This window comes from Ornithodoros turicata, chromosome 7 (assembly GCF_037126465.1).
Source record: "Ornithodoros turicata isolate Travis chromosome 7, ASM3712646v1, whole genome shotgun sequence".
NCBI lineage: Eukaryota > Metazoa > Arthropoda > Arachnida > Ixodida > Argasidae > Ornithodoros > Ornithodoros turicata.
Genome location: NC_088207.1, coordinates 8,949,148 through 9,093,326, shown reverse-complemented (window position 1 = coordinate 9,093,326; position 144,179 = coordinate 8,949,148). Strand labels below are relative to the sequence as shown.

The 144,179-nt window shown below is 46.0% G+C and overlaps 1 protein-coding gene and 1 long non-coding RNA gene across 2 annotated transcripts; both read left to right on the top strand.

The window, feature by feature from the left end:
• The first annotated feature begins 24,810 nt into the window (after positions 1 to 24,810).
• On the top strand, positions 24,811 to 42,545 carry LOC135399504 (uncharacterized). The gene is made up of 4 exons (XR_010424311.1): positions 24,811 to 24,925; positions 31,052 to 31,089; positions 41,964 to 42,038; positions 42,361 to 42,545. It is a non-coding gene; the product is annotated as an uncharacterized LOC135399504 (long non-coding RNA).
• Positions 42,546 to 81,115: 38,570 nt separating this feature from the next.
• Positions 81,116 to 143,974, top strand: LOC135400192 (A disintegrin and metalloproteinase with thrombospondin motifs like). The gene is made up of 17 exons (XM_064631934.1): positions 81,116 to 81,225; positions 85,759 to 85,934; positions 95,654 to 95,746; positions 96,493 to 96,607; positions 114,877 to 114,912; positions 116,354 to 116,425; positions 116,557 to 116,616; positions 116,721 to 116,765; positions 120,062 to 120,213; positions 125,047 to 125,121; positions 125,182 to 125,315; positions 125,468 to 125,505; positions 126,935 to 127,043; positions 129,896 to 130,063; positions 132,097 to 132,244; positions 138,129 to 138,248; positions 143,849 to 143,974. The coding sequence occupies exons 1-17, from the start codon at positions 81,153 to 81,155 to the stop codon at positions 143,921 to 143,923; spliced, it is 1,689 nt and encodes a 562-aa protein (XP_064488004.1). The 5' UTR covers positions 81,116 to 81,152; the 3' UTR covers positions 143,924 to 143,974.
• Positions 143,975 to 144,179: the final 205 nt, after the last annotated feature.

Below are 144,179 nucleotides of genomic sequence, written 5' to 3'. Positions count from 1 at the left end.
TTTCGTCCACGTGTTCGTGAACCTTCCATTTCCTGTAACCGGTCCGTAGCCTAGATCACTACGTTCACATAATCCCCTCCACACCCTAACAAAGCAGCCATTCACTCCGGCCGTAGAAGCCCGCAGGGACCCTTTCTTCCCTCCGGGCTGTTGACCCACACGCATGAACCTTTAAACACGTCACACCTAACCCTTTAAATACCATGCCAATGATGAGGACGGTGCCCAGAAGAAGAACAGTCTCTGTTCGAAATATCGGCGGCTTCTGTCCTGAGGCAACTTCCTTCCTACAGATTAGGTAGCGTTCGTTGTGGAAGTCGTTTCCGTTGATATAGGGAAACCAATTGTGCATGGTTGCTACGAGTAAAAAATGATTGGGTTCCTCAGCATCAGCACACGTAAGCAAAAGCCGAGCTAAGAATATAGTACTCATTTGTAACATCATTCCTTTATTATATTATGCAGGGTGCTTCACCTAAGGTGATAAAAAATTGTCCCCCACCAATCCACCCACACACAAATTTTTCTGTCACTGCTGGTGCGTGACTTCTTGTTTGAAAGGTACATGATTGTGTGCATACGTATTTAGGTAAAGTGTGTTGCTCTGTGCACACGAATACATGTAGAGTTCTATATTGATGTACAGGGTGTTTCACCTAAGGTGACAAAAAATTATAACTGGCTACGTACTCGCCGGAGGATTGTCAGACTTCCGGCAATTACCCTCTGAAAAATTTTGCCGCCATTGAGGAATACTTTGGACAATTTTTAATGGCGGAAAATTTATTTTTTCATTTGAACTTTGACAATTGCCAAGCGAACCTCACTTTTTTACAGAAATATGAAGTCCTCCTGGGGATAACCACAGGCTCCCCAAAAATGAGTACAAAATCGGCTTTAGCCCCGCCTGCCTGATTGTCACAAAGAAAAGCCCACGGCAACTCAGTCGTGAAATCTCATTCTTCTTCTGTGCCCCACTCTCACCTTCAACGCATTAACCTCATGCTTTCTTTTTAAAGTCATCTTCTGTGATTCATCTCATCATTCCTTCACCGTTTGTTAGTCATCTTTTTTTGTCATCTTTGTCTTTAATCTACCTCATCCTTCTTTCATCATCTGGTAGTTTTTCGTTTTTTCCTACTTCTTTTTCTTTTTCTTTATTTCTTAATTTTCTTTCTTTCTTTATTTATTTCTTATTCCTTCCTATTTCTTTCTTTCTTTAATTCTTATCTTTTCTTTTATTTATCTTATTCTCTTTATTTATTATTATTTCTTATTTCTGGAATAGCAAGCCGACGTCCCGTTTGGCTGACCTTTCCCCGTTTTTTTTTTCTTTTCGTCTAATAAACATATCCCCCCCCCACGGTATTCGAGGGGAGAGGGGGAAGTGTTCCCGCCTTTTGTTTTACCTTCCGGCGGGGACACTTTCTCGTCTAGACTTAGATTTCGCGTACGTTTCTCTGCGTAAATCACGCAGGCGGAGCTACAGCATAAATTTTACTAATTTTTTTCGAGTATTTTACTGTTGGGATACTGTGCCTAGTCGTTGGGTCTGCGGTTATCCGTGAAGGACATATTATTTCTGTCTAAAAAAAAAGTAAGGTTCGCTTGGCAATTTTCAAAGTTCAATTGAAAAAATAAAATTCCCGCAATTAAAAATTGTCCAAAGCCTTCTGTATTCTGGTCTTTCGCATTGCATGATCTCGAAAAGCCTTCCGTAAAACGTTCCTTCCACCTCCAACGTCCTTGACTCTTGCGAGTGAACATGTACGCGTCCTTGCATATGTGACTCCCCAGCTAATAGTTCTTCTTATGAAGCCACAAAAACGTGGTAGTTAGTAGTTAGTTGGTTAAATAACTTAGTAGAATAAAAATAAAAACATTGTATTTCTGTAACCATGTCAACTGTTTTACATGGCATATCGTATCACCAAAAATGCAACAATGCAATTCACCTTCCTGAAGTTGTACAAGTTGATGCACAACTTTCTCATCAAGACAAGAAGAAAAGAAAAAAAGGGTGCCGCGGAAAATATGTGATCAACGACATTTAGACACGACGGAGCTACGGCAGACGACGCCAATACGGAAAGGACGGAAAGGCACCACACCGCTCTTTTCCGTATTGTCCTCCTCTGCCGTAGCTCCGCAGCGTCTAAAATGTCATACCAACCCCAAACCGTGTTGTTAGTCAACGACATTTGTTTGTGGGATATACTTACACTAGCACAACTACGTAGGGGCTTGAGTGTCTGCCCCAGTGCCCTGCTGTGCTGCTGCAATCGGGTCAACGTGACACATGGCCACAGGACGAACGACCGAGGAAAAACAACGAGAATGCGCACGCGATGACATTTCTTCGGTTGTTGTACCTCATGTCTCATTGTAAGAGACAATCACAGGGGAAAGCAACAAAGCTGTTGTTCAGAGCTTGGCTCTTGAGTGTCTCCTTGATTGTATTTCTGACATTCTTGCAAGGTTTCCACAGAGTAACGTATTGCCTTTGGATCGAAACAACTGTTGTGGACAGAACTAAAAATTGTAGCATCCTATTTTTGTCCCTAGTAAGCAATGCGTGCGTGTACAATCAACGCTTGCGGCATGTCGTACAACAGCTGTCTCGTTGCAATCTTTTCGCTACGCGACGGACAAGCAGCCCTGCTGTCAAATGTCATATAGAACTGTATTCGTTATTATTGTAATACTTATCACAATGAAACTGCAATTATCACAATAGGCTCGAATCATAACAACTGCGCCCTTCGCTGCGCATGACGAATCAACTTCCGTCTCCCAGTGCCACTGACGACTTCTATGACAGCGAAGCCTGTTAGGGGCGGAAAGCAGGCTGTTACAAAACAATTGTCAGTGCTAGGCGTGAATACTATTGCCCAGAGGGATAAGAATATAAGCCAATCCCGTTCCCTAGAGCACGCGCGTCTTTGTCTCGTTCCTTTTTCTTTCCAACTAGTTTGTTTTCTACATGTGGGGGAACTGAAGGAAGAACCGGAGCATGGAAGCAGGGGGCACGACGGTAAATGTTTATTATGTAGGCAAGGGGAAGGATTGCTGTCGCATCCATTTTGCTACGAGGAATTTTTGTCGCACGATAACTACCTTGCAATGCAAATGCAATTTTTTGAATTGAACTCTGAAGTCTGTACACGGATCCTCCGTTTACTCGCAAGTACAACGATCGCCTCACAGCTAACTGTGGGCAATCACAGCCGCGTAATGCGATTGTGACGACTGAAATAAACTAGTGAAATTGACGACATTTCGCGGCGAAAGATCACACCTCTCGTCATCTCACAAAGCGATAACACGAGTCGCAGCCAAATAGAAAAAAAAAAAACAGTTATCTTCACGTTTGATCGCACTTTGTCACGGCCGCTACTATGCAGAATACGGACAGATTACATAGCGTATAATCGCCGACTTCCCTATTTTACTTCGGTTATGCCATTCCTTTGATTCTTATCATTTTGTGCGCGCACTGTGAGTTGCACTTCTAGTTTCAACGTAATTTCATAATTCATTTCAAGAAATCCTGTTTCTGTAAGCTATATTGAGATAAAACTGCTACCGATCGGCACGTGAACAGACTCTTCACAGCTGACTGCAATTATTTGGTAGTAGTTATTTGACAATTTTGCATTTGAGATATATATTTTTATATATCTCAAATATATTATATTTTGCACAGTCTTCGTCACACGCTACACGCGCGGCAGCTACCCCCGTGCTACTCAAAACACGAAAGCACGAAAATCAACTCGCCGTCTTGCACGACAGTTTTAAAAGACTTTTACGAGACAATCCTCCCTTTTCCACACGCATCAACACCGTGTACAATGGCAGGGGAGACAAGGGGAGACCCAAGGTCAAAGGGTCCAGTCGGCAGCTGTCCTAGGCGTAACTGTTTCTCCCAAACGGGTCATCCACGGAAACCGCGACGATGGCGCCCCGCCGTAGGAAGCCCGTAAATATATTCAAGATGGCACCGTGATAGAAGTGGGGCGGCATCTCCGTTTCACGATTTTTTTTGCGTGTAGATGGCGCCACACGTACAAACGGGTCAGAGCCGTTTATAGGGAGAGTTTGGCCATTAGGAGGAGCCTAACTTGAAGCGCGTCATGCGACGTCACGGCTAAGCCACCTCCCTCATCGTGCTCTATTGTTGTTCCGTTTTCAGCCGGTCGCCGACGCCATATTGATGCTGATCGTTGTTTACGATGGAAGACGGAAAGACACGTGCGTACATTGTCCTTCGAAAGACCTTCATCCTTGAAATCTTTCAGTTTGGCAACAAAGCCCCCATTATCACAGGCGGCTGTGGGTCATAAGCCGGTTATTCCTGTAGATTGCATTCATTGCGACAACAAAGCTGACGGACAGCATCAATATGGCGCGCACCAGATGGCTGATAAGCAGATTCTGCTTGGATTAAGGCTTTTTGGGCGGCGCAACGACGACTCTGACGTCAAAATAGGCTCCACCCACGAGGCGGCAAAAGATCAAAGAATGGCCAAACTCTCCCTATAAATGGTTCTGAAACGGGTCTCAGCCTGGTGAAAGCTGTAACAATTACCCTTTGTACAAGTAACTCAGTCCTCCACGGGATTGTGTAGTCCCATAAACACGTGTGACCTCGTTGATTATTGAGATGCAGGGATATAACGTCATGTTTGGGCTGCCAAGGTTAACTCAACTACGGAAAAAGAACGAAAGAAAGAAAGAGGTCTCAACGAAGGCGAATTCTTCCTGTTTGTCCCTTTGTGGACTGTATCTTAGCTTGTCTGACTTTCTCGACACCGCGCAAAGTCGAAATGTTATACTTTGTTCGTCTGCGCTTATTTGTATTCACATGGTGATTTTCCTTTGGGGCTGAGTTCTCAGACTAGAACATTTTGCAGACGGAATGTTTCCGCAAAGCAAACTGCGGTGTATTAACCGAAAAAGTGTGGCTTATTCATTGATTAAACATGTCCAATCGTAATATAAAATATTGTAAATTTACAAACCATGCCCAAGCGTAGCGAACGTACGTTTGGTGATAACGTGTCTCATTCAATTTCTCATTTGTCCTTCATTTGCAACGGTCACAATCGGACAGGAGGACAATACGTGGCAAACATTTTTTTTTGTTTCCAACTTCGACTACAGTATGCAGCTCTGTCCAATATATTTCATGTCTGGCATACGGGTGCAGGAAAAAAATGTCCCTCAGGTCCTGCATGCACGGAAATATAAGGACGTAGTTGCGTATAGCCGATGAAATACATTGGGGTTGATTTTACTACTGTGGATACAGAGAGAGCTTATTTTCGAAAAGTTATTGTAAGTAGTGAATTTCTACATGAATTTTTTGCATCGTTTTAGTTTTAAATGATTTATTTCGCCGACATTTCCTTGGCGCTCATTTTTTGGCCTATCCATAATTCGGTCTTCGACTTTGTGACATAAACTCATAAAAAAATCGCAATTCCAAGAAAAGAAGACAGCGAATGATAACGCCACTCGGTCGTTGTGATGTGTTTCATGAGCCCTGCGCAACAATGCTCACCGGACAATTGCTCACCAAAAAAACTGCAGAGGCAGGACAATTGCTCACCGCCTTTTTTATGTGACTTACTTTTATTTCTCGTTTATGACGCTCCTATGCTTGACTTTTTTATGTTTGCTGAACTTGGGTGTACCTCGAAATAAAGTGATCGAAATAACCGTTGCAAAATAAAATACTGTAAATAAACGTTATCTGAGTATAAAATGCACTGTCGCGTGCAGGAAACTGCCAAAAGCGAAGTTAGGCTAACCTGGACACAGCAATGCAGACACTAAACTTGGACAAACCTAATAATGAACTAACCAACGTGCTCTTCAGTTGTGTCCGCCCTGGTAAGCCTAACGGGCGCTAAAATGTGGCTTTCGTACGCTAAAACGACTTGGACAGATATATAAAATTCGTGAATCTTAGTGTTTAAATAATGATCTGTTTTTCACTCTCTCCCAGCTTGTGTCTTGGAAGGCATGTGTCGGCAGGCATGGGCTTGGGCATGGGCAATCCCACTCGTCACTGGAAGACTCGTCACAGGACAATTGGTCACACCGGCCCTCTGGTACAACGCTGCGCACACTTAACAGTAACACGACCTCCGTACAATCGGCTACAGCAGGCGGCGAAATTAATGTACTCGGTATGTACTCGACAGAAACCTGGGATTTAAAACTTGGTGATAGTGGTTGCCGTGCTAGCTGGAACTGGGTCAGCCATACCAGACGACGTTCGTCCTGCGGACATTACAGCGTTAAGTTTGCACCGCTAATGCACCGCGTGGATGTGGAACGCGCCTTTTCGGTTTATTATCTAGTACTTAGCGACAAGCGCCGGAGCTTACGCCGACAAACCTGGACACGATGCTTGTGTCGTACTACTTCCAGAACTACATCTGATGAATGCTTTTTATCGTCTAACTGTTATGTGAACATTCTTTACTTGACCCAGTCAGCGTCACTTCTTCCCTTTAGTTAAATGAAGTTCATACTCAATAAAATTGAACGTAGTTGAAAAGTCTGTACTGGAAGGCAATTAGCGGGAACCTTCGTGTGACTATTAAGCCGAAGAGCGACTTCTATTGCCTCAATCGGTACTTTGCCTGTCTACTATAGGCAGCCTAAGACGGTCTTTTGAGTGCTTATTCACCAGGACTCATATCCATTTTATGAGACGCGGCTGCATTTGATATAGGTTTTCTTCATGCGATGAGCTTTGCTGTTATCGAATCGCTCAGGGCAAATTCTATCAGTATGAATGACGTTTATCTTGTTGCTTTTTGACAGTCCTTGCGTTGGTCACGCAAGCTGAGTTTTCTTGGTGAAATTTCAGAGTATGATGTATGCGCGGAGTCGCGTTTTTAGCGGACAAGGTAAAGAGTTCTTGGAAATAATGAAAAGGAAGAAAATGTGCTCTGACGTTGTTATTATTTCCTACGTAGCGTTTAACAAGCTGAGACCAAGGAGACGTTTTAGATACGACGCCCAGCAGATGATTATCTTTGCGATTAATCTCTACTCCAGTACCTCCAGGATATATTCAGAAAGGTGTATCGAGTCTGTAAGGTGCACCCGAGGCGAGTAGAGGAGTCGGAAAGCTCGCTGCTCTGTTTTCTGGGTAGAAATTCAGAGTACTGTTCCAGTAGCAGTTATTTTCCCTGCACACTTAAAAGAATTTGTGTGTAGTTTTCCAAGGAGGAAATAGCGATCTGGCGTTTAGTGTACGCGGAAAACATGTGCATGCTAAATGATTTTCTGTCGCAGGCCTTTACCCCGATGAACAGTGTTTTGTATGCGATGTCACATGTCTGGACTTGTTTAGAAGCGACTGGGGTAGAGTATCGCCTGTTGCGATGAAACTCCCCACTCTCCAAGGCCGAAAATAAAGTTGTTGTTTCTTGTTGCAATTTTTACCCGCCGCTAGTATTTTTTTTTTTTTTTTGTCTTCCACGCATACCGCCATGAGGGGGATACGATCATGCCTCGTCTTAAGCCTTTTCCCCGATGAGCAGTGTTCTGTATGCGCTGTCGCGTGTCTGAACTTGTTTAGCCAGCACCTTTCCGATTGGAATTTTTACTCGTAGGAATTCAGCGTATATCCTATTGTGCTGCCCGAGTAGAAGTGATTTTCCCAGCTTGCTTAAAGGGACCGAAAAGTGAATATAAACCTATCGAAATTTTATGTTAAGCGAAAAGCTTGAACCTTCAAAAGTTCAAATATCAAAGAACTCCGCTGAAATCGCTGTAGTTTTTCTGTAATCGAATAATTTTCCATGATTACATGTCCAGGGACCTAGAAGGAAACCGATCAGTCTGTCAACAATTGCATGACCCCGCGCCATATGTCGAGGACGCATGTAATACGCGCACTTCCGGGCGCTAATCCGGCGAAAACGAAAATGGCAGTGGGCATTTGTGACCACTTTCTACGTCGAGAATGTCGAGCCTTTGAACATGAGTGCGCTGGAATTCCACATTCGATAACTGTCGCTCACACAGAACTGCTGTTCGTGCGTTGGCGTGCTGGAAAGTGTGTTCTTCGCAGCAGAAAATTCCTCGTCCAGAAATTAATCGGAGTCACATTCGTCCTCAGCAGTAGCTCACCGTGCCGTGAACATGGACTGCTTTGTGAAATTTCCATGTATCAGGGAGAAGCACTTGTGTAAGCCGAAACAAGCGTTGTTTTTTCGTCGTGCAGGTGTTCATGTGTGAAATGCAAACCGACGGATACTGGCTAGTTCCAGCTCAAATCGAACAATCCGGTACACTTGATGTCTCGAATGAACGGGGAAAAAATATATGTTGAAGCCATCGGTGAGTTAGGAGAAATAAACGCTTTCCGAATTCTCTGCGCTGCGCAGTTCGGGAAATAGGAGAGGAGGAAAAAACTGCCTCTCATAAGGCGACGTCGTCGCGAGCGGGTTTGAGCGTTCGCTACAAGGCCATTTCTTCTCGCATTATAGTAATTTGTTGATCTGGCTTTAGACCACTTAGGGCACAATAGGATCCTTCGTTGGCAGTGCTGTACCGGTTTTTGTTTGTCTGCAAAAAAATATCAAAGTGAACTCAAAGTGCCGAAAAACACCATATTCACTGCCGCTTTGCGGACGATGTACAAAACGGATGAGACTGAGCTTTATGCCGTTTAATTTGCCATTCATAGGGCTATCGAATGATGTATAATTTGTTGCTCTACTCTGTGAGGAACGTAAGCGATACCTCTTTTAGTAGCACCATACCAGCGAAAAATGACGAATTTCGGAAGCCTTTATCTAAAAAAACCCACCAAAAACTTACCTCGAAAATTTTATATGTTGTAGGTAGTTCCTTAGACTATGCACAGAAGCAAAATCAAAATTCGGACTTGATCGGTAGGCGCACTGTGAATTTTTTGCCAGCCCTATACGCGGAGCGCATTCAAGCGGAGGCACCGTGTCCCGCGTGTTGCAAAATCGAATTTTCCAAAGGGACTTTCAACTTCTGTCTTCATATAAAAAGTAATTGCTGTGATTTGAAACCATTCTGAGGTATCAAGGTTTCCTTTTCAAGGTTCTGAGCGTTTGCGTTCATAACAATGGTGTAATCGCTGAATCTAGATTGTGGAGCAACCAGATGTGCTCGCATTTTTTGCGGGATGTCACACATGCATTGCAAGTGCTGGGAGCAAGGGCAGAACATAATGATTTTACATCTTTGTAAGAGGCATATCTGTTCAGGGTTATTCTAAACAAGCATATATACTGTACGCATTATGGCAGGAGGAACGCAGTGACTTCCAGTATTCTTTGAAACATTTCCTTTCCTACGGCCTCATGACCTCGGACGGGGGAAATTGCACTGAGGAAAATGTTGTAGTGTCATACGCACACACTCAAGGCTAATTCATGGTGCCTTTTGTGAACCTTGCCGAAACAGCCCGACCGGCGCCGCTGTCCAATATGTCATTCGGTTCGACATGCTGCGACCATGGGAAGGTCCTGATCGCATTTACTCCCTGAAGACACCTTGCGCAAAGCTTCGCCTACACACAGAAGACGCTTCACTCACTTCTCGACTACAGAAGTGCATGGAGTGCCCTTATACAGAGTGTGCGACGACATCTGCATTACTGTAGTGTGTCGTCCTGGTATCACACCTACCTCAATGGCCTCTTCGTTGTACAGTGCTGATCGTGTGGATTTCGCTGACTACCGCCTCATACACGAGAAAAAAGTGCTATAGACAAAGGATTTTCGTTTTGCTTCGGAGATCGGCGTAGCTGCCATAAAGACTGTGGTTCCAGCAGATCAAGCCGAAGGCGTAACAGAAGTGGGTCAGCTATACAGAAGCTGCTTCAAGTACTTCACAGCAAATGTGGCTGAGTCACAACACGCAGCAATGTTGCCCACATTTGAAAGAAAATCTGACAAGAACCTGCCATCAAAGTAACATTAAGGAAAGTGGCTTCCACAACGGCCTAAAGCAGTTCATGACACGAGCACTCTCATCCACCCAGAATGCTCTGCATAACTTACGTTACCTTAACTTACCTTCGTCACCTTGTCTTCTTCGCTGTCAAGTTCTTGTTATTCTGTAAATATGCTTCGATATGATCACCGTGGACAAATATACCTCTTATAAAGACGCAAAAGTATTCTAAAGCATTCTGTTCTTGACGGGCTCCCAGCACTTGCAATGCATGTATGTCATCCCGCTCCACAATCTACATTCAGCGATTACAACACTATTATGAACGCAAGCGCTCAGAACGGTTTCAAATGATAGCAATTACTTTTTATGTGAAGACAGAAGTTGAAAGTCCCTTTGGAAAATTCGATTTTGCAACACGCGGAACACGGTGCCACGGCTTGAATGCGCTCTGCGTATAGGGCTTGCAAAAAATTCACATTGCGCCTACCGATAAAGTCCGCCTTTTGATTTTTCTTCTGTGCATAGTCTAACGAACTACCTACAACATATAAAATTTTCGAGGCAAGTTTTTGGTGTTTTTTTTTTTAGATAAAGGCTTCCAAAATTCGTCATTTTTCGGTGGTATGGTGCTACTTAAAGGGGTATCACTTAAGTTCATGACAGAGTAGAGCAACAAATTATACATCATTCGATAGCCACATGAATGACAAATAAAACGGCATCAAGCTCAATCTTATCCGTTTTGTACATCGTCCTCAAAGTTGCAGTGAATATGGTGCTTTTCGGCACTTTGAGTCAACTTTGATATTTTTTTTGTAGACAAACAAAAACGGAGACAGCACTGCCAACGCAGGATCCTATTGTGCCCTAAGTGATCTAAAGCCAGATCAAGAAATTTCTTTAATGCGACAAGAAATAGCCTTGTAGCGAACGCTCAAACCCGCGCGCGACGACATCGTCTTATGAGAGGCAGTTTTTTCCTCCTCTCCTACTTCCCGAACCGCGCAGCGCAGAGAATTCGGAAAGCGTTTATTTCTCCTAACTCACCGATGACTTCAACATATATTTTTTTCCCGTTCATTCGAGACATCAAGTGTACCGGATTGTTGGATTTGAGATGGAACTAGCCTACTACGGATGGATACTACGGTTTTTGCTGCCGGGAGGTAGAGAATGCGTGTGAAAAGCAGACAGACAACTGCATCAGAACTAACGAATATTTCGAAATACTGTGCCTTGACACCGAAGTACTGCAAGTGTCTTTTACATACATCCGAGAAACCGAAGAGCATGGCAACATACACGGCAGCGCCGTGTGGTCTTTACGCGCTACTTGAACGGCAAACTGGACGTAAAACCCTTATTTCTGCAGGAAATTTCGTTATACCACCTGTCGGCCATTCACAAGAAGGATATGGGGTGCTCCGAGAAAATACAATAGAAAGTACTCCACTGGATCTCGATCTGCGTCGTGCATGCTATTAGGGATGCTTTCCCCTCAGTGCGCAGACTTGTAGAAATGTTGATGTCAGCAGATTTTCATTTCTTGCTTGCTGCAAGTTTTTCTCATTGCTTTTTCTTTGCTGTCACAGCATATTATAATTACTGGTTTGTTCCTGGAGGGTTGAGTAACCTGTGGGCATAGATGTATTTGTAGGTTATACTCATGTCTCACTTGTATATATGAGGAGTAAGTAAGATAATTTTAATCAGTGTCATTCAGCTGAACTGTGTTCAGAACCTTTTAGTATACTTCTTAGTGACCACGTTTCCAAATGTCAATTAATATTTGAACCAAGATTGGGATTTACACTTAATTAACTCTGTTTTGCTAAACGGAGTACTTGTAACTGATTCATTATCTCGTCACCAACTAACATTTGTAAAGGAGGACTTGAGGGCTGACTTTAGGTATTATTAACCCTTGATCTGGGTTCAAAGTTAACCATGCACCATTGGTGTTCATAATACTCCAAAATGGCTAAATAATTTATTGCATAAGTTCTCTGTTACTGTAATTGAGATGTACTTTTGTAAAGTACTTTTAACAGCCCCGTAAACTGCAACTGGCTTCAGTGTGCATGAGAAATGCATCGTAACATTTAAAGGGACCGAAAAGTGAATATAAACCTATCGAAACTTTATGTTCAGCGAAAAGCTTGAACCTTCAAAGGTTCAAATATCAAAGAACTCCGCTGAAATCGCTGTAGTTTTTCTGTAATCGAATTTTCCATAATTACATGTCCAGGGACCTAGTAGGAAACCGAGCAGTCTGTCAACAATTGCATGACCCCGCGCCATCTGTCGAGGACGCGTGTAATACGCGCACTTCCGGGCGCTAATCTGGCGAAAACGAAAATGGCAGTGGGCATTTTGACCACTTTCTACGTCGAGAATGTCGAGCCTCTTGAACATGAGTGCGCTGGAATTCCACATTCGATAACTGTCGCTCACACAGAACTGCTGTTCGTGCGTTGGCGTGCTGGAAAGTGTGTTCTTCGCAGCAGAAGATTCCTCGTCCAGAAATTAATCGGAGTCACATTCGTCCTCAGCAGTAGCTCACCGTGCCGTGAACATGGACTGCTTTGTGAAATTTCCATGTATCAGGGAGAAGCACTTGTGTAAGCTGAAACAAGCGTTGTTTTTTCGTCGTGCAGGTGTTCATGTGTGAAATGCAAACCGACGGATACTACGGATGGATACTACGGTTTTTGCTGCCGGGAGGTAGAGAATGCGTGTGAAAAGCAGACAGACAACTGCATCAGAACTAACGAATATTTCGAAATACTGTGCCTTGATACCGAAGTACTGCAAGTGTCTTTTACATACATCCGAGAAACCGAAGAGCATGGCAACATACACGGCAGCGCCGTGTGGTCTTTACGCGCTACTTGAACGGCAAACTGGACGTAAAACCCTTATTTCTGCAGGAAATTTCGTTATACCACCTGTCGGCCATTCACAAGAAGGATATGGGGTGCTCCGAGGAAATACAATAGAAAGTACTCCACTGGATCTCGATCTGCGTCGTGCATGCTATTAGGGATGCTTTCCCCTCAGTGCGCAGACTTGTAGAAATGTTGATGTCAGCATATTTTCATTTCTTGCTTGCTGCACGTTTTTCTCATTGCTTTTTCTTTGCTGTCACAGCATATTATAATTACTAGTTTGTTCCTGGAGGTTGAGTAGCCTGTGGGCATAGATGTATTTGTAGGTTATACTCATGTCTCAATTGTATATATGAGGAGTAAGTAAGATAATTTTAATCAGTGACCACGTTTCCAAATGTCAATTAATATTTGAACCAAGATTGGGGTTTACACTTAATTAACTCTGTTTTGCTAAACGGAGTACTTGTAACTGATTCATTATGTCGTCACCAACTAACATTTGTAAAGGAGGACTTGAGGGCTGACTTCAGGTATTATTAACCCTTGATCTGGGTTCAAAGCTAACCATGCACCATTGGTGTTCATAATACTCCAAAATGGCTAAATAATTTATTGCATAAGTTCTCTGTTACTGGAATTGAGATGTACTTTTGGAAAGTACTTTTAACAGCCCCGTAAACTGCAACTGGCTTCAGTGTGCATGACAAATGCATCGTAACATTTAATTGAAATATAATATAAGAGCAGAAGCAACATTTTGTCACAACTCAAACTATATCTTTCTTTTTTATTGTCCAGAGATTTAGGAAACAGAGTAGGGCTTCCTGCCCTCTAATGTTTCGACGTTACTTGATAGAGCTGTAAAACCTGCAACAAAATAAACAAGAGAAGTATAAACAGTTTCTTCTTTCGCTTTTGAATTTAACAAGCTAGTTGTATTGTACCATTTGTTCACTGTTGTATTCTCTCTTGGTGAAAAGATTACAGGAACAATAATGCTGCAGATCAAACAATGGCCTGTCATCTTGATGAACATGAGAACATTTCTTCAGGCATGCTAAGTGAGACAAAAGAAATGTACAATGAAGGTTGTTCAGAACAGCATCTATCCTTCACAGCAAATCTCCGTCGACTAAAACTTTATATATGTGGATGTTACCAGATCGTGTAGTTTCCATCCAAAAGTAGGACTAGGCAAGGTTGTTTGGTTGTTGTTGGTAGGTTGTTGGCATGTTGATGTGCTATACCGTTATAGCACATCAATATAGATGAGGGGCAAACACAGTAGCCAGCGTGATGGCTGCAAACTCAAGTGAAGATTTATTCAACAGAACAAGAAACCGAAAGCATGAGTAGAAAAAGGCAGTGCCCATGCAGTGTATGGTGAACCACATTAACCTCTGAGAAGGTGGGATCGGAAGAGCAATCAAGAGAAATGACAGTTGCGTCCGAGATAGGGGAACTCTGCAAATTTAGGACCAATATGACGTGGTAACCTTGCATGGCTCACTGCAGCTCTGACACACATTGAACAATTCCAGTAGTGGGGCTTCAAAGACAATGAACTTTTACTGTTTCATTGGGCATTCAAGTGTAGAGGATGCATCTCTAGAAAATTAATTAGCGTCCCTTAGTCATAGCTACATCTCAACAGGAAGTATTCTTGTACCCTTCAAACAAGCTAGTAGCTCTCATCGGTTTCTTCTCTATTGTTGACGTCATACTAATGGATACGTCATACTAATGTTCTGCACCTGTCCAAAGACTCCAAAAAATGTCACAAAGTCTGCAACACGTAACAAATCTAGTGCTTCCATCTGTAGACTTTGCATACCTGCTTTTAGCTATTTCTGTCATGTCAACTTGAGTGCCTGGATCACACACACACGAAGCAGTCTTGCGCCACTTCAACACTGGAAGGCCCCTAAAATTAAATTTGTTGATGTTGACAATGTTGAGTACGGGACAAGTAGGATAACATAAGTTAAATGGAATACGTCATCGCTATATTATAATTTATACATGTGTGGCGCCTGTACATACCTAAGACGTTGTGTTGAACTCGTCACCTCGGTGAAGCAAAATCACTAGTTACTGAACATCAGTGTGCTTCGGACGTCTTCGCAATTCGCCTTCTACGGCATCTTCGTAGTCATCGGCAGCAAAATGAGCTCAGCACACACGACACGACTGCTACATCTAATAGCCGAGTGTTTCGAACCACATTCGTTTTCGCGCACTCTCCTGTAGAACCTTGTGGTAGAAAACGCCCGCCGCCGATGGTGAACGAACATGATTTTTGCATCCCCGAACACCAAAACTACACCGGGTATATGTAGGTCTCTCGAATAATCGACACAACAGCCACGAACATGTCATTCACTTATACTTTCTGGTTTCTGCTTCGCGCAACCAACATGACCACCCACGACGTAAACAATAAACGCGATAACACAGATGGTCTTGCAGATGGCGCGGCGGATCGTAGCTCGTAGCGGCGAAGTAGCTGAATGCTTTATTAACGTAAAAGCTATGGAAGTGAGCGTCATTTTTAAAATGGCGTTTAGCTGTAAGATAATGTGCGTCAACTTTGTTCTCTACAAAATTAACTCTCACGTGGTGAGGGTTGACCAATCCCTGGGAGCCCTGGACCCGAAACTCAAGTTGCTCTTTTTCGCCGTTCGCTGGCAGCACCGTCCATGTTCCGGCAATCTTCAAAATATTTATACGTAAAAAATATGCCGCGTTGAGAAGTAATGCTTTCTGTGTCTTATCAAACAACGATGTTGTGCACGACAGTGGGCAAAAATATGGGGGTTATTTTTCACTTTTCGGTCCCTTTAAAGGGACCGAAAAGTGAATATAAACCTATCGAAACTTTATGTTCAGCGAAAAGCTTGAACCTTCAAAAGTTCAAATGTCAAAGAACTCCGCTGAAATCGCTGTAGTTTTTCTGTAATCGAATTTTCCATAATCGCATGTCCAGGGACCTAGTAGGAAACCGAGCAGTCTGTCAACAATGGCATGACCCCGCGCCATCTGTCGAGGACGCATGTAATACGCGCACTTCCGGGCGCTAATCCGGCGAAAACGAAAATGGCAGTGGGCATTTGTGACCACTTTCTACGTCTACAATGTCGACCCTCTTGGACATAAGTGCGCTGGAATTCCGCATTCGAGAACTGTCACTCACACAGAACTGTTGTTCGTGCGTTAGCGTGCTGGAAAGTGTGTTCTTCGCAGCAGAAGATTCCTCGTCCAGAGATTAATCGGAGTCACATTCGTCCTCAGGAGTAGCTCACCGTGCCGTGAACATGGACTGTTTTGTGAAATTTCCATGTATCAGGGAGAAGCACTTATGTAAGCCGAAACAAGCGCTGTTTTTTCGTCGTGCAGGTGTTCATGTGTGAAATGCAAACCGACGGATACTACGGTGGATACTACGGTTTTTGCTGCCGAGAGGTAGAGAATGGGTGTGAAAAGCAGACAGACGATTGCATCAGAACTAACGAATATTCCGAAATACTGTGCTTTGACATCGAAGTACTGCCAGTGTGTTTTACATACATCCGAGAAACCGGAGAGCATGGCAACGTACACGGCAGCGCCATGTGGTCTTTACGCGCTACTTGAACGGCAAACTGGACGGAAAACCCTTATTTCTGCAGGAAATTCCGTTTTACCACCCGTTGGCGATTCACAAGGATATGGGGTGCTCCGTGAAAATACAATAGAAAATACTCCACTGGATCTCGATCTGCGTCATGCATGCTATTAGGGATGCTTTCCCATCAGTGCGCTGACCTGTAGAACTGTTGTCAGCACATTTTCATTTCTTGTTTGCTGCAAGTTTTTCTCATTGCTTTTTCTTTGCTGTCACAGCACATTATAATTACTAGTTTGTACCTGGAAGGTTAAGTAACCTGTGGGCATAGATGTATTTGTAGGTTATACTCATGTCTCACTTGTATATGTGAGGAGTAAGTAAGACAATTTTCATCAACGTCATTCAGCTGAATTGTGTTCATAACCTTTTAGTATACTTCTTAGTGACCACGTTTCCAAATGTCAACTAATAATTGAACCAAGATTGGGATTTAACACTTAATTAACTCTGTTTTGCTAAATGGAGTACTTGTAACTGATTCATTATCACGTCGCCAACTAACATTTGTAAAGAATGACTTGAGGGCTGACTTCAACTATTATTAACCCTTGATCTGGGTTCAAAGTTAACAATGCACCATTGGTGTGCATAGTACTCCAAAATGGCTAAATAATTTATTGCATAAGTTCTCTGTTACTGTAATTGAGATGTACTTTTGTCAAGTACTTTTCACAGCCCTGCAAATTGAAACTGGCTTCACTGTACACTACAATCGCATCGTAACATTTACTTGAAATATAGTATAAGAGCAGAAGCACCGTTTTGTCCCAATTCAAACTATATCTTTCTTTTTTATTGTCCAGGGATTTAGGAAATAGAGTAGGACTTCCTGCCCTCTGATGTTCTGACGTACTTGAACGTACAGTTGTAAAGCCTACAACAAAATAAACAAGAGAAGTATAAACAGTTTCGTCTTTCCCTTTTGAATTTAACAAGCTAGTTATATTTTACCATTTGTTCACTTTTGTATTCTCTGTTGGTGAAAAGATTACAGGAAGAATGATGCTGCAGATCAAACAATGACCTGTCATCTTGATGAAGATCAGAACATTTCTTCAGGCACGCTAAGTGAGACAAAAGAAATTTACAATGAAGGTTGTACAAAAACAGCAAATCTCCGTCGACTATAACTTTATACATATGTGGATGTTACCACATCGTGTAGTTTCCACCCAAAAGTAGGACTAGGCAAGGTTGTTTGGAAGGTTGTTGGGATGTTGATGTGCTATACCGTTAGAGCACATCAATATAGATGAGGGGCAAACACAGTAGACAGCGTAATGGCTGCAAACTCAAGTGAAGATTTATTCAACAGAATAAGAAACCGAAAGCATGAGCAGAGAAAGGCACTGCCCATGCAGTGTATGGTGAACCATATTCATTTCTGAGAAGGTAGGATCGGAAGAGCAATAAAGAGAAATGACAGATGCGTCCGAGATAGGGCAACTCTGCAAATTTTGGGACCAATATGATGTGGTAACCTTGCATGGCTCACTGCAGCTCTGACACACATGGAACAATTCCCGTAGTTGAGGCTTCAAAGACAATGAACGTTTGCTGTTGCACTGGGTATTCAAGTGTAGAGGATGCATCTCTAGAAAATTAATTAGTGTTCCTTAGTCATAAAGTCATAACTCCATCTCAACAGGAAGTATTCTCGTACCCTTCAAACAAGCTAGTAGTTCTCATTGGTTTCTTCTCCTCTTGTTGACGTCATACTAATAGTCTGCACCTGTCCAAAGACTAAAAAAAATAAAAAATGTCACAAAGTCTGCAACACGTAACAAATCTAGTGCTTCCATCTGTGGACTTTGCATACCTGCTTTCAGTTATTTCTGTCATGTCAACTTGAGTGCCTGGATCACACATACGAAGCAGTCTTGCGCCACTCCAACACTGGAAGGCCCCTAAAATTAAATTTGTTGATGTTGACAAAGTTGAGTACGGGACAAGTAGGATAACATAAGTTAAATGGAATACGTCGTCGCTAGATTATAACTTATACGTGTGTGACGCCTGTACATACCTACGACGTTGTGCTGAACTCGTCACCTCAGTGAAGCAAAATCACTGGATACTGAGCATCAGTGTGCTTCGGACGTCTTCGCAATTCGCCTTCTACGGCATCTTCGTAGTCATCGGCAGCAAAATGAGCTCAGCACATACCACACGACTGCTACATCTAATAACCGAGTGCTTTGAACCACATTCGTTTTCGCGCACTCTCCTGTTGAATCTTGTGGTAGAAACGCCTGCCGCCGATGGTGAACGAACATGATTTTTGCATCCCCGAACACAAAAACCACACCACTCATATGTAGGTCTCTCGAATAATTGACACAACAACCACGAACATGTCATTCACTTCTCTTCGCGCGACCAACACGACCGCCCACGACGTAAACAATAAACGCGATAACACAAACGACCTTGCAGATGGCGCGGCGGATCGTAGCTCGTAGCGGCGAAGTAGCTGAATGCTTTATTAACGTAAAAGCTATGGAAGTGAGCGTCATTTTTAAAATAGTGTTTAGCTGTAAGATAATGTGCGCCAGCTTCGTTCTCTCCAAAATTAGCTCTCACGTGGTAAGGGTTGACCAATCCCTGGGAGCCCTGGACCTGAAACCCAAGTTGCTCTTTTTCGCCGTTCGCTGGCAGCACCGTCCATGTTCCGGCAATCTTCAAAATATTTATACGTAAAAAATATGCCGAATTGAGAAGTAATGCTTTCTGTGTCTTATCAAACAACGATGTTGTGCACGACAGTGGGCAAAAATATGGGGGTTATTTTTCACTTTTCGGTCCCTTTAAGAGAACTTGTGTACCCTCGCTCTGTGCTTTCTTTACGCAGGGACAATGAAATTGTGTGTGTTGCACTATGTAATACTTTTCTAACAGCAGGAGTGGGTGTGCTTCTCTCAGTTTATCAACATATGCTTCGATGTTTGAAGTCATAACCATTATAGCCATTTAAGTTATAGCAAGGTGTTTTGTGTGACAGATAGAAAAGACACAGTACACGTGAACCTATTACACATTTTATTTACAATGTCTGAGGTCAGAAAATAAAAGCTTCTGCATACACATGTGTCAGAAAGACTTGTAAATGAGAAGGCGATGCATAGCTTTTCGTACATATAGCTATTAGCGTCATTATAATTGTGATGAAATGACTGACAACGCATCACATAAAACAGTATTTTATTCTGGAGACAGTCTTTCAAATATCATACATAAAATTATACTCAGTGAATAAATACTGAGCTTTAAAAAGACTACAAACTACAGAAGTTACAAGTAAGAAGCATCTCAAGAATACGTGAAATGAGAGAATAGACTTCATCAGGTAAATCTGAAGAACTTTCTGGGGTATGAATTACGCATGAAAGTGTGTCTTTCCGTTTTAAAACGCATGAACATGAGGTACTTTTCGTCTAATTGTAATTCAAAAAATGTATACGGTGAACGTAATAAAATATGAGGTACGGCACGGCTTCGTGCATGAGGTACACATGCGATACGATGCCCCTTTGCCAATTAAAGGATGATGCATCTGTCTGGACGCGTCCACACCACCAGTGCCCACAAGGAACCTCGTACCGTAGCACTTATCAACAAGGAAGAAGAGACGGCTTCCACATTCCCCGGCAGCACCAGCCGTCGTTAGTGGCTGGCAGTAGCATTTCCCGATCTTGCACAGGGTGGACGGTAGCGTTGGGCGGCGTCACCAAACGTGCGGTGGTACCAGCACATGATACTGTTGGCAGCCGGTGATGCTGAGCGCGTGCGACAGGACCGCGATGGTGTTGGACTGCGTTGGCGTGTCGTACGGCCGAATTCTTGCATATTGGCTACCATGTTGGTCAAGTGTTCCACGTTGTGGTACCACGTTGGTCTTAAAGGAGTACAGAAGGCCGTCCAAAAAATTTTCACATTAAGACGTCTGATGAAAGTGTGTGTGTCATTTTACCAAATGGCGCTAAAGGTTTTGATGTGTGCAATTTGTTTCCCAGAAAAAAACTCTCATAAACATGGGTCCGCGCCTTCATCCTTAAGAGGGCAAACCAGCTCTCAGTCCCAATGGAACATAGTTTATGCTTTTTCTCGGTAACCACCGCGCATATTTTAGCGCTGGTGGTTTCACTATAATGAGGAAGACGAGAAGATAACGTTTATACATCTCTGATACATGTCGTATGTCTTTTACGGCGAAGTCACGAATGTGAAAAAAATACACAATTTTTCTCTTCCCTCTTTGAACAGGATTTTATCAAATTTCTATAATCGTTTCAAAAAAAAGAAAGAAAGAAAAAACTTCCCATTTACTTTCTCTCGAAATATTTCAGGAATCCATAGACACCAAATTTACATGTCTACCACTTTTCGTTTCTATAAAAAAGCATGAAATGTGAGTACACATACAGACCTACTGAAAGCATGTCACTCTGTGGCGTCATCTGGTGACGAAAAAGAGAAACCGTGCTGTCCGTATCCATCCGCCGCGCAAGAGGTGCGCATGCGCATCATAGTTCTAGGCAACCAGTATTTGTTCGTGGTTACTGATCATTTCACGAAATGGGTTGAGCTGTTTCCTCTCAGGACGCTGACTTCCCAGACAGTGTGGGAAAAACTGCTCGACATCTTTTGCCGGTACGGGTTTTCCGCACAGTTGATCAACGCAACCTACTTTACAAGTAAGGTGTTCTCAGGTTCTTGCGCTGCCTTATACATTCAGCACAAGAAGACTTCTCCGTATCACGCTCAGGCTAACATTACCGAACGTGTTAATCAGAACCTGAAAATGATGTTGGTTGCTTTTACTGATCCTCGGTTTGTGATCCCCAGATGTGATGCAGCACCACCGTGATTGGGATCTTCGTCTGGCTGAGCTGGCGTTCGCTGCTGTGAGAGCCAATCTGTTCAATTCGGCCTCACCGTCATTGTCATAAGCCAGCAGTGGCGCAGCTACATGCTTATAAGCGCGGGCCACGTGTTGTTGTCAGTTCTTTCACCGTACGACGCTCGTCATTATACGTCGTTAGTCTGTTGGATCCTCGCTTTAGCTCATTGGGCCCTTCATCACCCAAATTGCTAGGTATATCCTTTCAATCATTTATTCATTGTATGTATCATACCAGAGTGCTAGTAAACTGTCTGTGTGTCATTCAAATGCCGTATTCCTGAATTTTCTTTTGAGTTTGGCAGATAGCCAGGGACATCGGGTCCATCACCGACGTTAACGCCTTTCTCCACCCCTTTCCCTTGGTCTATCATGCCTGATACTACACGAACGACGGTCAACAGATCTTCAAGATTCACCCCGGCGTTCCTGAACTTGGAGAATGCTCTGGGCCTCCGGGATGGTGCTTTACACACCTCCCTGTACCGTAGACTAGCAACATCCCTACCTGTGCCATAAAATGCATACCGAGCTCTTCTTGGCAGCCACGTCTGCAGCATTCTTGATCCAATGTCCAAATCCAAATCCTTGATGACGATGATGATATGAGCATCCTCATATCTCCACACTGCCCTAGTGGTTGCTGTTCTGTATGATGAATTCCTGCACATGCGCACCGATAATAAGGAACCAGGGATCTAGGACTTTTCTGGGGGAGGGGAGGGGAGGGGGGGGTCCAGCCTTCAGTATCATGGTAGACACATGATCCAGGTCAATTAAACGCAATGTGAAGACAGAAATCGTGGAAGGGGTCAGGACATCCTGACATCCCTACCTTTCTTGATCTGTAAGGAACTCACTGCACTCAGCTGCAGACAGGTGCACATCCTGATTCTACTTCGTATTGTGTGGCGTGAACTGGTTCACGTAGTGTTCCACACCGTGCGCAGGGCTCTGATACTGCTAGATGTTCACATAATAGGGTGTGGTTGCGCCGAAAACGATCGCACCACCCGCGCTTCTTCTTGCGCATTTTCCGGTGCGTGCACCACTTCGGCTGCAGTCCGCCACCGGCTAACAGCACCCTTCTCCTGCTGCAGTATCTTAAATAAACTGAGATGGCTTCCCCTCAAGGCAAACTGACTTATACTTTGCATTAATTACCTGTACATGGCGAAGACACTGGTCACGTCACTCTGGTAATGGTAATTCGCATTCGCACATTCGCATGCAGGTTGGACTTCGTGATAGTCAGATTTTGGCGTGCATATGTTTTCAGGAGCCTGACGTTCTGCGAGTGGCATCCAGATCTTGGTAGACTCAGATGTGCTGCATCTTCTACGTGTTCATGTGCGATCCCAAGCAGCACAATGCACCGAATGTCGAGTGCAACAGGGATGGACGGTATGTGTCTTATTAATGTCCTTTAGTTTCAAGAGTCTGTTCAAGGCCTTCCACCTACCCGTCCACCCCTATTGCACCCGACTTTCAGTACACTGTGCTGCTTGGGATGTATCACTGTTTTCACGCTATCTCACTCAGACCAACGTTGGAAATATGCAAAAACAAGTCATCAAACGTACCACGGGTGCTGTCATGCACCCGTTCTTTGATGGCACCACCAAGGTGAAGTGTCGACACGGCACTAGGTTTCAAGCGTTTCCATTGTCCTTGATGCATAATGGCGTCCGGATTGAAGTGGAGGGAACAGACAGCTTGCGTATCCGTCGCCCGCCAGTATCGACGGTTACGTGCCTTTTACCATCGTCGACGCAGTCCTGTCTCTTTCGGAAATGTGAAAAGCGATACTCCGTCCAAATGTGAACATGTGCATTCGTAAACAAAGCACGTATTTACCATATTCGATCGAACAAGACTCAAAACGCAACCAAATGCATGGGGTATTGCGCACTGTTTACCTTTCTAAGCTGCGCACGTGGCGCAGTCGGCTCCTCAGCAAATAGGAGCAGGCCATGCATGCGCTCACGTCATTGTACTCTCTCGCCCTCTTCTCATGCGCAGAAACCAACATGCAGAGCGTATGGGAAGAAAACATGCAGAGTGTCAAAAATGGCTTCTGTGCTGCTTTAAGATTCACAAGCACCATATGTGAGATTTTTCAGTTTCAAGTTTTCAAGTTTATTGCAAGATGATGAGTAAGGAGTGTAATCGCCAGGGGCGATATTCTACCCGATTGCTGGTGGTGATGCGGGGAATGAGTGGGTGAACATTTATCTGTTTGTTAGGAATTCGTGGCATCTGGAGATATCACACGGGAAGTGTCCTGCCCCCACAGGATTGTGCCAGTTATGTTTCATATCCCCCACCTCGTTATCGAATTTGTATGTGGCGATTCTCATCATCTTCATTTGGAACTCTGGCTGTTGTGCTGATGCACGGCGCATCCTTCGTATGAACACCGTCCTTGCACCGTACTTTCAGTTACTTTATTTTATTTATTTATACGTGCCCACTAACAGCACATATGCCTAGACAGTGGTACTGTACAAATAAAAGGCATAAACATGCAAGCGATTAAGCCTATACAGTTATGTATGGTGTAGCTTCTTGATGAAATGTGGGCAACGAATGAACACCTTCATTGAGGTCACTTTTTCTTATTGCGTCTATTAGGACAATAACCCCGCAATGCATTGCATTGTGCGGTTTTCGAGCATGAGTTTATCGGCTGTTCTCGAAGCAAACTGGCTGGCTGGCTGGCCCGCCAGCAATGGCTCCATGACATCACTCAATGGTCTCTCCTCCATGCAGTGGACCCGTCATTATCATTTAGGATGCCAGGTGGCTTCCCTCGCAGCTTTACGACACTCCTGCGGCGTCTACGACTCAACGTCGCCTTCACCCCTGTGTTCCGTGTTAAGCTGGGTTACAGTAACACGGCGCTGTGCCTAGCTTGCCACACCCCAGCTACGATCCTCCATATGATCGAGGACTGTGAGCGGTACACGTGTGAACGCCGGGTACTTCGACGCCAACTTGAACTCCTTGACCGTAGACCATTCAGCCTGTCCAAAGTACTTAGCCCATGGAGCTCCCCTGCGCATCAGTGCCGGGCTCTTCGCTCCCTTTTTGCTTTCATGCAAGCCACTGGACTCCTCGAAGAGCTCTAAACAGAACTCCGACCTGTCGTCGCTTCACTTTCACCATAATTCATCCTCTCTTATTAACCACTGTGAAGTGGGGTAGGGTCCTGTGGCTACCACGGGGAAACATCCCATGTCATACCTTTCCTTTCTTTTTCTTAATAAACATATTCCCCCCCCCCCATGTCATCATCACTTCTTCATTTATTGTTGTTGTTGTTCTCGAAGCCTAGACGAAAGGGATAGGAACATGCTAGACGGCCTTTCTCTTTGTGTGAGCGTTCGGATGTTTACATTTTGCTCTAGTTTACGATGTACTTATTCCATAAAACTAGGCAGGTGTTGAACGTACACGACGCGTTGCTCTTTGGCTCTCGAGAAGGTTCATTCTCCAAAACTAGTAAGACAATCCTTTACTCTATGCTATTATTATACGTTATGCACCCCATTCGCAAATATTGTTTACATAAGATGTGGTATGCGCACCAGCTCCTATCCGAATCCATGTTTCGTACCCATACCTCGTTTCTTTTTCCGCGGAGAAGCATTGGCTCGTTTTTTCCCCCTCTGTTATCAAATACGTGTGCTGAGTTCCACAGTACAATACAGGATATAATACTGCTAAAATAGCGTAAACGCAGGCTGGCTGGCGGACAAAATTCATGATGAAACAAGCATGGGCATGAGGAACACGAATTAGACGAGAATACACTGCGAAGTTTAAAGGAGCTTCGCTCATTCGTGTTGCATATGCCCAGGCTTGTTTGATCATGTATACACAACTCAAATTGGCCAGCTAGTCGGCACGAAATGAGCAAGCACGCAACATATGAGGCCGGTTCGTACACGTGTAAGGATTGCGGCGTCAAAGTACAGGGTGTCAACCTATAAAAGTCTACCAGCGCTGGCATGCCGTGCTTTGCAAATACTCAATGCACGCGTAACGTTGTGTTGTCTACATGTAAAGCTCTTAAGGACAATCAACCATGCTAAATTTCAGCACGATTGAGCTGGTCTGTGTGAAGTTATAACGCGAAATGTGTGATTCCCGTAGTCAAAACAACCAAGATGGCGGTGTTGCGAAGAGCACTTCAGATGTTGCCAACACCGCTCCCCAGACGGCGACGAGTCGCACAGCATCACGAAGCCAGCTATGAGGAACAGCATGGTTGACTGTCCTTAAGAGCTTTACATGTAGACAACAAAAAGTTGCGCGTGCATTGAGTATTTGCAAGGCACGGCATGCCGGCGCTGGTAGACTTTTATAGGGTAACACCCTGTACTTAAGCACATTTCTAGTTGTATACGTTGTACAGTACTTCAAATACTGCCCAAAAGTATTTGGAATACTTCCCATCAAGTACTGAAGAACTCAACTGGATATGCAAGGCCAACAATGGAATTTCCCAAGTAAGTTTTGTGTCTGAGGCAGTACCTTTGAACAAGAAAATTAATTATTGCCTGCCTCTTTCATGGTATACAAGAGATGCGAGAACGAGTAAATCAGACAATAAGATATTTTCCACTAGCACATCTGGTTGCCTGAGCAGCTGTAAACGGAAATTATGCCGTCTGCTGCAGTTTGTATTCATGGGTACGCGCTAACTAGCTGCGCTTCAGAACACTCGGTGCTGCTGATGAGACTGGCTTGCCCTTATTGGCCTGACTCATTTGGGCAGCGTCTCGACTCAAGCCAGGAGGAGATGAGATGTGTTTGAAACAGATAGTCCAACCGAAACGCTCATCGGTTCGGTTCAGTTCGGTTCGGATTTAGGTTCGACGATAAGGGTTCAGTCACGGTTCAGCTCCAGAAGGGATCCAAATGATTCAAACCGTTTTTTTTTTGTGTGTGTGTGTAAACGGTTAGGTTTACGAGCCGCCTCAGTGTCCATGGGTGGGAATGAAGCACAACAGACAGCTTAAAGCACAGTTCTGTTTGGGTGGTACAGTACTTGAAGTGGAGAGGAAGCGTCCGCCGTCGTTCAAGATTTTAAAAGATTTGAGCGGTATGAAAAAACATGATTAGTAGTGGTATGAAGGGAATTGCCTCAGAACGAGAGCCGCAGATACTTCGAACAGAGACTGTTCTTCTTCTGGGCACCATCCTCATCATTGGCATGATATTTAAGGGTTAGGTATGACGTGTTAAAGGTTCATGTGTGTTCCTGAATTGTGGGTCAACAGCCCGGAGGGAAGAAAGGGTCCGTACGGGCTTCTACTACCGAAGTGAATGGCCGCTTTGTTAGAGTCTGCAGGGAATTATGTGAATGAAGTGATCTTGACTTCAGACCGGTTACAGAAATCGGAGGTCCACGAAGAAGGGGACGAAACGGTACAACAGGCAGGAATGGGCGAGCATTCCGAAAGTTAGTTTAGTGTCTGTTAGAGTCTGCTAGGTTTTTTTGCCCGTCGGGATGTCACCTGTATAGGGTGGGTGAATATATTGCTAAGTCGGCCATTGCATTCGAGGAGGGGCTCGTCTTTCCCTAGAATGACTTTGATGTTTGGAAGTGCGTTGGAATATCTTGTGTGCGCAAAAAACCTAGCAGACTCCTTGGTCAAGGCCGAAATCGGCAAACCGAACACCCAGCACAGTGGAACACGCCCCTGCAACTTTCCGCGATGCAAAACATGCAAGCACGTTCAACACACTAACTTCATCGAAAGCACTGCTAATAATTAAACACACTCTATTGTCCACGCATTCACATGCACAAGCTCCAATGCAGCGACGGCTTTATGCAATACATTGGTGAAACTGGCCAGTAAACGAGCCAACCGCCTTACCGAACACAGAACCGACACCTCCAACAAACCCCCAAAGCAGTTGCCCAAGAGTTTAACCTTCCTGGTCACAATTTTTACAACATTAAATTATATATTCTAGAAACCGGGTTCAGATCCACACGTGAGAGACGTGACAGGGAATCATATCTCATATACAAGTTCAACACCCTTCACCCGTTCGGTATCACAAGGCACCCTAGAAACACTTCAAACGTAAAATATGCCCAGACTTTTTTCCTGCAATTCTATCCCTTCTATCATTTATCTATACTGTTATGTTCCGCATGGCCACTACTTCTTGGTTTATTTATTGCATCCCACAAATATATATGTTACAAAAAAAGATAAACTTTGCTTCCTCTGAACAATTTCCGTACGTAACATTATCTTTGCGAATGCTCGCCCATTCCTGCCTGTTGTCCCGTTTCGTCCCCTTGTTCGCGAACCTGGCATTTCTGTAACCGGTCTAGAGTCAAGATGGCTTCATTGACATAATAATCCCCTCCACACTCATTCACTTCGGCTGCTAAAGCCTGAGCGGACCCTTTCTACCCCCCGGGCTGTTGACCAACAAGTCGATTGAATCTTTAACACGTCATAACTAACCCTTTAATTAGCATGCCAATGATCAGGACTGTGTCCAGAAGAGGAACAGTCTCTGTCGAAATATCGGCGGCTCTCCTCCTGAGGCAATTCTCTTCATACTTCGCTGGATTTCTAACCCTCTATGATTAGTAGTGGCTACGACAGGAGCATAACCATGAATTACTGGTTTGTGCAGACTGCCCCCCACGGAGATCATGCCACGGTGGATAATTATACGACTGGGTTCTTGACAAAATTTCGGCAGGCATGTAACAGTCGACCAACCCTGCTACCTGGGCCTAAGTCATTTAAGTCATTAAAGTTATTGATTATATCAGTCAGGAGATGCGAATACACGTTAGTCAGCAAACTGCTCTTCGTGGAAGCTCCATTGGAATGGTGCGATTCTGAGCCCGGGGTCCCTATATAAAAGGCGCTTTATCGCGTCATCACTCACCACCGCCGCCGTGCCACCATGTCGCCGTTAGGGGGATGTGTCTTTAGAACAAACAGCACGAGTAGGAGTAAGCGCAAACAGAAAGTTTGATTCGTTTCACACCTATATTGGCAGTTTTTTGTACATGATATCAGTATGGTTGTTTGATGCTCTTTTATTTCAAATGCACAAAGCAACCAGCTCGGTATGATGAAACAACGAAGTCACTGAAAAGCTTAAACAGCTGTAGGACTCGAACCCACATGTTCTGGATTACCGGTAATCCAGAAGATGTGGGTTCGAGTCCTACAGCTGGGTAGCCTTTTCAGCGACTTTCATCTTTCATCGTTAATTTATTCGGCAATTTGAGGCTTTGTTTGTATTTGTCCCTTCTATGTTGTTCCAGCCTCAGAACATCAGTTCTCTCACGTTCTTTTCATTCTGACCAGCATGAGGGCGGCTGGCGCTTTACTCTCTCAGGGGCTTATGTACGTTCAGACACACACACACACACACACACACACGCACGCACACACACACACAAATGGGATAATGATGTGATGGGTCATTCATCGGAGGGGCGGATCCAGACCCTCAGTTTGGGTGTGGGGGGAGGTTTCTTTGTCGGAGCGCGTAGTGGGGGAGAGTAGTATAGATAGGGGATAGGACACCAGCACCCCCGCGAGGGCAGCGCCACCGTCGCCCCTGCGCCGACTTTTTTCGTGATTTTTTCCCGTGGGCGGCAGGCGGCGCTCGGGTGGAGGGCTGCTGCGGCGGGCGGCGCGTGTCCGGAGGGCGGTGCATTCGTTTACCGTCGCACATTTTGCAACCTGGGCCGTCATCTTTCGCCACTTTTCCGTCTGGGACGACTTCATTCGTATTATTTCCCGCTACAACAAGTGTGTAGTAGGCGGTTTACATGCAATGGATAGCAATACACAAAAGTAGAAGTGAAAATATATTTATTAAAATCATTAGTGCCGGGAATTATTATCACACATCATACACAATATTTTTATTAAAAGTAATCATACATACAAGTTTTCAATTAATCAGAAAGGATAGCAGATTTAATCAAAGAATATATTTTAATCAATACGATTACAATTAGAATTACAAGTTTTATTGTAAAAAGTCTAACATTTTTATATGTGAGCACCATAGTGTTTTAATTAAAAAGTTCTGATAGATGTACGTAACTTCAAGCACAATAGCCAAGCTAAGTTGAATATTCCAATACAGCACAAATTTATTTAATCAGATTCGATCCATGGTCCGAACGTTGGCGGAGGGCAGTGCATTCGTTTACCATCGTACATTTTGCAACATGGATTGAGTTTTTCTCGCGATTTTTTCCTGTGCGCGGCAGGCGGCGCTCGAGTGGAGGGCTGCTGTGGTGGGCGGAGCGTGACCGGAGGGCTGCGTGCGCGCTTCCCCTTCCCCCTGGGCTGACTTCTTTCACCATTTTCTTACTTGGGCCGACTTCCTTTCCGCGACAGGTGGGCGGCGCTCGAGTGGAGGGCTGCTGTTGTGTGCGTCGCGTGGCCGGAGGGCTGCGTGCGCGTTTACCCTTCAGCCTGGGCCGCCGACTTTCGTCATTTTTCAGCCTGAGTCGACTTGAATCGTAATTTTTCCAGCTACAACAGGTGTGCAGTAGGCTGTTTACATGCAAAGGATAGCCATACACAAAAGTACAAGTGAAAATATATTTATTAAAGTAATTAGGAATTATGTTATGACTCTGCGTGAATGGGAAAAACTTAGCCAAAAATCTGAAATAGAAGGAACACAATACACGTAACAATACGTATCACAGGTATGATACATTAGCATTGAATAGGTATCACAAATCAAACACAATATTTTTATTAACAGTAATCACAAGTTTTCAATGAATCAGAAGTGATAACACACTTAATCAAAGAAGATATTCTTAATCAATATAATTATAAACAAAATTACAAATTGTATTATAAAAAGTCTTATATTCCTATACGTGAGAACCATCAGTGCAATAGCGGGAAGTTCTGATAGTTGTATGTAGTTAAATGTGAACAGCACAGACCCTGGAAGACTATAGGACACGAACACAAGAGGAAATAAAATCTATACCACTACATTGGTTAATCAAAACAACATAGTAATCTATCATTCAGAAAATCAGAAGAAAAAATCAAACTCATCAGAAAATAGACATCTTAAAAATGAACTTCACCACATAGCACGCTCCTAGCCAACAAACAGAACAAAGAATGACACGAACACAAGAGGAAATAAAATCTATTCCACTACATTGTCAAATTCATCAGAAAATAGACACGTTAAAAATGAACTTCACCACATAGCACGCTCCCAGCCAACAAACAGAACAAAGAGCGACACGAACACAAGAGGAAATAAAATCTATACCACTACAAAGAAAATATTCCTAATCAAAACAACAGAGTAATCTATCATTCAGAAAATCAGAAGAAAAAATCAAACTCATCAGAAAATAGACATGTTAAAAATGAACTTCAGCACGGGGTTTAGCCCTGGAGCACAGAGAGATGCGTACACGGTCTAGTCCGTCATCTTGTATTCTCCCTCGTTGCCAGCCGTACTGGGCGTATACACTACACCAGTCTCATTGGCCTCACATGGCAACTCAGTCAGGACAAACTATTGTATTGTTTTCGACTCCTTTGACAGCTTGAATGTCCCTGTTTTCTTTTTCAGGTAGGACAACATAAAAATGAACGCGTTCATCATACTGAGTAAGTATGTATATGGCCTTCTATGTAAAGTGGCTGCTCCAGGCTTAGCACAAGCAGTGAAAAGGCCGAAACACATGGAGCGTTTTTCCGACAATTTCACGGTTTGCGTGGTACCATACGATACGCCCTGGAATCTGTCGACAACAGATATTCGAATGCTTGTGGGCGCATTTTGCGAGGAGTGGACGGAGCGACGGCAGCCGTGGGGCAGGCAAAGTTACCTATGAGTAGGCTTCCGACTTTTCGGATTTATCCGGTAAACTCCCTCTGATAATTTTTTTGCAAAAAATAGGATTTATCCGGTGAACTCCGATTTTTCCAACGCCCACGTGGTGACGTTAATGTTTTTCCTGTTTTCTTCTTCCTTTGCCCCCTTGTTCCACGCCTACTTTTCGACTTCAAACTGATCGGCAACCAAAAAATGAGTCACAAGTGGTAGCGTCCTTCAAGGTCGCTGGACGCATGGATGGCCCAAAAGGAGGATAGTACACACATTTGTCCCGTCTGCTCTATGCATACAGCATTTCATCCCAAGCAGCACACTGTGCTGAAAGTCGAGTTCAATAGGGGTGGACGGGTAGGTGGAAGGCCTCGAACAGACTCCTGAAACTAAACGACATTGATAAGACGCATACCGTCCACCCCTATTGCACTCGACTTTCAGTACATTGTGCTGCCTTTGATGTGACCGTTTGTCAGACAGTCCGCCTCAGATATGCCCTTCAGACCACTCTGTCACTGACTGTTTGAATCGTGTAGTGCGTGGACACTTCATGCTCGCTGTACAGTCACCTTCCGCAGCTTCCCTAGACAAAAATGAGACTGAGCTATCAAGAGATGAGATAAGTTCAAGCTGACAGAGCAACGATGTGTTCACGGCACTTCAAAGAGACTAATTTTGTCCCAAACGTGCCAAATGGAAGACGGATTTTGTATGAATAGGAGCACGACCTACTACTATACTAGAGATACCAATACTATAGCTATACCCATACATATACTATACCTGGACATCCGCAAAGCTCCCAGCACCGGGGTTGTAGTTCCGGCAATCGCCGCTGCGCTATGGGATTTGGCGGTAGTTAGCACTATTCGTTACCACGTGATTTTCCGAAAACGCGGCAATGTACGATGGGCTGTGCTGACAACGAAGACGAGGTACCGAAGAGGGTGGTGGTGGTGGTGGTGGTGGTGGTGAAAGGGCTTGCCGTTATCGGCCTCACGTATGTGGGCAACGTCACGACTGACGCCCTGGGGGAATGTGCGTCCTGGGCCGACTTCTAAGGGAACTGTGCCGACATATGTCTGAGAGCGTCTGAGGAAAACCCAGGAAAAACCCCAGACAGCACAGCCGGGCACCGGGTACCGGGCCGCGGTACCGAAGAGGGTACCGCGTGCTTAGCAACAGCCGAGTAGCCCAGTGTAGCAGACGAACGACGGTGGCAATGATGATAGTAGTGCTCATGTCATTTCCTCTCCCCAATAATGCAATGTGGTGCTTACAGCGGGCACTAGCGTAACTAACCCATGATACGGCTCTCCCATTGGCGGTTGCCATTTGTCCAGGTCTCCAGTACAGAGTAGATCGTGAATAGAATATGCCATCAGTGTTCACATTCAAGAAGAAGCCAGAGAGAAAATTACCAAAGGAACGCGTAGTAGTAATGCAAAACTATTGATGGGATTTATTTATATATTTTATTTATTTCAAATAACTGCGGCTACGTGGATATATGGGTAGCCAATCTGACTTTGTCGGGACCTTAATCCCATTCTTTTTTTTCTTTTCGATCACATCACATATCGATGAGAGGTTGATACTGTGGAGGCTCTTTTAGGATAATTGACCATCGATACTTGCCGCAATCGTACTGAGCTGTTATTTTGTACCAAACATTTCTGCTGTATACACTGCACTAAATAGTTCTCAAATGGTCTGTACTTCACTGTCTAAATATCTCATAGGATGGGATAAAAAGCAGTATTGCACTAGGTTCGTAATTCTCTCTCACAAAATTAAAATGACCGCGCTCCAATGCTTTCAATGCAATAAGGAACACATAAGCACTCTTACCTTGCTTGCATTCTCCTTTGAACCCCTCGTCTCACCACGTGAATAATATAGTGGACCAGAACGTGTGTGAGGTGATACACGGGATAGATGTGCTGCACCTGAGTCGTGTGTATGACACTGGTCGGGTACAGAGCCTCAGGCACGGCGGAATTGCGGAGGTTTCCGTGCGCGCTGAGCATGCGCGCTGAGCATGAGCCTGCTCACCTTAGGCCAACGAGATACTAAACACCGATTGATAATGATATAATTTCACATGAAACATTGAACATGAAAATTTCCAGCCGCATAGGAGTTACTTTCCACCATTTTACATGCTCGATCCCCAATAGCCTGATCTCACTGCGAACGCAGGTTCACTTTCGTGACACCAAGAGAATCTATGAAAAGTAAAGTGGAAAGTCCAGTCCACACTGTTGCGTTCCGATGCCTGTGTATACATTCTCCTCCTACTACATAGATCGCGACCTATGATTGCCTATGATACTTGGGACGACGCACAGGTTGGTTACCACGGCAAGTCGCACGCGCACACATTGGCACGCATTGTAAACCTTATGTCTACACTCTTAAAAATAAACTTCACCGCATAGCACGCTCCTAGCCAACCATTATCTCGAATGATATCGTTATCTGCCCTGATTTGCTGAAAACGGGAGGCGTACGCCTTTTCTGTGACAATTATGAACAGCATAAGTGTCGCAGAAAAGACGTACGCCTCCCGTTTTCAACAAATCAGGGCAGACAACGATATCATTCGAGATGATGGTTGGCTAGGAACGTGCTATGCGGTGAAGTTCATTATTAAGAGTGTAGGAGAGTTCCCCGAGCATTTCTGTAGCACAGCTATCGTTACGCACCTAGAAGTCTATAACCCTATATTCAAGGTCTTGCTCTAGCCAATCTTCAAACGGTAGACCAAACATAGACCAAACCGAGGGCTTCCAGACCTGTATTTCTCATTATGCCTAAATTTAGACCAATGCTATAGCTAGAGGTGAGTGCGGGTAAGCAAACTTCACTCTTAAAAATGAACTTTACCACATAGCACGCTCCTATAGCCAACCATAATCTCAAATGATATCGTTATCTGTCCTGATTTGTTGAAAACGGGAGGCGTACGCCTTTTTTGTGACAATTATGAACAGCATAAGTGTCACAAAAAGGCGTACGTCTCCCGTTTTCAACAAATCAGGGCAGATAACGATATCATTTGAGATTATGGTTGGCTAGGAGCGTGCTATGCGGTGAAGTTCATTTTTAAGAGTGTTGGACCACACCCGCACAGTACTCGCGCGTGTGTGACCCGCAGTGCTGTCTGTATACCCGCATTGGGACCCGCAGGGGGAAGTGTTCCTCGTCCACTTTACCGCTGTTCCTATTTTAAAACAATGGAAATTCTGAGCGTTTGCAACGTCTCTCGGACGGCTTCAATCGTATGCCAATAAAACTGCAATTCAACAGAGAGCCATATATGTTTGCATTAATTATCGAACTCGCCCGTCAGCACTTGCCTGCTACAGTCTGGCACATGGATTGATACGGCCAATGACATAGGGCAAAGCTGAGCTCGCGTGTGACAGAGAGGAAACACTTAGTTGGCCATGGAGTGCGGGTAATGCGGGTATACCCGCATTACATGCGCATTGCGCGTACACTGGCATTTTACCCGCTTCTCGAAGCGATCGCGAATTCCTACCCGCAAATCGTGACGATGTGCGGGTAACTGCGGGTACACTCTTAAAAATGAACTTCACCGCATAGCACGCTCCTAGCCAACCATTGTCTTGAATGATATCGTTATCTGCCCTGATTTGTTGAAAACACGGGGCGTACGCCTTTTCTGTGACAATTATGAACAGCATAAGTGTCACAGAAATGGCGTACGCCCCCCGTTTTCAACAAATCAGGGCAGATAACGATATCATTCGAGATAATGGTTGGGTAGGAGCGTGCTATGAGGTGAAGTTCATTTTTAAGAGTGTACTCACGGGTATACCCGCACTCGCGTTCAGCTCTAGCTTAATTTTCGTTGCAACGTCAAGAATGATACCGTTTCTAGGCATTTTGTTCTAGACCTTAGTGATCTAGCGTGAGCCACCAGCTGCTTAGGCAGTGTCCTTGAACGTATGGTACTGCACAGGCTCGAGTGGTGGCTGGAGCGAAGACCTGTTTTTCCTCAGGAAATGGCGGGTTTCCGCAGGCACCTTAACTCCATGGATTCGGTGCTCTATTTAGTCTCTTCGGTCGAAGAGGCGAAGGCGCGAAGACAAATAGCGATGGCTGTCTTCCTGGGCATCAAACGGGCGTACGATTCCGTAAGCCATCCTTGTGTCATTAATGGATTGTTGCAGGCCCAGGTGCCTCATTGGGCGCTGACGTGGCTCTTCGACTTCCTCCGTCAACGGAAGATTTTCGTCACTACAGGCGAGGGGGACACGGAAAAGATCACTGTGCCAGAGGGAGTTCCTCAGGGAAGTGTCCTTAGCCCCCTGTTATTTAACATTGTCTTGATGGGCCTCAAGGGGTGCCTTCCTCGGATGGTGCATCTGTGCATCTATGCTGATGATAGCTGCGTCTGGACGGTTGGCAAGTCCCGCCCTGCAATTCAGCGTCGGCTCCAGAGCTCACTTGATGCCATACATGCTTACTTCCTGAAAGCAGGGATGACATCTCCACTGAGAAAAGCGCTACCCTTCCGTTTGCCCGGAAAGAGATGCGCCGGTTCCAATTACACATCGGAGGCACACATCCCCCTTAAGGCAGGTCTGGCACCACAAGTTCCTCGGTGTTGTGTTGGACCGCAACCTGTCGTGGGCAAGACACACTGACTATCTCATTTCAAAGGCGCAACGCTTGGGAAATGTGATACGTCACTTTGCCGGCTTGCGCTGTGGATGTACTCATCGGGACCTTCTTGCACTCCACAAAGCGCTTGTTCGTGGCTCAGTAGTCTACAGCCTTCCTGCACGGACTATCACGGACGTCCGAATTCAAGCTCCGTTGTGTCTTGGTGCGCAGCTTGTGGACCTATCTTGGCGTTCCGCGTTGCGCTGAGACGAGGATGGTAGTAGCCGAAGCCAGGGAACTCCCAATTGGCGTCCTCCGTCAGAGAGAAACTTTCCGCCACTGTTTGTGATTGCGCGCTCGCCATCGCCGTCACCCACTGGTACAGAAGCTTCGTAGGCGGGACCACAGCAAAATCGTGCAGTGTGTGCGAGAACTAACGGGCCATATAACTGCCTTCACTGTTGCCCCAACCGCTTCTTCAGTAGCACAATGGACACCGCCGAAACCATCCATCTCGTCTCACATCCCGGGGTCAAGGGGCCGAAGAGCCAAACCCCTGCTCCAGTCCTCAAGCAGGCAACTCTGGAGTTGATGGACGCTGCATACTGAAACCAAGCGGACGGTTCCTCCAGTACTGGCTGCTCATCTGCGGCATTTGTAATTCCAGAGGCGTCAATTTCACGTGGGTTCCGCCTATCACACCGCTCCTTGGCTCCGGTGGCAGTGAACATCTTGATGACGCTTGATGACGAAGTTTTAGAATACAGGGGCCACCGGCTGACCGGGTCCCTAGCCCTAGGAATAAGAGGTCCCTAGGTATAAGGTCCCTAGGAGGCCCCGAGGAATAAGAGGCAATGAGGTAGCGGATCGGGCAGCTGCTGCGCCTCATCATAGCCGCTCAGCAGTCCCCATCATACTTTCGAACGGGGATAGACGCTCCCTCGTGTCCGCGTTGACGTCGCCTTGGGCCCATCAGGAATGGTGTCATGACATCACCCAGTGGTCGCTTCTGTATGCTGTTGACTCAACTGTATTACTTGAAATGGCAGGCGGTTTCCCTCGACTCTTTAAATCTCTCGAGCGCCGTTTACGACTTAGCGTCGCATTCACCCCTGCACTCCTGTATAGGCTGGGCCACAGCAACAGGGCGCTGTGTACAACTTGTGGTTTGCCTGCAACAATCCCACACATTCTAGAAGACTGTAGCCAGTACGTATGCGAGCGACGGGCCTTTAAATTTGAAATACTGGATCAGAGGCCATTCAACATCTGCAAAGTTCTCGGCCCATGGAGTAACCCTGGACATCAGTGCCGTGCACTTGGCACTTTTCTTTGCTTTGTGAGGCCCACCGGCTTCCTTCGCAAACTGTAGGGATTTCCTTCCCTCGTCATCCTTTCATGTGAATCCTTTTTGGAATGGGGTAGGGTCCTGCACTCAACGCAGGGAAACAACCCACATCATCATCATCATCCATTCATCTATGTTGTTGTTGTTGTTAGACATCTAGACTGAGACCACGCTGAGATGCGTCCGGTATTTGTATGCTGTTTCAAATGTGTCTGATGTACGCGTGAAATTAGCACGCAGAAACGCACACAAGGAATATATTTCGCGAAACATTTATTTGACGTAAAGTTACCAGGAAAATGCGAAAGTGAATAATAGACCTGCTTGTGTTGTTAGTGTTGCACGTTTGTGCAACACTGTAACTAGCAGGGACGTGCAGGACTTAACTATACTTATAGGTAAAGTACTGCATGGTAGTTAAAAAGTAGTTCGAAATTACTTGCAAAGATGGTAGTTAAAACTACTAGTTAAACTTATTTTGTACTGGTTAACTACAGTAGTTTGGCTACTGCGGGCTACAACTACTTCACATTTTGTCGCTTAGCCTTTCGTACGCTTTACGGCCTTCTCTCTATGCGGTTATTAGCGACAGCGCTGAGAATTTTTTTCATCTTGCGCATCACACGCATGCAGACAATCGCATGCAAAGCGTGCAGAAGTATTGAAATAAAGAGAGTACGCATAGTACAGAGCTCATTGGCATCATTTTCTGTTTCAGATGCACATGAGCAGAAAGTACGTCTTTTGTGTTAATCAGGACACATAACGACCGACACACACAGCATATTCAAAAGGCTTACGCCCCCTCCGTCATCAGATTGGAGGCCATGTCTGTATGGTTGCATGACATATCACGACGTCAGTACTGTATGGAGGATCGCGTGCTGTGCTATAATTGTTCCGAGTGTGGGAGCTCACTGTATTCTCGCTCCCCATGCACCCACGCGCGATTTCTACGACTAAGCGATCTTAGATATAACGACCCGCACCAAAGTATTGGAGTTGTTACAAATGTAGTTAAACAGCTACATCCTTGTAGTTGCAAAGTAGTTTTCAAGGGGCACTAAACTCGTGGTCGTACTTTGTCTAAAAAACTGCATGGAGTGAAGGCAGCGGTTTCCCTCTACCTAAATATGCGGAAGACTTTGCGTAGCTCAACCGCTTTCACTGTTTAAAAAGCGGATCAAAAAGCGAAATCAGCTCAACTCTCCCCTTCGTGTAATGCGTCAGCAAACGTCACTCGGCTACAGCAAACGGGGCAGACTCATCCCCGCATGACGTTTTGCGTCGTCAACCAGGCCTGGACTCCTACAAGGTCAGCAGCGGTGGAGAACCTGCCGGACCTGTTTGCTGTCGCATTGTTGCGACTCCGTGGCTGTGGAGGGAATAAGTACGGCTTATAAAGTAATCTAATTTCTGTCCGTGAAGGCAACCGGAAAACATGTATAAATAATACGTCGTGGAAGGACATCCCTGGTGAACGTAGTCTAATGGCTCTGAAATAAAAAGAGACAGAAAATAAAACACTTATTCAAAAATGCAGTATAGGCGGTGACCTGCACGAAGCCTCAAAATGACGTCGCTCCTATTGTTGTGAGAACTTGGAGGGCGGAGCATGTTCAGGAAATAGTGCGCAGCGCGTTTTGTAATTACTGCGCTACTATGTCATTGTCGACCTTCATAATTTAAGAAAATATCTTTCAGAGTTAAATGAACATATTCTTACTGATACATCATTGCTCTTGTATCGGTTTAGTGCCCCTTAAACTACTGCGGCTGTGATGTAGTTACACTAGCAGTTAAACTGCAATTTGACGCAGTAGTTAGTAGCAGACTTGTATTTATCATGAGTACGTACTCAAAATACAGTATTTTAAATATTTTTTCCGGTCTTTTGGTACTCTACGCAATACTTTTGCGACAAGTATTTTTAACGCAATTAAAATACTTTTTTTGTATTTGCTACTCAATACTCAAAATACTTTCCTTCTTCGTCAAGCACACTTCCCGCTGTGTCCAGATTTGCAGCTCACTTCAGAATACCCTCTCTTTTTTCTTTTTCGTTTTTCAGGAATTCGGGAGTCTGTCATTTATCCTCCTGTACGATAGGCTGGTCCTATGCTTGGCCTTGTTGTCAATAGCCCACTCCTATTCATATGTCAGGTGAATCTTCAGGGGTTTAGGTACAAGGGAATCCCGACATTTATTTCATTGGTCACCAAATCAATAAACACGTGCCAGAGGTTGAAGGACCTAAGCTGACAAACACGAGGGATTACGAAGTTTTGGGCCAGAAAATACGAGCGAAGTTTACTTGGGTTCATAAAATTCACCATTAAATTTAATTATACCATTACAAGCAACATTAGTTTACACCAAGACTGACGCTGACACAAATGAAAGATATGCTTAGCATGGCAGATGACGGCCACATTCATTTGTACGGCCACGCTCGGGGGGTATATGTTTATTAATGAAAAGAAAAAAAAGGAAAGGAACACACGTTTCACTTACTGCTAATACTAAAGTACCTTAAGGAGTATCATAAATACTTCTTAGAGTATTTAGTACTGTACTCACCACGGACTGCCGTAAAGCTAGTTTCCCTAAAGCACAAGCAAGCGATTAAAAAAGTTCCGCTGAATGTCAAGAAAAAAAAAAAAACTACGTGCAGTCCAGCAACACTGTACAGTTCCTAAAGTTGGCTGCACCTCAGTGCGTGTAGGAGTTAGCTGAAGCCGACTTGCACAATGGCAACGCCTGAAACCCTGTATGTGTGGACGTCTATAGAAGTATACTAGCCCTCTGCCCGACAACCTTTGTCGTGGTCATGGCTGGTCCGTGGTGAATCTTTAATTCCTCGAAAACTGGCGTTAACTGCGTATAAGTGTGATGTTGTTCTTCGGACAGCAGCAAAAGCATGCATAATGTTGCATAATGTAAAAAGCATAGCCGGCTATTCAGCGCCACTGGCAACTTAGCATTATATAACGTCCCCATACATCTCAGCCAGGTCTGGATGGATTTTCCGCCCCAAGATACGTCGGACTCACGTTGATATCCAATTTGTGAATCGGTACCAAGAAGCTTTATCCTGCACGTGTCGAGGAGTGATCGCAGACTCATATCTTGGATAGATTGGCCACCTTGCACGTTGCACTAAACACCTTGAAGCCAACGAGCAGCAATGGACCAGGAACGTCTTCATGGACCAGGATGGTGTGGGCACGGCGCTTGCTTGACATTCCCCCATTTCTCCAAAGTTGCCACATTTTCATAGAGTACTCAACGGGACACTTGCGCTCATAGCCATCGTCGTGGCCTTGGAGTTGAAATACAACAGGTTCCTGCAAACCGAAATACGACAGGTTCCTGCAGAAATCGGGGAGCTCCTTTCGGAGCTTGGGTAAAAGCGCAAAAAAAAAGACGTCTAAAGACGCGCCTACACCTTTCGATGTCGCGATGGATGAGTGTCGCCGTCACATACCGCGTCGTCTTTTATCGAATGTGGCAAATGACGCGCCCAAATCTCAACAGTTCTGTAACGAACGATGTAACATCACTGGAGGCGTCGTGCTTTCTGCCCATCCCTCAACTTTTGATGAGAACCTTGGGTCTTCAGGAGAAAAGACTACGTCGCCCCTTACGTCCTCCGACACCTTTTCTGTGCCTTCGCAGAACAGAAACCCTAATCACCTAGCGGTATTCACGAATGGCGCTCCATGGAACGGCAAGACTGCATCGGCATTTGGAATACTATTCGAAGGCGCAGTGCAATGGGGAAGAGTATTGGCTGTCGAGATGAGGCATCCCACTAATTGTTACAAATCTGAAGTGTTGACGCTGTTGATTTATTTTCGTGGTGCATCAAACGCGCTCAATACTAACACCGCTTTCAAACCACCATTGCAGACGGTTCAGAGCGGAGTTGTGAGCCGTCAACGGAAATGTTACGGAGGAAAAAGTTCCATCACAGTAAAGTATTCTTATGACAACAAGGTTTCTATGGTATATGGTATATAGTTCGCAGCGTACGGGAGCGTTAGCTTTCAGGCCTATGTTCTCCAGAAATCGCGCGACCAACGGTGAAGGTTGCGAAACAGATTGACAGATAAAGGTCTTGAGAACATTTTTCTTGGAAATCTCGTAGGAAAAAAGGCAAAATAACGTCAATGTTGAACGGAAATATCTCCTTGAGTCTGAGGAGCAACGAAGGGGGGAACTATACAAGACGGGCGGTTCTTGTCCCGTGTCCTCCCTGTCTAGTTCATCCCTTCGGCATTTTAGGGGCTGAGCTGACTCCCTTCTGGTATGTCATATCAATCGCACAGGAAACTCACATACAAAAGCTGCACATGTTACCACATTACTGTTAGAATGAGCAGCTGTGACCGACGATACCTGCTCATTCTACACCTTGTTCGCTTCCTTCTCTTAAAGCCTCGTATATGGCGCCTCGTGATTAACTTCCTCCCTGCGATCTCGAATAACCGCTCTTGTACCACAGGCGTGAACCTTCGCGGAGTAATATGCAGCGGAGCTCCCATCAGGATAACTTTTTTTTACCGCTCGCATAAAAATGATGCGAACACGTCTCTGTGTGAATGGAAAAGAAATGGCGCTGATGTTAAACACATTGCTGCAGAACCATTACTTTCATTTCAGGTCTCTGGTGTGCTTCTCTGATGACAGGAGTCAGTGTGGCGACAACACAATACGTGTACCCTCCTACAATCAAATGTGAGAACGCCCATATCAGTCCCGTAGTACTACACTCTTAAAAATGAACTTCACCACATAGCACGCTCCTAGCCAACCATCACCTTGAATGACAACGTTCTCGCCCTAGATTTGTTGAAAACGGGAGGAGGAGCCTATTTTGTGCCGTGCATAATGGACACAAAATAGGCTCCTCCTCCCGTTTTCAACAAATCTAGGGCGAGAACGTTGTCATTCGGGGTGATGGTTGGCTAGGAGCGTGCTATGGGGTGAAGTTCATTTCTAAGAGTGTAGGATCGTGCTACTTATAAATAAACTTCCTTCTTTTCCCTGATCTTTTCAGTGTGGCCCTGTGACAGTCGCGAGTGCACCGACAAGTGTCAGAAGCTGTATTGCGCACCTGGAGCACTCTGTAGACTAGGGGAATGTACCCAGGACCGAACTGCAGCTTGCAAGTGTACTATTTTCGGAAGGCCTACAAAATATTATCCAGAGGGCTGAACAAATAAAACGAATAACATATTCGGATTCACTGCTGTACTTTGGATTGGGTTGTCGCTGAGTGATCCATTCCATGATCACCCTTAGCACGATGGCATGATGTTGCAATCGTAGGATATTGAAATCTTTAGCTTTCTATACATGAAAATATCTGACACAGGCTCATTGCCATCGTACGACGAAGTAGATGCGACTACAGGTAGGCGAATTCATTCCTAATAGCCCACACGGGCATCATTCGCCACCACAACAGGAGAATGATGTGATGTTGAGTTTCATGTTGAGTGAATTGAAGTGGTGTGACGTGATGTTGAAGTTGACACTGAATGACAGGCAATGTGACGGATGTTGTAGTTGAGATCCTCGTGGTGAATTTGTCAGCTGACGTTGGTTTGCCAGGTCCTGACGTTTGTGTACACAATCGTTTCTGCGAAAATAAATATGGAAGCCCACAACATACTGAGGGGAACATTGATGGTTAGAAATTGTTTCGCGTTCTGTTTCCGCTATAGGTGTGACATCGGAGATTGCGAAGGGCACACCTCCTGGTGTAGGGTCTTCGACATGCCGTCATCCCGACACTAACGGTATATGCACCACTTCGACCGTTATTCGCCACGAGCTCTCGCGAGAAGGCAGGTTGCGACGTTCAGCTATTTGGACTCGTGAGCAATACGGCTTTCACGTGCCGCCCCGTGAAGTTTAGTGTGCAGCTTTAAAATAACGGTAACGCTTTATGTGCGGGTGGAAGACTGTGGCGCTGATCTCTGTTTGAGCGGTCTTGTGTCGAGTAGACGGGAAGAGAGGGAGTGTTCGTAAGTTCTTATTGCCTTTGAATAATCGGGATGCCAGTATACTGGCTTCACGACCTGGATTCTCGCCCCCCTCCCTTTAGAGAGGGGGGACGAGAGTCCAGCTGACGTTATTGACACGCAAAGAGTGAATGCACATGCCAGGAACTCATTCGACGGATATCATACAATCGGTGTTGTGATTGCCGGGCTTCTCACTTGACTTCGAACCGTAGACGGGAGCATCTCATTACGGGACTAGAGCCATCCTGTACCAGCGTCGTGAAGACAAACCTAAGGGCCAACAACTAAGTGTTACTGAATACTACTCACACACTTTCTCCAAAAGTGAAACAAATTATACGACGGCAGGAAAGGAAGCTCTTGCTGTACCGCTAGCCGTGTGATATTTCCGTCCATATATTGAGGGGAAAAGATTCTTCCTCTTCACCCACAACTAAGCGTTGTCTGACGTTCTAGCCTTGTCGGAACCCCCAGGAAGGCTTGCATGATGGATTTACGAACTCGGACAACTCGATTTCCAAGCTTTTCACCGACAGGGAGCAGGTCTGACTGACGCAGATGCCATATCCAGGTGGCTCTCCAGCAAGGGAATCAGTAAATCCCACGGCGACGCCGCGGCACGCTTCAGCCGGCGTCTCGGCATCTCTCACCGACTCGCACAGCCTCACCCTTCCCTCCCCTGGGACTCTGAGCTTGTATCGCCAACTGTAGGATGGGACTCTGAGCTTTGGCTCCCGTGCCGGTAGCGGAACCCCAGCAGCATCACTTCGCCAGCGCCAGAACCAAAAGTTTCTGACCCGCTCCGAGAGTACAAAGGAGCGAAACACTTTCGTAACGGTGACGGACATACACCAGAGCAACTCACACTGCTTGCAACAACTTGAAAGCACCTAACTTTACAGAAGAGCCACCCCTTCCTGTCAAACATAGTGTTTTTTACTTGACCTGCCGCTTCCGTTGTCATTAGAGGAACCAGCGACATTTTAGAGCGTATGAAACGTCCGATCTTGGTATCGCGCATGCGCATTATTGTAGGACGCGTGATTTCGCTCAAACGACCCGCTGGCTCTCAGTCGGCTTGACCGATTGGCATTGGCATCACGAAGAAAGATGGCGGCTGCTTCCACAACGGGGAAAGTTGAGCTTTCGAGTTCTAGTGAACGTTACAATGGGATTGCCACGCATGTTGACTGTTTCAGACAGTGTGCATCATCTGCGGGAAGTCGTTGGATTGAACGACGTATTGAATCGGGCATTTCACGCGCTTCAACGTCCAATCTTGCCGTGCTGCTTGACCATTTGTGCAATACGGTACATACCATTTTCTGTATTTTCAGTCAATATCGGGTGTACACGTTGAATATGGGGCCCATAGCGCCAGGATTTTCCCAATATTGGCTCAAACTGGGCAATATGGGGCCCATATTGCCCAGTTTCAGCCAATATGGGGGACATCATGGCGAAACCGGCCCTATATTGGACCCGTATCGCCAGTGACAAGACAACATGGGCCCAATATTGTGTGCTGCTTGGGTAGGTTGTAGAAGTGAAGAATAGGATGCTGCCAACCACCAGAGCTTGCCACCTGGAGGCATGCCGAATATGGGGGAATATGGGTGAAATCATCGCGAAATGGGCCTCATATTGGACCCGTATCGCCAATGAGCAGACAATATTGGCCCAATATTGTGTGCTGCTTGGGTAGGTTGCAGAAGTGAAGAATAGGATGCTGCCAACCACCAGAGCTTGCCACCTGGAGACATGCTGAATATGGGGGAAATCATCGCGAATGGACCCCATATTGGACCCGTCTCGCCATGACCAGCGGATATGAGCCCAATATTGTGTACTGCTTGGGTAGGTTGCAGAAGTGAAGAATAGGATGCTGCCAATCATCAGAGCTTGACACCTGGAGACATGCCGAATATGGGGGAATATCGGGGAATCATCGCAAAATTGGTCTCAATATGGAGCAGTATCGCCAATGACCAGCCAATATGGGCCCAATATTGTGTGGTGCTTCGGTAGATTGCAGAAGTGAAGAATGGGATGCTGCCAACCACCAGAGCTTGCCAGCTGGAGACATGCCGAATATGGGGGAATATGAGGGAAATCATCGCGAAGTGGGCCCCATATTGGACCCGTATCGCCAATGACCAGCCAATATGAGACCGATAGTGTGTGCTGCTTGGGTAGGTTGCAGAAGTGAAGGAAGAATAGGATGCTGCCAACCACCAGAGCTTGCCACCTGGAGACATGCCGAATATTGGGGAATATGGGGGAAATCATCGCGAAATGCGCCCCATATTGGACCCGTATCGCGAATGACCTGCCAATATGGGCGCAATACTGTGCTGCTTGGGTAGGTTGCAGAAGTGAAGAATAGGATGCTGCCAACCACCAGAGCTTGCCACCTGGAGACATGCCGAATATTGGGGAATATGGGGGAAATCATCGCGAAATGCGCCCCATATTGGACCCGTATCGCGAATGACCTGCCAATATGGGCGCAATACTGTGCTGCTTGGGTAGGTTGCAGAAGTGAAGAATAGGATGCTGCCAACCACCAGAGCTTGCCACCTGGAGACATGCCGAATATGGGGGAATATGAGGGAAATCATCGCGAAGTGGGCCCCATATTGGACCCGTATCGCCAATGACCAGCCAATATGAGACCGATAGTGTGTGCTGCTTGGGTAGGTTGCAGAAGTGAAGGAAGAATAGGATGCTGCCAACCACCAGAGCTTGCCACCTGGAGACATGCCGAATATTGGGGAATATGGGGGAAATCATCGCGAAATGCGCCCCATATTGGACCCGTATCGCGAATGACCTGCCAATATGGGCGCAATACTGTGCTGCTTGGGTAGGTTGCAGAAGTGAAGAATAGGATGCTGCCAACCACCAGAGCTTGCCACCTGGAGACATGCCGAATATGGGGGAATATGGGGGAAATCATCGCGAAATGCGCCCCATATTGGACCCGTATCGCGAATGACCTGCCAATATGGGCGCAATACTGTGCTGCTTGGGTAGGTTGCAGAAGTGAAGAATAGGATGCTGCCAACCACCAGAGCTTGCCACCTGGAGACATGCCGAATATGGGGGAATATGGGGGAAATCATCGCGAAATGCGCCCCATATTGGACCCGTATCGCGAATGACCTGCCAATATGGGCGCAATACTGTGCTGCTTGGGTAGGTTGCAGAAGTGAAGAATAGGATGCTGCCAACCACCAGAGCTTGCCACCTGGAGACATGCCGAATATGGGGGAATATGGGGGAAATCATCGCGAAATGCGCCCCATATTGGACCCGTATCGCGAATGACCTGCCAATATGGGCGCAATACTGTGCTGCTTGGGTAGGTTGCAGAAGTGAAGAATAGGATGCTGCCAACCACCAGAGCTTGCCACCTGGAGACATGCCGAATATGGGGGAATGTGTGGGAAATCATCGCGAAATGGGCCCGATATTGGACCTGTATCGCCAATGACCAGCCAATATGGGCCCAATATTGCGTGCTGCTTGGGTAGGTTGCAGAAGTGAAGAATGGGATGCTGGCAACCACCAGAGCTTGCCACCTGGAGACATGCCGAATATGGGGGAAATCATCGCGAATGGGCCCTATATTGGACCCGTATCGCCAATGACCAGCCAATATGGGACCGATATTGTGTGCTGCTTGGGTAGGTTGCAGAAGTGAAGAATAGGATGCTGCCAACCACCAGAGCTTGCCACCTGGAGACATGCCGAATATTGGGGAATATGGGGGAAATCATCGCGAAATGCGCCCCATATTGGACCCGTATCGCGAATGACCAGCCAATATGGGCTCAATATTGTGTGCTGCTTGGGTAGGTTGCAGAAGTGAAGAATGGGATGCTGCCAAGCACCAGAGCTTGCCACCTGGAGACATGCCCAATATGAGGAAATATGGGAGAAATCATCGCGAAATGCGCCCCATATTGGACCCGTATCGCCAATGACCAGCCAATATGAGCCCACTATTGTGTGCTACTTGGGTAGGTTGCAGAAGTGAAGAATAGGATGCTGGCAACCACCAGAGCTTGCCACCTGGAGACATGCCGAATATGGGGGAAATCATCGCGAAATGGGCCCCATATTGGTCCCGTATCGCCAATGACCAGCCGATATGGGCCCTATATTGTGTGCTGCTTGGGTAGGTTGCAGAAGTGAAGAATGGGATGCAGCCAACCACCAGAGCTTGCCACCTGAGGACAAGCACAATATGAGGGAAATAATCGCGAAATAGGCCCATATTGGACCCGTATCGCCAATGATTAGCCAATATGGGCCCAATATTGTGTGCTGCTTGGGTAGGTTGCAGAAGTGAAGAATAGGGTGCTGCCAACCACCAGAGCTTGCCACCTGGAGACATGCCATCATGTATGTAAAAAAAAGTCATTTTCAGGGCAGCCCCTCATAATTACACAGATGTGACGCACGCCGGCTTGCGGTTAACACAACCCATCAATATACTCAAGTGGATCCACGCCGAGTTTGAGGAAGAACAACCCAAGGGGAGTTCCAACAAGCTATTTAATTTACATGGAGGCTAAAATGGACATCGGAGTATGTGCTAGCTCACCAGTTTCGTGACAAGACCTCATGGCAAGTTCGTTGCTTTGGTCGGTGGCTACTGCACTGGCTGATCGGAAGTCCGGGCCCCTTTTCGCTGGCTCCTGGCGGAGGGCGGGTCACTTTCCAAGAGTTGTCTCCCTCTCTTCGCTCTGCGTACGGAATCGTCCCAGAAGAAGAAGCTCCCCTGGGCCCTCCCAGTCTCTTCCTTTTTATTATCATTGGTAGAGGAGAACGAGCCATCGTTGAGTCCGCGTCGTGGTCGTCTGGGAACCCACCGTCTCTTCCCTCTCTGTCATTGGTTGAGCACTGTTAATGTCCGTCTCTGTTGCCGGAAGGGATAAGCAGAAGCCCTTCCCCCTGCAGCTACAAGCTGCTGCAGTTCTTGCTAGATACACACAAACACGGTCACATCGCCAAGCCATAGAGCTTGTAAGTGCATTCCTCCTGGCATTAAAAAGGGGGAGGCAGCAGGTGTCCATTCGCTTGCCCCTTTGTTCGTCGTCGGACGCTCATCGCATCCTTTCATACGATCGAGCAGCGACGTCTGGTCGAGCTGGTCTGGAGACGTCTGGTTGACCGCCACACAGAGACGGTACTGCAAGAAGGACCCACCAGAACCTACACAGCTTATGTGGCTTTGTGTCTTTGCCTTATCCGTTCTATTCCACTTTGATGGCACCAATGAAATTTGTTTGTTTGTTTATTTTGACTGTCCAACCAACCCCCATCTAGACAGGGTCACAAGAAAACACGCCAAATAAAAGTAGTTGCAATAGTGAGACTCCACTTGATCGTGGCTGCATAAATATCCTACACCGTCGCGGTTCCTTCTGAGTCCAGCAATCATCAATTTTCAAGAGCTCCAATGCCATGTTAATAGAGAACCAGTGGCCGGTATACAAAACGAAAGAACCACAACGAAGGGTACCCGAGTACCTTGATTGCCAAGCCCTTTCGTTATGCCTAAAGCGAGTCAAGTTGCCTAAGTATGTCTTGCAAAAACATGCGAATATACGTAATATTTTTCGTTCACTTCCAGACTACAGGTGAGTGAAGATGCTTGTGTGTCTTGGGCACCTGCAAAACGATTTTTCAACATGGATTCAAAATTGCTGTCCTGCTTTGTGTACACACAAACGGCTTCATACTAGCAATGTGCGGTGTGTATTATTCTGTTGAACATGATTGACATTGACTCATGCCTTTTAGAAATGCTGAGCTTGAGCAATTCTTAGCAGTTGATGTGTACCCTTTTAATACGCTGCTAGTACACTGTGTCTGTAATATTTGTCTCATTATTTATACGGGAATTTTCCCCGATGAAGATATGAAGACTTTTTCCTCGACTTTTTCTTTCTAAAAGATGCGGCAGCGGAAAAAGCAAACCCTACAGAAAGCCGTACACGAGAAATACCGGTAAGGTGAAGCACAGTGTTGCTGGACTGCCTTTCCGTGGAGGAGCGCCTAATCATTCAAAGGAAAAAAATCCCTTTTTCATTATCTGTACCACTTGGGAATGAGAAATTGTACTCACTGAAATGTCATGCGGTACGGATGACGTCGTCCTGTTACCTCAACGCGTTTTTGGTGCGGAGTCGCGGAGTCTCCCTTTAACTTTGCGGTTTTGGTTATGATGTGTCCTTGACCAAACGTCCTTGAACAGCAAACGAAACGTCGATCTTCCATGATAATTTACACAGCACCAAGTGAGATTCCACAATCGAACACGGCAAAACATCGACAGCGTGAACCTCGAAGCGATTGTTTTCCGCGTGCGTTGATTGGTTTCTTGGCAGAGATTCCGTGTGAAGTTTAGACGGATTTTTCGGTGAGGGACATCCGATATACCCTCAACATCCGCCGTCTGCTGTTGCCACACGTGTGGTCATATTGCCTGCAAAGTATGACGTTGTTCGAAGTTAAATTTTCACCGTTGTGAATGTTATCGGCCGGGTGACGTACCCACACAAAAGTATCGGAATGCATACCGCTGCACACGACTGTGTCTTTAAATGCACCACTTCGGTCCGTGATTCGGCACAAGCTCTTGCGCGAGCCTACCAAAGGCTTTGGAGCACGGACTTCAACTACAGCGATAACGCCTCCTTTGTCAGAGTTCAAGGTCGGGGCCCTGGTGGCTAAGGTTCTAACAATGGGCGTGTTGAGTGAGTCAAAAGAGTCATGACTAAATAGTCGCCCACAAAACCAATGACTCCCAAACTTCGCCGCCCCGCGGCCCATAAAAGTACAGACGACCTCGTCGTGATCTCTCCCCCCCCCCCCCCCCAATCTCAGTTTCCCTTGTCGCGATGCTGGACGTCCTCCGATCTCAGCGCAAGGACGTTAGTTAAAACGATTCGCTGACATTTTATAGGAGCTACATTCAGAGCGAGTTCTCTGGGCCAAAAAGGCTTGCACAACGGCAGGAGCGCTTGTGCTTTCTGTCTCCAAAGATAATTTTCGTTTGACAGCGCATAAGCAGCATTCCGAGACAGCCCCTCTGAAACCTGGCTTGACCTGATAGCAGAGGACTACGCAAGGAAGCTAAGTTTACAGGGTGGCGCGTTAGTCACGTGAGCAGGAACAGATTTGGGCAGGAGAAGGAGGACATATCTGAGGCGAACAATTCCCTTCTCGCGCCACAACCTGATAACAACACCGATAACACGCCCGGGAACTTTCCCGTAAGTTAAAGAATAAGACGTGATGCATAACTGGGGAAACGAGCATGAGACTTTCCAGATATCACGAGGATGGCCGGATGAAATTGGCGTGCTGCGGCGAGGATCTAAGGGTGCGGCAAGGAAAACAGCTACGGTCCGCAGACGATATACAGAGCACGTAATTACGTGATGGTACCGGAAACATCAAGCTGATGTCAAGAGTTGTTACAAGCTAAAATAGAGGAAATTGACAATTTGGCGCCAGTGAGTGCCACCTGGGCGACAATTTGACAAAATGTCTGAAATATATATATTGGGCTGGTTGGCGTAAATCCTCAAGCGACCAAAGAACAAACACGAAATAACAACTAAGAGACTTGTGTGTGGTTTTGTCTCCTGTTTGTTCTTTGGTGGCTCGAACATGAACGATTTGACCAAGCGCTGCTTCGCAGGCTGTAGCAAGAGAAACACGTATAGGCTGCGGACTCAGAGCTATTACGCATGGATATACAGAATACGTAATTAAATGATGGCATCTTCGATATCACGTTTATTTCAAGTGTTGTCACGAAATAGAATGGAAGATATGAACAATTTGGCGTCTGCGAGTGCTATCGGGGGCAATGATTTGATCAAACGCTACTTCGTTGGAGAAGACATTTCGGTGCAGAACTAAATATATTCAGAATCGAAGGCGAGGCTGTGAAGAAGTAGAGAACATTGGGTGAATTTTTTTCTTGTTTATATGTTTTAGCGCCACGAAGCAACTGTGACTATGAGTGGCGTACAAATGGAGAAAGGACAGCAGGAAGGAGTGGTCGACAGGGGGCTAGTATGCGCCCTGGGTCGACTTCAAGGGAACTGTGCCGGCATTCGCCTGGAAAGTCTGCCGGAATACCGAGGGAAAACCCCAGACAGGACAGCCGGTGCGGGGATTCGAACCAGCGCCAGCTCCCAGTCTCGACGTTGAAAGTTGTCATCCTAATCACTATGCCATGGGGGCTTGTGATTTTGTTTTAGTGTATTCACAATACCCTTTTACCCATACTGGTGGTTGTGGGTATAGTCGTAGGTGGATAGGTCATATGACAATTTACAACAACATAGGAGCAGACAGTTACAACAGGCGTTGCTGTTTCTCACTTAAAGCCCCATGTCAGATTTTCTCTTCCTGAGATATGGAAAATTTGATTGGCTGAAATGTGGGAAAGGAAAATCGGTGACGAAGCCAAAATAACGTGACAATCATGTTTGTAGTGGGGGTTCATTTCGAAACGCGTTCGTGGGTCTGTTCTCGCTATCTCTGAATGACACGGCATGTGATGTGATCCAGCTGGTGAAAGTATTTCTACCGAGGCGACATTCGTCCCTTCCAACCAGAAACGTAGAGTGCATTGGATGCATCGTGCGGGGCTTGTTGTATTCGGTTTTCTTTTTTTTTTATTGCATGTTAGCGCCACGAAGTAACCGTGGCTATGAGCGGCGTACACACGTCGACAGATGTCTGTTGTATTCAGTAGTATAGTCATGCGTGGAAAATGTAAGGCGCTTCAAAACTAAATTGCATAGCAGTCAGCGACTTTAGAAAAGCCTGAAACAAAACAGCAATAACGCGGTTTGATTGTGCGATCCCTTCCTTCAATTGCAGCCTATACCTTTCAACTTCATCTCCGATGCTTATTGTGGATTTCCAAAAACCATTTGCATGGGTCCATGGTATGAAGACTGGCATGGGATTGAGTAAAGGGTAGTAGAGACTGGAACAGGGTAGAATATCGCCGGGGGCAATTAAACACCCCAACGTCAAAAATAAAGTTATTCCTGTGTAGATTTGGAGATAACGCTAAAGCAAGTGTTACGCGCTCTCCGGCACATTATTTAGCTGATTATTAGCTTTATTTATTTAGCTTTAGCTGATTTAGCAGCATTATTTAGCATTATTTAGAATAAAAGCTGCCCCCCCCCCCCCAATATTGAAGAATTCGGAACAAAACCAGGTTTTCATGCACTGTTTTTACCCTTGCTCAATGTAGTGCTACTCCTGTCGATGTTAAAAAGTACATACATATTCGGCAGTTCTTGTGACTTATGAACTTCAACAAGTACGAGGGGTGTTCAAGTCAAACCGGGACTTTTCATGTTTCGCAAAAGTAAAATGAACTTACAGGCGAGAAATTAGTTTTATTTTTCAACGTAATCTCAAGTTGCATTAATGCACTTGTCCCAGCGTTTCACGATGGCTTGGATGCCAGCAGCGTAGAAATCCTTACCGGCGCGTAGCAGCCATGGTCGGACCGCATTCTTGACCTCGTTGTCGCAGCTGAAGTGGCTGCCTCTAAGGAAGGCGCTCAGTAGCCCCGAAGAAATGGGAATCGCTGGGGGCGAGGTCCGGACTGTAAGGGGGATGTGGCAGCAACTGCAGGCGAAGTTCCTGTAAGTTGCGTGTTGTGAGATGCGCGGTATGCGGGCGTGCATTGTCCTGTAGGAGGAGGACTTTTTTGGTGATGAGGCCCGGCCGCTTTCGCTTCAGCGCCTTATGCATTCCTGAGAACCTTGCAGTAATATGCACTATTGATGGTGGCACCACTGGGCAGAAAATCAAGATGAACAACGCCATCCTTCTCCCAGGAAACCGTGGCCATGACCTTACCCGCAGACGGGGTGCTGCGGAACTTCTTTGGAGCTGGCGAGCCCGGTTGCTTCCACTGTTTTGATGCGCGTTTAGACTCAGGGGTGAAATGTTGCACCCACATTTCATCGCACGTGATGATCCGATCAAGGAACGGCTGTCCTTCACTGTCGAAACGGTACCTTAGCTCTTGGGAGATTTCCAGTCTTCTCTGCCAGTCAAACACGGAGAGCTGCCTCGGGACCCAAAGGGCACTAACTTTCCGAAACTGGAGGTATTCATGAACGATGGTGTTCAACGTTCCCACAGAAAGGTCCGTCTTTCAAGCCAGTTCGAGACATGTTACCCGTCTGTCCTTGAGGATCATGCGCTCCACAAGTTCAATGTTCTCAGGAACTTTGACACTGGGCTCTGAGCCGCCCCGGACGGGATCGTCCTGCACTGATGTACGGCCGTCTCGAAACCGTTTGCACCACTCAAACGCTTTGCTGCGGCTAAGTGTGTCGTGATAGTGTGTCAGCGATACTGAGTCTGAAGTCTTCAATGAACTTCAGATGACTTTACGCCTTCATTCACGAGGAACTTCATGACAATTCGATTTTTGATGTGCGCACTCACGTCGTGGACCACCACGTACTGAACGCGGAGGCCTGTCGCGTGTTAAAATGACGAAAAAGAAGTAGCGCGAGCCATTTGTAGGTTCAGGAGACAGAAAGTCCCGATCTGCACGTGCATTTTGATTAACTACGCTGCAAGGAATATTATAATTAAGAAATAATAGCGGACAGAAGTGAAGAGAATGGAATCATTTTAATTATTATACTAAGGTTATGAGCTCGCAGCATAGCAGCAGCCTCTCTGGATATCATCTGCGAAAAACTATACAGAGCAGAGAGGCGCAGAGGAAAAAAAAGAAAACGAAAAAGAGGCGTAGCAGTTATGTACAAGAATCATTGTGTGAACATGTTGAAGGAGACATCCCGCACTTACTCCTCTATTGCACTCGTTACCACCAACATCGTCTCCTCCTACGGTCGCGCATCGCTCGCCTGACGGTTTCGGACTTATCTCTAGCTACGCTGCTCGGCCCCACACAATACAGTCAGGTGACAAAGTCACTTGCCCAGTTTCTGCGGTCCTGTGGCCTTCTGGGTGAACTGTGACCAGTTTCATGTTTGTTTTCCTCTTTGTTCTTTTGTTTTTCTTTTTGTTTGCCTTTATTTTTCCCTTTTTTTCCTGGGAATAGCAAGCCGCCATACCGGTGGCTAACCTTTCCCTCTTATTTTTTTATATATAATAAACATATTCCCCCTCCCCCCATTTTTAATTATTTCTCGTTCTCGGATACTTTTTAGTTTTCACGTTGAAAATGTAAGCAAAATGAACAATACAGTGTGTAAACCGACAATTTCTGTGCTCTTGAACGTTGGGATAATCGTTCGCGAAGAATTATGAACGGGTAGCTTGAAATGGCTTTCAAATTTCCAGTATCTCATTTGGAAACGCAGCTCATTTGTTTCTGTTGGTGTGTCAAGTGAAGTTTCGTTGATGAATTGTACATGTGAATGCCTAATAACTATACAGCTCAGCAGTTTTTTCCCCTATATTGTTTATGCTGAGGGACTTTGCTATAATTGCGGTCGTTTCTAGACGTTTCATTAAACGCCCCAGGAAGGTGTACGCTCCCATGAATTTTTCAAACACCTCCCTGATATTCCTTAGATTGCCTGATACAGCTTGGCAAGCAATGGAAATGTGGAAAAGGCAGGCAGCAGGACCCTTTACAATGACTTAAACGACTTGTACATGATGTCAACAAGATAGTATGAACGGCTTACCCAATACCCTCATACTGGGTTTGTAACAGAGGGTACCGCAACGTTCGGCAGCAGATCGAGCCCTTTAAAACGTGCGAAGCCCCTTTAATCGTACAGCCACGGCGTACCTGTTTCTCCGGTACATGGAGGTATAGTCCAGAGGCCGGGAGTAGACATGTTTAATAAATTCAGCGCACAGGCAAGCAACACAGTAAACAACATTATACTTGACGTTTCGGGTCCCATACTGGTCCCATCATCGGAAGTGAGCCGTCCTATCCGCCACTGCTTATTTATGTACTAGTGGGGTGTAACAGCCTGGGAGTCTGTAACAGTCTGGTGGTGCTTGTTGATAGTATATTTAGTTTTCTTTATGTACCACGATTCAACGTGCTTCCGTACACCCCACTTGGTTTCCCGTGCAAGAATGATGGATTATCAAGGTCTACCACGTGTCCTACCTTGCGCGCGTGTTCACTTAGTTCAGTACTGTTTAGGGCAGACCTCGATGTCTTCCTTATGCTCTTTCATCCTAGTCTTCATTTTTTCTTCCCGTTTCACCGATGTAAACCGCCGGACAATCTTGACAAGATTACTTGTGTACAACGCCCCTCCCATCCTCAGGCGGCGTTCCGTCCTCTGGATGACTAATCAGGCTCCTCAGTGTTGACATGGGCTTGAAGGTGGTCTTCATGTTTATCTGAGACAATACGCGCCTGATGGGTTCCGATAGATCTTTGATGTAAGGATGTTGACATATATGGACTTGTCCTGGGTTTTATCAGGTACCTCCGGGCGGGGCGATAACATTCGATGGTAGGTGTCATTAATGAAAGATTCCGGATAGGCCCTTCTTTGAAGGTTTCTTTTCACTTGGGTGACTTCCTCCTGCCTCAGTTGGGGTTCTGAGGAGATCTTAATGGCACGTGATAAGAGGGAACGAACTAGTGACCGCTTCTGCTCCAGCAGGTGCCTAGAAGTACCGTGGAGAACTTGGCCTCTGTCACATGGTTTCCTGTAGACCGATGTCGTCAACGCACCACATTCGTCCCTATTGACCAGGACGTCAAGGAAGGCGATCTTCCCACGAGTTTCTTCGTCATGTCTGAACTGGATGCTGTGATGAATTATGTTCAGCTTGCAAGAGAATTCAATCCTTCTTGATAATCAAAAAGTGTTCTCAACATAACGTCGGTAGAAGGCCACATGAGGTCCGGAATCGGAGAGGTCGGTACATGGAGAGGTCGCGGTTTAGGAAACTGCTTCCAAAACGACATTCGCGAAGGCGAAAAAAGGAAAATACTCTCAAATTTGGGGCTCAATATGATCTGCTATAGAAACAATATGGAAAATGTCCTAAGCTGGTTTTACAAAATGTATACGTGAAATCCAGACTTCGGAGTTTGAGCCCCGTGCCAGTTTCCCATGCTACACCTTGAGGGTCGCGTTTGACAAAATCGCTTCCAAACCGGCAATCGGAATTGGCCTAATGGCCAATTTCATCAACTTCGTGGCTTAATATAATTGGATATTGTGAGTAATAATATTAAAGATGTATAATATAAGATGTAATATAAGGGATAAGAAGCTGTATAAATTAGTGATAATATTATATATTGATAATATTATATAGTGATAATATCTTTAATATTAAGGAATAATATTAAAGATGTCCTAGGTTAATTTTGTACCAGGTATATGTGAAAGTAAGATCACGGAGTTTGAACCACTGTGCTCCCGAATTTTCCAACTCGTGTTTCAAAAAAGGCAGGTCTCCCACCTCTTCATCAGCTTGGTCGCCTTGCCTCCACGGGCTCCGTAGGAGTCCCCCCGCCCCTCCCGCCATGGACGGACAGTGCGTCCAACATCTCTCTCCAAAGGCGCCATCTGACCAAATGTCCTTAGATGTACCTGGTAGACACTCATCCCCCCTGCAAAATGACCTCGAGAAGAAAATGATGAGCCTCAAGGAGATAGGGTTCCCCAACAAGAGAACTTCAACCTGAACTCTGAGGCTACACTGGTGGAATTACAAATAGATGATGACCCTACTCCTTTCCAAGTGGTCACGTACAAGAAAAGCCACACAACCCGGCATCCTGGTACTGTTTAGACCCAATGATGTAAACCGTTCTGTCTGGGATGTTGACCCTAACTTGATCGACAGGGATATTATTAACGGAACTCAGGAGAAAATAGTTTCTCACAGGATAAACAAGGATGGAACATTGGTTATCAACGTAGCCTCTGAACGATCCGCGACAAGTGTACTCAGAATCGCACAAGTGGCGGATGTGGCGGTCACAGCTTCCATACCATCATCGCACCTTCAAACCATGGGAAGAATACATAGAGTCCCTATGCAGTACTCAGAACGGTGCCTTCAGCATACCTTAGTTCTTATAGCATTAATGGAGTAAAGCGTGAAGTTGTTTTCGTCCGAGATGACGACGGGACCTCTAGCCCTCGCGCAAAAAAACAGTATTATCCTTACATTCCCTCCTGGACAGCCACTGCGTGCTGAGGTACGTTTGGGATTTGCTAGCTTCCCTGTCGACGAATACGTGGCTCCCCCAACTCAATGTTCCCTATGTCAGCGTTTGGGACATATTGCAGGAGTCGTGGAAATGAGGAACGCTGCAACATATGCGCCTGTGTACCACCATTGCATGTGCACCATTATAAGGTGTGCTCTGCGATGCGTGATCCCAAGTGTGCAAACTGCGGACTTGCGCACACAGGAACTTTCAATGCTTGCCAGATAGCGAAAGCGGCAGCCGCTGCGCAGAAGCTGCGAATGTCCACTGATCCTCCTAACGCTAGCACATCAGCCCGACCAAACCACGAGTTTGCGAATGCCTTCGAAGAGGAACCTCATCAGCGTGAGCAACCAAAGACACCACTGCAAAAACGACAAAGCCGGCGCACCTAAAAGCTAAGGGACCGAGATTGTGAGGCTGTATGTTACTGTTAACTGCCCCTATCTCCAGTATGCATGCAAAACCACCTCATGATCCCCTCCCAGTCACCTTAAAAAAATGCTTCGGGGCATGATCCTGAGTCAAAGCAGACCATGCAACGTCCTCCCCTCTAAGTAGCAACCGAGTGTAATCGCAGATCCTCGCCCTTGTACTATAGACATCATTCTGCGATTACTTTCTTTGTGTTACGAGCAATCCTACGAGATCACCCAACTCCCGAGGATCTCCCAGGAGTACCAGCATTACTTGCAATGGAGGGTGTTCTACAGGGCCAGCATGGTCATCCTCGTTGAATGCCGAAACTACCCATGCATGACTAAGCCACTGAAGTCGACTACCATCTTTCAGTGTAACTGCAATAGTCTACAGCAAAAAAGAAAAAAGGCCACTTTCGCGACTTTATTTTTCGTCATACATTCCTTATACTAGCCCTGAGTGAACCGCGGGTGAGTGAGAAACTTCAGCTTGTCTGGGTGCGACTATTCCTGCTCTCTTGCCTCTGCTAACGGATGGGTATGATGCCTGGTTCACACTGCCGGTACGGTACATATAAAGTGCGGCTGCGGTTGTCGTACGACACGCTGTTCAGACACATGCGTTCTTGATACGGAAAGCGCCTGCGTTTGACCAATCGTGCCTCCACTCTTTCCACGTCTATCTATCTATCTATATCCGCTCTTCAATGCGCCTTTGCTCATTGGTTAGCTGCGTAGACGAAGGTAATCCGTACCGCATGGAGTTTGGTCGTGCCCAACTCTTCCGGTGCGTATGCTTTTTGGTTCGCCGTACTTCGTTGCTATAACAACCCTGCCACACCGCATCCGTAACCCGTGAAAATTGTGAAAGGCATGTGACGTTCTTCTCTCACCGTCCAAATCAGAGCAGAGCAATCTTGTGTGTCAGAAAGGATATTGCACGTCCTCTCCTACGTGTGTCCACGCACGATGACTTCGAATATGTAACATGCCGCGTTCGCCTCATGGACCGATACATTACGTTGAACAGTGTGTATATTGCCGGAACATAAGGATCACCATGGAACAGGTACAGGATGTACTTGCTGGTGTCCCTTCTCCTGTCATCGTCTACGGACACATCAATGCCCATAGTGCGGTAAGGGGATGCCGGTACACTGATGCACGTGGCAGAATATTTGAATATTTAATGGACGAATTTCACCTCACTGTTCTCAACGATGGGTCGTCTACCTTCAAGTTCCTCGAGCTGCATAGACGTAACGTTATGCTTCCACGACATTGTTCGTCATATGGGATGGTGCAGACGCATAGATTTCCTCGGGAGCGATCACGTGCCTATTCTAATTAGCCACCGGCCCTCAGCTCCGGAACATAAGCGACGACGTGTACGTGTAAATGAATAGGAAGCATTACGCAGTGCAATCAACCAAAGACGTATCAGGTGCAGCTACTGTGGAGGATTTCGCTGTTGATGTGAAAAAGTCCGCTGAGGCAGCGGCTAAGGTCATTACTGTCCCAGCCTCCTACTCACGAGTTGACGCGGTGTATGAAAGGTTACGAGCAATTCGTCTCAGAGCTGAATGAAGGATTCCCCGATCTCATCATCAGGATGACTACCGCGAAGCATGGCGCTTGCAGCGCGTAATTCGGCATCATCTACAAAAATTGTATCGTCAACAATGGCGCTCCTTTTGCACCACCCTCTCTCCTTTTGCACCTACGACACGTCGGTGGCAGATAATTAGGACCCTTGGACCAACCAACGTTACGCAATCACACCCTTTTCAGAGCGCTGGCTATTTACCGCGACACGGATGAGAGGTCGACGACAAATAAATTCTGTAGGCTTGTCACCAGACCATCCGCATCTTCAATGACGAGCAGATATCAAGTATCTGTGGACGATACCACGAGGAATACCGTGCTAACTGATGAAGTGCTGTGTGCAGCCCTAGACGCTGACTTTAGACTGGCAGAACCCGACGCCATTTCAAAATAAAGGCTAGGCAAATCATCGCCTCGTCCTGACGGTATCACCTATCAGCCTATGTCCAACCTGTCCATCATCGCCCAGGAACCCTTATTGCGCATTATCAATAGCAGTTGGAATGGGGGAAACTTCCTTCCATTTGGAAGGTCTCCAAGATGATTCCAGTGCTGAAACCTGGAAGATCCCCCAGGGACTTGTCATCGTTCAGGCCTATAAGCTTGTCGAGCTGCGTCTGCTAAGTTATCGAGAAAATGGTACACAGCAGTGTAGAATGAGCAAATGACAAAATCACTTCCAAAACTACACTCGAAATGGCCAAATGGACTGTTTTATCAAGTAGTATAGCTTAATACAGAAGCGATATAAAATACAAAGCGATAACATTTGTGTGTTACTCACTCAACGGAAAGTTGTCTGTTCGGAAAGTCCATTGGAGTTCCGGAAAGAATGGCCGTCCGCCTCTTGAGCTCCTTCAGACCGGCAGTAACGTCTCAGCGCATGCGTATTACGACAGTACCCGGACTTAGTCCGTCGAGCGCCTAGGAGAAGTGTATAGTGTCTCGTACGCGGTCCCCTGAAGGGGCCTCACACAACATCCTCCCTGCCCGGAATGATCGCTTGATTAGATTAGTGTCGGTCATTCAGAAGTTCTAATGGAGACGCCAGTTGCACAGGTCGACGGGTAACCATACCTGAGGTCAGCTTCACCGTACATGATCGCACGTATCCGTCTGGTGAAGTGTGCACTTTAGCACTCTTGCGATCTTCCACATCTGCCGAGTAATCTTCTGGTCATAGAGACCGAATAGGACGCCCTCTTGTATCCTCGAAGTTGGCCTATTTGGTGCCGAATGTGCTGAGCGAAGTTGTAATATATATTCTTTCTGCCACCGTTTCCAGAAATGATCCAGTGGTTGTGCACGGTGTCTCCATCTCCGTGTGAGTTCCTGTCTGCCAAATGTTGGCACGTCAGGTACACTCGCTTCAGGCACTGCTGCGAGTCGTCTTCCAATTAAGAAGTGGCCAGGGGTTAAAGGTTCCGGTTCGTTTGGGTCGGAGGAGATGAAGGTCAGTGGGCGTGAATTTACGATCGCATCGACTTCGTGAAAAACTGTCGTCATCTCCTCGATGGAGAGAAACGCTCTTCCGAGGACTTTCCGGAGACATTCTTTTACAGAGCGTACCATGAGGGATCATAAACAGCGGCAGTCAGCGTACATTCATACGCGAAGACGTTGTACAGAAACTACAGGCTCCTGTCGTCGGTCACATCAACTTGCAGCTAAATACGTTCGCAGATAGCACCACGGGCCGTGTTACCGTGTTTCTACCCATTTCGGTAGATCTGCATTGCAACCACATTTCTACTCCAACCAGTCTTACCTTTTGGGTGTAACTGCAGAGTAGAGACAAACTACAGAGCAGAATCTGTCGCTCTACCAGCTTGGGTAAGAAATTCTACCATTTTCTCTTAGAGCAAACGTGAGAGAGAGAGAGGAGCAAGGGAAAGGGACGACGACGCTTATACCCGCGGGGGAGAAGTGTCGATTGGCAAGAAATGGTAGAAGTACTGTCCTGCTGCAACTCTGGGTAGGGAATTCTACCTTTTTTTCTTAGAGTGCTCCACTGGTCCAAGGACAAGCTAGCCGCTGGAAGCCGTTCGTGTGGAACAAGACGACGGAAATTCAATCAAAAACCGATTCGCATTCATCGTCACATTGTCTGGGCAGTCAGAACCCGGCAGATATGCTTACACGGGGACTGAGTTTGGAATCTTTGGTCCACAGTAGAGACTGGTGGAGGGGTCCAGAGTTGCTCTCAGAGTACGAAGTTGCGTGGCCAAATTCTCTCACGAAGACTACCGCGTTTCCACAAACGCTGCTGTGCGAATTGCGCAAATCAAAAGTGAGCTGTCTACAGGTCAGTCACAACACGAAGGAACCATTGGTGGACATAAGTCGCTTCAGCGAATGCTCCAGACTTCTACCGTCACTACATGGACCCTAAGTTCCATCAAGAATTGTGTCCAAGCACACAATAGCCTGCGAGGGATGCTGACAACCGAGGAAATTAAGAAAGCAGAGCTTTACTGCTTCAAGAGAGCCCAGCATGACGCTTATGCTCCTGACATTCAGCAACTGTCTCATGGCGAACGAACAGGTGACAATTCCAACATTACGAACCTACGACCATTCATAGACGAACATGGGCTACTGCGCCTAGAGGAGCGACTTCACTATTCGGACGCCTCAGAAGAAGTGAAGCACCCTTTACTGCTACCAAAAGACCACGAACTGACGAGGCTCATTATCAACGCTGCCCATCGAAGGGTCCTGCACGGAGGAGTTCAGGACGCCTTTACGGTACTGAGAGAGCGCTATTGGATTCCTCAAGCGCGACAACTCGTGCGTCGGATCATAGGCAAGTGCGTCGTCTGTATGCGATTCAGGACCAACCAGTCTAGCGCACCTGTGGCACCGTTGCCAAAGGACCGCATTACACAGCAAGCGCCTTTCACCATCGTGGGAATAGACTTTGCTGGCCCGCTCTACCTCAGAGCCAACGATGAAAGGGGGTCTATATCGCCCCTTTCACTTGCGCGGTAACACGTGCGATGCACGTGGAGCTGGTTTCGGACCTTACGACGAAGTCATTCCTTCTTAGTTGCCGTCGATTTGTCGCACGAAGGGGACGACCCTTCACTATCTACACGGACAACGCTTCCACCTTTAAACGAGCTTCTCGAGATCTCCAAAAGATGGGAGAGGCCCTCAAAGCGCCGGAAATTTAAGACATCTACGCAACAGAAAACATCAAGTAGAAGTACATAGTGGAAAGGTCATGGGGGGGGGGGGGGATTTTGGGAGCGCATGGTACGCTCTGTAAAAGAATGTCTCCGGAAAGTCCTCGGAAGAGCGTTTCTCTCCTTCGAGGAGATGACGACAGTTTTGCACGAAGTCTAAGCGATCGTAAATTCACGCCCACTGACCTTCATCTCTTCCGACCCCAACGAACCGGAACCTTTAACCCTTGGCAACTTCTTAATTGGAAGACGACTCGCAGCAGTGCCTGAAGCGAGTGTACGTGACGTGCCAACATTTGGCAGACAGGAACTCACACGGAGATGGAAACACCGTGCACAGGCACTGTATCATTTCTGGAAACGGTGGCAGAGAGAATATATATTACTACTTCGCCCAGCACATTTGGCATCAAATAGGCCAACTTCGAAGATACAAGAGGGCGACCTAGTCGTTCTTTATGACAAGAAGATTCCTCGGCAGATGTGGAAGATTGTAAGAGCGCTAAAAGTGCACACTTCACCAGACGGTTACGTGCAATCATGTACGGTGAAGGTGACCTAGGGTGTGGTTACCCGTCGACCAGTGCAACTGATGTGTCCACTAGAACTTGTAAATGATCGACAGTAATCTAATCAAGCGATCATTCCGGGCGGGGAGGATTTTGTGTGAGGCTGTGTACGAGACACTATATAGGGTGTCCCAGAAAACGTGTCATTGAATTACAATAAAAAAACTACGCCACCTAGAATCATGCGGTCAACAGCATTTGTCCTTATTAGGTTTTTGCCACCTCCTAATGTGAATGTCATGTACTCCAAGTTTAATGATGTAAATATTTGCGAACTGCACTCGGAAATTTTCCAAGTAAAGGTAACTTTTTTACCCCACCAATATGAAGAGCGGGCCGAATTCACTCAAATTTATGATGATTCATAGTGATATTCACGAGCTATCCCATCGGAAAAAATAGCCGAATATCATGCTTTTCGCAGCCCCGGACCATAGCTGTCCCGGACCCTGTCTTGAGTCGCATAGCTCGCGATGACTTTTTGAGCGCAATAGCTCTCAGTGCGACGAAAGGAGGTTCCGAAGCCAGCCCACAGAGTGATACTAGAAAAAGTAACAGCTCCCAAAAATTGGGAGAGGGAAAGTACTATCCCAGCGAAAGTCGGACCTGATAAGCCATGCCCGTTTTATCTCTTTCTGCGACGTCGGGGAGGGCTGGGCTTCCAACCTCCTTTCGTCGGACTGACAAAGATTGCGCTGAAAAATTCATCGTGCGCTATTCTGTGCGACCTCCGTAGAGCATGATGTTCGGCTATTTTTTCCGATGGGATAGCTCCTGAATATCCCTGTAAATTATCATTAATTTGACTAAATTAGACACGCTCTTCACAATGGTGGGCTAAAAAAGTGACCTTTACTAAGCACATTTCCGACTTAAGCTCGCAAAAATTTACATAATTAAACTTACGTTACACGACATTCACATGACGAGGTGGCAAAAACCCAGTAGGAAGAACTGCCATTGACCGCATGATTCTAGGTGGTGTAGTTTTTTTTAAATTATAATTCAGTGACACGTTTTCTGGGACACCCTGTATACACTACGCACGGAATTGTGTACATGACCCCGAGACCCACCACGCCAGGGCAAAATCGGATCGAAGTCGAAGACGATCTCTGCTTCGTGTTTTGTTTAGTATGGGGTTCCGTTCCCTCTTCTCTCTCCTTGTGAGGATTTCTGCTTTTGTCTCGAATAAAGTCAGATAGTGTGTTTCTCACCTTCACACCGAGCAGAAGTAGTTGTGTTGCTTTATCTGGGCTATACTAACGCAACGAATGGAACCACGATTCCGTAACAGGGGAACCTTGTCTGAGTCGCAACTTTGAAGGCCCTGGGTGCGTCAGGGTTAACACTCACACATCGTGCCGTGGGTGGTAGGTAGTCTGGAGGACGTACTGACTTAAAATAGGCGAATGCATTTCCAGAATTTGACTGTGTTTGTAGAAAAATCGCAGTCTAAACATGGGCTCTGTGCAAAAATCGACGTAATCCCCATAGGCGCAATGCATTAAAATTCATTTGGCCAGGGTGCCCTAGATTTATATTCTGCTAGCGGCTTTCATGTCTCCAGGGGTTCTTTAAATGGTGTTCTTCTGCCATAAGACGATGACATCTTAAAATTTTTATTCTGTTTTGCAGTTAATTAGCATAAACGCTGTCTCCAACTGTATTCACATCTTGTAAGGCCGCTTCCCGCATAGCGGCTGAGCATAGTGGCGGAGAACTCCGGCGTGGGTGAGCGCGACTTTTGGGATTGCCCAGAAATCGCTCCACTTTTGAACAGCTGGATGCACGAAAAACTGTGAAACTACAAATACGAACGACCGCTTAATCTTGAGCAAATAAGGCGCCATGATCGCTACTACTGCATGCATGACCAGAATTCAGGGACACCTCCTTTGATGCAGGCTCTGCCTGATAGCAGAAGAACATGTAGGAAAGCCAACTTGAAAGAAAAGTATGAGGTGAGGAAGAAGGAAGATGGAAAGAGGCGTAGGCAGACGAGAAAGGGAACATAAGATATCGCGCGCGGAGCCTGGCTATCAGCAGCAATTGCCTAACGCAGAATGAAAACGCGATAATCAGCTCTGATAACTTTTGCCAAGCCTTTCTTTGCTGTACTGCTGCTCATAATTCTGGGCTGCTATACTCGTAGCGTGTGGAACGGGATGACCGGCACTCGTAAGGCTGGTCAATATCCATTTTTGTTCTCACTGTGGGAAATGGGGATGTCGTCGACGATGAGAAATGTGCGTCCTGGGGCGACTTCTAAGGGGACTGTGCCGGTGTATGTGTGACAGCGTCGGAGGAAAACCTCAGAAATTACCCTACATTATGGTGAGAAAAAAAATTATACTCTATAGCGTACGAAGACGAATTCAGTAACTGCACTTAACTTTGTTACTTGTACCTTGTTACTCCGTTATCATGTATCATGCACTTCAGTTTGTTCTTGGCCTTATCATGAGGACATTTCAATGCTTAATTCCAAATTTTGCGTGTTACAGTCTCTTCCCGCACCATCGAGAAGGTTTGTCGGTTACGAACACCCTCCCCTAAAAAAATGAAAATAAACAAACAAACAAGCGGAAGAGTGCTTATTTTCAGAATATCTATAGGTGGCAGCAGAGTCACGTTCGACACAAAAAGTGATTCGTAAAGCAACACCTCCTAGATAGCATCCGGCCTGCGCGCTTACGTCACCTATGGAGCCCTTTCCTACTTTGCGATTTGCTTCGAACTTTCTTCTCGTTCGCTCTTTCATTTACTTCATAGCAGCATCCACAATAGTAACAGCGGGCCTTGCTGTGTGACGTAGGGCGCGGGCTTTTTTCCTTATCTAGGAGGTGTTGGGTAAACCCTGCTTAAATAAGTCCGAGAAACCGAGAAAAAGGAAGAAACACAAGCAGCACAATGTACTGGAAGTCGAGTGCAATAGGGGTGGACGGGTAGGTGGAAGACCTTGAACGAACTGGTGAAACTAAAGACACATTGATAAGACACATACCGTCCACCCCTATTGCACTCGACTTTCGGTACATTGTGCTGCTTGGGAAGGTGCAATCGCAAACTGTGGTGATAAGATGGTAGGGAGCAACGGACGTCATATCAAAGTTTCCTTTTCACCGCACCAAGAGTAGAGTCGCGCAAACGTCCGTAATGTTTCCCGCAGATAATCGCCATTCTCCTGGAATTTTTGCTGGCGTCTAATTCGCTTTATTGTGGAATGGGGTGAACATGGTAGAAAATTTTAGCAAACCGTTCATAACGTGGCTTGCCAATGGATAAGATTCTGAGTCTTAGATAACTGCAAATTGGCAACGACAAGCATGATAACCTTACAAACGGTCTGCTAAAACTGCTTTTATGCCCTTGCTATTGATAATCCAAAATAAGAGACTTCAACTAGCAAGCAACGGCAGTTATCGCAGTCCCATATGAAGGCACTTTATAATATGCGAGAAGCGGTAAAGAAAAACGCGGATGCAAGTACAAGTTTTCTCACCCGTCGGAAGCACTGTAATGCTTAATCCGCAGTCTCCGTGGGACGTGCATGACTTGACATGACAGATTGATTAAAATGCATGGGAAGCCTTGTGAGTGCGAACGAGAGCACATTGTTAAGGATAAACAAATAAAATTTAAAAAGAGAAACAGGAATTTCGACCCCACGCGGCTTGCTGTAGTAACGATGGCGGTTAAAGATGTTCTGTCTGCTGTTCTACAATGTTAACACCTTGGCATTCTGCAAAGCGGGGAGGGGGGATATAAGTTTATTTCGGAAAGGTCAGCCTGACCGAAGGTCGGCTTGCTATTCCTAAAACAAAAATATAGCACAAAGATGAAGCAAAACCGAATATAAGATAACGAGGGTGGGGTGAAGTGTAGATGACATGAAAGGTCAACTCAGAATTTTTTCATGAGGGGACTTCCTATAACGATGTAGTAGGTTCGGATGCAATGAAAAGTGGTCTACCTTTCACATACTAGTCATTTTATGTCATAGTGGCTAATAATAGGCCATCCAGGATGAAAATTGTGATGCTCTTGCCTTGCCGTAATCTTAAAACTCTCTTCATAAAAAAAAAAAAGAAAGGCATGACCCTCAGATCGAACCAGGGAACATGAAAGCTAGAATCGACATCTGCATCACTGAACCACCAGCCCAGAATGTTGTCATCGTGAGAGACCAAGACGCTTTGGAACGCACACTCAGCAGCCGTTACTTCTTTCGCCATGTAAAAAAAAAAAGACGAAAAAAAAAACTACTTTTATAATGAATCTTCACAATTCCTGGAAACAAGTTGAACGCGCAATTCCAGATTTGTAGAGCACAACCCTGAGAAGTCTAGTCAGCAAGAATCGAAACAGTAGTACTTTTCTGTGCCTTTTAGGAATATGCGAAAATGCCTTATCGTCAAGCGTTGGGCGAGTTCGGCGGCCGCTTTTCCCTGTCGTTCTCTCACTGTCAACCTTTGACACCCCTGACATCAGGCTGTTCCTCAAAACATGGGGCACCCCCGCTTCCTAGCGTCCTGGTCGATATCGTCATTTTTTTCTTTTCTAGTAGAACGTACACACTTATCGAGCAGCAGAGTCGGTGATTTTATTTTTGTTATCTCCGAGGTAATACATTGGTAGTTTTATCACGCCTGAGACACTCGCCGAGTTTCACGGCCAGCACCAGAAGGCGCCACTGTGGAACTGGAGTAAGCGCCACCACCTTGATGGACTTCTTAGATGTTTCATTCATTATTGTTGTGAGTATTTTCTGTACTGTTGGCGCAGTATGATAGCACGAAGAAAAGTATTTCCTGGATGAAATAAAGCATCGGTGGTTTTTGTTGAGCGTATGTCACATGATATCGGCCGAAACCTTTGCAGACCTTGGACCTTGCCACCGCGCGGAGCGACGCGCGTTGTATGAACCGGCGAAAGTAAACGGACGGATTGCAAGCAGGTGGCCGTTTTTCATGCGTCGTCATCGCGTTCCCTTCGAAAGGGAAGAAAAATGCCTTCAGGACCGGGGAGGCACGTCAATTGCTGCGCTAAATGGTGCAACAATTCTGGGAGACAGCGCGGAATAACATTTTCGCGAATTCCTGTGGATGAAAGGTACGTACCTACAGTTACGGAACAACTGCCTGCATGCCAAACTTTTTGTTATTTGAGAAGTGAATGTTACTTAATTGTTATTCCACATCGAGCTGTGATACGTAAAGTGATGAGAGGGGAAAAGAATAATTGTAAATGAACTTATAGTGACATATAAATGGACGACAGGCGCACAAGCGTTCGGCTGTAGTCGTCCTTTTCTGGGTCCATGCATTTATCTATTCACGTTCTCCTTCTCTCAACGCTCTCGTTAGTAGCTTGGACAAAATTCGTACCTAAGCACAATGTCACTGCGTGCGCTTCAAATTGTGAAGCTGTACAGTGTCTGAACTGAACGCAATCTGATATCGTATGAAATGCAGGGATTCATGTTCGCGTTGCTTCCTTTTTGTACAAAAATTGTGAGCTCCAGAGCCTGTTCTCTGCATAAAAGCTTCCCAAGGAATCTTTAATCTTTCTACTTGAGGTGCGCTCTGATTTCACTAATGTCACTTCTGAGTGATGACAGTAACTGTATTATAATTTCTGACAAGCAAAACTAAGAAAAATATAGTGAGGGCGGGAATGCATGGGCACATATATGAGCACCATTGACATTCCACATGGAAAAGTGAAAGGGAAACATTGTAATCTTACTACAGGTTTGAAACATGGCTGAGATATGCTAACAGGCCAGACTTACTGGGAAGGGCTAGGAGGCAGGTGAATGCCAGCGACAGCCTTTGCTCAGCACATTTCAAGCCTAGTGACTATACCGATCCAGCTTGTACGCGGTTGAAAAAATCTGCGGTGCCAAGTGTTCCGGAAGACAATGCAAGAGTGCATTTCTTGGTAAGCAGTGGTACGTAAGACTTAATTCCTATCAGAAGAAACAAACCTAACTTACAGAGGAATCCATACAGGTGTTTATTAGTTTTCCGAATAATTACAGACTGCTTGTGTCGGTTCTGTGAGCAGCTTAGCTGTCGAGCTTAGTGTCATCATACTTTCCACTCATTTAACTTCTATGTCATGCTTACAGACGCACAGCAAACCCAGCCACCAGGGTACATCTGTGACCACAACTATGCAAGACTCCTTGAAGACGGCATTCAAAATATCATGGGTAAGAAGAGCTGCAAGAGGCAAACTAATAATATGCAAAGCCCTGATAACATCATTTGATACATGTGCAGAACCCGTAGAAAGTCACCAGATTCAGCCAACGACTGGTGAGGCAATTGAAACTGACGGTAAGCAATTCAAAACCAAGCTCAAAACCAAAGAAGGGAAGAATAAGGAAAATATCTATTGGATGTAATATTGTGGGTGGATCTGACTTTGTTGCAGTTATAGGTGACATGGAGCTGTCAAGTTCCTCACCACCACCAAATCAAGGACAAGACACCACGGATGCGTCACCAGTACGTATATCCTCACCGCCACCTGTGGGCATGTCAGAAGGTGCTATTGGTAAGCATGCCACACTATATTTGTCACATACAACTTGTCACTGCATTTTGCTACGTAAATTTAAACCCATAAATGTAAAAGTTTCCGACAATAAAATTTGATAATGCTTTAATCAAAACATCACATATAGCATCAAAACATAGCATAAAGAAAAAAAATTTCACTTTAATTAGCACAATGTGAAATTCTTATGCGTAACACCATGTATTACGATGTCTTAAACAGCTGTGCACATTCCTCTTGTCCATTGTCTTTCCAGCTGTAGACTCCTATGCCGAAGAAATCCCTTCAGTGCCTTCAGTGCCACATGAAGCAGCAGGTGAGCTTCAATCAATCACGGCTTCATTTATGACATGTACTGTTGAGGGGAGACCGGTTTACTTAAACAAAAGAAATTGCACAAACAATGTAGAATTTCGTATTAAATGCCCTCTGTAATGGTAACTCTGAGGGCATTTAAAATAAAATAATACAACATTGTCATTTATAAGCTCTGTTTTCTAAGGAACGCACACACGTGTTGAAGAGATTTTTTTTTGTATGTACAGTGCCAACAGTAAGACGAGCAAAGACTCAAAGAAGCTCACAAACACAGTCCCCTGACCCACGCCTTCAGTGTCACCTTGCCAAATTACAAGAGAAGGTCACGAAGTACAGGAAGGCTCTCAACAGGTTGAAATCTCAGCAGGGGAGGAAGGAACTCACAAAAGAGGATGCCTTGCAAACCCTCAAGATGTTTATTCCTTCTGAATTATACCTGTTGCTCAGCACTCAGATACATCTCCTGTCCGTGAAGAAAAAGGGGGAAAGATGGACCAAAGAAATGAAAGAGTTCGCTCTGCAGCTGTACTTCCACAGCCTGAAGGCATGCAGATTTGTGTCCTTCATCTTGAGACTGCCCACCGTTCGGTCACTCCGGAGATGGCTCTCTGACATCAATATAAGACCTGGCCTCATGCCTGGCATCATGCAGATCATAAAAAATTGCACAGAAACCTGGAGCAGGCAAGAACGAGCATGCTGCTTAATGTTGGACGAGATGTCAATTGCACGTCTTCTTCAATATGATGTCAAGAATGACGTTGTGCTTGGCTTTCATGATGACGGCATGAAAAGGAGTCCACGAATAGCAAACACAGCGTTGGTGTTCCTTCTCTCTGGGATATCGAAGGTGTGGGTTCAGCCAATAGCGCACATGGTGTCACAGAATGCAACGCCTGCCAGTACTGTAAAGCCTCTCCTCTGCAGCATTATTAAGAATCTGCAAGAAATCGATATATTTGTCAATGTCGTGGTGTGTGACCAAGGGGCCAACAACGTTTCATTGGCGGCAATGCTTGGAGTGTCAGCAGAAAGGCCGTACTTCCACCTGAACGGGCAAGACATTTATTTTTCTTTTGACATACCACACCTCTTGAAAGGCGTTCGGAACAACTTGCGTGCACACCAGCTACAGATTGGACCCGACATCGTAGACTGGGCTTACATCGTGTCACTTTATGAAAGCACACACCACTTACGTCCCCGCCTAGCTCCTAAACTGAGAGAAAAGCACATTTACAAGTATCCGTTTGCCGATATGAACGTCAGCAGGGCAGCACAAGTACTGAGTGCCACAGTATCTCTTGCCGTTCTTGTCCTGATTTCACTGAATGAGTTGCCTCCAGGTGCAACAACAACATCCAAATTCCTTGAAAAGATGGACATGCTATTCGACTGTCTCAACAGCTCCACAATCAAAAAAGAAGGGAACAAGCTGCGCTATGCAATGGCTGCAGATTCTGAGCATATTGCCTTTCTCAAAGAATGCCTCCAATGGATCACAGCCTGGAAATTTAACTGACCAAAGCAGCCGCACACTATTGAAGGACTGAAGATTACTATCCGTACCATCCTTCTGCTGTGGCAGGACCTCCATGAAGACTTTGGCTTTCAACATCTATGCACAAGAAGAATCCAACAAGATCAACTAGAAAATTTTTTGGACTTATCCGGCAGCAACACGGTTGCAATGAAAACCCAAACACATTTCAGTTTGTCGCTGGTCTCAAGCATCTATGGATTTCAAAATTAATGAGACTGTCAAAACAAGGTAACTGTGAAGATGAAAATTCTTCACCCCCATGTGAACTGGCACGAAGCAGTGCATCTTTGGGTCCCTTGCGCACAACCCTCCCCGCAGCTTCAGATCCTACTTCCGCACAGAGTGAACCGAAAGGTGCCGCCCAGATTGCACACGAGAGTCGCAGCATTGTTGAAGAGAACGTCCTCTACTACCTGAGCGGCTGAGCGGCTCCATTGTGAAGGACTTCATATCAACAAAATGAAGAGACTGTGTGTGTGAACGTTTTTTAAAGCCGGAAGAGAATGATGTAACATTTGGATCTCACCAGTTCATGGCAATGTTGAGAGCGCATGATATCCCTAATGTACTGTTTGGAAATGTAACTGTGCCTTCTGAAGAGTGCTTCAGGGTTGTTCAAGAAATGGAAAAGCGTTTTCTTGACGTAATCGGCTGTATTGCACATGCTGCTAATGTGTGTAAGGAGCTCTGTAGCATACTTCACTTTGAGACTCATTTATTTTGTACAACAGAATGCCACCGCAGGTTCATAAAATTGTATGCATTGAAACGCCTGAAATGGCACATTAGATTTGTTAATCGTTCGCTCAAAAAACAAAAGTCGCGGCACTCAGCAGCAGCACGCAAGATGCGCAAGCTTGCCAGAGTAGAAATGGTGCAACACAAGGCAACAATGCATAGCATACCACAGCAAGAGTAAACAAAGATGTGTATATGCAGTCAACATTTGCAGCACACAGTGTGTATTCCTTGTATTGTGTTCTTCTGTCCGTGATTCACTCAGTGTGTTGCACATTATGGGATGCTATCTTTTGTACATATATATATGTATACATAATTTTGTGAGTGTATATAGCTGACTGAACATTTTCATTCATTCGATAATGCATTTGTCATCTGCATCCTATATTGTTGTTTTTGCTACAACTCAGTGGTACTTATTCAGTGTTGTTAGTGTCATGTCAGCGCCACCATACCCACCATCTCTGCTTGTCAAGTCGCAGCATGTTATAACACTGTTGACTGTTGGGGCTTTTTCTATCACTTGCTCACTCTCAATTTTCTCATGACCAGAGTTGTACGTAACGTGTTTTTAGTAATTGCGTTACTAGTAATTCACCTTTTCAGTATTTTTTAATGTAATCAATTAATCTTGTGAGCAAGTAATTTTCCAAGTAATCTGATTACAATTTTGGTAATCAAATACTGAGTAATCGATTACTTTCTTAACCTTCTGTGAGCAATGGCAACCCTTTTCAGCAAACCAATCTGTTGTTCTGTTCCACAACGAGTGCGACTGAAGCAATGACGTAGAGGTCACTGTGACGGCCGTCTCTAGTCCACACGTGTTTCATGCACACCACAGTAATATATAACCCCTTACAACGCGACCTACTGGAGCAACAGTAAAATAAGTGACTGTATTTATAAATTGTGCGGGCTGGATAGTAACAAAACGAAGCAGATGTTTCGATGTTGTTTTAAATGCGTGTATGTGTTTTATATGTTGCTTTCAAATGTGTTTCTGAATTTCATGGTTGTGCACTGCAGGCAAAGTAACGGGAAAAGTAACGCATTACATTTTTAATCGGTAATGTATTACATTTTTTATCAAGTAATTTGTAACGGGAAAGAATTACTTTTTGTGCAGTAATAACAGTAATTGTAATCAATTACTTTTTTAAGTAAAGTGTACAACTCTGCTTATGACGATGTCTGCCCTTCCCTACTTGCGTAACACGTAGCCTTGCTCTTTCGTTCAAGAGACCTGATATGCAAGATAAATGTGATCACTGATCAGTTTTTGTTGTTCAATACTCAGTAGTTCATTGTTTTCTACTACTGGCTACAGAAGCGGGTGTAATCACTTAGCACCACTAACATTGAGAAATGAATTGTTCACGAGCAACTGTAGCGGTATATTGCATGCATACACCTTCAGTGTGGACCTGAACTGAATGTGATTTGTTTTTGTTGCCGTTCTGCTTTCACTTATGCATTGCATTTTATTTTTTATCCATAGTGGAGGCCTTGTAGTTTGTTTGTACGCATAAACTTTGGGAGTCTATTCGGGTCATGAATGGGTTTGTTGATGTCTACGGTATTCTATGCTTGTTCCCAACATGTTCTATTTATTGTCTACGCGAAACATGTTTATGCGATTTGTAACTTATCGCCGTTTTGTAGTTGACACCTTGACAACAGCCAGGGAGTGAAACTGGAACGAAACTGAAACCCGTTTGGAACCCAATTTTTTTCAAGTACCCTAACGGCAGTTCACCGTCGGAAATTAGCCCAAACCGTAACCTGTTCCGATTCATATAAATCATTTCAAGCGTGAAGGCGAACAACTTTGAATGCGATATATTTGCATAGGTATACAACTCAACAAGTGTTGTAGTATGTGCTTCTACTAAAGCTTTTCGTTTATTACTTGTGTAGACAACATACTATATTATGCCCTTGAACCAAAATATCGGATGACATACGCATCGTATGACATGTACTGCGTACGTCGAGTTATGAACTGTATTACTGGGATCCTTTAAGACAGCAAGCGTTCCATGTTGTTTCCGCAAATATTAAAACGGAGATTACCGTAACCGTAATGGAACCAATATTCGTTTCGGTTTCACTCCATGTATATATGCACTGACGTTTGTTATTTATGCAGATGTATTATTTTTATTTCATGTTGCGAATAAAATACATTGTCACTTCATTGGAATGAAATGTGGATACACACAACTTGCATGCCAAAGTAAGTACAACGCATACTTACCAGAAAGTGCGTGAGGAAACAGGAAGCAGCAAAACCGACGGCGGATACGTATGTGCAATAGCGTCCGACGCAAGCCTCAGCTTCAACGAGCTACGCATCCCTCTATCCACATGCAGCGAGACTGCGCATGCGCAGTAAGAGTCCATCATCCGCAAGGGGCGCTGTAACGCAGGAAAGACTGGCTCCATTGCAGCCAAGGGAAGTGTCACCCGCCTGGTTTTATTGCGTGACAGTTGTCACATCAAATCGCGAACTGCCTGGGAAGGTGTTGAGCAGATCCAACGAGATAATGACGGAAAGAAGATCAAAGACGGCATGTTTTATGATAACGTAGACCGCGAAACGTCATCACTAATTCCTCTCACGTTTACTTCTGGGGACAAAGCGGGCTGTTTCATGATTTCAGGAACAACCTGATGTCAGTTGAAAAGGGGTGACACCGAGACAGGGAAATAGAAATTGGCTGCAAAACCCGCACAGTGCTCAATTATTTTGTATTTCCGGACATTTTTTAATAGAGCACAAAAAGGCGCTGTCATGCCGGTTCTTGTGGGGTAGGCCCTCCAGGGTTGTACTCTATAAATCTTTGCAATTACGCAGTCAACGTATTTTGATTAATTACAAAGATTAATTACGAAAGTTAATTGACGGCTGCGCTATTTACTGATACACCACCACCATTGAGTAGAGCCCGTCGGGAATAGATATATTCAACGACTTTGGCGAAAAAAAAAAAAAAACACTCAATAGCAGATTTCATAAAATTTAGTCGGTCTTACGTCACGTCTACTGTATATATGACAATAAGCACGCGTGTGTTTTTAACATATTCATTATTTTGGTACCTAGAACGAGTTAACCGGTAAGGACATTACGGCCTTGCACAATGCTGAGAACGAAAGTTTTGACGAGTTGGGGAATAAAGAAAGTTTAAGCCACAACGTCAGACAGTCACAGCCACAACAGTCCGAAATTTATGCTAAATGATTGACATGTATTTACACTGCAAGAAACACGCGTTGTAGTTTGTTCATCTTAATTCCTTTTACCATTAGAGCGCGTCAAAGTTGACCCGCATAATTGGTTCCGTCGTCACATCGATCTCGAATGAAACTTTGATGAGTTGCGCGTTCACAGAGAACAAAGGACGTTTAAGCCACAAGTTCGAAATTCATGTCAGAGGATTGTCAATCATCTACATTATAACAAACACGCGCGGCACTGTGCAAAACAGAGATTCAAGTAAGTCGGAATGCAATGGAAAGTAATCTACTATTCACATATTAAGTGCACAGGCGACAGCAGAGCATTACCGCAACTAAATCAAACCGAACAGCATGCAGTATGACATAGAGCAAGTACGGCATTATTAAGCCAAAACTCTGACGCTCTCGCCCTGCCGTTACTCTCATAACTCCATCTACAAAAAAAAAAAAATAATAAAAGAAAAGAAAATACATGAATGTAATAATAATAATAATAACAATAAAACACTAAGTAAGCCGCGGATCGAACCACGGCCCTCGAAACCAAAATCGTCACCAGTGGGCCAACACCGCCCGTTGCTGCCACCTTCAGGAATGAAGATACAGACGCTCGCAGGTCACACTGAGCTTGTCAACACTTGTTTTTTTGGGAACAGCATTGGAGCGGCCAACAGTTGCGCACAAAGTTGCAAAGCGTAAGAGACAACTTCACCTTTCATGTCTGACATGGGCATTTTCTGCAAAACCCATTGTTTTATCCAACTACGAGAAAAGTAGTACACCAATGCATTCTGCCACGAAGCCAACACGGCGAAAATAAGTCCTCCAGTAACAAAACTGTGACGTTCTTGCGGTTCCATTCCACTTGTACGCCATCGAAGGGCCTCTCACAACAACACCCATGTGTGGGCATTTCTTTCTAAAGCTCAGGCTCAACAGATATTCTAACAAAACCAGATGGGGTGCACGAAGAAGACAGAGAGACACGGACACAGAGGGGGGGGGGGGGGGGGGGGCGACACACGTAGGTTCTCGGGAACCCTACGCACACTGAAGGTTGTTTCGGCAATCCTTGGAGATTGCCACCAGAGGAAACGTAGTTAGCAATGCGTCTTTCCCTCTCGCACTCCTCCCAAGATTTTTAGCTTTTAAGTTGAGATGAACCAATAAATTTATTGCTGTGTCTGAGAACCTACGTGTGTCGTCTTCTGTGTCCGTGTCTCTCGGTCTTCTTCCTGGATCTATACCAGCTAGCCTGCACCCTTTCCTTTGTTTCTTCAGATGGGATGCATTGCTTCAATGGAGGGCAGCCAGTGCGCCGGTCAAGCCAACTTTACAAAGCCGTGTCGCGCACTTCTGTGAATGCCTTTGGAAGTTATTATCAGTGTGTGCAATATAATTACGTGAACATGCGCTGATCTATTGTCAGATGTTCTTAAAACCGAACGGCAATTGGCGCTAAACAAAAAGTATACTGCGAAAATTTTCTCAAATACGTTAAAACAAACGAATTCATCGAACACCTACCGAGAGCTACCCTCGAGAACTGGGGATGGGGCTACCGAGAGCTTTCCCTCGCGGTGCTACTTGGCCCTACCCAGCACGCTGAAGTCACGTCTGCGCTGACACGATTCCTTCGGGAATCTAAACTCCTGGGCATTCTCTGATGCGCAACGATTAGTGAAGGAGCTGTTTCTTCTGTATTTTTTGATAATTTTCTGTATCCCAGCTGTTTTCTTCTGTTTGCTTGAGAGCATTAGGGAATAGCAAGCCCACACCGTGGCTAACCTTTCCCTTTCCTTTTTTCTTACTTTGCATTAAACATATCCCCCCCCCCCCGATATCTTAATAATTTATATGACAAGAGATAACGCTTCAAAATTCGTGTTCCACCCGCTGGCGCATAATGTACCAACCATGCTCTCAGAATTATATCTAACTCAAGAAATGAGGTCAAAAGCAGTTACTAAATCTTAATAAGCAGAGAAAAGTTCAACCGACGCGTAAAGGTAACTTCCCTGCTACACACCGGTGCAACACGGAGAAGCCACTTTGAGTGTTTCCGAATTTTGGCATCTGGGCCAAGTTTGCCGTACAAGGGAACCGCAGACTATTGAGTGACTCTGGCACTTCTTCTAAATGTTGAACCTAGAGGTACCCTACAACGCATATCCACGGGAATATTACAGTGCATCATACATTACCAGAGATATTAAGCGATGAAATCGTTTCCCGCGTGAAAATCCCCATACCTCCCCATGTATTCACGGTCGGAAAAGCGGGGTGTCTGGGGAACCAAAGGTATTTCATGTATAACGATATTTTTCGTTTGTATAAGCTTAGAATAGATGTCTGAACGTGCATCCTCGGGAATATTACGATACCTTGGATAGAGCAGCTGCTACATCACTTTTCTATTGTCTTGGCGGCAAGTTTCACTCAATGGTCGCGAGAAGGCGCAAGGCGTAACTGTCCACGAAAGCTGGGAATGCTTCGCCCACCGACAACGTACGTAAAACGGTTTTCTTAGGTTTTGATAGCGTCCGCTTTCAAGTCATGTTCCATCATATAGTTGCGTGCTAATATACAGGTTCAAATCAGCTTGCAAAAGCAGCGCTCACTGTTATCGGACGGTTCACACTTGCAATGTTTCGCTGGCGCTATAATTTACCAGACATCTGGGATGAGAAACTCGCCGGTTCCAATGCGGTCGCCATGCCGTGAAATGCGAAAGCAAAATAACTCAACGACGCCTGCGACGTCACCGCTGAGGGGCCTCATCATTGACCAACACGAATGTAGTGCTAATATTAGCGCTGAAAATATTAGGACAGCCGCTACCGGAATTCGAACCTGTTAGGTACAGGGGTTCGAATCCCGGTGCCGGCTTTGGTGTGTGGGGTTTTTCCTAGGTTTTCCTCAGACACTTTCAGACAGATGTCAGCACAGTTCCCTTAGAAGTCGGCCCAGGACGCCAGAGTGTCCCAGAGTGTCAGAGAGTCCCCCCGAGTGTGTCGTGACGTTGCACACCTCTATGAGACAGACAATGGCGACCTCTTTCAGAAGCATCACCGCCACCACCACCAGCGCTAAAAAAGTTGACACGAGCTCATCTCCGGCAAGCGCTAATTTTCAGCTGTTTGGAGCACTGTAAAGAGGAAAATACCACGCTATTTTCTAGCGCTATAGCACAAACTGCTATATGCCGGAACAGGCCTTAGTTCGAGAAGACGCCGCTGCGCGGTGCACCGTGGAGGCGGGGTGTCCGCGTTTGCCGCGACAGACGCTGACGCTGCGGCCATTAGTGAGAGTGATGCATCGAAAGCGTCTCGTACACCGCATGACAGCGCAATGATTGGAAATCTCCGGGTCTGCTGCCACGGGGTTCCTGGTAACGCGGAACAGGGAACACGGCGTGACATTTTTAAAATTTAATATGTCGGCCGCTACGCCCACAGTTTGGGAACCACTGCACTAAACAACCAAGCGCACTTCCGGTGCTCACAACTCGAGTCAAAATTTCTGACACTATCGCGAGAGCGGTGTCACGGAGCCAAAAACACGGGGACGGAAGCGAAGTGACGCCGTTCCGCCAGCTAGCAGACGAGACGTGTTTTGCCGCATGGATTGTTGGATGGATGCTCGCTTGACCTGCACATATTTACAACGATGAACGATGCTCAAAAGAATCAATCAAGAATCAGTTGATTGATTCACAAATGATAAAGGCGGGATAGTTGGTAATTGCTAATTAAAGCTATTTAGTTGTGAGTACGCAGTTGTGTTGGTACCACTTGGTGCACTTGTCTTCCTCCATGTCTTTTGGACAGCGCTGCAAGTATCAGTGATCGGTCCGCGTCCGGAAAGTCACCATCGCTGGTCGCCTGCGTTAGCGCTGGTGTGAGCGACATTGCGGAACACAACGACTCAGCTTTTAACAAAATCAATTTATTCGATGCTCCGTGTTTAAAAATCTGGTGCCTGCAGTGTCTGTCAAAACCCCTAAGCGGCAATAGCTGTGTGCGGAAGCGTGTATCACCGCCATGCAGGCGAGGATTGGAGCGTCAAGCAGAGGCTCCATGTGAGGTTAGACAGTGTCCCCCACTTTGGAGTGAAAGAGCCGCTACTTAACGCGTCCAATAACATTATTATTATCATTATTATTATTAATTTTCGCATGTGTACAGAGAAATATGTACACGAAATATGGACGTTTCGTGTGATGTAATAAGGCTCGTTGATGTCATTAGACGGAACCTCTACGTTTCGTCGTTAAAAAGTTCATTAGCAAAATTAATTATGGAAACGCTACAGGGGATCGCAGCCATAACATATCCCACTCAACCAAGAGTACATCGCCACTTACTGTGATTCAAGAAAGGTATTTCTCAAGTTTGAAGAAAATTCTGACCTACGTTAGCGTGGACACCCTGTACTTCGAACGATATTTGACCCCAGCTATTTGTTTAAACGCCCCCAATAAACAACTAAGACATTATAAGGTGTTCGATGTAACTGTAGTGAATTCACTAAATTCAATGATGTGGTTGCAACGTTTATTTAATAGGGCAAATGGTGTTTATGACATTGATCTGTTTATTTCAAACGTTAAAATATTCAAAACGCTCTTAATCAGTTTTTGCTACACTGGTTTACATATCATGGATTTCGCAAACCTAGTAGTAAAAACGAGGACGTGTAGTAAGCATGCTTTCAACGTCTTTTGTAACACGTCGAAGCGCAGTTGTCTTCGTGAGCGCCGCGGTTAGCGCCTCCCGCACGCATTGCGGTGTCTGCTCTTCATCAGAGAGGAGGCGCCACGCGGACACTTGTGAAACGCTGGGTTTCCAAGCAAACGACGGGGCCGTACTCTGCTAGCAACTGCTGTACTCGCACTTTAGGAGTATACACCAGGATTACCGTCTGTTCCCCCATCCGTGCAAATTGGTGTAAAATATCCCAAGTGACACCATTCATTTGCCAGGTTTGTAATCACAAAGAAACGCTTTTATTTCAACAGGAAATTTAGTTTCCGGCCTGTGAGACGGATAAGCTTCGGAACGCCTTCGACATTCGCTCTGTGTAACAGAACATATAACCTGATTTGTTCCACTAGAGGAAACTGCTTAATAGTTTCGTGTGGCATTTTCAGTTTAACTATCTTCCAACCCGCATCTTAAAATCGATTTCCGCTTAAGTTCATTTCACTTCGGTATCTAACGTTATTCCGCGTGACTTGGGATACATGTTACTCGCGCATCCGGTGCACCTGTCCTATTAGCGAACATAGGAAACGTCTCGCTTCTCCAAAAGAATAGATATGGGATATTTAAGAATTGCATTACGCAGTTGGCCCTTGGTTGTCGATGATCGCAGTGTACATGATTCGCGCTTTTGTGTACCTCATTCTCCTTCAAGGGGAGACATGGGGCCTCACTCGTAAGTAACGTACTCCTAATTATTGGTTGCTAATATACCGGGTGTTTCACGGAACTAACCCACAATTCAGAAGAGGCAAACTCTATAGAATGGTTAATATTTTTGGTTAACATCCTCGAGATATTGGTCAAGAATGACCACTGACAAAGACGTGGGTAGCCGTCTGCAGGAGAGGGTGCTGGTAAGACGGGCGGGCGCTAGATCGGGGGGGGGGGGGGGGCTGGAGGTCGGCAATGCAGGACCATAGTCGCTCGACATAGGAAGTTATGTCGACTGGAGTGGCCGGGGCAGAAGGTGGGAAGAAGGCGCCGGGAATACGGAGCGTGGTCCCGTAGACAAGTTCAGCAGGGGTACATTGGAGGTCCTGCTTGACGGTTGTTCGTAGCGACAGCAGTACGAGAGGTAGTGCTTCTGTCCAAGGACATGTCGTAGTGGCTTTGAGGGAAGTCTTAAGGCTTCGGTGGAGGCGCTCTATCATTCCGTTAGCTTGGGGGTGGTATGCCGTGGTACGGGTCTTGTGTCCGCCCAGCAGGGCGACGAGCTCGGCAAAAAGACGGGACTCGAACTGCCTGCCTCGATCCGTTGTAATGGTAGCAGGCGCGACGAATCGGGCGACCTATGTCTGGACGAGGGCAGCTGCTACCATAGTAGCGGAGATGTCAACAATAAGGGTGGCTTCCGGCCATCGAAAGAACCTGTCGATCATCGTGAGGACATAGCGGAATCCGTTTGATGGAGGCAGAAAGCCGACGAGGTCGAGATGGATGTGCGCGAAACGGATGCCCGGTTCAAGAAATCGACCAGGGGTCGAAGTCGTGTGCCCGGGGACTTTGGACTTCTGGCAAGCCTGACAGAAGCGAACCCAGCGCTTGATGTCGCAGCGCATGCCGGGCCAGTCGTAACGGGAAGAAATGAGCTGTTGCGTGGCCCGGATACCGGGGTGCACCACAGAATTGAGGTGATCAAACACCGAGCGGCGTACTGCAGGGCGTAGGAATGGTCGAGGAGTGCCACGGGAAACATCGCAGCAGATTGGGGTACGAGCTTCAGGGAAGGTTACGTCCTCAAGGATCAAGCTTGCCGACGCTGCCGACCGCAGAGACTTCAGTTCTTCGTCTTGGGCTTGAAGTTCGGCTAGCTGGTCAAGTGCAGGCGGCGCGGACGCAAGGGCGGTGTTCTATGTCAACGCGGCTGAAGGCATCGGCGACGGTGTTGAGGGGGCCCGAGATGTAGCGGATGTCTGAGGTGAACTCCGCGATAAAGGCAAGATGTCGTTGCTCACGACCGCAGTAGTTGGCTCCGGAAGAACGGAATGCGTAGACGAGCGGTTTGTGGTCCGTGAAGATTGAAAAAGCACGGCCTTCGAGGAAATGTCTGAAGTGCTTGACGCTAAGGTAAATTGCGAGTAGCTCCCGACTGAAGGTACTATAGCGCGTTTCCGGTGGACGCAACTTGCGGGAGAAGAATCCCAGGGGCTGCCATGATCCAGAATCGCCTGATGTCCTCTGCTGGAGGACCGCGGCTACGGCTGTGGAGGAAGCGTCCACCATGAGGGCGGTTGGTGCGCCATGTACCGGGTGCACCAGCATGGTGGCTTTAGCAAGAGCTTCCTTGATGTTGGCGAATGCGGCAGAAGCGTCTGCGGTCCAGGACAGAGGCGAGGTGGCGTAGCGCTTGATGGACAGGAACGATTCGAGTGGTCTTAATATCTCCGTACAGTGCGGGATGAAGCGGTGGTAGAAGTTTGTCATCCCCAAAAATGTCCGTAGCTGCTCCAAGTTGGCGGGTTGCGGAAAATCTATGACCGCTCGGATTTTGGATGGTAGAGGAGAAATGCCAGCCGAGGAAATGTGATGGCCCAGGAAGTACATTTCGGGAACGCCGAACTCGCTCATGTTAGCGTTGATTATTATGCCGAAATCGGTGAGGCGGGAAAATAGCTGACGCAGGTCGGCGTCGTGCTGTTCGGGTGTTGGACTGGCCACAAGAATGTCGTCGATGTAGGCATGGACATTCGGCAGGCCACGGATGGAACGATCGATGAACCGTTGGAACGATTGAGCTGCATTACGAAGGCCAAATGGCATCCGTGGAAATTCGAAGAGCCCGAAAGGGGTCGTTATGGCCGTTTTTGGGATATCTGCCTCGGCAACGGGGATCTGATGGTATGCCCGTATGAGGTCCAGCTTCGAGAATATAGTAGCGCCATGTAAGGATGCTGTGAAGTCATGGACATGGGGGATGGGGTACTGGTCGGGGATGGTAACGGGATTTAAGGTTCTGTAGTTCCCGCAGGGGCGCCAGGCGCCAGTCTTCTTAGGCACCATGTGCAGCGCCGACGCCCAGCTGCTGGAGGATGGGCGGATGATTCTAATTTCCAGCATGTGGTCGAACTCCGCGCGTGCAATGGCCATCTTCTCCGGCGGAAGACTGCGGGGATGAGTGAAGACCGGGGGACCTGTGGTCTCGATATGATGAACCACGCTGTGCTTCACGGGCCGGGCCCAGTCAGGAGGGCGAGTTAGCTGCGGGAAGTCCCTCAAGATGGCGAGGAAGGGCCGGGTTGCTTGAGTCTTGGTAGAAGGCAATTCGAAGCGATTGCAAGGACGAACGTATGCCCGACACAGTGAGGCTGGTGGAGGAGTCTATCAGTTTGCGACGGCGCATATTACCGAAGGTGGGTAAGGAAATCGGTTCCGATAATGGGTTGGGTTACGTCGGCCACGAGAAAAATCCACCGAAAGGAGCGTCGGACGCCGAGGTTTAGGGTGAGCGACCGCTGGGCATTGACCTGGATTCGGGAACCGTTCACTGCAGTAAGGGAATACGAGGATTGTTGTCGACGGTCTGTACGGCTTGCGGGGATTACGCTGACTTCCACCCCAGTGTCAATGAGGTAACGTCGGGCAGAAGCTTGCTCGCGGATGTAGAAAAAGCGACTGGGGGAAGAGCCTGGGCCATTGGTCGCCATCAATGGTCCGCCGACTGGTTTCCCTGTTGTCACGAGCAAGGTAGGAAGCAGTGGTGTGCTTCAGCACCGAAGTGGCTGTGGTACCTGCACATTGCAGGGCTGCGGTATCGGCTGACGGAACGTTTGGTGGAAGGCGACCGTCTTGTCCTGCGGCCACTTCGGTCGCGACTTTGCCGTTGGAGATGGGTTTCTGGTCTTGACGCGTGGGAAGCGGCTATGAGCGCGGCCAGGGAGCGGAACTCGCGACAAAGGTCTTCAATGGTGGACTGCGGGGGCTGGTGCGGTTGAGGTCGGGCAGGTTCCGAAGGGGGCAATGCAGGGAACACAGCAGCTACAGCTGGATTGGCCACCTCCATAACCGCGTCAGCAAGAGTGGCCAGCTGGTCGAGAGTCATGTCAGCCGCTGTGGCCAGGACCATTTGTACATTCTGCAGGAGTCGCTGAAGAAAGAGCTCACGCAGAAGGGCATCGTCCACGGAAGGTGATTGATCGCCGAGCAGCTGTCGCATGCGCCGGAGTAATTGAGAGGGCCTGCGATCACCGAGCTCTTCTGTCGAGAGAAGCTGTTGCAGGCGTGAGCGGCTTGATAATGTCGTTCGCTGGAGAAGAGCCTTCTTTAGCTGGTCATACGGCGTAGAAGGGCAAGGACTTGCCAGTATGTCGTAGACTTCATTCGCAGCAGAGGGAGTAAGGACTGAAATGACATGGTAGAACTTGGTCTGTTGTGCGGTTATGCCAGTCAAATTAAATTGCGCCTCAGCTTGGAGAAACCAGACAGCTGGGTTGCGCTCGAGTTTCGAGGGCAGCTTCACGGCGACGGCAGCCAGTGAAGATGTCGGGGATGGAGCAGAGCTAGCTTGTGGGTCCCCGAGAGGCATGGCGGAGCACGGGCCAAGGTTCTAGAATGTTTGGTCACGGAACGTTCGGGTCACCAGTTATTGGAACTCAACGAGAGACAAAGAGAACCGGCTGGTTTGACGGCGAGAGCCCAACTGATTTATTTTCCGCGGCTACGCGGGCGCGAGATGATGAACGAGGATGATGATGGCACCGCTGGGGCTGCTACAGAACCATACGCCGACATTGATGCCTTTCGTGTTTCAGCAGATGACACATTACAGGAACTGCGAGAAAAAGCTTCGCCAACTCGCACCACAGCCTACAGCATGTATTCATGTCAACAGACATGGCGGCCGCCTCTTGAAGTGGCTGGGCATGCGCATACGCGTACCCAGAAGTGGTCCATTCAGTGCGTAGCGGGTCGTGGACTAATAAAAGGACTCCTGCAGCGTTTCTGCACACGTTGGTACATCAGAGAGCCACAGTATACAGGTTCAGGCGACAAAAGAGGAGTACTTATTGCCTGCTTTCTGACATTAAGTGCTATGCGGGCTTTCTTCACGAAAATGTGTAGCAGCTACCCTTAGAAAGGTGCCATCCGTGACACAAGACCTTCAGGGTTTCTAAGCACCTGATGGCTTGAGTTTCTTGTAGACCTTCTGCCAAAAGGAAACGGCATTTTTTGTATGGGGCTTCTATTTCCCTTACCGTTCGCTTTTCAGTGCCCCAGAAGGAAATGGTGGTGTACCCGACACTACTAGAAGGCCGGGACGCCGATGGAAGAAAGATGCTGAAAATAACGGATGACCTGACCCTTAACCTAGAGAGCAGCAGCGTCTTTTCTGATAACTTTTTGCTGATTACAACGATGGATGACGGTCAAACGGTGAAGGAAAACGTAAGTTGTTTGACAAATCAACACGATTTGACGGGACTTATTTCTGCACGTCGCACACGCTCGCTCATGCTTTAATGAACTTCTCATACTTGAGAAATCCGGAGAGTACAGGTGTAGCCAAACTGACATTCCAAGTTTTAAAATATATACATTGAACAGCTCAGTCTTAGGCATAGCGGTGCTACTTGTAGCGCCGCTACCGTACTCGGTATATTTTTTTTTTACAGTCGCGGAGCAGGGATCTCGCTACATTTTAACTCAGTGGCTGAAAAAGTATTTCCGCTACAAATTCGGCTAGCGGCGCGTTCTTCCTCTGCTACTGCGAATTTCGCTATATCGGAACACGTGGAACACAAGGCGCACCAAAGCGAGGCACCGACAAAACAGTTTTGAACGCGGTAGCATTATTGCCATAGCTCCTCAGAAATTCCTGTAGTTTGCCCCAAAAACTCCGTTCGGACGATAGATGGTGCCATGGCAACCGTGGAAGCTACCATAAAACATAAAAAAAGTAGTCGGATTGTATACACGAGCCCTGCGCTGGAAGGTTCTTTATCGATCCTAATAGGATGTGCGCTCGGATGGTGGACGGTTGCTGTGTTCATGCTCAATAATTTATTTATTTACCCTCAAGGCCGTAAGGCTACATATAGAAGGTAGTGCTCTGCATTTTATATAATAAATATAAATTAAATAAATATAATATTATATTAGTATGCGCGGCATACAGAAAGATTTATATTCCACTTACATGAACAAATTGCACGGATACGTGGAGGTAAGCAAAAGAAAGAGAGCAAATGAAACATATGGGAATATGACAGGAAAGAATGACACCGCAAGTGTACAACACTGAGATTGTCAAATATCTCTGCAGCGAATTGGTCTCATACACATTATACTTTGCGTCGGTAATTGAGATAATGTCGCAGGAGAGGCAATTCCACCCCATCGATGTTTGAGGCAAAAACAAATCGCTAAATGACCTTGTTGAGCATAGAGGAGTACCGGTCATCTGCGGGTGATCAGTATGAAATGAGATGTATGCAGGCTGTTGGATGATCCTGTAAGGTAATTTTGTGCAACAAACAACGGCGGTTTATCGTTCGGCGAATGGAAAGCAGAGGCAGGTTGGGGTTAGAGCCCTGCGCGGATGAGATTTTTGGCGTCCACATCCGACCCGCATCTACAGTATACACAACAGTTTACATCCGCATCCGATCCGCTCAACAAAACGCAACCACCGCATCCGATCCGCAAAATCCGCACGTTTCGAAGGACGCGTAAAGACCACCGGAAGCATGTTGGTATAATTTCGGATGCATCCATGCTGTCACGGAAGGACTCACGACGACAAGCAAAATTAAACCATTCAACAAACGCCATATGGAAATACTTATAGAACGCGCGGAACGCTACCTCGTCGGCGCTCGCGCGGTTCGAGACGCCAGAATGCCTCCTCTCCCGTCCCGGCTTGTTCGTGCATGGTCAGCGCGCAATACCAATAAATTGCTAGAAAAATTACAGCACGCGGTATATCCGCATCCGATCCGCTGCCTTGGCATCCGCATCCGATCGCACACTGCAGAAAGTGCTAAATTTTCATCCGAATCCGCAAGTATCTTGCGGATATTCGCTTCCATCCGCTTCCATCCGCGGACGGTGCAGGGCTCTAGTTGGGGTCATCCCCAAGCACAAACCTCTGCCAAGACACCCCGTCCCACTCTGGGCCCTACCCACACCCCCTATCCATGTCGACTTATCTGGAGTGTCCTCGAAGAAATCTGCGAAGACGGTTGCTCTACGGCAGATCACTTTGGTCGTAACTGACAGCGATACGGGGAGGATTCAAGTTTTCACCGACGCATCAACGAGGCGTTCCGGATCTGCTTATGCCTATGTGATCCCGCAGTTGTCAGCTGAATGATGTGCGAGACTGTCACATCGCACGTCGGCAGTGGCGGCGGCAGAACTGCACGCGGTTTGTATGGCGCTTGTCTTCATTGCGTCCTCTCCATCTCCAGCTCACTGGTCCATTTACACATAATCCAAAGCCGCCGAACAAGTCATTCTCTACTCTGCAGAGTCGCGTTGTCTTTCTAATTATGCAGGACGTCCTTGAAGTGTACTTCTCTGTCGTATCAGGGGGACAAGACATCCAGTTGCAGTGGGTCCCTGCCATTGCGGTGTTCCCTGAAATGAGGCTGCGGATGCAGCTGCCAGGCGGGTCCATCTAGCGTGTAGCGTTCGCACACATCCCGTCTACTTCACAAGAGGGGATGCAAAGTGCACGATAAACGCAGTAGCGAAGCGTCTGAGCAGGGAACACTGGTGTCGATGCGTCCCATCTCCCTCACTACTGCACAAAGTGGATCCGGGCCTGAAGTTTTAATGCCCCCAGCGCTCCCGCGGGCCGTTACCTCCATCATTTACCGGCTCCGTCTCAATGTGCCATATACCGGCCGCCTAGTCTTTAAACTTGGGAAGGTTTCCTCACCGAATTGTTCTTAGTGCGGAGTATTGGAGGACAGACAGCATGTTATCGAGTCCTGCCCTCGATACAGAGCACCTCGTCGTTCTCTTCCGGCTGCACTAGCCCGCCTCGTCATTCGCCCTTTCTCCGTTGAGAAGATTCTCGGCTGCTGGCCTGCCCATCACCGGGTGACGGCGTCAGACACTCTTGTGGACAACTGCTTCTTACTGCTTCGAACCTGCTTAACACTCTGTGACAATCTCTGTGACACTGTGTTCGCGGGGTATCTCACTTTGTTTAACCAGTGAGTGCTTCCCTGTGCCTAACGTCTCCCCCTTTCCTTTTCCCCGTTTTCCTTTATGCTTTCTCCTGCTTGACCCATTCACTTGTTTCCTGTTTGTTTGTTTCTGGCTCTATTTTCCACCAAGAAATTCGTTTTGGAGTAGCCAGTCCTGACTGGGTGGGGACTAACATTTCCATATTTTCCCATCATTTCCAATTCAGTAATGTGTGCTGCTTTAGGTACTAATCGTGCGGCAAAAAAAAAAAAAAAAACGTTTCTTCACACCAAACCCGCAGCGGGTTGTCCTCTCCAGCATTGCATCACAGCTGACTGCAGTTGGTTGTGTTCCTACATTTAACCCATTCCTACAAACCATTACGCGCAATTTAAAATTATCCCCACATTTTCTTCGAAGCTCAACGATAGCTATAGCATTACTCTTCGTTGCATCGACAGAGAGACCGCTAATTTTTTTCCTGCTATTGTAATATGTTTGTTCTTGGTTAGATGGGTTACAGGGCACACCAGCTACAAGTCTCGTGCTACGTGATTCGTGCCGCTCTGCAGCTCTACCAATTGAGCTAAGCTAATACGCCTTCTCAGCGACTTCCAAGGGTGCGTCATCTGAAGGAACAAACCAACCTCTCTCTCTCACTCAACCTCCTTTCACTCTTACATTTTTGCTCACTCATACACACATTCATACGACGGGATTGACGCAAGTGGCAAAAGTTGAACATGAGAGAACTAATGTTCTGAGGCTGGAACAACATAGATGGGACAAATACAAACAAGGCCGCCTGGGGTGCTGTCATCCCGGTCCTTCCCTACGCACCATGCCTTCCTTTGCATTCGGTGTGGCAATATAAGAACGTCGTATGTCCAAGCAATTCCTCCTTAATGTGCGCCCATCGTCGCTGTGTAGTACGTTGGATCTAGGCTCCCTCAACGTGCAGACTACTATTCTCGGAGCCCACTGACCTGTGGTGTGCTCGCGCATGCGAATCTTGGAGCCGACATCCAGACGAGTAAGAGACTTTGGTGACTTGTTGTAGTATAACGACGGTTTTTCTTTCAGCTCTCTTAGTCTCACAGCTTGCGGTTCTTTACTTGAGGCTTGGGACAACTGCTGTGTAGAGGAAGCACAGTCCTCTTTTCTCAGTTCATTAGCCACCGAGCAGAGCAAGCAAACGTTGCATCTCTAGTCGTTCTGCGCCATTTTAAGGTATGCATTCCAGTAGTCTCGGTTTCCATACTTATGCTTTTCCATAAGCGTCCTGGCTTCCTGTTCCTGTACGCTTCGCTCCGCCATTCCATTCCTTTTTTGATGTGGGTTCCCTGATATATTGCCAGGTTGCTCATGAAGGCATTTAATGGCTGCACTCTAAATCCGGCACCCGATATGTACCGCATGAAAGAGGACCTGCACGTGGGACAAGCGGTACACATGAGGTACGGTCCTCAACCATGCAGGTAGAGACCGCGACCACTGCGAAATTCAACCGGCACAAGTGCTCCGACACCCATCCGTACCGGCCAGGTACCTTTTAACCGCGGTCTAGCAGCTGTACCTCATGTGTACCGCGTGCTTCCGGCGCGTGAGTACGAGCGCCTTCTCACGATCTCCATGCGCTGCAAAAATATTCCGCGTGATTCCGAATATCAGTCAATAAATTCCCTTATGCAGTAGTGCCGTAATGGGTCTGCACTTTCATTCTATCAAAGAAGTGCAATAACTAGAACTCGTGACCGTGAGGGTTCGCACGTTTGGGGAGAATGCGTTTCTTGTCTTTCTTCCAACCGCTGGCAAATCTGTTTGTTTTGAAACGTTGGGAAGCGAGGACGAGTCTGCTCGGTCTTTGAAGAAACTGGCTCGTCGCTTTCAAGATTGGTGTCAATTGAGGTGCGTATTATATCTCTGAAGTAATTATTCGTCCGTACGACGCATTTTCGTTCATCTTCGCTCTGATTCCCAGTGGTCCTGATCACCGGCAGGCTGGACACGACTGAGGGACGAAGACAACGAACACTGCGCTTCATGCACGAACGTTGATGCATGGAACAGAGAAGCTTATATTGCACTTTATACCTGAATTACACAAGCCAGTAGGGATGTTTCTCAGGCAAGCTATTTCGGTTGTTGGATTTTTTTACATTGTATTTTCTCCTAGGTTACGTTCAGGCGATGTCTTATATGGGAGAATCAATCATCTTCTGTGGTTGTGTTACGTCCGGCGGAACAAACGGAAGTTGGGAAAGAACAGGAATCCAAAGCAGTGGAAAAGACAAAGAAGCGTAACCACAGAGCAGCCGCAATGGTGAAGGAGAGGTGCAGTGGTCAGCATTCTTCCATACGTTGTGCCCCGTGTGTTCGACGTTTGTGCATCATGACAACGAACGCTCACGATGGACAAGCGCTCTTGAAAAGCGTGTAATTTTCGAATAAAAGTATTTGTTTGTGATATTTATCGTGCAGCGTAGCTTCCTGGGGCTGTTAATATATCGTAGAGGAGGGGAACCACTCCGACGGGTATAGGCCTAAATCGCTGCGCGCTATGCGTTGCATGTAGAGCATGTGAGGACGTGTGTGCCTCTCAACAATGTAAGAGGTACATTTCTTGAAAAAAGTACCTCTTGGCCAAGCGGTACTTAACCGTTACATATGCGTTGCCTGATTTAGAGTGGACGGTCACAGGTATGGAGTACACCTGTGACCGCAGCCCAGAAGTGCTTTCAGGAACAAGCTGGCAATACGTAGGATGACGCAGATTCCACCACACGTCATGGAACGTGTTCCATCACGCGTTTCGCCCCGATATGCAAGTTCTTCAACTCAGCCAACACTGTTCTTGAGTTTCCTGTAAACCACGCATCGCAGGTTCTTACTCATCGTGTTCTTATTCATTGGTGGTTCTTACATCAGAAGCAGATCGACATGCCAGCGATGGACACATGAATTGGCTGGAGAAAGAGTCCTCTAAACACCATGAAGCTATAAGTACCAGCCGATAGGATCATTGGGAATCGCAGTAGGGTTCACATACTATTTTGCGTATCCTAGCTTTGAGAGACAGAGAGACAAGCACGTACTGAACGGCAAAAACAGATCGCTTCCACGTCCACCACAAACAGATTGGGATAGATAGACCGGCCTGATCCAGATTTATCACTAATGAGCACAACCTAACGTTCTGCAGCATTCACTTGCTGCGCCGATTCCTCTGCAGCTTCACTTTCCTGCTGATCAATTCCGACGGCCATTCATTTGGAGCGCACGTTTTGTGCAGTATTTGTCATGTATTTGTCATAAGTATTTGTCATGCCGTAGTTGTACTGGACCTTGGGGATCAAACGCGATGTGTAATATTTTGCACCGATTGCTTGGTCCCATTGCGCCCAACACACACACACATAAATGGGATGATGACACTATCAGCTAATATGAGTGGATATCCAAAAGGTACGGTACTTGCATACATCACCATCGCCACCAAATCACGATGCTCGTGGCTCGGCATTCATCATCATCATCATCACTACTTGAGAGTTCGAATAAAGCATGGATAATTTTAGCGGTATTCGGGCACGTAGACAAGCGTATACCGACAGGTTCCAGATAACATTGCAAATTGCTATCCGATCGAACGCAGATAAGCCGTGAAAAGCATGAAGTCAGACAATCATAATTTGTTTGCACTACACATCGACGTGCCACTGTAGCACAATTATGAGAGAACGAAGGATATACATGTGGTGCGGAGAATCATCGTCAGACAGCGATGTAGTTACCGCACCACGCCAGCGTGAGCTATGTGAATTCAATCTCGATGAAGCTAATAACGGCGGCATATTAAGTTGTATAAACGACCGTGAATGTGCATCTTCGCACATCGATGCTCGTGAAACGATTCGCTCAGAAACGTCATCATACTAGAACTGAAGTAAAATAATGCTTCCAGGAACTCAATTCAACATCTTCAGGCAACGCAGTTGCCGAACGAGCTGCAGAACGTCTCGTGAAGTTTCATAAAGCATTGTCACCCTGCAGGCACATTTCACTAATTTCCAATAGTAAGAAAGAAGGAGGACAGACATTCTCAAGCCGCGCGTGCATATTAGTAGGTTATTATAGTACGGAATACTATTCACTACACATGAACACATGAATTATTTTTTGCACGGGATACACATTCCTAGGCGAGTGGCACGCACTTATGCAAATAAATTTGAGCATGATCATTTATTGCAGAGTAGAGAGAAGCTTGAGAGTTCAAATGGGAGTCAAATGCATAGAGAACTGCGGAGGTCAGCTCAATGAGACCATGCTGAAGAAATCATTATACTGAGCACAATTATTCTCTGAGTCGCTATTGAGGCGGCTTGGTGGTCTTTCTCCGCGTAAGGAAGCCTTAGAAATTGAGTGCAAGAGCGGAGTAGTGGTTTCAAATATAGTTTGCAGTAGTTACGACACTAGGTGCAACTACCGCTGCTAAGATCTATTGCTCAACTACAATCTCATGAAGTTGTTTGCAGCTACCGCTGATGAAGTAGTTGCTGTTCATTTCTTTCCAACAAGCCATACCTTCCAACAAAGCCCGAAAACTCAGCAGCCTTCTAGGAACCACAACGCGTCCCTAAGTTAAACGTTCTGCACAAACCTCTGGTCGATCGTCCCCTAGTAGAAGCGAGGTAGGGAAGAAAAAGCTGAGGAATGCGAGAGGACGATGCAAAAAATCACCTGATCTCGCGTGATACCTTCCGAGTGGCCCGAGTCGCAGAAACGGCCGCTTGATCAAGAAGCCCGCAGCAGCATAGGGATAACCATTGCGTCCTGGGAAAGTAGCGGCAGTGAACGATCGTCGTTATGTGCTTCGGGGCCATTGCGAAGCCATATAGGGTACAAGAAGCTATTGTCTTCGAAAGATAAAGCAGCTGTGTCGCAGTAGGCTCTGAGGCATGCTGGTGACTGCGAAATAGGTCCATGGTGAGGTTTAGTATGTCGTACGCTGTCGCCTTTACGTGCGTAAGGGACAGCGTTGGTGGTTCTGCGCACGCGCAAGACATAAGTTGAGCTTTCCGCGTTGCGTAGAACCACCACGCTATCCCTTACATACGAAAAGGCGACGAAGTACGTTATAACTAAAACTCACATCATCAACCGAGTGTTCCACGAAGAGCCGCGGTTGAATAATAGGTAAACAGGTGGCGTCTTCGAATAACTTTCTTTATAGTAAAGATATTTGGGACATCGGTCATGGACTGAGTAGTGCGCGACTCATTTGCATACGCTCTCCAATTAAATAAACATCTTGTCTTTTAAAATTTACTTCGCACTCTTTCGGAATCACTGTTTTACGTATCGGGACCTTTAGCGAAAAATATTCAAGGGGAAAAAAGTTCGTGTCGACACTTATTGATTTTTTCGAGTAATCAATAGGTTTCGGGTTATGTACCTCGTGCGCGTAATAGTGCACAATGCGCTCTTTGGATCACCCGTCGGGGCTGTCAATTTCGTGTTCGTCCGCCTCGTTGGCGCAATACACAAGACAAGGACAGTCGCAATAACACAAGAGGTGCTTAGGTGTTCCTTCTCCTTCTCTAACCGACCACCACGCCGCGCTCGCGGTGCATTCGTCATCATCCGTGATAACATCACGCTATCTCACGTGCGGAACGACAGCAACGGCAGCGCTGTTCACCCGAGTCGCGTTGAGAACGAATATCAAAGCGTTTCTTGGCGGCTGTTCCTAACAGTGAAACGTCTTTCGTTACAAAAAAGAAAGTTATTGGATGGCGCCGCCTGTATACGAATTAGTCAAAATCACCCGGCAGGGTACTTTAAAGCTCAGCTCCGCCGATTTTCGACTGCGACAGAATGGAGCCATGCTTGGGCTGTGCGTTCGTTTCCGCACAGGGAGAATACATGTGAAAAATTTTCACCCATTTGTTTGTAGTTTTTAAGAAAACATTTTTTTAAATTTTCCTGGCACGCCGGTCCTGTGGTCGGCAAACCCTGACCAATCCCGGCTTCGTCCTGGCTTAGCCGCGCTCGTGGCTTGGCTAACGCCAAATCGTCGACGGGATGGCGGAGATCAATGAGCGAAGGTGAATGTTTTGGGTGTGTTCCGTGATAATTACTGTCGTTAATAGCCTCAAAGATAGTTTTGCCGGTCTTCTTTAACAAGCCTTACAGGATGGCCTCGTTGTGCAACGACGGCCGTCGTGAGCGGACATTCTGTGCCCGCACTGTGCTTCATGCTACCAACAAGACCTAACACCTAACGTGTGACGTACACTTACGCATTCTCAATAGCTTTGGCAGCGCACTATGCGCGGACTTGCTGCGCGTGCAGAAAGCACCACCAAAGCTATTGAGAACGAGAACGTGCTCGAAGATGAAGTATTCCTTATAAGAAACATGATAAAACGGTGCGGTGGTCCCCGATAGCTCGTGACAGCTGTTTCAGCACGATACAGCGGCCATGACGGAGTGTAAACACAAACTGGTTGCCAGGCAGAGCTGGCTAGGTGTGGCTATCCAATCCGCGCAGTTCCAAGTATGACGTCACAAGTGGAACCGCCGCCCGGTAGTTTTTCTCAAATTTCTCACGAAGGAGTATGGAAATTTGGAAAGCAATGTGCGTTTATGAATGAAGTTGGGACCACGGTTCTGAATATCACAACGTCTTCATACTTTCGGAACAGCAGCGGAGCTGCACTTTAAATCAACCACATCGAATGATAGGAAAATCGGCTACTGCTCTTCGTTAGTCGCAGTGAAGTAGTTCAGAATCGGCAAATTCAAGCCGTTCCAGCGTTTTTTTATTTCGTCCTTATCCTAACCTTCTAACGAGATCAACATTGACCCGGCGACGTTTACTCTGTCTAGTTATTAACAAGCTTGTGCACGTATTATCCTCGTCTATCATTGCTATAGTGATTTTTTTTGCCATTGTCTTTAAGGTGAATGCTGAGGAGTACGAAGAAAACCTCTATCACGACAATGACAACATGGCTTCCTTGATGGTAACGCAAGACATGGGGGCTGTAAGAGTTGTAAGTTGACGAACTATATTTTTGAACGTAAGGTTGTACTGTTTAGAGGGCATCGACGGATCTCCTCAACAGTTTAACCCTAAAAAAGTGAGAACGGTCGCAAGCAGCACAATATACTGAAAGTCGAGTGCTACAGGGGTGGACGGGTAGGTGAAAACCTTAAACAGACCCGTGAAACTAAAGAACATCGATAAGGCACATGCCGTCCATCCCTATTGCACTCGACTTTCAGTACATTGCGCTGCTTGGGGTGGCAATGACTACGCGGGTACGGAAACAACGAGCATTAGCCGAGCCAGATAAGGACACTTGCGAACAGCCAAAGCGCTGTTTCGAGTACCCGTGTTCAAGCGAGAGTGATTCCTTCGTCCTTACTGGTCACCACGGGCTTTCTGAAATGGTATTCAACCTGATTGTTATATCATTGATTAAACAATGACATTTTATTCACCACTGAAATGAAAGGGTCTTCTCTTATAAAAACGTTTAATGATTAACAGAAATGCGTACCACTGGGACAACCAGCTGAGGTCCTGCTGCAATGCTGTTTTTATGTAAATTAGTTACTCGATTCTTGCCAGAAACACCCATTTTCTGAACGAAGGCGGTTGAAGCAGGACTTTTCCTTCTTGTGTCGCAAACCAAACGTGCTTTTGACGTTCAGGAGTCGACAAAATACGAGGGAGTCGTTATGGGAGCTACATAGGGAGACGATGTCATCTATAGCCTGTTCTCCTTTCGTGCAGGATGGTATAATTGCTGAAACACTTCGCATCAAGCCTCTTCTGGGTTCAGAAAGGTCTTCTGAAGGTCACATCGCTCATTTGGTGTCCAGGATTGCAATGAGGAAACCGTTTGCTCGTGAGTCTTCTCCACATTGCTCTGTAGCGAGAATAATAACTTTATTGCAAGTGCGGGTGACCCGAATAGCGATTACATTACGCTGCTTTTGCTCTGTCTCTGTATTTTGTACCAATGCACACATAGACGGCACTGAATCTAGGATTTGCAATTTCAATGACTCGAGGAAAACATACGTGTGAGAAGCATGAATTCTTGCTGGTATTGATAGCGGCCCCAAAAATAGCCTACCGCATTGGCGGCAATCTGCTCAAAGGAGACAAACAAACAAACTAGCTATATTACCAACGGCATGGCCGAGCGGGTTAAGGCGTCCCGATCGTTGGTGATAGCCAAGGTCGTATTGAAGACAGGGAGGTCGTGGGTTCGGTTCCTACTACTGGCTGTGCTGTCTGAGGTTTTCCCCGAGTTTTTCGAAGACTTTCCAGACGAATGTCGGCGCAGGTTCCCCTGAAGTCGGCCGAGGAGGTATACCAACCTCTTGTTCCCCACTCCATCCTGCTGTACTCTCTCCATCTATCCACATCTGTACGCCGTTCAGTTGCTTCGCGGTGCTAACACGGAATTAAAAAAAATGTACGCCGTTCATAGCCACAGTTGCTTCCCGGCGTTGACATGGAATAAAAAAAAAAACTTGCTAGATTTCCTATAGGGAACTGTAGGGAATCTAGGGAAATCCCGCTATACCCGGGTTGGGAGCACAAACAGAGAAGCCTCTTGCCTGCGGACTAGCGGATCACAGCGGACATGGAAATGCATACCTCTGGGTTAGGAAGCAGCCGTGGTAGTGATATGCTACAGAGTGTATGCCATGTACACGTTACAGTAAAGTGTGTTAGATGTGGCCGGCGAGCCGTGTGTCTCGCAGAAGGTCAAGGAATCCTTGCTGAACGATATTCCGGTGATGCGAACTGCCCATGAAATAGGTAATGCCTTCTAAGGTGGGTACAGTGACTTTTACAGATCTAAGTGTTTTGTGCAGTGCATGCCACTCTTGTGAGCGCACACCGCTGTCCATGAAGGTGTGCGTTAAAGCCTCCATCGTACTGCAAGTGATGTATTTAGGGTCGCTTAGACGACCCGTTTGTACTCTGGTGCTCGTGTCTTCGCACAAGAGGCGAAGACGCATCAAGAGCGAGGCGTCGTCCTTGGTGAGGCCTTCAGTGACGGAAAGCGTGGGTTGCTAAATCCGCCTGCTATTGGTTTGTCTACGTGGAATTTCCAGATGTGAGTTCGTATGGCTACTCGGCATTTGTACGAGCTTGGGTCAGTCCTGAATACGGGTGTGCTTTGAATGGCATGCCTTGCGAGACGGTCAGCCTCTTCAATTCCCGGAACACCCTTATGAGAAAGTATGGGAATGCATTGATTGCAATTTGGCGCATTTTAGTACGAATCTTGTACATGTGCAACGGCGTTATGGGAGCATCGGTCTTTCCGTGGGTGTACCAGTGAGCATGCTTTTGCACTTAACAAGAGTGTAAATGTTCAGTACAGGTAATATATTGAGCTCGAAGGATGCTGGATTTATGGGTTATGTGTACACGATAATGCGTAATCAAAGCTCTTTTCTGCATTGAATAAAGTGGCCTCAAAACTGTAGCGTAACTCATACCGTAGACTTCTAGCGCATAATTTGACTGCGAGTATATTAATGCATAAGAGACGTTATAAAATATATTTGCTGGTAATGAACGTTGTGCTCTTGATAGCGCATATGCCCCTGCATACACCTTGCTACTGACATCCAGAGCATGAAGATGGTAACTAACATATCGTTCTTCGTACACTTCGAGCTCGTTCATAAAACAAGTCCTGGTGTAGACCATCTCCGGTGAGGAATAATCGGCCATCAGGTTCCGGTGCGTGTCTGTCTGTTCCACCTCATCTTCTACAGTGCTGTCTCGGTCCCATTGCGGACCCCGATATTCATTACACAGTTGAGCAAATGACGTTAAATATACCAGAAGAAACAGCTTGCCTGCGTACTTTCCATCATTTGCCCCGATATTCAAATTTCAAGCAGGAGGAACAGGATCCTACTGAAGCAACAAACTATAGTTTACCACACACGTTCAAGCAACACCTAGACATTTTTAGACTTTTTACATTGCCTTGTCATCTCTTTCGTTGTGATGAAACTTCGTAGTTGGTAACTCTGGTCGAACCATGTAAATGATTGTAGAAATTACACAAACTTGAAATCGTTTTGGTTGCGAAGCCTTCCTTTAAAGTAGTATCTGACATGGCCAAAAACTGCTGCTTTCTTGTACAGCAGTGCATGAAAAGTGTCCACATCAAATATTTTGCCCAAAGTTTTTTCTGAAATCCCGCTGATATATTTCACCATCTCCACATTGGGGGTGAAGAGAAGACGGATCTCTGAAGATGCCCAATGAACATAATTAGGAGAAAAATGGTGTTAATTCACGATTTTTTTGCGGACGATCTACCGAACGGATGTTTGTCCGGAGAACGGCTACGATATCAGGTCATCGAATGGGACAGATATTCTCATTGGGACAACTTCGTAGCTTTTATAATTAAAAAGTTAATTAACGATTGTTAGGTAATTAGTCATTTGACGGTCCAGCAACATAATGTCCAAGAACGTCCGCCGGACCAGAGATGATAGAAGTGAAAACAGCATGTCGAAAGCCCTTATAATTTTCAATGAAAAATCTATATCGCCTGTGAGGCATGATAGACCAAGGGAAAGGGGTGAAGAAAGGTGTTACCGTCGGTGATGGGACCCGATGTCCCTGGCTATCTGCCAAACTCAAAATAAGGTTCAGGAGTACGGCATTTGGATAACACACAGACAGTTTACTAGCACTCTGGTACGATACATATAATGAATAAATGATTGAAAGGATATACCTAGCAATTTGGGTGATGAAGGGCTAAAGCGATGATCCAAACAGACTAACGACGTATGATGACGAACGTCGTACGATGAAAGAACGCACAACAGCACGTGGCGCGAGCTTATGAGCATGTAGCGGCGCCACTGCTGGCTTATGACAATGACGGTGAGGCCGAACTGAACATATTGGCTCTCACACGCCTAAAAAAACACCCTGTAGAGCCCTCTCATTCATCTCGCAAGCGGTAGTAGAAGCTCTGGCCTGAGCGATGTCGCTGACCGATGGTGGCCGACGTCATGTATGGCTTGTAGGAAGTGCGAATTTACTGAGAAAATTGCTTTGCAAGAGGGAGCGCAGCGGCGACGACATCACCTCACTCCTCGCGTCTCGTGACGTCAGCTGGCAGAGCGTCATTCATTGGCCACCGAGAATCATCTGTTAGCGAGAGCGACCAGACGAGACGGGCAGCGCTGCAAAGAGAGAGAGAGAGAGAGAGAGAAACGCTCGTCTCATAATAGACGACTTGCAACCCTACGTCATCGAATACGTTTCGTCGCCGCGCAAGGCATGCTGGTGGGCACCTATCAAACTTATCAGCCTTTTCGGCCTATCAGCAGACGCGTTTTTCCAGTCTCTTGTCCACCACAGCAAAATATAACCTCGAAAAATTCTTATCGTGACGTCACATGTTTGTAAACAGTCAGTCGTCTATAGGCGAGTCACATGACGTTGCATACGGGCGGTTTTCTGATCCGCGAAACTGAGAGCTGTCTTGGGCTCCAGAACTACGCTCCTTATGCGAATGTGTGTCCCAGGGCTTGTAATCCTAATTTCTAGTTCGCCGACATATTTTTTCTCGAGTCTTTACATGCTCCTTTAAAGTTGTCGCGCTCTCACAAAACTTTTGTAGGACGTGCTTTATATACAAATGCATATGGTATTTGCATGGCGTTTTTGGGAAGGTGCCGCCAGCTTACTCAGGGGTGGTGGCTCGGTGCACCCAGGTGAGGGGAAGGGTGATGGTGGTACAGGAGAAGGGGCCCTGTGCAGTTCCTCTTGCTCTGTGAATTAAATAGCCGCGGAGAAGTACCCACCATTAAAATGATGGGAGTATCCCTTTTGTACTGCCACCTGCAGGATGAGACACATGACGTAATGCTCGTCCACATCCCACTTGAAAAATGTTCAAAATATGCCTCTAATATGCCAATAGTGGCTTAAGACTAGGACGAAAGCTCCCGTGGCATAGTAGTTAGGGTGATTGCTTTCCACGCCGAGACTGGAAGGTGATGCGGGTTCGAATCCCCACGATCTTTGCGCCAGAAAATCGCAAATCAAATCAAATCAAATCGAATCCCCACGCAGGCTGTGTTCTCTGTGGTTTGTCCTGGGTTTCCCGGCGCAGAATCTCCAGACCAATCTCGGCACAGTTCCCCCTGAAGTCGGCCCAGGACGCACACTAACCCCCCGCCCAGTCGCCACTCCTTCCTGCTGCCCCCTCTCCATCTGCCCACGTCTGTACGCTGCTCACAGCCACAGTTGCTTCGCGGTGTGAACATCAAAACAAAAAAGAGAGAGATGATGAGAGGGAGAGAGATGAGAAGAATAGAGCTAAGACAAGCATACAATGATTCTAGACTGAACGTACTGCTGATATTGTATCTACTGCATATTGAGTCGTGCTGGCATTAGAAGGAAGGCTGGGCCAGAAGAGATGTTCCTGGGGCCACAAGGCGTGATGATTCACCAAGAGAACCTTGACTGAAACTCTTCATCTGTTGCCTGCGCAAGAGAAAGCAAGGTTGAATTCTGACTCACTATGAGTGAGACAACAAAAAAGAAAGAGCGAGTCACAAATACAAATGCACTGATAATGGTGGCAGCAGCGGATACCGTGTCTGTGCAGAGGGCTAAGCTATCTTTTGATATTTTGTGAACCTAGTAGTAACGTTCCTTGTCTACTAACTAAACACACTTATTACACATATAGGCCAGGTTGCTACTGGTAACTGCGAATTCGTGAACCTTACCCGTCTATGCGCAAAGGGCAAAAAAAGAAAGAAAAATCATCCGGATAGAATACCACGGTGAAGATCAGTGTGTTACACCTGCCGTAGAGCGGATACAGTCTGCAGAAAACGTTATGTATTACTAACCACAATCAACGGACACACATATTACTTGTTTAAAGGTCATCAAAATGATTAATGAAAAACAAATGGCCACGACGCATTTACCCCAGAGAAATACCGCTAGCTGAACGCCTGCAGATGACAGACACAGCATGGAGAGACGTACAAGTCATCTGAAAGCAAACCATATATAAATATACGCTTTTGCACTGTACACTGTAATGAATGTCTGCGAAATATGCCATTAGCTTGTATCGCTATAAGTACCGCCATGACTAGCTCGGTTAGCTGAGAATGCAATATCTAATGCTAGCACATAAATTCCTTTGAGTGTTCTCAGGCTCTTGAAATGGAGCTACCTCGTGCTTATGCTGGGCCATGTCGGCAAGAACATAAATCAGATTGCCTTTACTTTCGAAATTGGCCCTTCAGTGCTTCATGTGACTGCAAGAATGGTATCCCCCTAAACAATAGGCAATAAGAATGATTTCTACAATGTAATGAGCTTTGTAAAACAACAACTTTATTTGAAAATATATTCAAAATGCCGGGTGACGACCTCATAATGTAACATCCTTTACTGCAAACACCGCTGAACACAACAATTAAAAACAGAGCGTAAACGTTTTGCCACCTATCCGGGTGGCATCATCAGTACAACAGAGGCCAAAGACGAGCACATCAGCCTACTTATGTAAGAGGGCGTCGTACACATCTGATAGGGGGCCACGGTTTGTATTACAGGCTGAGGCATCACGCCTGATAAACCAGGACTCTAAGAACTTCCTAGGGCCACATCGCTAGTTATGTGCAAAGGTTACCGCACCATCAAGATTAAATACATGTTCCTTATGCCAAAAATGGTAGACTAATTCAGTCCGGGTTTGAGCAGCATTAGAAGCCATGGCAACGCCCCTTGTGTGCTCTTTTAGTCTTGTCCCACGGCTTTCGTCTGTCTCGCCAATGTAGGTGGCATCAGAGTCTATGCATTTAACTTTATATGCACAGTCTTAATGCCTGATGGGCAGAGTGCCCTTCAAATGGCGTATGAAACACCTTGGATGAAAGAAATGCACACCACTGATTTGACTACTTCGATGTTGTTTTTGACTGTTCTCTGTTGTAGCGATAATGCCACCCAGATAGGCGACGAAACCTTCACTCTCTTTGTTCTCAATTGTTGTGTTTAGTCGGTGTTTTCACTAAAGGATTCTACATTATGAATTTTATTTGAATGATGATTAGTGGCGAGCTTCATACCCTGGGCCACTACTCTACAACAGTCGGGGTAATGTGGTGAAATTGGGTAATGTGGTGAAATGGAGTAATGAGCCTTGTACACAATTTACTTGGCAATATATTTATTTATCTGTCACAGGTTGAAGAACCGTGCGGTGTTACATAACGGATGGGCGTGTAATTATACAAGACCAACCACCTAAAGGCCTTGCTTCACGCTAGATTAAAATGTGATGCAAATGTAATGTGACAAATGCTGCATGGTGGCGATATGATAGGTCCTCCTCACGAATTGTTGGCACGGTTGGGGTTAGTCAAGAAACGTTGTTAGTCTAGTTGCGGTTAGTCAAGCATATCCAGTTAATGGTAGCAGGATCAAATTTTAATGAGGCTAGTTTGGCCAACAAGCTACCATAAAGCACAGTGTCAAAAGCCCTTACAAAATACAAAAATACTGCATCTACGTGGACCCAGTAATCAACACAGTTTAAAATGCTGTGACCAAATTATGTTAATTTTGCCTAAATACCCTTTTCTAAAGCCATGTTGGAATTTTAAAAAAATGATAGACTTAACATGCTTAACAACGTGCTGGTATATGATGTGCTCCATTAGTTTACAGGGAACCCTAAAAAGTGGAGCTGGCTAGTAGATAGAAGGAGCATAGTTGACACTTCTTCTGAAGACAGAAATTAGCTTGTGACCTATGCCCTGGGACACATACAAAGCACCTTTCACATAAATTAATGCATCTTCGTTCCAGCACTTCCACCTTCAAATGTTCATCGCTGTTGAGTGGTCTGTCATTCTTGTAACACAGATCTTAATTGAAATGCAGGTGCATAAGGGATGGTCTGAAAGAAAAGCGTTTGGTTTTAGTCCTCTTAATGTTTCCGAAAACAAACTCCACAGTGACTATCCTTCAGAAATGAGCAACTCCAGAACGAAAGCAAAATATATATCTGGACATATCATTGTATCCAACTGAAACATGGCATTTCAATTGAAGAATGGCAGTTAAAGATGATGACGATTCAATTTTAATGACGCATACGCAACTCAGGCTATAGTGTGCCAAAACCATGGAAAAATTGTGACTATTATAAATCAGACGATTAAAATAATATTATAATAAAAACAAGCAGTCGAAGAAAAGGCAGAAACAATTGTTGGCATTGTGTGGCTGGTGTCGAGTTTTCCACACTAGGTGTTCAATAATAATATACGCTAGATATGCTATAGCATCAAAAGTACAGCGATATACACACTCAATATGTGGTGGGGATATGTGAAACCAATATAACACATACTTACATTTCAAACTTCCTTGAAAAAGGCAGTCCAGGTATGTCGGATTTGTCAGACTCGATACAAAGCCAGTAAGCACAGTGTGGAATGACTGATTCATCTTTCGAAAGCAGAGGTGCAGCCCCCCCCCCCCCCGACCTTTCGTCATATCAATGCTTCAGTGCGGCATAGCCTAGTCAGGAGCCATCAGATGAGTCACATAAAGTATAACTGGGTTCATGAAGCGGAGGGTTCTGTGGGATACGTAAGAAAGCATACGTGTTACAGAACAACTACGAGAATGATCGGATGCACATGCATGATTTTGAGTGCAGACCTGGAACTGAAAAATAAGTGTGCTAACCTTGTTGAAACTGCTTTTCCGTCAGAAGCACACGAGAGCACACTTGGTTTCTTTAGATGAAGGTTCAAAGAATTCAACTTCAGCATTTGCAGTATACATGATCAGGTCCCGATGCTCCTTTGATATGCAGCAGACAGAATTTCGCTGGGGCGAGTGACTGACGTTGCGGTTCGTTGCTTCGCGGCAGATCAAGAACAGTAGGCCGCAATGATAGGTAAAACGTTCAGAATATGGCGAACAACTCCAAAACCAACCCAATGACCCGAGAAAGGCAGGATGAGCACAAGTTCGCAAGCTCGTCATATGGCAGCCATTACAGCTGACCGGATACGGAACCATATGGAACGCAAGACAACAGAACGCAGATTGAAAAGGCAATCGTAGAACCTACTGCATATGTTAAATATAGGGTATATTTTTCTTTTTGGGACTATGCAACAAAAGCATATTAACATATAAATGCCATTTCATAAAGGGAATTGGCAAAGTATTGTAAGACCACGTGACGCGTTTGAGCCAATGGTGGGTGTTGGCAGTGGCCCTCATGTTGACGTCATTTTGATGGTGGGCCGGGGTGGATATTCTATATAAACGTATGTTTTCTCTGTTTGACGCTAGGCGTGCTGCACTCGGATGAAGTCGAATGTTTAAAATTCGAGTTTAGAGAAACCGTGGGGTTTTAATGCGTGAATTTACGCATGAAGAGTCCTTGTTGGGTGCTCTATCGACTGCAAGTACGAAAGAGCTCCCACAACTTCTGGTCAGAGTCCCTTTAAAGCGTCTGGAGCAATCCACTGTACGACAGGAAGTCCATGAACAGGTGAACAACACGACGATACTGTACAGGATCTTCATATGGGCCAATGAGCGCAGCTAAACTGAGCGGACTCTCGCTGATACGGGCAAGCTCATAACGCAGTACCCGCCTTTGCGGACAGTAGAGAGCACATTACATAACATGACCATTTTCAGAACATCTATAGGTGGCAGCAGGGTCACGTTCGACACAAAAAGTGATTGGTAAACCAACACCTCCTATAGATAGCGGCGGGCCTACGCGCTTACGTCACCTTTGGAGGCCTGTCCAGCTATGCTATCTGCTTCGAGCTTTCTTCTCGTTCGCTCTTTCGTTTACTGCATAGCAGCATCCGCAATAGTAACATCGGGCCTTCCTGTGTGACGCAGGGCGCGGGCCTTCTCCTTATCTTGGAGCTGTTGGGTAAACTCTGCTCAAATAAGTCCGAGAAACCGAGAAAAAGGAAGAAAGGTGCAATCGCAAACTGTGGTATTAAGATGGTAGGGAGCAACGGACGTCATATCAAAGTTTCCTTTCATCGCACCAAGTGTAGAGTCGCGCAATGTTTCCCGCAGATAATCGCCATTCTTCTGGAATTTTTGCGGGCGTCTAATTCAAGTTGTGTTTCGCGAAATTGATGTTCCCAGACTGGAACACATAGAAAGGACAAATACATACAAAGCCTCAAGTGCCTAACAATGCAATGAGACAATGCAATGAGGCAACAATGAATGAAGAAAGAAGGAAGTCACTGAAAAGGTTAGCCAGCTGCAGGACTCGAACCCACATCTTCTGGATTGCCGGTCCGGGGATCTACCAATTGAGCTAAGCTAACACGCCTCTCCAATGACTTCCTGAACCGGCGATCCAAAAGATGTGGGTTCGAGTCCTGCAGCTGGCCAATCTTTTCAGTGACTTCTTTCTTTCTTCATGATAGACAATTTTACCAAACCGTTCATAACGTGGCTTGCCGGAACCAATCAGTGGATAAGGTTCTGAGTTTTACATAACTACAAATTGGCACCGGCAAGTATGATAACCTTACAAACGGTCTGCTAAAACTGATATTGCGCTTGTTATTGATAACGTGAAATAAGAGACTTCGACTAGCAAGCAACGACAGTCCTCGCAGTCCCATATGAAGACACTTTTTAATAATCGAGAAGCGGTAAATAAAAACACGGATGCAAGTACAAGTTTTCTCACCCGTCGGAAGCACTGTGATGCTTAACCCACAGTCTCCGTGGGACGTGCATGACTTGACATGACAGTTTGATTAAAATGCATGGGAAGCCTTGTGAGTGCGAACAAGAGCACATTGTTAAGGATGAACAAATAAAATTGAAAAAGAGGAACAAGAATTTCGACCCCTCGCGCCTTGCTGTTGCGAAGATAGCGGTTGAAGATGCTCTGTCTGCTGTTGTTTTGCAGTGTTAACACCTTGACATTCTGCAAAGCAGGTACTTCCTATAACGATGTAGTAGATTCGGATGCAATGAAAAGTGGTCTACCTTTCGCATACTAGTCATGTTATATCATAGTGCCTAACAACAGGCCATCCAGGAAGAAAATTGTGACGCTCTTGCCTTGCCGTAATCTCAAAACCATTGATGGCTAGCAGTTAACTACATGTAGTTAAACTACCTGATTGTAGTTAAAAAGTAGTTATCAACTACTTGCAGAAACGTAGTGGCAACTACTAGTTAAACTACTATTTCGAGTAGTTAGCTACAGTAGTTAGGTTACTGCAGGCGCCAACTACTTCCGATTTTGCCGCAAGCTTTACGGCACGACTGTACTTCCGACTTTTACCTTGAGCTACTTGTTTGATGAGAACGTAGGTGCAATTGTGCCGTGCATGCGTACTATATCTTCACTTTTATCAGTGTCTGTGGTTCATATTTAAGTGACCGAGAACACTATAGAATGGGTTTGGTGTTGGTGGACAACGTTAATAAGTAGTTATAGATGTAGTTAAAATACATTGCAGTAGTCAAAGAAGTAGTTTTAACTACCTCCCCTGAAAAGTAGTTGAACTACTAGTTAAAGTACTCCATCGCGTAGTTAGTAGTTATAGTTAAACTACTGTAGAAGTAGTTAGTGGCCATCACTGCTCAAAACTCTCTTCATAGAAAAGAAAAAAGGCATGACCCTTAGACTGAACCAGGGAACACGAAACTAGAATCGACATCTGCACCACTGAACCACCAGCCCAAAATGTCGTCATCGTGAGGGACCAAGACGCAACCGCTTTGGAACGCACACTCAGCAGCCGTTACTTCTTTGCTCGTGTAAAAAAACAGAAAGAAGAAAAACAAATAAAAAAAGCTGAGGCATACTACAGTGCCACGAAAAGAACCGTAGAGGACAGATTCGCCTTTCATGCCTGACACGAACGTCGAAGAGGACGATACTTTCTGGGGAACAAATTTCTCGAAATACAAGCACAAAGGCACGCCAATGTATTTGAAAAGGCGAAAATTAGTACCACACACATAACAAAAAAAAAAAAAAAAAACTGACGCCCTTGCGCTTCACTCCAGTTGTATACCATCGTGGGTCCTCTCATAGAAGTACCTAGTGTTGACACGTCTTTCTAAAGCTCAGGGCCAACGAGTATTCCGAGTGAAATGCATAAATTCATTGAAGGGTAGCGTGTACGCCGTTCAAGTCAACTTGAGGAGGTTGTGTCGTGCAATTCTGGAAATAATTAAAAAATCAGAATCACGTAAAAATCTGTTCATGTGGCGAGGGTAATCCGCAGCGCTTCCAATTGAAAATGACGACCTGTATTGCGATGAAACTAGAGTGAGTGATATAGTAGTATATATCTACTGGGGGCGTCACTTGAGACTGACAAGAATTTTATTAAATTCGTGGTTAGCTTTTCTTTCCAAAAAGTCGCTGAATATATTTATTCCAGACGGGGCCTACTCAATGGTGGTGGTGTATCACTAATGACTGCAAGCGTTGATTACGTTTATAATGAATCTTCCCAATTCCTGAAAACAAGTTGAACGCGCAATTCCAGATTTGTAGAGCACCACCCTGAGAAGTCTAGTCAGCAAGTATCGAAATAGTAGAACTTTACTGTGCCCTTAAAAAATATGCGAAAATGCCCTATCGTCGAGCGTTGCGCGAGTTCGGCGGCCGCTTTTTCCTGCCGCTCTCTCACTGTTAACCTTTGACAACACTGACATCACGCTGTTCATCAAAACATGGGGCACCCCCGCTTCCCAAGCAGCACAATGTACTGAAAGTCGAGTGCAATAGGGGTGGACGGGTAGGTGGAAGACCTTGAACGAACTGGTAAAACTAAAGAACATTGATAAGACACATATCGTCCACCCCTATTGCACTCGACTTTCGGTACATTGTGCTGCTTGGGTTCCTAGGGTCCTGGTAAATATCGTTGTTTTTCTTTTGTTAAAATCTGGTAGAACGTACACACTTATCGAGCAGCAGAATCGGTGATTTTATTTTTGTTATCTCCAAGGTAATGCATTGGTAGTTTTATTGCCTGACATTTATCACATCAAATCACAAACTGCCTTGGGCAGTGTTGAGCAGATCGAACGAGATAATGACGGAAAGAAAATCAAAGACGGCATGTTTTATGATAACGTAGACTGAGAAACGGCATCACTAATTCTCCTCACGCTTACTTCTGGGGAGAAAGCGGGCTGTTCTATGATTTCAGGAACAACCTGATGTCAATTGAAAAGGAGTGACACCGAGACGGGGAGAGGAGAAATTGGCCGCAAAATCCGCACAATGCTCAATTATTTTGTATTTTCGCACATTTTTTACTAGTGCACAAAAAGGCGCTGTGGTTTCGGTTTCTTGTGGGGTAGACACTCCAGGGTTGTACTCTCCATCTTTGCAATTACGCGGCCAAACGGATTCTCACTAATCACAAAGATTAATTACGAAAATTAATTAATGGCTGCGCTATTTACTGATACACCACAACCATTGAGTAGATCACGTCCGGAATAGATAAAGTCAACGACTTTTGCGAAAAAAAAGTCAATAGCGGATTTAATAAAACTTAGTCGGTCTTACGTCACGTACCCTGTATTTATGACAATAACCTTCCATGGTATTTTAAATATATTCATATATTTTGGTACCTAGAACGAGTTAACCCGTAAGGAGATCACGGCCTTGCACAATGCTGAGAACGAAAGTTTTGGTGAGTTAGGAAATAAAGGAAGTTTAAGCCACATGTCCGAAATTTATGCTAAATGATTGACACGTATTTACACTGCAAGAAACACGCGTGGTAGTTTGTTCATCTTAATTCTCTTTACCATTAGAGCACGTCAAAGTTGACCCGCATAATTGGTCCCGTCGTCACATCGATCTCGAATGAAACTTTGATGAGTTGCGCCTTCACAGGGAACAAAGGACGCCTAAGCCACAAGTTCGGAATTCATGTTAAAGGATTGATAATCATCTACATTGCAACAAACACGCTCGGCACTGTGCAGAACGGGGATTCGTGTAACGGTGAACTAAGTCGGAGTGCAATGGAAATTCATTTGCTATTCACACATTAAGTGCACAGGCGATCGCAGAGCATTACCGCAACTAAATCAGACCGAACAGCATGCAGTATGACAGAGCCAGTACGGCATTATTAAGCCAAAACTCTGACGCTCTCGCCCTGCCGTTACTATCATAGGTCACACTACAAAAAAAAACAAAAAAAACAGAAAGTAAATAAATAAATAAAACAATATTAAAAAAAAAAACTAAGCAACCCGCGGATCGAACCACAGACCTCGAAAGCTATAACCAACATCCCCACCAGTGGGCCAACACCGCCCGTTGCTTTCACCTTGAGGTGATACAGACGCTACAGACGCTTCGCAGGCCACACTGAGCTTCTCAACACTTCTTTTGTCGTGGGAACAACATTGCAGCGGCCCACAGTTGCTCACAAAGTTGCAAAGCGTAAGAGACAACTTCGCCTTTTATGTCTGACATGGGCATTTTCTGCAGAACCCATTGTTTTGGCCAAGTACGAGAAAAATAGCACACCAATGCATTCTGCCACGAAGCCAACACGGCGAAAATAAGTCCTCCAGGAACAAAACTGTGACGTTCTTGCGCTTCCACTCCACTTCTCCGCCATCGAAGGACCTCTCACAGCAACACCCTTGTGTTGGCATTTCTTTCTAAGGCTCAGTGTCAACAGATATTCTAACGAAACCAGATGGAATGCATGGCTTCAATAGCGGGCAGCGAGTACGCCGGTCAAGCCAGCTTTAAGAAGCTGTGCCCTGCACTTCTGGGAATGCTTTGGGAAGTTATCATCAGTGTTTGCAGTATAATTACGTGAAGACGCACGTTATGTTGTCAGATGTTTTTAAAACCGAATGGCAATTGTCGATAAACAAAAAGTCTACTGCTGAAATTTTCTCAAATACGTTAACACAAACGAATTCATCGAACAGCGACATCTTAGTAATTAATATGACAAGAGATTACACTTCAAAATTCATGTTCCACCCGCGGGCGCATAATGGGCCAATCATGCTCTCAAAAGTCTATCTAACTCAAGAACTGAAGTCAAAAACAGTTACTAAATCTAAATATGCAGCGAAAAGTTCAACGGACGCGTAAAGGTAACTTCCCTGCTGCACACCGCTGGAACGCAGAGAAGCCACTTTGACTGTTTCCGAAATTTGGCATCTGGGCCATGTTTGCCGCACAAGGGAACCGCAGACGATTGAGTGACTCTGGCACTTCTTCCAAATGTTGAATCTAGTGGTACCCTACAACGCATATCCACGGGAATATTACGGTGCATCCTACATTACCAGAGATATTAAGCGATGAAATGGTCTCCTGCGTGAAAATACCCATACCTCCCATGTATTCACGGTCCGAAAAGCGGGATGTCTGAGGAACAAAAGGTATTTCATGTATAACGATATTTTTTGTTTGTATAAGCTTAGAATAGGTGTCAGAACGTGTATCCTCGGGAATATTACGATACATTGGATAGAACAGCTGCTACAGCACTTTTCTATTGTCTTTGCGGCAAGTTTCACTCAATGGCCGCGAGAGGGCGCAAGGCGTTGTTGTCCACCAGAGCCGTATATTAAAAGGGAGTCTGGCCATTAATGGGTCATGCCTATACCTGAAGCTCCACCACTTTCTCAGCTTTACGACCAATAGAGCAGGGTGTCTAACCGCAAACAATACGGGTTCGGTTCGGGTACGGGTTCGCGTTGCTTTGATTTCGTTCCGGTTCAGTTCCGGTTCGGCCATGCCAAAAATCGAACCGGTTCACGAACCGGTTCAACGCTTCTATTTTATATGTTCCATAAAACTGCTTTTATCAGGAAATGCGTGGCTAATAGCGTACCGCTGTTGTCTGCGTTGACGTTTTTAGCGGTCAGGTACTCACTTTAGCGAGAGAAAGGAGAAATGGATGAAGCGTCGTAGACCTGCTACTTTCTGTTCCTAAAATCCCTTTTTTCACACGCACGGTGCCAGCAAGATACACTTAAAGGAAGCTTAATAAGATGGACAGCGTTACATAGACGACGGTACTTGCCGGCAGACCGCATTCGCAGCGTGAATCGATCTGAAACCGTACTGAAGCATGTCGAAAATAAACCTGCCAGCCTTACTCTGTCCGAGCTCACAGCAGTGTACTAGTTAGTCCACAACACAAAGGCAAAGGCAAGAGAAAGGCAAAGGCAACGACACAACTGCACTACCAATAAGCAGAACTGCATTTACTTTTCAAACCACGACTAATCAAACAGGAACTGTTCTGCGTACGCTACTTCTCCACTTCTCATGTTTCTAACTTGTTTAACTTTTACTGTTCACGTGTAAAGGGAAATGTTGGGAGCTTACTTAATCATAGATTTGTCCTATAGAGCTACATAACCGGCCTACTCCATTCCTGTTTCATGCGTCCGCTTGGCGCCTCGTCTCCGAAGAGTAGACGCCGCCGCGCGTGCGTGGGGCGCAAGACACGGCGCTCACAAGGACAACTGCGCCTCAGCGTGTTAAAAAGACGCTGAGAGTATACTTACTATATGTCCTCGTTTGTCTGCTAGGTGAAAATTTCCGAAATTCATGATGTGGACGCGTGATGATGATACCAATGCGTCTTCGTTCTGGGATTGAGAGGATCTCTTATGCTGACTTCTTTTATGTCCGATTTATGTCCGAACCGTTTTGTTGCGAACCGGTTACCGCTATTATTTTTACGGTTCTGCTCCGGTTCGGGTTCAACAGTGTCATGAAAATTTCGGTTCGGGTTCGGGTACGGTTCCGGCAAAATTAACGGTTCGGGTACGGTTTTCGGTTCGGGTTCGGTTCGACACCCTGCAATAGAGTTCTGAAATATGGGGCGCTATCAATCAACCTATCCTCACTATTTGTCCCCGTATCCAACATGGGCAGCGCCATTTTGGGTGGCAAGTGGATTGGATGGGATTGAAATGGATACCCCACGCAATCTGCAAAACTAGTGGATTTTTGGTGCAAATTTTATGTGCGCTACCTAGGGAGCGTAAGGCACATCGGGAACCGTCGTCTGCATCCGTCGTTGTACCACTGCCGGCAGAACTACCTGCTGGGACAGATTCTGTCGTCGGTATGTTTTTTCAACAAATCTACATGAATAGTTTGAATATAAAAGGCAAGAGTGTTTATATCCATGAAATCCAGCAAATAAATATAAGATTGTACAGCACAGCGCCGTTTTTGTTATGGTTTCGTTGTGATCGCCGTGTTCACTAGGCCTAACACGTCGACAAAACGTATTATTTTCAGTTAGATATCAGTGGATGAGCATAAGATGAAACTGATTTCCGAGAAACTTATATTAGGATGTACATTTGCAGCGTAAAATCAGGTTAATCTGTGAAAATTTTCTGTCACGAAATCCCTGCTTCACTGTGTTTGTTTTCGTCGCCATTTTGGGTGGCAGTATGGTGTCATGGCGACCCCCTTGGTAAAAAGCAAACCAATCAGAGGAGCGAAACTGTGATTGACAGGTCGAGCCTCTTTTTGTGACTCCTCCCAATGGCCAGACTCCCTTTTAATATACGGCTCTGTTGTCCACGAAAGCTGGGAATGGAATGTGCTGGGTGTTATGTTCGCCCCGACACGACAGGTGGAACACAGGCTTGTGTCACAGCGACTGATCATGCACTTGAATTGTGGGGTGAAAGCCACATTGCAGAGTCTACGCTGGAGGGAGGTAAAAAGACATTGAAATGACGATTTCACTCCACCATTTTACATCAGCTATCGTCGTTCAACTGAAATGCCTTACGAGGAACAGAAGATGCCGTGACACGGCAGGAAAGCAGAAGACAAGGCACCGTGGAGAGGACGCGACGTATTGTTCACGAACGCAGCGATTCTTTGAATGAGCAGTGTACCACATGATTGGTGTACGATAGTCAGGTGACACACAGGAGACACAAGCACGAAACAACAAAATTTAGACGCCACGAAATACACGCCATGATAAGCCAAGGTGAAGGTGCAGTTCGCCTCGATCGCGTCTTCTAGACACGGTTTGCGCGGTGCTGATGGTGCTTCGTGTGTGTGTGTGTGTGTCTGTGTGATATTTTTGTTATTCTAGTATCGCTTGGAACAATTGCGACTGGAAAGTCCTAGTTGACTGCTTATACGGAAGCCACGACACTTTAGAACGACGTGGTAGGACTCACATTTTTAAGAGAGTAGCAAGTATGTATGATATGAAGGTATTTCTAAAAATGTTTAAAGACTATCAGCGTCTTCCAGCTACGTTCTTTGTAGACGTTGGTCCGGTAGATTATAGGGCGCCTTACCCTACCCATTACAATCAGCTCCTTTGGTACTTGTTCCGCGGTCCAGAACGGCGTTTGGCCGGCGAACTTGAAAATATGTAACTGGCACATATTTAGATCGTCATTACTCCGTCATTTCTGAATGTCCCTGCAGATGTTGAGTACTTGCTCTAAACTTCCTAAAAAATGCTGCATGTTTGATTTTAGTGTATTTTGTTGTTGTATTGATTTCTGTTGCAAATTTGTACCTGCACTGTGTCTCTGCCACGTCGGGGATGCAGTCCCTTTTGTAACTTCACAATAACAAATGAATAGAAATTGATATCGTGCCTCAAATGAAAGGTAAAGGGTGCGCACCTGCAATACCTAAGAATCGACACAATCGACGCTAACAACGTTCTTTACTCCCTGGTTTTTTCTGGTTCATTTCTCCCTGGTTTTCTTTTAAATAATCAATCAATCAATCACGTTCTTTACTGCGTAAAACGAGTGAAAATAGATTACGTGTGAGCTATTAGGAGACATGTCTTCGTGTTTCTTCTTTTTTTTTTCCAACACGTGTTACAGGTTTGATAAGCGAGGCAACTGATGTAGGAGTCGTAGGTCTCCTGACAGGAAGGTGCGCAGTCCACGACTAATTTGAGAATACAATTAGTTGACCAGAATTTGTCACGCCATATTTGCTTTCTAATTCAATCCATGCCACGTCGAAAAGTTGAAGAAGCAGTTCAAGTTCAGTATGTAACCTTGTGGCGTTCTTCTTTCCAGCGCGTATGTCAGAAAGAAGTGGAGACAGCAACCAAGGTGCGTATTTCACAAAGTATAAACACAAGCAAATCGCTGAGCGTTGGCAGGCAGCCCTCGAAAAAAGAGACTGGTTGTACTTGACTTTTGTTTTATATTGTATTTTCATGCGATCCCCTCTTTGTGACCAGATACTTGTTCATATTAATAGAAGTCGGAGAAGGCTCTCTTTTTGTGACAACGTTTGTTTCTTTTTTTTTCTTTTTTCACCGAACATGGATTCTTTCGTGGCTGTCGGCTATCCTTTTTAATCTTGATGACAGGTATGCAGTACATCAGGCGATATTTTTTTTTAGAAAGTTCACAATATCTCTAATGAGCACACATTTTTATATGTCATGTTATTAAGCGACATGCAACTGCGCACCCCAAGAAATGCCTTCCCTTCCTCCAGAGCGAAGGAAGTTCCTTAAACCGAGGTCATCGAGAACACCCTAATTAGCTCAACTCGTTCTCCAATCAGGCACATGTGATTATGGCCACCATTTAGGAAGTTTTGTTATAAGACAGTTTATTAACATTATCGATTGTCCGGTTGCCCTCCTGGGACTGCCACTACTCCAATGCAATATGCTATGTAATGACTATACAATAGCTACACATTTCTGTACATTAAATATAGACTTGTGTACACAGCTACAAATTTTAGATATCCATAAGCTATGTAGGTATGCGTAGACGCTTATACGCGTACTGGGCATTGATATGCACAGTCAATATGTACAACCACATTGATGAGTGCATCCCGAGAAGAAAGGGAAACGAGATTCACAGTTCTGGGAGTGGCGCCAGTGACGGTGACACATTCGTCACGTACAGTAAGTGAAGGGTAAAAGCGCCACCTTGTAGAACGCAACGCAACTTCGTGCAACGCAAACCGCTTACACGGAATAGCGTAACCATGCTTTCCAAGCATTGCCCCAACGAAAATGGCGCGAGTGCGTTTTCGCTAACGGGCAAGAGAGGACGCTTCATTGGCATATCTCCTATTGAAAAAAAGAAAGAAATATAATTTCTCCCAACGAAAAATTGTCAAAAGCTTTCCTAAATGGCGGTAAAAGTTCCCAGAAGGTAATTGCCGAAAGTCCCACAATCATACGGCTGGTACGTCACCAGTTAGAATATTTTATCACCGTAGGTGAAACACCCTGTATGTACGTGGGTCAGGCGGGTAAGTCATAAACACCAGGCTAACCGAATACAGCACCAACGCTCTGTTCTCAAAGCTCTTTTGAGCTTTCTGGACACAATCTGACTTGGATCCTTATTGTGAAGAGGCGCATTATTTCATTCCCCACATCACCACCAGTAATGGAGTAGAGTATCACGTCATGCGATGAAACTACCCATTCATCATCTTAAAATAAAGTTGTTGTTGTTGTTGTACCTTGTTTTCAAGTGCAAAACAGATTTTGCTGGAGAGCTCTTTTAAATACATTAGGGAACCACACCGGCACTGACAGACCTGAAGCTAACGACCATCAGCAGTCTAATGGGAGCGCAGTCGACTACGGTAAATAGCCCTTCACGTATCATTTTTAGTGTGACGTATAACCGCAATACGGATAGTGTGCAAAAGCATCCGATACAATATCCGCCGCTTACTGAAAATGTCTTATATCGTCATGCTTCTTAACTCGACAGTCCATGCTCCACCGACAACTGATGATCAGCCTGAAGAAAATGGCATCACGGAGGATTACAGTATGTATACCACTGTACTGCAAACAGTACTGCTGTTGTCATTTTCTTTTCTGATAATTTATGCAACACTCTACAATACTGATTATTTGGCTGCGTGCTTTCAGCTGAACCGCCACCATCCGAAGGCGTGACTGTGGATTCTGCTCTTGGTAAGCACTTTCACGCTATATACTATTATGAATGAGCAAAAAGAGAGATAAAAGAAAAGTAAGTTAAAGTTAATTGCTTTCACACACACACACACAATCACAAGTGTAGTTAGGTGCATGACTTACTGATTTCTGCGTATATGGTGATGATACTGGTGATTTATGAAAAATATGATTTACTAGTCCGTCTGGACCCATACTTATACCACCGCAACGGTAATAGTACTGTAAAAAATATTGTAAGTACTACATTAAAAAGATGTAATGAGTTCCCCGAACGATATTGCTCAGGGTAAGACAATGTTCTCAAGGTTACAAGCATGGGTACTTCCACTATTACATCAGATAATCCGCAATGCTCAGGGTTGCTGGTGCACAATAAGATAGCACAACATACGCGATAATTCGATGGTTGACAGTGTTGAGCCAGTCGACCTCAGCGATTTTTCTTTGCATTAGCGCCAGCGGTGTCTGCAAGTTTATATGGAATATGAGACTTCTCAGCACACTACTGAGGAAACAGCACGCATTCCCTTATTCGCGTTTTTCGCCAAATCGACGCCGCATAGCGGTGAAACTCGGGACTAGCCAATCCTGGTACACACGGCCGACCCCGCGTTCACTTGCGGAGAACTTGCTGTTTTTGGCATGGGTCGCTCAGCTGCACCTGTATTTTGCTGTTGAAATCATGGATGAAGGAAACAGTGCAGACAACGACCAGCAAACAAAACCAAACGACTTGCGACAAACAACAAAACCACAATGCGACTATGCGCGCCGATGGGACAGCCAGTTTGTCTTTCCACATTTTCTTCTTTCCACACATGGAATACCGCCTACTTTGACGCAGCCTCGGAGGAGATGGATTGAGCGACGCAAAACCAGCAAACCTGTTACATCAGCAATGCTTATGTGCGTATGGCAGAGCTCTTGGAGCGGTACTGCCTACATATCTGATGAACGTTCTGTTTCTCTTCTTCTTGTTTTTTTCTGAAGCACACTTCTGTGCAATTTACGTCAGGAAGGGAAGCAAAACATAGTCTAGGCAAAACAGAACAATATTTTACAAACTTGAGTAGCCATTATGTGCAATAAAGTGCGAAAACGTATACCAAGTCTGTTTTGTAACTGTGCATTTGAATTAGCGCGCCATATCACTTGGGAAAGAATGCAGAAAGAATGCGACGTTTCGTTAAGGTTTCCCAAAAACATGCGCACCAGTGACACACGGATGTGGCAACATTACCCTGTACATTCTAAACTACATTCGTACACGCGCTACGCACTTAGAAGATCTTATCTGTAAGATAGCATCAGCACAGATATCCTGTGCTTGCATGTCTCTGACATTCCTGCACCACAGGACACTCGCTGCTTACTATTTGGAGCCTCGCAACCGGTAAACGTGAAATTCACCTTCACGAAGTGTGGTTGGTCAAACACGCCGGAACTTCGCAAATAATACGCGACAACTGTAGCCTTCTCTTTGGACAACTCGGTTACGCCTGCCAGAAGTATATGAGCAGCGTTTAATACTCGTTCGCCTTCAACGCATCGAGAATCAACATTGCAGTTCAGAACTCTCTAAATCGAAACTAAGTGACAACCTGGATACGTCCGCCATGTTGGAGTTAAGATGCGCCACCTACAGGTCGCGCAAAACGCGAATACTCATGAGCCATTCCGGCCGCAGGGCAGGACTAGCTACTGAGAACTCCCGCGCTACGTTAGGATAAAGACAAAAAGCAGAAGACAAAGAAGAGAAAGGGGAATAAGGGTCGGTCAACTGATGAGAATCTACGGGGGAAAACATAAAGACCGCACGACACTTGCGCTAATAGGTGCTAATGATAACGCGCTAATAGTTATCAAAACACTACGAATAATACTGAGAATTATTTAGACATGGCTCATGTGACTACAGATAGCCTTTCTCAAAACCACCGAAAATTTCCGCCACGCCCAATTTCCTGCTTGTTTAAAACTAAACCTAATTAAAACCCGAGTAAATTGGGGAGAAATATAACGAGAAGCGACATCCACAGCCAGCCAGAGAAATAGCGCGATGAAGTTGGAGCAAGATTGCGCGCAGGAGCATGTTCGCCATTTTTTATATAACAGAGCATTGAACCTCAGCGCCAAAGTTTGCGCTACGCTTCACCTGGTGGCCGGGGTATACAGCATAAAAGGATTAGCAAGAATATATTCTAAAACTCAGGAGACATGCACGTGCAAAAACGATTGTTTCCGCAAAGATTATTTGGTAGAAATTGTTCGTTTTGCGACTGTTTGTCATCACATACTATAAACTTCTAAATGTAAGAAAAAAAAAATGAAATACCAGGTTGTCGATGGTACCTCCATGCCTTATCTGACGTGAAATCGACCAATTCAGGAACCAAATCCAGAAAAAAATACATCAAAGAAAGCACGTTCCCACCACAGAACGGGTTGCTTTAAACGCCAAACACAAATCACACTAATCCTGTTCCACACAGACATCTCTGACTATAGCTTATCGTATGTCAAAAACAGGCTTCGGACACCTAGGTCACACCATGGTGATGTCTGCTAAGGTGCGGCAGTTAATGTTTATGCCTCCAAACCGGGTGTGGACATGTTGTTTGATTTTCTTGTTTATCTCAAAAACTACATGCCGTCCGGGGCGAAACTTTGCCATCTCCATGTAGCTGGCAGTCTGGCACTACGCTGATCTACCCTTGTTACACGGTCATTCTTAACCGTGGTTCTCAATAACCGCCGTTACCCTACCTAAACGCGGTTATCCTAAACCACCGTTCGCTGCTGTTACACGGCGTGTATCATCACAGTTTAGTGTGGTCACGTGGTTTCAATCCCGCGGATTAATATTTACTTAACTGATCACTTAGAAATAAAATTAAAATTGCAGCTACATATAAAATGATTGAATAATATATTCCTAACATACTTTTCCTGTATCGACCTTCTTTTTAAACTACATGGCCAAATATCCGCACGGTTCCGTCGACATGCTCGCCGCCATTTTCTCGGTTTGGCAGCCTAAACCGGGGTTGCGTAGCTCCGTTTGCTCTGACCGGCGTTAGCGGCGTAACTGCAGTTAGGTCGGCCGTGTAACTGTGGCGAACGGCCGTTACGAGTAACTGCGGTTTGTCTAACCACGGTTAAGGATGACCGTGTAACAAGGGTACTAGAGTGTCACTAAGAGTTTGAAGGAACGACACCGGCTCTATTCATATATTGTAATCCGGTTTCTGCGGGTGGCGTCCGAATCCGCATGTTTGTTTCCATTCCAGGTGTTCAGAGGTCGTCTGCTTCTGTCGTGGAGGAACGAGCCGATGAAGTAATGTACGTTGAGACACACATAGTTGTTGAAAAGACTCACGCGAAGAAGTTCGATTACAAACAAAACAAGATTATAAGTTACCTCGCCACGTTGACCAATGCTGTAAGTATGCACGAATATGGTTGTCATCGCTCTTGCTGAATTTGTAAGTCGATCTAATAATGCTCGGACTAGTACCACTGATATTAATACAACTTGGAACCTGTGTCAATTCATACAGGTGATGCTTTCACGTGAAAAAAAAAAAAAAAAGAAGAAGAAGAAGCACGAACCTCGATAAGCAAAACGGGATCATCTTCATTAACCGAGATTGCTAGTACCGCAAAAGTGCTACAGCTGAACGCACTGACCCTCCGAGCTGAGATAAAATCAAAGGAGAGCTGAGACTGTCTTGTGATACCGAACGAATGACAATAGAGTGCTAACACATATCTCAGGCAGCACAATGTACAGAAAGTCGAGTGCAATAGGGGTGGACGGTATGCGTCTTATCAATGTTCTTTAGTTTCCCGGGTCTTTTCAAGGCCTTCCGCATACCCGTCCACCCCCATTGCACTCGACTTTGAGTACATTGTGCTGCCATGAGATAGAAGGCAAGGCAATCGGGCACACCAGCACTTTCAACCTGAAGAGTTAATGAAAACAAGCAAACATAACTCAGAACAAGAGCACTCAGCCTTTGCCCAGCCCCGGTAACCGGGGCAGACTTCGCATGAACTACGATAACCTCTGTATTTCTTGGTGTGCCCGAGCAAAGTATTTAATGCTGCCGCAACAATCACGACTGTTATCAATAAGGGCGACCTCAATCAAATCTCGTTTTCACCGATATTTTGACTCATACAACAATCTGTTTCGCTGGGATCTGTTTCAGTATGTGCTAGCGCTGAATTTTCAAAGGATCACTCCAAGGGGGATGCAGATGTGAAAGTCGGCGAACCTTTAGACCTCCCCCAGTTTACAAACAAACAAACTCAGATGGTACAACAGTACTTAGCGAAGGGACTTGGAAGGGAACGGAAAAGACAGAGCAACCGGTAGACTGCAGCAGAACAAGACCGTGGAGCTAATATGTAAGAAATTACACAAAATTACGACAATATCAAACGTTCCATTTGTTGTGGCCTTCTCGTCACTTATTGTTTTTTTACTATAGTAGTTCCAGTCTACCAAGTTGGTACCCAAGCAGCACAATGTACTGAAAGTCGAGTGCAGTGGGGGTGGACGGGTATATGGAAGGCCTTGAACAGATCCGCGAAACTAAAGAACATTGATAAGTCGTATACCGGCCACCCCCATTGCACCCGACTTTCAGTACATTGTGCTGCTTGGGTACCAACTTGGTAGACTGGAACTACTATAGTAAAACATCAATAAGTGACGAGGAGGCCACAACAAATGAAACGTTTGGTATTCTCGTAATTTTGTGTAATTTCTTACATATTAGTTGCACGGCCTTGTTCTGCTGCAGTCTACCGGTTGCTCTGTCTTTTCCCTTCCCTTCTAAGTCTATTCTAAACATGGCTACCGGGTTCTTCCAATGTTCACGGGCATCAGGAGTACGCGTTTCCCTCGGACTACACGTGGTATTTCTCTACAAAGCAAATGCGAGCTACACCGTAATAATAAACTACATTGAGCACACGGTTACCACGTTAGAGAGTCTTAGCTGACCGTTATGGACGTTCCGCTCCGCCTACGGTAGTCCGTTGATCGCCAGCGGAGCGGGGATAAGAAAATTGGTTTCAGCCCAGGGCGATCATCCCGTTTTCCATTTCGCACCGCTAACGGCACTGCCTGTTTCTGTATGCTGGAAGTAGTAAACAACTCCGAGTGATTAGCTAAGTTTTTCTAGTGAAAGCGAGGCGGTATTGTTTATTACTAGTTTTCATTTGAAAATAACTCCATCACTGTCGCTTTCGTATTAAACCTGAAAATTAAAAAAAAGGCCTGTGGGCTTTCAAATAGCCGAGAATGAGTCGACTTTGGTGCAAGCTTCTCGTATACAATAAATTTGCTCTTGATGCTGTCTGTCCCGGGTCCACTTATGAACTACCTAAAGCAGGAGAAGATCCTGGTCGATCCGAAAACGCTTCCAGAGCCGCTGCTGAGACGCATCGCACAAAGCAGCAGCAAAAGACGACGAGTGCAATGGTCACCACTGGCGGAAGCCATCTTGACACCTAGCGTCTCGCGTCTTGTTCCGCTCAAACAGCGCGGCAGCGGAGCGGAAGCCCCGCTCCGCACCCGCTAACGGCTAAATGTCGCGCGCGTGCGCAGTTGCGTTCTCGCTTTCCGGCTGAGCGGAGCGAGGACTGTAAAATACTCTCTATTGACTTTCGAGACGATGCAAGCACTTGGTAGAGCCTTTGCTTTCCGCAGTGGACAGAGAACGCGAAGGGTGTGCTTATGGAGACACCGAAGCGAGTGAAAAGTGACCTCATTTGTATGCACCACTAATACAATGAAGCGACCTGTGACCTTCATGAAAGAATACGGCTTAGTGAAAGAGCGGCGTTCTCCATCCGCGTTATTTCGGTTTTATTATGTCTAATTCTGTCACGGTGATGTCTCTTGGGTAGAGGTCTCTTATAACGCGTACATCATAGTGTCACAATACCAGCACTACATTGGTGGAAATTGGTGTTCGTCATGTAGAGTATGCGCTAAGTATCCCAGTTTGTAGCCAGCAGTAGTGGACCGATTAAAAGAAGGAAGTACTACGAAAAGCAGACGGGGATGGTGATAGGGGCAGGCTAAAATTTCAGTTAAAGAAAAGCCAGTTTTTTTATCTATCCTACTTTGACGCCTGTCCGAAAGATTTATAATGAACCTTCGAAACATTACGACCAGTATATAATGATGACAGAGATTGATTTTTGGTACGCCAACCGAAATCGAGAATAGTAGGTAGGGATTCGAGATTCGGGTATCGGAAGCCCAGTGACCAAAACGGCGAATTTAATATTTTGAATCCTCCGACCACATTTGTTTGTTTCTTTTTAAAATAGTGCCTCTGGGGCCGCCGAAAGCCTGATTGGCCTAAGATGTTCCTAATCGCACCCCATCGACAGCAATGCAACAAGGATTCTTCAGCACATGACGTGTCATGTAGCTGATAAAAAACACAGTAGGCTAGACCCTGAACATGTGAGAATGCTGGTATTTTTGAGCAAAATCGAGAGATAAAAGAAACATAGATGAAACTCAAGGAAATGGTACGCCTGGCTTATCGCGTTTTCGGAACTTTTATCAGGAACACCTTCGATCACAATAGGAACAACTATACTGGTTGTTGTTCACGCGCTATTTGGAACGTCCTACAATGCTCCAGAAAGGGAGTTGAGTGGACATTGAGTGGAGCAATGTTATTGCCACAACAGGGTCAAAATTCAGCTTCTGGAAATCGCGAAGCAGTTCAGTTGGAAGAACAAGGTCACGAGTAGAACATTCCATCGAAGGAAGAGACCCAAAACATTTGCTGAAAGAGGCAAAACGTTTTGAAACGCCAATTTGCACGAATTCGCATGAAGCGAAACAAGCAGAACGAAAGGGAGCAGGAATGGGCGCGCGACAAGTGAAGGACGTAACGTTGGAGAGCTCTTCTTGTGTTGATGGCGTAACGCGTAACGCAAGATTTGCCCACCTCTGTAGAAGACGAGGGCTACTATTTGTAGTAAGTCCTGGCCAGGGCTCGAAAGCGTTATTTTTTGGGGTTCGTTTCAAGTTCCGGTTCAAGGTTATCGGTTCGGTTCGGGTTCGGGTACAGCGCAACCAAAATAACGGTTCGAACCGGTTTACGCGGGCTCTGCTAATCAGTCAGTCACATGTGAGAACTAATATCAGTTTCCTGCGATGGCTTGTTCCTTATTCCTTCCTCTTACTCCCTCGTCTCTTCACCTGATCGGTACAGAGAACTACGCAGTTCACAGCAGATAATCTTTTACTGTACCGAAAAGTGCTCGGAAATGGCGTACAGCTAGCATGCCATTGAACTCTGTTGCAAAACGCTATCGCCCATGTCTTAAGAGAATAAGAAAAAAAGGAGAAGAAAGCCGCTACGTGGAAGATAAGCGTATCCCAGAGTCCCATGCGCAGGCCGACACGTTGCTCCCCGTTGAAAAGAAGGCGCCGTCCCTGTGTTTCCTTTCTCCATGGTCTGGGTCTGGACCACACGCCACCCTCTTTCCCGTATCGCAAGGGGTCTGCGTTGCTTGTGGATGTCAGTCTGCGAACTACGTCGCCTTCGCACTGCGACGCTGAATGAATGCAAGCAGCCGAGGCAACAATGCAAAGTGTAGCTGTAGTGTAGCGCATCTTTCTCTCTCTCTCTTTTTTTTTTTGAGTCACAGAAATGTACAGGGATGTCGTGAACCTATTGGAGGTGAGGCTGTAGGAAGTGCATGGACTCACCACTTCTTGCTTTATCAATATGCCCGGTCTATGATTTCGGCAAGATTCCGAGCGATGCAGGGAGCTGGTGCACAGCAGTCGAGTGGGAAGGTATAGGCGTTTTTACCGTCTTGCGAGCCGGTTACCGCATCAGATTTTTTCGGTTCAGTTCTGGTTCGTTCAAGGGGAGAGAAAAAATGTTTGCGGTTTGGTTCGGGTTCGGTTCGGCAGAAAATAACGTTTTTTTGCGGTTTTCGGTTACGGTTCAGTTCAGGTTTCTACCCCTGGTCCTGGCTCCGTAGATCCTGGAGCTGTTACGTCGCTATGCACTCTGCATGCTTAATCCAATCTTAGGAAGGAAAGCCGAACTGGAGCGCTGCTCTCTCGGGCACACAAGGTGTTCCTTTAGATACACTAACCCTCATCGCTAGGAACAAAGTTGATAAGTAAATTTAGGAACAAACATTTGACGCACGCCCATCGTGTAACATAATTAGCTGTCCGGAAGGAATTTCGCATAAAGAGTACAATTTATCCTCGCAGGTAAACCTGAGATACAGTTTAATGAAGAAACCACGTGTAAAGGTCCTCATCGTGGGAGTCACCATACAAAAAGGGGTATGTCCACGCACCTTCTTATAAATGAACCCTTTAACTCACTGTAGCCCCCCTTATTAGAAAGAGCCTTACCTGGCGAGGAATTCAGACAATCCAAAAGTCATAGAGCCAATGAAGACGGTAATGGAACTCGATACGTACATGAGGAAAAAGGAGGAGTACGGGAGAGCAGACTTTATAATGCTGATCACCTGGTAAGACGTTCATATGAGATATACAAAGGTCATCATACTGCGCATTGGCTGTGTATCGTTCATGTGCATCCCACACCAGTTTTCCGAGACTTATGCATCACAGACATATACTTATATACATCTGCTGAAGTATATAAGCCACTATCTTTCAGCTTGGACATTGGCAGCTACGAAGGTGACTCCACATCTGGTAAGTTTTATCCTCGCACCAAGAACACAGACAGAGGGCGAATCCACATGGAACAGAAACTACAGCCACTGCAGGAGCCTGGCCGCTTCCGCGGGGCTTGTCCCGCTTATGGGGGTTTGTCAGACCTGAATCAACACGGTGGCTATCTTTGCAGATCAATGGACGGGCTTGATGGGGTCTTCTTTCCCCGCCGGTCCTGTTGTGCTTGATCCTTGTGGTTTCGCTAGCCCCTCTCCCATTCCTTCCCCACTCACTCCCCCTTTTACTATCCTATCTATTATTTTAATTTTTTGTGATTTGATCCCTGATATACCTCGTGTGGCACGGGGTCCTCTTCACTTATTTTTCCCCTCTTTCCTTTCATGCATTTATATTCTTAACCCTGCGTACCACTCAGCTTGCATTTTTTCAATATACTCCCTAGGCGAACCTCCGCATGGGGCACGATGGCGCGAAGATCCCCCTCCCCCCAGCATTACATTATTTGTTAATAAAAAGGCAGAAAAAGCTCCTATATAGTTCTGATCTCGCTGTAGTTATGTTGATTCTCGTTTTATTGTCCCACCTAAGCCCCGAAATCTGCCGCCCTGCTCCCCTCTGGCGAACGCGCGCAGGGCGGCTCCTCCTCTCGCCCCCTTCCCCATACGATCGGCTCTGCTAGTGGCAAGCTTTCAGTCCGAATGTTACATCCTTTTCTAATTTGGAACAATATCACGTTCGACAAGGAAAAATCGCGGCGTTGAGTCAACAGCTAGTATAATGATTATTAAATTTCTCGAACATCCCTTATTTATCTTGATATATCTTTTTGTTGCCGTTGCTGTAAACGGTTCTTTCGAAAAACTCCTCAGGCCACAGCTTCTCACATACTGGTTTACAGTGCTGGCAAAAGTTTACGGAACACGCCCTGCATATGAGAGAGATGACGCGCAGGGGAGGTGTGTTAGCCTAGCTTAATTGGTAGAGCCCTGGACCGGTAGTCCAGAAGGTGTGGGTTCGAATCCTACAGCTGGATAACCTTTTCAATGACTTCCACCTTTCATAGTTAATTCTCGGGCGATTTGAGGCTTTGTGTGTACTTGTCCTTTCTATGTTGTTCCAGCCTCAGAACATCAGTTCTCTCATAACAGGAATGCCACGCTTCCCTGTTTCATTATGTTACATCGTTAACTTGTGAGGGCAATACTAGCATTGCTGCAGTACCGTCTGTAGTTTCTGTGCTGTTATCATGGTGACCTATTTGTACGACAGAAGAGGGCGCAGCCTTTTTTCTAATCGTTTGCTGTTCCTCATTTGACCCAGCTTTCCTCCTAGACTGTACCCTACGATTTATGTGGTTCCTGCGCAGAAGTTCCTTGCAACTCCATAGAGACTTCAAATGGCTTGGAGTCACGGGTTACAACTTGAAGCGAGTCATGTTTACTTTCAGGGTTCACGATGTTCGCTACAGTGTGCGGGCAGTATAAAACGGGAAGCTTTGAGGATGAACCGGATACCTACGACGCTACCTATATCTTCGCTCACGAACTGGCTCACGGGTAATGACTTTATGAAGATTTTGTACTTTGTACTTCCGAATATGGCGACTGGGAGGGTACAGCAAGATCTCTGGAGCCCATGTGGCTGTTCTGAGGAGGAGGGACTACCGAAGCAGCTTTGAATACTACAGGAGATAATAACTGTTGTCTTCTATTTTCCTCTTTTAACTTGACTATCTCTCATGTGAAAGAGCTCTGCTGTCTTTGGCCGCGTGAGACACAATGGCCGGGCCTTTTTCACAACGCTTCTGCGCATGCTCTGCGTCTCTGACGGCGCCGAAGAAGGTTCCTTACATATTCCATAGATGGCGCCAATATGGCGCCGGCTGTGCTCTGGCGTGCACCGATTGTGTTTCGCTGGACAGCTGCTGGGATACGACGCGAGTGTGAAAAAGGTCAATTGCTATGAAGTGATAACTGCTGCCATGATGTGAAGAGTGAGAGAAATCACGAGATTCGCTTATGAATAACTTGTCTGCATAGCGGTTTTCAAAAGAATCATACCACGGTCTCTCAATACACTCCCTGGTCAGGAGTCTCAAACAAAGAGCTCTTTAGGGCGCGCCGAGGTCACGCGGTAGCGCTTTGGTAGATTGAGGGGCGCTCCCCAGCAGTGTTTACATACCGCTGCCTTGGCGCGTTCGTTCTTGTAAAGGTGCCTGGCAGTATTTGGCCATGTACGGTGTATCATAGTGCATTACACATGCACAATTTGACGACGCCTCGAGTCTGTTGAACAGGAGACGCGCGATAACTTTGTACAACCGCGTGAGGTAACTGTGTAGCGATGAGCAGCCGCATACCAGTTGCTATACACGATCTAAGTGCTAGATTTTAATTTATTCAATTTCAATTAATTTCTTCTTATTTTATTAATTTTTATTTATTTATGCCCTTCTATACTCCCGAAAGAAAAACCCTGAGGCTTAATCTGCAGCAACTCAAGGTCGAACGTGCGACAGACGTTTCTCTGAGCCAGTGACAGGAAGTACTTGGAGTACCAAGTGCTCAAGTAGTGCCTTAAGTACATTTCTCAGTGCCTTTGCTATAAGTACATTTCAAATCGTGTACTTTGTACTGTACTTAAAGTACTTTTTCAACTACTACTTTCCCATCAAGTACTCAAGTGCCCAAACTATCGATCGCCCAGTACAAACAATCCCATTTCTGATGCATAATGTAAAAACCCCGAGACTAGGGAACACGAAGGGACAGACACAACACGAAGTCTGTGCATCATCTTCACCAGCTCGCTTGCTTCCTAGCCATTTTTTCATTGCCATTTCTGATATTTTACCAAAAAACATATTTGTCGAAGAAAATTCACTGTTGAGAGGTACGAAATGTTGAAAAAGTACCAAAGCTTCTATGTATATGTTAAACGAACGGAATGCAAGGACACGCTGTACACGTTATGACATTGCAACTGGCAGCACGATGACTTGGACAATTGTCCTTTCAGTTCTCTCAATGCATGCTTTTTTTATATCGTTTCCTCCATTGGCAATTAATAATTGTTCTATATCACAATGTGTCATTGGATTACATGGTGCAGTAAAGGAACAGTCTGAAAGATACACATGCTGTCACCTTTCATTCTTATATTTTGCGTTTGTTGAATTGGGCGCATATGGATTTCGTTGATTCAGATCACAGTCGTGCAAAAATGCAGGCTTACATTGTGCCTCATTCCTTTTTATTTTCCTTGATATACCTTTTTAAACATGTTGCATTTCAAAAAGCAGCAAGGAATGCCCAGAAATGTATAATCTCTGTGGGCTTGTGCTCTTTTCCCCCCTGAGATTTTCTAGTTTGTTATACCCGAAGATTAGTACCGGAACACCACACTATGTGGTTTTTCCTTTGCAGTAAACATATACCCCCCCCCCCATACACACACACTCTGCGGGTGATCTTAGATGAGTCAGGGTATAATACTATTTTGCATAATGACAGCACAGCTGACTGATTGCCTCTGTATATGTAACTGCAAATTATGTACGTGACGTCGAAATGGAGAGCGCACAGCCTCGTGTTCCGGGAGTCGACCTTTAAGCTTTCGATCTCCACACATGGGACTGCCCGTTTCCACCGTTTTCTTTCAATGAGGTCCGATGAAAAACGAAAAAAAAGTGACGCCTTATCCTTGCAGGTCCGTTTTCTTACGTCATAACCAGTTACGCAGCATGTCATAATCACACCGGTACGCAATAGACGAGTTCGGAAAATTCCAGGGTGCTTAGCGTCGCTGTGAACTGTGGGAGTTTCTAATACGAATGAAACGGATGGCCTCCAGACTATTTAGATTTCTCCCTTACTGGTCCATTGTCCACGACGTTTCAAGGTCAGCGAAAGCGAAATGTGAAGGATTATTCTTCGTTCCGCCGCTCAGCAAGCGCCCAGGATGCAACGGGTGCGCGAAGGGGCTGGGATTTTCTGAACTCGTCCATTGCGAATGAACGAAGAGGCAAATAAACTGTCGGTGCTCTCGGATTGACTTTCCAGTTGCCGACTGGAAACACATGCAGCCATGTGGCTACGTCGTCTGCTAGCGGAGGACGGCGCCCCCGATCAATATATTACCGCCCCTCACGACACCTCCGTACACTAAATATTCTATCCATTGTATCCCGCCGGAGTTTCCTCACCAGAGGGTATTGAGAGACCGTGATCGCACTTTTATCGGCAGCTAGTTTCGACAACGCGTCATGGGATACTCCTCTTTCGATTGAGAATAATGCTTGACAACAAGAGGGTAAAGAAGCACGAGACACTTGTGACTTTAAAAAAAAAGTGCCTATGTTACATACGCCTGTCATCTTATTTGGGTTTTGCGTCTTTCCGGGGCGAAGACTTGGTGTGGTGCACGATGGTGACGGCCCGGATCGTGACGTGAAAAATCACCCTGGTGCCTCCAAGTGTAGGTACGATGCCGGCAACATCATGGGTGAATACAGCTTCAAGCTTGCCCACTATCGGTTTTCTGATTGCTCAGTGAAACAAATCCAGAACACCTACAGGTTAGTGTTCCGGGGTCAATTTTAAATATGTTTAAAATTCTGACTCTGTTTCGCAACTTTGCGCTGTTTTGTTTCTTTCTGCTTCACGACGAAATGTTTTTCCTACATTCTTGGCGATAGTTTGTGTTATTAATATATAACGTGTGGAAACCTCAGTTCCCACAACCTCGGGGCGTCAGCCCGTCCGTTCCACACGCGAAGGAACAAGCTGCACAACAGATGTTCAAACAAACAACATGGCTTATTGTACCTTTGACAGAACCAGACCTTCGCCTTGCATCCAACAAAACCAACTGCCCCGCTTCCCTTTTCGCCCCGCTTTTTAATCCATTAGGGAACGCCCCCACAGTCCCGACCGGTTCCCTCTGGTGCCGCTATCGTCGGCGGAACTAGAGGCACTAGATAGGGAACAGAGTAGCGACACTGAGCCACGTTGACGAGCGAGACCGCCATCTTGGGTCCGGCGCAGCTGCGTCGCCTAGCAAAGTGACGACAGCCTCCCTTCCACGCCGGAGAACAGCGCGCAGTCGAGCCCGCTCGCAACTGAGGAAACTGGTTTTGGATGGAGGGGACTCAACATGGACGGCGAGCTCTTGCAAGGAGAAACCACGTGACACGATCGGGGGGGGGGGGGGCAATCGAGGACACCGGACGGCGGCTCCGGCGCGGAAAAGGAATGCGATACTCTGTACCCCTATTTAGTGACTCTAGGTGGAACCACTGAGATGTGATTGCCACAAACGATAGATGATGTTAGCAACCCTCCACCGTCTTTCTTGCGTCACCTTGCACAATGCTGAGCTATATCGACAAAAAATCGGAGAAAAATGGACCTCTCGGGGCATCCCCGGACTGACCATCAGCCGTATGCAGGATAACATGCAAAATGACTCAGTTCCAATGCATATTGATTGACGAAAAACCTCACTCTGAGGAGGACCCAGAAGGCCTCGTTGCTGCCAGAGTGTGAATGAGGGTAATTCAGTCATGGGACAGTTACCGTCAAAAAGTAACCAAGTTACACTTCTTTTTCGGAACGCACTGAAAAAGCTCATACTGGACATCGACCAATTTCTTGTTCTGCTTAAAAAGTGTATTGCCCGCTACATACGTATAACTCACGACTATGTGCGCGGCATTCGGCGAAATGCGATAAGAAATGAAAATAAACTTTCGGACTCCAAGCGGATCGTTTTGCACTTTGACTGTGTCGATAACTGGACAGTTTTGTTCTGAAATGCAGGGTCACCATTGGCATAAAAGCCAGATAACAATCTTCACCTGCGTTGTGAATTCGTTTACCGGTTCTTGGTGCTACGGTTTGATTTCTTTTTTTTTTTTTGTTTTTTCATGAAAGCGACACCAGTTAATAGTGGCGTAAATTTCCGGAAAATTTCACCTCCGAGCAAAACAAAATCATTCTTTTTTCGACTTTTTTTCCCGAAAAGCTGAAAAATAAATGTAAGTAATGACCAGGCTCACTGTAGCTTGTAACGCTGATAAGATACGGGGTAGCTCGTGAAACTCTATCACAATCGCGAGGCAGCAGGAAGACGCAAGCAAGCTACATCGTACCGCTACCTACTGTGTTGAGATACATAAGTATTACTCCGCTGTCGTATTCCACTACAGGATATATTTTGAAGCAGGTTATTTTTAAGGGCATATTTTTAAACAGCTTATTTTTAACGATATATTTTGCAACAGTATATTTTGCATTGTGGATTCTTGAGGCGATTGTTTTTGGGCGGGAATTTTTGCGCGGTTGACTTCTTATTTGGGAATTTTACGCGGTTTATGTAAAACACTGTGTTTTGAAGGTGTTTTTCTTGAAGGATTTATTCTTAAAGATTTATTAGTGTAATTCTCCCTATGGGGTTCTTATTACCTTATCCTTATATTCTTATATTACCTATCGGTGCAAGATAACTCGTACTGTGGCATTATCAACACGGGAATTAAATGGTAGGATTCGTAATTATGTTGTAGTATATTAGGCTGTCGATTTAACGTATCGATTCGATATTTCGCAGTTTAAAAGACAAATACAAGTGCCTTCACGAGAAGAACAGAGAGAAGACAATCAAGTCGTCTGACAAATATCCGGGTGACATAATATCCCTCGACACGATGTGCAAAATTGATTTGAAGCGCTTCAACCGTGATTACGGCTATGACCAGGTAAGAAAAGTCAGACGGTGTGAGAAGGCCATAAAAAGTAACACAAAATGAGAGGAGTGATAATGGGGATGGAACCTTCATCGCTGCCGTATCTCTCAGACGGGACCACAAATGCGGCGCTGTGGGAAAATCTATTTTCGTTTTCTGTTTCCAGCTTTACTTGCATATTTTTAGCTCGAGGCCTACATTTTAAAAAGTATTTTATGATTAAGGATGATCGAGTACCAATATAAGTGATACAAACCCACCTTCTTGGAAAGTTGTCCATGCGGTATTACTTACAGCAGTAGACGAACAAACATCAGGTGTTATTGAAGACGTGAGGCTGATCCAAAGCACTCGGGGACAAATGGAATTTCGACTGGGGCAGGAACGTTGCAGAGTCGTTCAAGTACATGGGTGGCGTGACCAAGATACGCGTCACCCTATGCGGGAGCTCTCTGGGTCTCCCCTTTCCCCAAATGATGGATCCCCTTCCATACACCCCCGATACACGTGCTCGCATATCAGTGTAGGTAGCGTGATTGATTGATGAGAGTTCAAGGCTGCTCGAAAGAAAGGGAGACTAGAGTCACTAACTCAGCTACGATTCAGAGTATCGACACTGAGGCAGAAGGGCGAGTTCGAGCTGCCATGTTGTTTCCGTTTGACCTGCAGCCCCACCTCTAATTCGGCAGTGGAAACAGATGAAGATGAAGTTCGGTTGTGGAAGAAAACACATCGAAGAGCGCTCCATGGATGGCGCTGGAGGTCAAATAGAAACAACATGGCGGCTCGAACTCGCCCTTTTGCCTCAGTATCGATACTCTGAAGCGTAGCTTACTTAGTGAGTCAAGGGGCGACCATTCTTGGGGTGGATTCGCGAAGCGCGTAGAACGAACTTTTATGGCCCACATTCGTGCTCTGCTTGAACAGTGGAGACAGATAGACCACCCAACAAACTCGAATTCACACTATTATTCGCATTACTATGGGGAGATGCAGCGATGGAACTCTCGCGACCGTTTGAGACAAAAGGTGCAAGTTATGTCTCTGACTACAATCCTTTAAACATACATTGTTTGTGCTATGTACCACGACAGAAGGAACGTTAACTGCAGCTTGTCTTGAAAAGTGCGCCGGCGAGAAGGCATGGGATTTTTTCCACAACGCGGACCAGTCTCTGCTGTGAAAAAAAATCACAAGGTCTCACGCGACAGTCCGAAAAGTTCTAGTGCCATAAAATCCCATGTTGACGGGATGCTGTAGCACAGGAGGTAGCGGCAACCCAAGATCGCCCCACATTTTCCTCTAGCGGTAATGTATCCAAAAGGCTTGGAACGGTTGTCTTCATGAAGCGGTACCGTATACCATATGAGGAACTCATGATCATAAAAATTGTCAAAGGAAATTGGATAGCCCATTATTGAACGTCGTCAGCATCCAGTTCAAGGTCATTGTGGCACAAAACGCAGTCAATAAACGCAGCGAACGACCTGTCTTTCGCCATGACACCAGCCATGACACCAGCCAAACTCGAGTCGAGCAGCGTTCTCGAAGTAGCACCAATGATACAGGGTTGTTTATTCGCTACGTGATCGAATGGTATCGGCACGCTGCAGAGAATGGAGAACTACCGCAGTGTGGACACGTCGTCTGCTTTTACAGGTTTCTTCCGCGTTCAGTGCCGTAGGGGGAACCGAATAGTACCGTACCATCACGGCACAAGTGATCTTCCGGTGGATATACACAAGAATTACGGAAAAGAACCATCAAATCCGAACATTGGCCCACGTGTTATCCACACTAGAATGGTGATAGTGTCGCCCCCTACAGGTCAATCTCGCAGCGAATACTCCAACGGCAAGCAGCGTAGCTCGTGCAGCATGGACCAGCGTCATGCAGCGTGCTCGTGCCAGAGAACGCCGATTGGTCAACTCGTTCACTGCCGCTCCAGTATAAACATTCCGACGGCATCCATCCTCGATTTGGAGTCGAAGCTCGTTCATGAATTCGGCAATAAGCTTCGTTATCTCGCACCTTGTGCGAAATATACATTTGGATGGGTTCGGATTTGAGCCTTCGCCTTCGGCCGCGTATGCGCGTTTTACTAGACGACAGTAGATTGCTGTCGTGCTGACGACGTGTGTTTTACTAGACTTATTTTGTGTTTTCTGAGTTTTTTTTTCTTTGTGTGATTGGGATCCAAATAGGTCGAGATCAGGCTGGTATTGCTTTTGTGAACGTCTTTTATTTTAAATGTAATACACAGAGGTCACTATAGGTCTCTTATTTATCTGAGTGCATAGGTCATGTTTTGGGGAATTATCTGTTCTGCATGCGTGTAGCATCCATCGAACACAAGTGTTCCATCAGAGGACGCAGCTGCTATTTCTTAGATATTCATCACCAATAAAGTACATTTCAGCTAGTTACGAGTTACGTCACTTACCTAAATATGTAATGAAATTACAACCTCCAAGTTCTGAAAGTGAGAAATGAAAGTTCTTGTGAAATGTGTGAGAAATGAAAGTTGCTACTGTGCAGAAATGAAGTTGGCAGCGGGGGTCCGAATATACCTTGTCAGTTGGGCACAAAGTGAGAATTGGAATTCCAAGTTCTGCGAGTTCCCATTTTCCGTGCACATTTCATAGAACCTTGCCAAGTGTGGCCTTATCACCTTCCCTGTTAAAAAATGCACTCCACGAACTCCAAACGCTCTGCTGCGACGTAACTCAGAAGCACGTCGGAATTGTTGTAGCGTACATCCAGTACATCGCCCTGCAACAAGGCCGAGCAGACAGGGTGCTGGCGCCGCGCACGTGAAGGGGCGGGGTCACTGTCGTCGGATTTTTCAGCAGCAAAATAAAAAGAAACGAGCCCGCGTCGTGCGTTCTGCCTGTTTGGACATGAAGCGGAACAGAAATTTCTAACTTTGTTCTTAATACTTTGGCGAAGTTACATCAAAAAGTGACTAACACTACAGTCAAGTGATTATGAAGAGAGGTTGTTTCAAACATCAAATGAAAACAGGCAAGAGTGGGAGCTGTTGTAAAGCGTGTCGACACATATTTATTCACAGATTGTGAGAGAGGAAAAGAAACTATTTCACGGACTATAAATTGGTGGTCTTCCGGGCTCCTTTCACTCTTCACTTCAATTTGCGCCTTCAATATATTACATGGGTCCAAACGTCTCGGTCGATAAGAACTCACTTAGTGTTCGTCCGTATATACCCACCTTGGAGGAAAAAGAATACAATGGGTTCTCAGTTTTTGGTGTCAGTGATTTATCCAGACCCTCCTACATCCCTGTGGCACCACCCACCCTAAAAAAAAAAAGTTTGGCGACACCCCCTGCAAAAAAAGGGGGCTTGCTATTTAAGCGGTAATGACATGTCGGTAATTATACCTGTAAAGCTGTTATCACGTAGATGTAATAATGACCACGCCCCCTGCTTGGGATTCCGGATAAACCACTGCAGTGGTGTATTGCATGAAAGAATGAGAGTAAAAACATATGTCCAGCGATGGTGATCACAGGTCGCTGAATAGACGATTTCAGAAATTGCATGGATGGCCCGCCAGAGACCGCCGTGTTGCGAATGCCCCACTGCATCTTGGGATTTAGTTTTCATGAGTCAGACAGAAAAAGAAGAGCGCAAACGGTTTCGGTTTTCCCTCCTTCCTTCGAGCAACAGGCAGGCAAGCACGAATCCAAACAATTTCCCACGACGCATTGCGCGATGCGCGTGACTTGGGCGACGGAGGGCCCCCGTGCGGAGCACAAGAGCAATATCTGAAATCGCCTATTCTTCATGACGGCTATTTCCAGTGTCAGTATGCATCATGTCACAAGAACCCATGTAATACTGAGTGACAGGTCACGGTGTATTGCGATATCGAAGCGAATACCCGCGCGTCACGAGTGAAAAATGGCACGGCGGAAGAGTCAGTCGTACGAAGCCACATGAACGTGCAATGTACCGGCAGACACGGCGGTCGTACGAAGCCACATGAACGTGCAATGTGCCGGCAGGCAAGGATGTCGTACGAAGCCACATGAACCTGCAATGTACTATGCGCTCACTTAGCTGTCAACAACGGGCGCAACATTGTGCATCATCGCTACCACGTAAGCAACATACCTCCCACAGCCGTTCACATGCGACAGCGGAGGTCAAACGTGGCATCCCTCCCTTTCCTCCTTCATTGGTACGCCCTGATTCCAAGTCCAACCGAGTGCAGACTGACCGCACCCTCCAAACAGAATACCCCCCTTCGCTTACGCTTTTGCCGCCACTACCAGGAAGCCCACGAAAACACAGGCGAGCAGGACGCTAGCGTCGTAATCCTGCACCCGGGCACACACAACATAGGCATTTGTTGGAGTTCACCTTCAAAACCCCATCACCGACTTCAGAACCTATCATAAGAATTCAACTTCAAAACCCAATCACAAACTTCAACCTCAAAATCCATCACCGACTTCAGAACCCATCATAGGAATTCAACTTCAAAGCCCCATCACAAACTTCAACTTCAAAATCCATCACAGACTTCAGAATCCATCATAGGAATTCAACTTCAAAACCCCATCACAAACTTCAACTTCAAAACCCATCACCGACTTCAGAACCCATCATAGGAATTCAACTTCAAAGCCCCACCACAAACTTCAACTTCAACATCCATCACAGACTTCAGAATCCATCATAGGAATTCAACTTCAAAACCCCATCACAAACTTGAACTTCAAAACCCATCACCGACTTCAGAACCCATCATAGGAATTCAACTTCAAAGCCCCACCACAAACTTCAACTTCAAAATCCATCACAGACTTCAGAATCCATCATAGGAATTCAACTTCAAAGCCCCATCACAAACTTCAACTTCAAAATCCATCACCGACTTCAGAACCCATCGTAGGAATTCAACTTCAAAGCCCCATCACAAACTTCAACTTCAAAATCCATCACCGACTTCAGAATCCATCATAGGAATTCAAATTCAAAACCCCATCACAAACTTCAACTTCAAAATCCATCACCGACTTCAAAACCCATCATAGGAATTCAACTTCAAAGCCCCATCACAAACTTCAACTTCAAAATCCATCACAGACTTCAGAATCCATCATAGGAATTCAACTTCAAAACCCCATCACAAACTTCAACTTCAAAACCCATCACCGACTTCAGAACCCATCATAGGAATTCAGCTTCAAAACCGCGATGGGATCTGAAGTTGAATTCTGGTGATGGGCTCTGAAGTCGGTGATGGTTTATGAAGTTGAAGTCGATGATGGGTTCTGAAGTTGAATGATGGGTTATGATGTGATGGATTCTGAATTTGAAGTTGAATGATGTGATGTGGTGTGATGAGTTCTGAATTTGAAGTTGAATGATGGGTTACGATGTGATAAATTCTGAAGTTGAAGTTGCGTGATGGGCTCGTGATGTGATGGTTTATGGCGGTGATGTGATGTGATGGGCTTAGCATAAAAATGACCATGATGTGATGTTGAATGAATTCTTAGGAAGATGCCGACCAATGGTGGCAAGTGGTCTTCGCGTATTGGGACCCTACCCCGATCTCTGTGCGAGTGAGCCTTCCAAGTTGAACATGCCTTAGGAGAGTTTCGTCCTTGACGGAACACATGCGTGAGGTTGTTAGTGTTATTAATAAACGGGAAAGTAGAATGACAAAGTAAAAACCTCAAGCCGAGTCAAAAAGTACAACAGCAAACCGAGTAGGTCAGCGAGTGCACAAAATCATTAAAGCGAACGAATTCCAAAGCAGGCATACGGTAGGCTACATAGGTGCATTCAAATCCGATTACAATTGTTAAAATCTGCCCCCCATCCCCCACTGTGTCACATTATTTATTCTTGTTGTCGCAGGAAAAGGGAGTGACTGATTGCGAGATCAACTGCATAGCGAAAGAGCGGAGTGGGTACACCTACTATGCACAGGCCAGAGCTCTCGATGGTCATAAGTGCGACAGCAAGGACAGCAAAAAGGTACGATATGGTTTCAAATTGCAGCATTGTTCAATCGTTGCAACGTATGTACGCTTGGTATGTACGTCTGTATGTATGTTACGTATGTACATAACCGTAGCGGGGCTGTAGCGGACCCAGACCCTTGTCGAAGCGCGTAGCTGGAGAAGGAGGGAGCGGAAATCTGGTGTTAAACCTGATTGTTTAGGGGCTGATCGCTCAACCCCCCTCCGGATCCGCCACTGCTTTTGAAAGGCCGACCTCGGGAACAGCGGAATGCAAAAGTAACGAAGTCGACAAGACTCTCGCGTGCGACGCTTCTCTACCATTGACCGAGATAAATAATCACGTGGCAACACCGACAACAAATGGCGTGTGTGAAAAACCTTATGTCCTTAAGCGACGTATTCGACATAGATCACTGCACGGGCCTAATTTTCAGGCCCGTGCACGGCCCAGGCCCAGCCCGTACCCGACTCTTTCCATGCTCAGGCCCGGTCCCAGCCCGCCTCTGCTCTATGTGCTCTTAAGGCTCGTAGGTGTACTTAGATTTTCTAAAGAGCGCAGGAAAATGACACAGCTAATTGGTAGAGAAGTGAGGAGGTACGCTCTGCCTGCAAGCCGCTCCGTGCTTGGTGCTTGCTTGCTTGGGAGGTGACCGCCTTGTTCAGCGTCTCACTCTGCTTCACGGAGTGGGCGGTTTCGTGTGCAGTCGTGGTACGCGGCTGCTCCTCTTTGGCTTTGATGAAGCGAAGGACGCTCCTTCTGTTGCTCAACTCCTTTCGTCTTGTCGGCAAACATCTCAGCGCGCCCGCCACACCAATCGTCCCCAAATGTGTGTGAGTGCACGCGTTAAATCCAGGCCCGTTACACAAAATAAGCATGATCACATATAGAAAAGTGATAGTTCTCAGATGAGAATGCCATGACATCCCACACCAAATGAAAAAAAAAAAAGTGACAAGAAAATTCAGCTGTCCAGTCTCATGTAATACGTTCGCATACATGCCCGACTATCCGGTACCCGGCCCGGGCCCGGCGGCTGAAGCCCGAGCCCGGCGGCTGAAGCCCGAGCCCGGCGGCTGAAGCCCGAGCCCGGCCCGCATAAGAAACGCAAAGCGGGCCGTGCAGTGCTCTAATTCCACGCAATGTAGGTAGTGAAGACATGCTCTGGGAGGACGGCTGTCTCGACAGCAATGATGTCCCCACGTGGCAGTGCAATCACAAAAGTGAATCCCGTTTGTTTCGTACACATTATATGCACGAAAAGTTTCACAGGCTTGATCGAGGCAATAGGCATTCTTTTTATTTGGGTTTTGGGTGTAAGGTTCCGTTTAAATTTCACAACGAAGACCGCATCAACATCGGGAGATGCATCAGCCAAAGGAATTGTCGTAGCATTGACAACAACAACGTGCAAAGACAGGAAACACATAAATGCTTCTCCTCGCGGAACGAAAAGTGACCGGAATACAAAAGTGTTCATGATAGTAACAAAAATCTCCAACCAAGGTACAGGACGGGGATACCCGACGTTTCGGAGCCAGTTCGGCTCCTTCCTCGGAGGCGACGGTAGTGGCCGTCGGCAGCGGCGTTCTTGCCGTTGTTCGAATCTCGAGATTCGCCGGATTGTTTTTCAGTCACGTAACGAAGGCCGCTGACGTATATGCTGGCTAACGCTCCAACAGTTCCGTTACGGTTTACAGCTATGGACTGTACATGCCAGGACTCTACAAACATGGTTTTGATCTGATTACACTCAAGGTCGACGATTCAGGCGTCTTGAAGTCGACAGGGTGCAGCGAGAGCGCTTTGTCCGATGTCCGACTTCCGTACGTCATGCTTATGCTGCCGTAGCTTTTCGGGGAAGTTATTTGTGTCGTCAATATATGATGCGCCACATTCGGTGCATGGAGTTTTACAGACTACACCTTGTGCTTTTTCCTTCGGTGGGCGATATTTCGGCCGCGGTATATGGTGTCCTATTGTTGAGATGGGTTTGTGAGACACACGTATTCCTTCCTTCGTTAGTATACGTGCTCGCTGATTCCTTTCACATATGGCATGGTGATTCGTCTAGTCTGACAGGGCGGTGGTCAGTTCGACGTGATCGGTTCCGCCGTTTCGGGGACAGAGAGCTTGATTACGGGCTGCTTTCTGAACAAAGCTACTTGTGTATCCGTTCTTTTTTAAATCGGAAGTGATTGCTGCTGCTTCTTTTTCCTGTCCTTCTCGGACGAACAAATCTTCTCAACTCTCGAAAGAAGGGACGAAACCAACGAAACTTTGCGACACTTAGGAAGACTGGAATCAAACCGTAGATATTGTCCTCTATGAGTGGACTTCCTGTATAAGGTGAACTTTAGGTCAATTCCTTCTCTGTTTACGAGTACGTCGAGTAGCAAAATGGTGTGCCTTCTCGAGTTCCACGGTAAACTGGATGGATGGCTCGATGCGGTTTAGGCGTGCCAAAAATTGTCAACATTGCAATTCTTCAAAATACAGAAGCAATCGTATACGTACCGTAAGAATGTTTTCGGCTTAATATCGGAGGATTGTAGGGCCCTTTCTTGAATTGATTCCATCACCAAGTTCGCTGCGGTAACCGATAGTGACGCACCCATTGCTGTTCCGGTAGTCTGCTTGTAGTACTCTCCGTTGAATGAGAAGTACGTTCCACTGAGGCAGAAATCTAGGAGGCGGCACAGTTCGTGAACGCTGAGATTGGTTCTAGTCGCAAGGTCGTTGTCCCTCTCGAGTGCCATCCTAGCAGCGTCCACTGACAGTGGGACCGGAACGTCCGTGATGAGAGGCACAACGTCAGACGAAACGAGGCACTCGTCAGCCCTGATGGTGAGTGGTGAGACGCGCTCCACGAACTGGGTGGAGCTTCGTACATGAGTTGGGGTGTTTCCGGTGAACGGGGAGAAAACTTTGTGCAGGTAGCAGGACAGCACCCGAAGAGGGGACGATCTGACGTCTACAATAGGGCGGAGGACGATACCATGTTTGTGGATCTTAGGGAGATCAAAGACACCAGGCGCATTACCGTTCCTGCAGATAAGTCGTAAGAGGAGGGCTCTTGCATCTGGGAATTTCTTGAATATATTAGCAAGTATCTTATTTAGCTTAGTCTGAGTCTGCGAATCTGCGATGTCGGGCCTTTCCTGAGCCTTTCATACTGTTGTCAAGGAGGTCTCGGATTCTGGCATCGTAGTCATGCCGGTGTAGGCATACCGTTGAGTTTCTCTTGCCCACAGGCAGGATGACAATCTTCAAGCCTTCTTTGAGGCTTCGAAGTGCTTTATGCTCTTCCCTGGTTACGTTATGACATTGCTGTTTTTGAGTTTTTGACATAGTTACAATCGCTTTCTGTCTTACTTGTTCTTCAATGCTGGAATCCAGGTGTCTTTGTCATGGGTGGTCGTGCCATGGTTAGGTTGAAGCCGTGACTTTTCGCCAGCACACTTGTCACACAGTCTCGAAGCGTGAGAGCTGTCTGGAAGAGATGTTTTTTACAAACCCCGCTACGTCGGCGCTGGGCTATGTCCTGCGTGCCTTCGTTACCGACGCCAGTTTTCGGTCCTGAGATATCCGCTGTTTTTCTGCCACTGTGGAGGCACGAGTCCTGGCAAATGAATGAAATAAGTCCGGGATATGATGTTCGATTTGCCGACGAATGCAAAAGAGATCTATCTGTTTTCTTCTCAATGTTGACCTCAACTCGTGGATCCGGGCAATCGCAAAACGGCGTTCGGCTTGTGCCAGGATACTCTGTCCCTCCGCAGTGTGAACTAGGCTTCAGACGCGCACTTTGCGCCAAGAATGGTTGGATGCTGTTATTGGTTCGTGAGTGTGACGTCACAGTGGAGCCGTAGGGGGTTGTTTGTTGTTTGTGATGTGTGCGTCAGTAGTGCAAGTCTCGCACGAAAGGGATTTTCGGAAATTTATCAAAATTGGCACATGGGCTTGAGAGGTTACCGCTTTACAACGCTACGCTGAAAGACGAGGCCTCTAGAAACAGAGATGTGAGAACACCGACCGCTGTATATGCATATCTTAGTTATACGTACACACAGCTAATATCAATTGCCCCACTTGTAAAAACGTTTTCAATTGTTCAGTTGCACTTCTACAAGAGACGTGGACAGAAAATGTGTGAGAAAGCTTGGCACTCGTATGTTTACAGTATGTTTGAAATTTCGCGGCACTCCGTAAAGCGCACGGGACACTACCCTCTGGCTCCGTGGACACGTCACGTTGGTTTGCGCTGTGCGGACGCTGGGAACACTGTTATAGACTGAAGGCACACCAGGGCATGTACAAAGAATACGGTGACAGAGATCGCAGAGACTGAAGAAAAAATGTAGGACGAAGTGAAGAGAAAAGAAGTGTGTCAAACACCTTCTCCAGCATTAAGTTTGCACTCAGTTATTGTTGACATGGCTGTTGGTGAATGAAGAATACTGAACAGGGCCAAGTAATAGCATAAGGAATGAAAACGACTGTTCATTTTTATTCATTTCACTGAAAATAGAATACATGAATAGCGGCCAACCGCCGCACAAGGACTCTAAACGCCGTGTCAAGAACTTTGCATTACGAGCATTTCTCGCGCGACGGCCCAAGTCCAACCTGGGGATTGACTCAAAGTGATGTCACACTCCCGAACCAATGAGAGCATCCAACCATTCCTGGTGCCAAGTGCTCGTGGTTTCAGACCGTTTTCACCGCACAGTTTGTTCAGTGGCTGGCAGGTGGCGCCTCAATAGCGCCGTCATTGCTTGCTTTCTGCTACTGTGAGTTTTGCCATTCCACAGAAGCCACGAATATTACTCTTGTGATCTTATTTGCGATCTTATTTTGTCGGGCTGCATATGTGCTCTGTTTTTCAGAAAACGTGATATAAATCATATAACGACTAGAAGTCAACAAGAAACAGCACGGAATTTTCGTAGCAGACGGTTTTTCCTACCAACGAATAGACGAGTTCAGAAAATCCCAGAGTGCTTAGCGCCGATTTGAACTGTGGGAGTTTACTAACACGAAAGAAACGGGTGGCCTCCAAATTGTTCCGATTACTCCCCTACCATTCCGTTGTCCACGACTTGTCAAGCTGAGCGAAAGCGAAATGTGAAAGATTATTCTTCGTTCCCCCGATCAGCAAGCGCCCAGGATTTTCTGCAGCACGGGGATTTTCTGAACTCGTCTATTAGGGGGCTCTCTAACACAAACGTCACACTAGAGTGGGTGTGGTCTAAAGGTGGAGCGCTCCGACCTGTCATCGCCGCAGCGATTTTGCTAATTAATTGCGCCGCGGTAAAACAACTTGGACCAGAGTTGCTCGTGCTGGAAGCACGGGACATATCTTGCACTAAAGTGTTTACAGGATACATCTTACAATATACAGAGAGAAGAGCGCTCCGTATCGCATGAAATAAGTGAAATGGAATGAAGCGGAAGCTTAGGGTTGAATGTAGTGCCAGCAAAATGACAGGTCCGCCTCCTGTAATCTGGTAGGGGCCTGCCCATGGAGTAAATCAATAACCAGTTCGACTTCATGTAACGCGTACATGACTTATTTCAAGAGGGAGAATAATACATTTCGGTTTTCGTTCCAGGCGTGCTTCAACGGAAAATGTGTCGATTCTACTAAGTACAAGAAACTGATTCAGAAGAAAAAGAATAAATCATAGAGCCTTGTGTAGATCATCAAAGTGACATTAAATACATCTCTGTGTTGTGGATTTAAGTTTGCAGGATGTTTTTTTTTTTTTTTTACTCAAAATATGATAATGCTACACGGTGACATGCTGCACCCCTTAGTCGTTCCAAACCTGGCTCTAAAACATAGTACCGGTTTGGCATTCTTACGCTCTGGTACATTTGTCACACGGACAAAGCGCAAACAATATAGAACATAGCGCATTTATCTCTGTACAGGCTAGGGCC

Excerpts from the sequence above, each read along its gene's own strand:
- LOC135400192 (XM_064631934.1), top strand. The coding sequence starts at position 81,153 with ATGATCGCAGTGTACATGATTCGCGCTTTTGTGTACCTCATTCTCCTT. Across the intron at positions 116,766-120,061 it reads GACTGTGGATTCTGCTCTTG|GTGTTCAGAGGTCGTCTGCT; the intron begins GTAAGCACTTTC and ends TTTCCATTCCAG. Across the intron at positions 125,506-126,934 it reads CGAAGGTGACTCCACATCTG|GGTTCACGATGTTCGCTACA; the intron begins GTAAGTTTTATC and ends GTTTACTTTCAG.